The 144,179-nt window shown below is 47.5% G+C and overlaps 3 protein-coding genes, 1 long non-coding RNA gene and 1 other non-coding gene across 5 annotated transcripts; 4 read left to right on the top strand and 1 right to left on the bottom strand.

The window, feature by feature from the left end:
• Positions 1 to 26,001: 26,001 nt before the first annotated feature.
• Positions 26,002 to 62,843, top strand: LOC144698039 (uncharacterized). The gene is given in 3 exon segments (XM_078569976.1): positions 26,002 to 26,231; positions 39,060 to 39,998; positions 61,834 to 62,843. Coding segments are annotated over 3 exon segments (1,812 nt in total). The 3' UTR covers positions 62,477 to 62,843.
• An 8,129-nt stretch (positions 62,844 to 70,972) lies between these two features.
• Positions 70,973 to 71,045, bottom strand: trnat-cgu (transfer RNA threonine (anticodon CGU)). Its single transcript has one exon. It is a non-coding gene; the product is annotated as a tRNA-Thr (tRNA).
• Positions 71,046 to 77,034: 5,989 nt separating this feature from the next.
• On the top strand, positions 77,035 to 88,679 carry LOC144698355 (uncharacterized). The gene is made up of 3 exons (XR_013580509.1): positions 77,035 to 77,314; positions 78,695 to 78,800; positions 88,629 to 88,679. It is a non-coding gene; the product is annotated as an uncharacterized LOC144698355 (long non-coding RNA).
• A 314-nt stretch (positions 88,680 to 88,993) lies between these two features.
• On the top strand, positions 88,994 to 119,300 carry LOC144698559 (uncharacterized). The gene is made up of 3 exons (XM_078570491.1): positions 88,994 to 89,452; positions 116,144 to 116,358; positions 116,500 to 119,300. The coding sequence occupies exons 1-3, from the start codon at positions 88,994 to 88,996 to the stop codon at positions 117,020 to 117,022; spliced, it is 1,197 nt and encodes a 398-aa protein (XP_078426617.1). The 3' UTR covers positions 117,023 to 119,300.
• Positions 119,301 to 133,689: 14,389 nt separating this feature from the next.
• LOC144697646 (uncharacterized) lies at positions 133,690 to 142,103 on the top strand. The gene is made up of 5 exons (XM_078569674.1): positions 133,690 to 133,846; positions 136,449 to 136,500; positions 137,809 to 137,865; positions 138,130 to 138,236; positions 141,345 to 142,103. The coding sequence occupies exon 5, from the start codon at positions 141,453 to 141,455 to the stop codon at positions 141,987 to 141,989; it is 537 nt and encodes a 178-aa protein (XP_078425800.1). The 5' UTR covers positions 133,690 to 133,846; positions 136,449 to 136,500; positions 137,809 to 137,865; positions 138,130 to 138,236; positions 141,345 to 141,452; the 3' UTR covers positions 141,990 to 142,103.
• Positions 142,104 to 144,179: the final 2,076 nt, after the last annotated feature.

Genomic DNA, 144,179 nt, shown 5'->3' with positions numbered 1-144,179 from the left:
GAGAGTGCGGGGCCGGAAAATTGCTGCTTTGCTGCTTTTCCCTGTCTCACTCACTGTGGAGTTGAGGAAGAGAGAATAATTGAGGGGTTCGTTTCATGAATTTCTGATGGGTTAGATGAAGGTACATAGTGAGTCCAAATCTTTTCTCATTGTATTTGACAGAAAACGTAATTTTAAAAAGAAGCTGTTTTTGTGGGAGCTCACTGGACAACAAAAGACCTGCCACCGTTTGGGGATGATATCTTGCAGCCCAAGTACCCAATAACAATCCAGAACTGTGTGGCAATAAATGGTGATGAGGGGGAAAAACAGTAAAAATCTTCACCCCCTGGGTGGTCTTGAATGACCAACCTTTCAGTTAACAGACAAACACGCTGACCAATTGTGCTACAGTCTCTTGCACAAACCTAACTGACAAGGTATCCCAACCAGGGTGTCAGTGAGTCTAATCTTCAGATTGCCACTACCCAGATGGCTATCGTACACTATCAGTTTTACTATTCCAAAATAAATGGTGGGACATTCATCCCAGATACATGGAAACAGTCTGATCCCACCCACTGCAGACACATCCATGTCACCGGGAACCAGCTCTCCTACAACCGGTGCCATCTCCCTTTGAGCCTTTCATTGTCTTGTCGGATACCAAGTATTCTGATTGTCCCAAAGCCGATATTAGGTTTGAATTCCTGATGTGCAGTAACGAGAATCCTTTCAATGTCTCAAATCAGTTAATTTCACTGATAACATTAGAGTCACTGTTCCAGCGTCTTAAAGAAGGGAAAGGTGCCTTGACTTTCTCTGGTCAGTCGGGCAGTTCACCCTTCATTCGCATTGGATTCCATTCCTCAAAGTGGATTTTCATTTCCTTCCTGAGTTCCCTTAACACATCTGGCAGCATCTTTGGATTGAGAAGCATTATTAACATTTCAGATGCAGTGCAGTTCTGATGAAAGGTTACAGACCTGAAATGAAAACCGTGTCTCTCTCTCCACAGTCACTACCAGATCTGCTGAGAATTCCAGCATTTTCTGTTTTTATTTCAGATAACCAGCATCTGCAGTATTTTTGCTTTACTTTACCTGATCAGTGAAACATATAAGATCCTCGGGGTACTTGACAGGGCGGATTTGGAGACGATGTTACCTCTTGTGAGATAATCTAGAACTCAGAATCGCTGTTTAAAAACAAGGGGTCACCCATTTAAAATGGAGATGAGGCGATTTTTTTTCTCTTAGAGGGTCGTGAAACTTTGGAACTCTGTTCCCGAAAAGGCTGTGGAAGCAAAGTCTTTGAATATTTTTAAGGCAGAGGTCGATATATCCTTGGGAAGCAAGGGGGTGATAGGTTATCAGTGATAGGTGGGATACAGATTTCAGGTGACTATCAGGTCAGCCATGATCTTATTAAATGGCGGAGTAGGCTTGAGGGGCCGAATGGCCTACTCCTCCTCCTTTTTCTTATGTAGTGCTAAGAATATGGAACCCATTACCAGTCGATTTCGAGATCCATGACTGAGCTGAAAATGTGTAGGTAAACTCACACTGTAAACAGATTGTTCACCAGTTAAAATTGGAAAGGGATTCACTCTCATCCCATTTATTGATACAGCAACACAGTCTTGCTGGTGGGAGACCATTCAGATACTTCACATGTGCAAAGGGCTTTATTCAGTTTGCCCACATGTTAACACTCCAACTTTAAAAGTTCAAAAAATTTGATCCACAATCAGAGCAGAGGTGCTGGCAAGACACGGTTTAAATGTTCCATGTATCGGGGGAAATGTTAGTAGCTCACCCCATCTGCTGAGACTACACTGAGTTCAGATCTAACTGTCGGGGTTTGTTCCGCATCCAGGCGAGAATTGCGGTGGACCCCGGGGCAATTTGGCCGCTGTTTCATTGATTCAACAATTTTATGTCTTTCCCCTATGGCAGTCATCGTATTCTGATTACAGGACAGAGGTTTCTGTTCTACAACGTGATCTTTCAATGGCGGAGCGGCCACCCAGCACTCCCTGCGGGGCAGAATATGCCCTATCTTCACAACAGCAACGCCATACGCATGCGCAGTGCTGAGTGGTGGGGCATGCGCATTGCGGTCGGATCCATGAGCATGCGCAGTGCTGGTCTGTGACTGAAGCTGCTCAGAGAGGGTGAGAGAATGTCGAGTGGAGCAAACTAACAGAGTTAGTGGGTGTGTGAGGAGGAATGGAGCCAGCGGATTGGGAAGAGAGGCTTCATAAAGACACAGTGCAGGCCGCAGACCCCAAATAACAAGGTACCGGTCTTGTGTTTGCAGAGAACGGGCCGAAAAAGTCTGGATTTCTCCCTTCGCCAGGCCCGGGGTAACGGCCCCCATCTTTATAGGGGGCCATATACAGCAGGGCGCATGCGCGGTTATCCTGGTCCATGTAGCAGGAGGAGAGAATATTGTGCATTTCTATCCTGGACTCACAGGGATGGATTTTGGAAACTCCTTTTACAGGGGGTTAGAAGGGGAGGATTTACACACAGCAAACTCAAACCAAGAGAAATGTTCGTTCTTTCTGAATTTAAATCTTGGATCGACCGTGATGGATTTTTTGAATTCCATTTACAGGATATTAGAAGAGGAGGAACTCAAGGGATACTTGAGGGAGATGAGAACCTGAAACCAAACATCATGACAAAATCTGAAAGTCTCTTGTTTCACCAGGACCTGAATAGCACCAGCCTTTGAATGTAAGCATTGAGGTCATTTTCAGTTACTGGGTAAAAAATCTCTTCCTCACATTGTGCATCTTACCTAAAATCTTAAATCTCTGTCCCTTAATCCTTTCATAATCAGTTAATGGGAACAGCTTTTATTTAACTACCTTTCATAATCCTGTACACCTCTATCAAATCTCCCCTCAAGCTCCTTTACTCCAAGGAGAACAACCTTAGTTTCCTGAGTTTAATCTTACAATTAAAATCCCTCATCCCTCGACCCATTCTGGTAAATCTCCTCTGCCCCTTCTCAAGGACCCTCACATCCTTCATAATGTGTGGTGATCACTGGTTTGTACAGACCCAGATGTTCTGTGTCTGTGACATCATCACACATCGACAATTACACTGTGACATCATCACACATCAACAATTACACGGTGACATCACCCCGCTCTCCGGGTATTTCCTCAACTGGGAGATTCTGTTGAAGGGTCATGAGGACTCGAAACGTCAACTGTGCTCTACTCCGCCGGTGCTGCCAGACCTGCTGTTCTTAGTCTTTCAGGCGATCTTATCAGAGGGTCAAACTGGGTCTTTGTCAAAATATCTATACTTTACCCCCATTGCATTGGTCTGCAGTAGTGGCCAGACTATCAAATGCAGCCACAAAACAGTTCATAAACAACGATACAAATATCTCCAGAAGCTATCAAGCTAAGAGCCTCCACTACACTTCCCATTCACGAGAACGGACAGTGATACCAGGTTGAAATATTCCATTCAACTACATCAAAGGTGAAGGAAAATAGGGAGTGTGGGGAATTGTGAAGAGGACTGTGAGTGATTCAGTGTGAACACACAGGTTAGTAAATGGGGCAGGTAGATGTCAGGTTGAATTCAACACAGCCGAATATGAACATTTTGTAAGTTACAGTAAAATAAAATATACACCGTACAATGAGTACAGCAGCAGGACTGGGACATCCTGTCTCCAAACACATCCCACCCTGTTCACACTGAGAATCCCAGGGTGGAGAACTGGGACATCCTATCTCCAAACACATCCCACCCTGTTCACACTGAGAATCCCAGGGTGGAGAACTGGGACATCCTGTCTCCAAACACATCCCACCCTGTTCACTCTGAGAATCCCAGGGTGCAGAACTGGGACATCCTGTCTCCAAACACATCCCACCCTGTTCACACTGAGTATCCCAGGGTGGAGAACTGGGACATCCTGTCTCCAAACACATCCCACCCTGTTCACACTGAGAATTCCAGGGTGGAGAACTGGGACATCCTGTCTCCAAACACATCCCACCCTGTTCACACTGAGAATCCCAGGGTGGAGAACTGGGACATCCTGTCTCCAAACACATCCCACCCTGTTCACATTGAGAATCCCAGGGTGGAGAACTGGGACATCCTGTCTCCAAACACATCCCTACCTGTTTACACTGAGAATCCTCGGACTTGGGAGGTGACAGCATATTCCAACAGTGTAGAAAGGAGAGGTAGATTGGAGATGGGGCAGTTATTTGCAAGAACGGTGGGATCAAAGCTTTATTTTTGAGGAGGGGGTGATGATGGCAGATTTGAGGCAAAGAACAGCACCTGAAATGAGAGAGAACCGGTAACCATGTCTTCAAACATGGGGAAGTTGGGTGATCAACGTTGTCATGGGAATAGGGTCGATGGAACAGGAGGTGGGTCTCATGGACAAGATGAGCACTGAGAGGACATCAGGGGGGATGGGAGAGAAACTAAAGGAACATGTGGATTCAGGGCTCAGACAAGGGGGAGCTTTAGAGACAGTTTGTCCCAGTGAGGTAGTGGAAGGAAGGGAAGCAGCAGAGGCAGCTGATTGGATTGTCTCAATCTTAGTGACAAAGAAGCTCCATGAGCTCCTCACACTTGTTGTTGGAGGTGAGGATGGAGGAGAGAGGGGAGAGAGAGAGCCCTTCAAATGGAACTAACAGAGATGTTTAAAAGATTCAACACACACTGTGTTTAACAAAAAGCTGATTTATTTAACATCATCCGGAATATTAGGAGTCGATGAACATCAGCAGAAACAGACCCCGAAGAACATGGTTCAGTCTGGATGTGATTAACAACAAAATCCAATCACTACAGTTACTTGTGAACTCGCTGGTGTCTCAGCAGGTGGGATGAGGTAGTGAATCCCTTGCCACACTCAGAGCAGGTGAAGGGCCTCTCCCCAGTATGAATTTGCTGGTGTACAGTGAGCTGAGATGATGTCTTGAACCCAGTCCCACAGTGAGAGCACTTGAATGGTCTCTCATCAGTGTGAACACGCTGATGGCGCATCAGGTTCCCAGAACTTTTATAGCATTTCCTGCAGTCTGGGCATTTGAAAAATCTCTCCTCAGTGTGAACTTGCTGGTGCGCCAGCAGATGGGATGACTGAGTGAACCCCTTCCCACACTGGGAGCAAGTGAATGGCCTCTCCCCAGTGTGAATTCTCAGGTGTACAGTGAGGCCAGATAATGTATTGAACCCAGTCCCACACTGAGAGCACCTGAAAGGTCTCTCATCAGTGTGAACTCGCTGATGATCATTGAGTTGAGATGATGTCTTGAACCCAGTCCCACAGTGAGAGCACTTGAACGGTCTCTCATCAGTGTGAACACGTTGATGGAACATGAGTTCCCCAGAACTTTTATAGCACTTCCCACAGTCTGGGCATTTAAAAGGTCTTTCATTGGTGTGAACTCGCTGGTGTTTCTGCAGGTGGGATGACTGAGTGAATCCATTACCACATGTGAAGCAGGTGAACGGTCTCTCCCCAGTGTGACTGCGCTGATGCTTTTCCAGGTCAGATGGGTATTTGAATCCATTCCCACAGTCCCCACATTTCCATGGTTTCTCCCCATTGTGACTGCATCGGTCAGATGATTGGCTGAAGCCTCGTCCACACACACAACACGTGTACGGTTTCTCCCCACTATGAACGGTGCTTTTTCCTTCCATGTTCAAAATCCGATGATATTCAAGTTAAGATAAACTGGGCTGCACCATTAGATCCTGTGTGATGTTTGGTTTCAGTTTCCCAACTGCAAATCCTCCCCTTCTAATACCCTGTGAAATTGATTTAAAACAGAAAAAAGGGATTGAGAGAGAACCCACAAAAACACAAAGGCAGGTTGTGAAATTGAGCTGAATGAATCTGGGAATTTGTGGGGCCGGCACGAGGAAAAAGTGACCATGAAAACTGCTGGATTGTCATAAAAACCCAACCGGTTCACTAATGTCCTTCAGGGAAGGGAACCTGCCACCCGGTCTGGGCCTACACAAGACTCTGGCCTCTCGGAGAGAAAATAGAGACAGACAGAGAGAGAGGGAGAGAGAGAGAGAGAGGGAGAGAGAGAGGGAGGGAGAGAGGTGGCAGAGTCGCTCGGTAAAGAAAATGGATTTTATCATCTACAACTCAACCAGGACTTTGACAGAATCTTCCGAATCCTCAACCTCTTCACTCCAGAAGGACCAGGGTAGCAGGTGTATGTGAACAACATCACCTCCAAGTTCCCTTTCAAGTCACACACTGTCCTGACTTGTCTGACATCCATTACTGGATGAACAGAAATTTCCTTGTTAAATATTGGGAAGACCGAAGCCATTGTCTTCAGTTCCCGCTACAAACTCCACTCCCTACACATCGACTCCATCCCTCTCCCTGACAACTGTCTGAGACTGAACCAGACTGTTCACAACCATGGTAAAATATTTCACCCCAAGATGAGCTTCCAACCACATATCCACATCATCACCAAGACCACTTATTTCCACCTCAGTAACATCGCCCGACTCCGCCCCAGTCTCAGCTCATCTGCTGCTGAAACTCTCATCCATTCCTATGTTACCTCTAGACTTAACTATCCTAATGCACTCCCGGCCGGCCTCCCACATTCAACCTCCCTGTAATCTTGAGCTCATCCAAAACTCTGCTGCCCGTGTGCTTACTTGCACCAAGTCTTGTTCACCCATCACCCCTGTGCTCACTGATCTACAAAGGCCCTGGGATAAGGAGAACCTAAATTTTAAAATTCTCATCCTTGTTTTCAAGTCTCTCCATGGTCTTTCCCTCCCTACCTCTGTAATCTCCTCCAGCCTCACAGCCCTATGAGATGTCTGCGCTCCGTGAATTCCGACCTCCTGGCATTCCCAATTTTAATTCCTCCACCTTTGGTGGCCGTGCCTTCAGCTGCCAAGAGCATGAACTCTGGAATTTCCTCCATAAACCTCTCCACCTCACTTTCCTCCTTTAAGATAATCCTTAAAACTTACCTTTTCAACTACACATTTGTTAATCTGCCCTGATATCTCTTCATGTGGTTCGTTCTCAAATGTTTCTTGAAACACTCCTGTGAAACACCTTGGAACATTCTGTTGCACAAAAGGCGCGATACAAATACAAATAAGACTAGTATCTTAAACCTAAATAAGGGCAACTATGTGGGGATGAAAGCTGAGCTCGCTGAAGTGAACTGGGAAACTAGGCTAGAGAATAGATCAATAGAGAAGCAGTGGCAGACATTTGAGGGGATACTTCAGAGCATTCAGAATAAGTACATTTCTACAATAAAGAACAATTCTAAGGGGAGGACCCAACATCCGTGGTTTACTAAAGAAGTTAAGGGAAGCATTAAACTTAAGGAAAAAGCAGACAACTCCACAAAGATGAGCAGCAGGACAGATGATTGGACAGAATATAAAGAACAACAGAGAATGACTAAAAGGTTTATCAGGAGAAAGAGATTAGAGTATGAAATTTAAAAATGGATAGCAAGAGTTTCTTCAGGTACTTAAAAAGGAAAAGAGTGAGTTCAGTCAGTGTTGGTCCTCCAGAGAGTGTCAACGGGGAGTTAATAGTAGATAAGGAAATGGTGGAAGAGATGAACAAATATTTAGTTTCTGTGTTCAATATAGAGGATACAAAAAACACTCCAGTAATAGCTGCAAATCAGAAGGTGAATAGGAGAAAGGAACTTGGTGAAATTGAAATCACTGGGGAAATGGTACTGAGCAAATTGATGGAGCTGCAGGCTGGCAAGTCTCTGGGACCCAATGAACTACATCCTGGGGTCTTAAAAGAGGCGGCTAATGAGGCAGTCGGTGTTAATTTTCCAAAATTCGCTAGATTCTGGAAAGGTTCCATCAGATTGGAAAGTAGCAAATATAACCCCTCTATTCAAGAAGGGAGGGAGGCAGAAAACAGGAAACTATAGGCCAGTTAGCTTGACTTCTGTTGTGGAGAAGTTATTAGAATTGATCATTAAAAAGGTTATAGCTGAGCACTTAGAAGAGCTCAAGGCAATCAGGAAGAGTCACCATGGTTTTGTAAAAGGAAAGTCATTTTTAAACAAATTATTGGAGTTTATTTGAAGGAGTAACATGCACAGTGGATAAAGGGGAGCCTGTAGGCATACTGCACTTGGATTTCAAGAAGGCATTTGATGGAGAGTGCGAGAGGAGGACTCTGGGACAGGCAGTCAGCAGCACCAAGAGAGTGCGAGAGGAGGACTCTGGGACAGGCAGTCAGCAGCACCAAGAGAGTGCGAGAGGAGGACCCTAGGACCGGCAGTCGGCTGCACCGAGAGGAGAGTGCGAGAGGAGGACTCTAGGACAGGCAGTCAGCAGCACCTAGAGGAGAGAGCGAGAAAAGAACTCTGGGACAGGCAGTCAGCAGCACCTAGAGGAGAGAGCGAGGGGAGGATTCTAGGACAGGCAGTCAGCAGCACCTAGAGGAGAGAGCGAGAAAAGGACTCTGGGACAGGCAGTCAGCAGCACCTAGAGGAGAGAGTGAGGGGAGGACTCTGGGACAGGCAGTCAGCAGCACCGAGAGGAGAATGGGAGAAAAAGACTCTGGGACAGGCAGCCAGCAGCACCTAGAGGAGAGAGTGAGGGGAGGACTCTGGGACAGGCAGTCAGCAGCACCTAGAGGAGAGAGCGAGGGGAGGACTCTGGGACAGGCAGTCAGCAGCAGCTAGAGGAGAGAGCGAGGGGAGGACTCTGGGACAGGCAGCCAACAGCACCTAGAGGAGAGAGCAAGGGGAGGACTCTGGGACAGGCAGTCAGCAGCACCTAGAGGAGAGAGCGAGGGGAGGACTCTGGGACAGGCAGTCAGCAGCAGCTAGAGGAGAGAGCGAGGGGAGGACTCTGGGACAGGCAGCCAGCAGCACCTAGAGGAGAGAGCGAGGGGAGGACTCTGGGACAGGCAGTCAGCAGCAGCTAGAGGAGAGAGCGAGGGGAGGACTCTGGGACAGGCAGTCAGCAGCAGCTAGAGGAGAGAGCAAGGGGAGGACTCTGGGACAGGCAGTCAGCAGCACCTAGAGGAAAGTGCGAGAAAAGGACTCTGGGACAGGCAGTCAGCAGCACCGAGAGGAGAGTGTGAGAAAAGGACTCTGGGACAGGCAGTGAGCAGCAGCTAGAGGAGAGAGCGAGAAAAGGACTCTGGGACAGGCAGCCAGCAGCACCTAGAGGAGAGAGCGAGGGGAGGACAGGCAGCCAGCAGCACCTAGAGGAGAGAGCGAGGGGAGGACTCTGGGACAGGCAGCCAGCAGCACCTAGAGGAGATAGCGAGGGGAGGACTCTGGGACAGGCAGCCAGCAGCACCTAGAGGAGAGAGCAATCGGCCAGTGGTCAGGGACAGGAGGGTGTGACTATGAGTGAGGCAGGTAGAGGGATCTAGGAAGTAGCACTGCAGTAGCCTCAGCCCTTGCCCTTATCCAGCAGGTTCGAGATTCTTGCTCCCTGTGTGGATGAGAGCGGGGACTGTATGGAGGATGAGCAAACTGACCATAGCACCGTGGTACAGGGAGCCATTCAAGTGGAAGGAGAAAAGAGAAATGTAGTTGTAATCAGGGACAGAATAGTTAGGGGAATAAATACTGTTCTCTGTAGCCAGGATGGAGAGTCCCGAAGGCTGTGTTGCCTACCTGGTGCCAGGGTTAAGGATATCTCAGCTGGACTGCAGAGGAACTTGGAGTTGGAGGGGAAAGATGCAATTGTCGTGGTCCACGTAGGTACCAATGATATAGGTAGAAGAAGGAAAGAGGTTCTGCTGAGGGAATACGAGCAGCAAGGGGCTAAATTAAAAAGCAGAACCAAAAAGATAACAATCTCCGGATTACTACCTGAGCTATGAGTTAATTGGCACAGGGTCAATAAGATTAAACAGGTAAATGCGTGGCTCAAAGATTGGTGTGGGAGAACTGGGTTCGAGTTCATGGGACATCGGCACCAGTACTGGGGAAAGAGGGAGCTATTCCGTTTGGATGGGCTCCACTTGAATCAGGCTGGGACCAGTGTCCTGGTGAATTGCATAACTAGGGTTGTAGATAGGGCTTTAAACTAAATAGTGGGGGGGAGGGTTGTTGCATGGAAATGTAAAAAAATCAAAGTTTAAGGAGGGGGTAAGAGTGCAGGTTAGGGACGAGGCTGATTGCTATCAAAAAGTGAAAGGAAGGGATAGAGTGTGTGAGCGCCATATTGCACCAAAGAATCATATAAGGAGTAGGGAAAATTGACAATGGGTAAAACTTAAAGGCTTTGTATCTGAATGCACGTAGCATTCAGAATAAGACTAATGAGTTAACAGCGCAAATAGAGATAAATAGGTATGATTTGGTGGCGATTACTGAGACGTGGTTACAGGGAGAACAGGTTTGGGAGTTGAATATCCCAGGGTACTCAGTGTTTCGGAAGGATAGGCAGGAAAGAAAAGGAGGTGATGTAGCTTTGTTAGTAAAGGAAGAGATCAGTGCTATAGTGAGGAATGATATAGGCACTAGAGAGCAAGACATAGAGTCAGTCTGGGTAGAAATAAGAAATAGCAAGGGAAAGAAGTCCCTGGTGGGAGTAATCTATAGGTCCCCAAACAGTAGTTTAGCAGTAGGGCACAGTATAAACCAGGAAATACTGGGAGCATGTAAGAAAGGCACGGCAATAATCATGAGGGATTTTAATATGCATATAGACTGGACTAATCAAATTGGCAAGGGTAGCCGTGAGGGAGAGTTCATGAAGTGTATTAGAGATTGTTTCTTGGAGCAATATGTTGTGGAACCAACCAGGGAGCAGGCTATTCTGGATTTGGTTTTGTGTAATGAGATGGGACTAATTAATGATTTCATAGTAAAGGATCCTCTAAGGAAGAGTGCTCATAGCATGATATAATTTCAGGTTCAGATTGAGAGTGAGAAACATGATTCCCACACTAGTGTTCTGGAGTTAAACAAAGGTAACTACATAGGCATGAGGGCAGATTTGGCCCTCGTGGACTGGGCAGGAAAACGATAAGGTAGGATAGTTGATGAACAGTGGCAGATATCTAAGGAGATATTCAATTCCTCCCAAGTGAAATATATCCCAATGAGGAAGAAAGATGGTAAGAGGGGGAAAAATCATCCATGGCTAAGCAAGGAAGTTAAAGATAACTTAAAGGCAAAAACTAAGGCATATCAAATTGCAAAGGTCAGTGCCAGGCTGGAAGATTGGGAAATGTTTAAAGATCAACAAAGAGTTACTAAAAAATAATAAAAAGAGCAAAGGTAAATTATGAAAGAAAATTAGCGCAAAATGTAAAAACTGAGAGCAAAAGCTTCTACAAGTATATAAAAGGAAAGAGAGTAGCTAAAGTGAATGCTGGTCCTTTAGAGGACGAGACTGGGGTTTTAATAGTGGGGAAACGCAGAAATGGCAGAGACGCTTAATCAATATTTTGCCTCAGTTTTCACAGTGGAGGACACGAGTACCACCCCAATAGTAACAGGTAGTGCAGAGAATATAGAGGAGGAACTTAGAACAATCACCATCACTAGAGGAAAAGTACTGAGCAAACTATTGGGATTAAAGGGTGACATGTCCCCAGGACCTGATGGCCTGCATCCCAGGGTCATAAAGGGAGTGGATGCATTGGCTATAACATTTCAAAATTCCCTGGATTCTGGAAAGGTTCCAGTGGTTTGGAAAAATGCTAATAAAATGCCCTTATTCAAAAAGCAGGGAAGGCAGAAAGTAGGAAATTATAGACCAGTTAGTTCCATGTCTGTCCTTGGGAAATTGTTGGAATTCATTATTAAGGAGGTAGGAATGGGGCATTTGGAAAGTCAAAATGCAATTCATCAGAGTCAGCATGGTTTTACGAAGAGTAAATCGTGTTTGACTAATTTGCTAGAGTTCTTTGAAGAGCAAAGTGGACAATGGGGATCCTGTAGATGTCGTATATCTGGACTTCCAGGCCTTTGATAAGGTGCCGCACAAAAGATTAATACACAAGATAAGATCACACGGAGTTAGGGGTAATATATTAGCTTGGATAGAGGATTGGCTAACCAACAGAAAGCAGTGAGTTGGGATAAATGGGTCTTTTTCTGGATGGCAAGCTGTAACTAGTGGGGTGCCACAGGGTTCAGTCCTTGGGCCCCAACTATTTACAATCAATATTAATGACTTGGATTTAGGGATAGAAGGTACTAGAGCTAAATTTGCAGATGACACCAAAATAGGTGGGAAAGTAAGTTGCAAGGAAGAAATAAGAAATTTACAAATGGATATGGACAGGTTAGGTGAATGGGCCAAAATTTGGCAGGTGGAGTTTAACGTGGAGAAGTGTGAGGTTATCCATTTTGGTTGGAAGAATAAAAAGGTGACTTAATATTTAAATGGAGAAAAACTTCAGAATGCTTCAGTGCAGAGGGATCTGGGTGTCCTCATGCATGAATCACTGAAAGCTAGTATGCAGGTACAGCAGGTAATAAGGAAGGCAAATGGAATGTTGGCATTTATTGCTAAAGGAATAGAGTATAAAAACAGGGAAGTGTTGTTGTAACTTGTACAAGGCATTGGTGAGACCGCACCTGGAGTACTGTGCACAGTGTTGGTCCCCTTACTTGAGGAAGGATGTAGTTGCACTGGAGGCGGTTCAGAGGAGGTTCACTAGATTGATTCCAGAGATGCAGGGCTTGTCTTATGAGGAGAGATTGAGCAGTTTAGGCCTATACTCGCTATAGTTTAGAAGGATGAGAGGAGATCTAATTGAGGTATATAAGATGCTAAAGGGGATAGACAAAGTAGACGTGGAGCGGATGTTTCCCCTTCTGGGCATTCTAGAATGATAAGCCATAGTTTGAGGTGGTAGATTTAAATCAGAGATGAGGAGGAATTACTTTTCTCAAAGGGTCGTGAATCTGTGGAATTCACTACCTCAGAGTGCAGTGGATGCCGGGACACTGAATAAATTTAAGGAGGAGATAGACAGATTTTTAATTAGTAATGGGTTGAAATTGGAGTTGAGGCCAAAATGATATCAGCCATGATCGTAATGAATGGCAGGGCAGGCTCGAGGGGCTGAATTGCCTACTCCTGCTCCTAGTTCTTATGTACTTATGATAAGGTGCCACATCAACGATTATTATGGAAAATAAAAGCGCATGGTCTAGTGGGTAACATATGAACCTGGATAGAAGATTTGCTGGCTGGCATAAAGTATGCGTAAATGGGTCTTTTTTGGATTGGCAGGATGTGACGAACGGGGCCCCACTGGGGTCTGGACTGGGGCCTCAACTTTATATGATTTACATCAATGGCTTAGATGAGGGGAGTGAAGACATGGTAGCTAAATTTGCAGATGACACAAAGATAGGTAGGAAAGTATGTTGTGAAGAGGACATGAGGAGGTTGCAGATGGATATAGATAGGTTGAGTGAGTGGACAAAAACCTGGCAAATGGCAGGAAGAACATAAAAACATAGTGTTACTTTAATGGAGAATGGCTGCATAATTCTGAGGTGCAGAGGGATCTAGGTGTTCTAGTGCATGAGTCACAAAAAGTTAGCATACAGATACAGCAAATAATTAAGAAGGCTAATGGAATGCTATCCTTTATTATGAGAGGGACTGAACATAAAAGTAAGGGTGTTAAACTTCAGTAATACAGCGCATTGGTAAGACTGCACCTTGAATACTGTGTGCAGTTTTGGTCTCCATATTTAAGGAGGGATGTAAATGCATTGGAGGCGGTTCAAATGAGGTTAAGTAGATTGATACCTGGAATGAGTGGGTTGTCTTATGAGGAAAGGTTGGACAGACTGGGCTTGTTTCCACTGGAGTTTAGAAGAGTGAGGGTGATTTGATTGAAGTATACAAGATCCTGAACAACCTTGACAAGGTGAACTTCAAAAGGATATTTCCCCTTGTTGGTGAGTCCAGAACTAGGGGTTCTCAAAATTGGAGTTGAGGCCAAAATGATATCAGCCATGATCGTAATGAATGGCAGGGCAGGCTCGAGGGGCTGAATTGCCTACTCCTGCTCCTAGTTCTTATGTACTTATGATAAGGTGCCACATCAATGATTATTATGGAAAATAAAAGCGCATCAAAATTAGGGGGTCGCCCTTTTAGGACAGAGATAAGGAGAAATGTTTTCTCTGAGGATTGTACGACTTCGGAATTCTCTGCCTCAGAAGGCAGTGGAGGCGGGATCATTGAATATTTTTAAGGCCGATTCTTGTTAGGCAAAGGAATCAAAGGTTATTGGGGTTAGATGGGAATGTGGAAATCAAAACACAAGAAGATCAGCCATGATCTTACTGAATGGCGGAGCAGGCTCAAGGGGCTGAATGGTCTACCACTGTTCCTATTTCTTATGTTCTTATGATGTCACAGACACGAACACAGAACATCTGGGTTTGTGCAAACCAGTGATCACCACATATTGTGAAGGCTGGGAGGCTCCATGAGAGGGTACAGAGGAGATTTACCAGAATGGGTCTGGAGATGAGGGGTTTTAGTTACAAGGTTAGGTTGGGGTTGTTCTCCTTGGAACAAAGGAGAGCGAGGAGAGATGTAATAGATATGTAGAAGATTATGATAGGTTTAGATAAGGTAGGTAAAGAAAAGCAGTTCCTATCAACTGATTGTAAAAGGGTTATGGGACAGAGATTTCAGGTTTTTGGCAAGCGGTATGGAGGGATGCGAGGAAGAATATGAGTGTTGATGACCTGGAACTCAATGCTTACACTCAGAGACCAATAATATCCAGGTCCTGAATTTCTATCTTGGACTGACAGTGACAGGTTTGGGAGACAGTTTGTACAGAGCATTAGAAAAGGAGGATCCAGGTCGTGATGAATCGAGTGACTCTGTCAGATCCTAATGTGATGTTTGGCCTGACTTTCCCGTCTGTAAATCCTCCTCTTCTAACCCCCTGTAAAAGGAATTTCCAAAATCCATCCCTGTCAGTCCAGGATCGAAATACACAACATTGTCTCCTCCTGCTACCTGGACCAGGATGACCGCGCATGCGCCCTGCTGCACATTGCCCCCTATAAAGATGGCGGCCGTTACCCCAGGCCTGGCGAAGGGAGAAATCCAGACTTTTTCGGCCCGTTCTCTGCAAACACAAGACCGGTACCTTGTCATTTGTAGTCTGCGGCCTGCACTGTGTCTTTATGAAGCTTTCCTGCCCACTCCGCTGGCTCCATTCCTCCTCACACACCCACTAACTCTGCTGTCGGGATTAACGCCGCGGTCGCCAATTCGGTCCAAACGCGGGATCGGAAACTTAATATTCGCAGTTTGAGGCCTGCAGTAGATGTTTATGAAGCCTCCCCGTCCACTTGTCAGCTCCCATTCGCCCTCACCCAGCCGCAGGCCCGACTTCTTCTGCTCTCCGGGCTGATGCAACACATCAGCGACTCTCCTCCCAGAACCGCTATTGCGCATGCTCCGTTCATAGCTTTGTGCTGCGCCTGCGCGGTGATCTACCTCAGCGAGGATGGAGCATATTCTGCCCCTCGGTGAATGCTGGGTAACCGAAGCGCCATTGTAGCTTTTATATTCACGCATGGGATGTGGGATTCGCTGGCTGGCCCATCCCTAGTTGCCCTTAACAATTGGTGGTGAGCTGTTTTCTTGAACCGCTGCATTCCACTATGATGTTGTTGAATACAAAATCATTTTCTGTGCTGTTCGGACATGATTAGAGCCTAAAGTATGATTTTAATGTCAATTGACGCAGCCAGCAAGTGCACGGGAGGGGAACCTGCCACCTGGTCTGTGTGCCCACGTGAGGGAGATGCGACAGGGTGAAGACGAAGGATTTTATATATTAGCAACATAACCGGAACTTTGACAGAACCTCCCAAACCAAAGGTTTACACCACATAGAAGAGAGGCAGCAGAGGAACATCCTCATCCCCAAGTTTCCATCTCAATCACACACCATCCTGCCTTGGGTATATTCTCACTGCTTCTTCATTACTGAGTGAAAATGGTGGAACTCAGAAATTTACCTCATGGCCTTGTGGGAGCACCTTCACTAGACAGTGGGTTGAGAAGAAGGTTGTCCACCATTACCTTCTCAAAGGATAACTGGGGATAGGCAATACACTTGCTACCAACACCCACACGCCAAGAGTGAAAAGCCTGTTGAAAAATATTTGTTTCTAAAACAATACTCTTTTTATACTGGATTTGGGGGCGGGGGAGTGAGGCTGTTTATTTAGCAAACCATTTTCCCAGGGATCAAACAGGAAATGTTGGAAACTCTCAGCTGGTCAGGGAGCATTTCTGGAGAGAGAAAGTTAACATTTCAATCATTAGGCTTTGTCAGAGTTAACAACTGCCTTAAAATGAAAGACAGAGGACTGTTACACACACACACACATTAAATCTTTCTTTCATTCAGAAATATTAATTCATAGAATACTTAATACAGTTATTTTCAGACTGGAAACTTAAAGCTGCCGTTTAACCTTCAGTCAGGAACAAATCACAGTTTTACACCAATGTCTGATTTGACAAAAGCAAAAAAACTGCGGATGCTGGAAATCCAAAACAAAAATACCTGGAAAAACTCAGCAGGTCTGACAGCATCTGCGGAGAGGAATACAGTTAACATTTCGAGTCCGAATGACTCTTCATCAGAACTAAGAAAAGATAGAAAAGAGGTGAAATACAAGCTAGTTTAAGGTGGGGGCGGGGGGGTGGTGGTACAGGTGGGACTCCGTTCTCTCAGGTCCAACACTGACATTGTCACCAAACCTGCTGACAAGGGTGGTGCTGTTGTTGTCTGGCGCACTGACCTCCACCTCGCAGAGGCTGAGCGTCAACTCGCAGACACTTCCTCTTACCTGCCCCTGGACCATGACCCCACCTCTGAACATCAAGCCATTGTTTCTAGGACTGTCACTGACCTCATCACCTCTGGAGATCTTCCTTCCACAGCTTCCAACCTCATAGTCTCCCAACCTTGGACAGCCCGCTTCTACCTCCTACCCAAAATCCACAAACAGGACTGTCCTGGCAGAGCGATCATGTCAGCCTGTTCCTTTTTGCTATCTTGACTCCATTCTCTCTCCCCTTGTCCAGACTCTTCCCACCTACATCCGCGATCCCACTGACACCCTACATCATATCAACAATTTCCAGTTCCCTGGCCCCAACCACCTCCTCTTCACCATGGGCGTCCAACCCCTCTACACCTCCATCCCCCACCAGGATGGTCTGAGGGCTCTCCGCTTCTTTCTCGAACAGAGGCCTGAAAAATCCCCATCCATCACTACTCTCCTCCGTCTGGCTGAACTTGTTCTCTCACTGAACAATTTCTCCTTAAACTCCTCTCCCTTTCTCCAAATAAAGGGTGTGGCTATGGGTACCCACATGGGCCCCAGTTATGCTTGTATCTTTATGGGGTATGTGGAGCATTCCTTGTTCCAGTCCTACTCAGGCCCCCTCCCACAACTCTTTCTCCAGTACATCGATGACTGCTTCAGTGCTGCTTCATGCTCTTGTCTGGACCTGGAAAAATTTATTAATTTTGCTGCCAATTTCCACCCCTCCATAATTTTCACATGGTTCACTTCTGACACTTCCCTTCCCTTCCTTGACACCTCTCTCTCAATTTCTGATGATAGACTGTCCACCAATATCCATTACAAGCCTACCGACTCCCACAGCTACCTCGACTACAGCTCCTCACACCCCGCTTCCTGTAAGGACTCCAACCCATTCTCTCAGTTCCATCGCCTCCGTCGCATCTGTTATATGATGCCACTTTCACAAACAGTTCCTCTGACATTTCTTCCTTCTTCCTTAACTGAGGTTTTCAACCAACGGTGGTTGACAGGGCGCTCAACTGTGTCCGGCCCATCTCCCACGCATCTGCCCTCACACCTTCCTCTCCCTCCCAGAACCATGATGGTGTTCCCCTTATCCTCACTTATAACCCCACCAGCCTCCGCATTCAAAGGATCATCCTCCACCATTTCCGCCAACTCCAGCAAGATGCCACCACCAAACACAACTTCCCTTCACCCCCAGGGCGGCATTCCGCAGGGATTGTTCCCTCTGGGACACCCTGGTCCACTCCTCCATCACCCCCTACAACTCAACCCCCTCCCACGGCACCTTCCCACACAACCGCAGAAGGTGCAACACCTGCCCCTTTACTTTCCCCCTCCTCCCCGTCAAAGGGCCTAAACATTCCTTTCAAGTGAAGCAGCATTTCACTTGCACTTCCCTCAATTTAGTTTACTGCATTTGCTGCTCCCAATGCAGTTTCCTATACACTGGAGAGACCAAACGCAGACTGGGTGACCGCTTTGCGGAACACCTACTGTCTGTCCGCAAGCATGACCCAGACCTCCCTGTCGCTTGCCATTTCAACACACCACCCTGCTCTCATGCCCACATGTCCGTCCTTGGCCTGCTGCAATGTTCCAGTGAAGCTCAATGCAAACTGAAGGAACAGCACCTCATCTTCTGACTAGGCACTTTACAGCCTTCCGGACTGAATATTGAGTTCAACAACTTTAGATCATGAACTCTATCCTCCATCCCCACCCCCTTTCCGATCCCCGCTTTTCCAATAATTTATATAGGTTTTTCTTTTCCCACCTATTTCCATTATTTTAAAATATATTTCTACCCATTGTTTTATCTCTACCTTTTAGCCTATTTCGATTCCTTCCCCCCACCCCACCCCCACTAGGGCTATCTGTACCTTGCTCGTCCTGCTTTCTACCCTTAATGTCATCATTAGCACATTTCTTAGCTAATATCACCATCGTCAACACCTCTTTGACCTTTTGTCTATGACATCTTTTGGTTATCTCCACCTATCACTGGCCCTCTATCCAGCTGTACCTTTCCCCCCCCCTTAAACCAGCTTATATTTCATCTCTTTTCTATTTTTCCTTAGTTCTGATGAAGAGTCATTCGGACTCGAAACGTTAACTGTAATCCTCTCCGCAGATGCTGTCAGACCTGCTGAGCTTTTCCGGGTATTTTTGTTTCTGATTTGACAACACTTTTCCAGCATTCACTGTTGTTCTTCCTGACTCAAAACACAGCTGTAAAGGAATCTTCTGTATCATGTCTAGGAGATCTGAACCCTGGAACAGAGCGGCCAGGACAGATTTTATACACATCTCAGGGATTAACCCACACAGAGATTTTCCTGCCAGTGAAGAGAGACAAGAATGACCAAAATGTTGTTTGTCCCTCTCAATGTGATCCTGATCCAAACAGGTGAAGGTAGGTAAGTGTATAGATGGAATGTAAAATGGGCCGCTCCTACTACCCAAGGGACACTGATTTGTGTTCCAAACCTCATTTGTTTTTTAATAAGCTTCTGATAAAATGCTGAGGGAATGGAGTCTCAGTACTTGTTAAATAACCTGATGGAGCTTTTTGACAAGTTTAACAGGGAGAGAGGTTGAGGCCATTGCAGTTTGTGCTGTGTTTGCAGACATTGGATCAAGTACCATTTATTAATTTTATTAGTAAACTTGATGCCCATCTGATCAAAACATCAGCAGTAGCATGGATACAAAGATATGTAAGTGATAGCAATCAGAGAGCTAGGGTGAATGGAATTTCCTTTGGAATGAAGTGAGATTTACAGTGCAGTTCCCAGGGTTCAGCACCAGGATCTCTGCTGTTTTTTGATAAAAATGACTGACTTATGTTACAAATGTGCATAAGCTTATTTTTGGTTTGGAAATTGTAATTTTTAAATGTAGGATAAATGAAAGAGCACCTGGCCTGAAGGGAAGGTAAACAGGTCTGGGGTAATTTCAGATCAAAGTGAGGTCCCATGTTATGTCCGTGAAGACAAAATGGGAGGTGTTAAAAGTTAAACAATGGAGGTCTCGGTAACTGTCTCTTGAGGAGACGGACTGTCTGTGAGGGTTTATATTATTAATAATTTCCCCCAGATCAGAGAAAGTTGAAGGCCACTGGTAACCAAGAGATGGTTTCAAAATATCCATATACTTTTCAGATCAAAGAAGTGGTTTAAAGTTAAAGATAAATAATTTCCATTTATTTCTAAAGACAGGCCATGTGTATCATGTGATAATGGAAATGGGTTGAGAGGGGAAAGTTCACCATATTTCTGCAGTAAATGTCAGTCTGGGGGTCAGTCTGTGTCCTCAGCAGCTTGTAGAAGCAGAGAGAGATTCTGACAGCAGCCTGAATAAGGAACAGAGCACCATCAGGAACCAGGGGTGTTCCTGATTTGAAGACAATATGCAAGGATGTGAGTGAGGCCCATGCTCAGGCTGGACAAATCCAAATTCAGTTCTATGATGACAGGATTCTCCTCCAGAAGGAATGAGGTCAGTTACGGTCTGAGAATTGAGTGACATGTTCAGTGCTGGGGTCATAATCTGGAGATACAGAGAAGGTTAGTGCAGGGTTTTTTTTTATTCCTTTAAGGAAAGGGTTAATCATATCAGCAACAGAGTTGTAAAATTCAGTTGAAATGACCTGATGGTGTTGATCTAATAACACTGATGATTCAACTTTAAATCATCATTTGTTTAACTTTTAACCTTTGTTAAAGAGGGAAGCATGACTCTAAAACTGTAATGTTGTAATATCTTCAAGTAATTCTCATTATAGACCTCCACAGTCACAATAAGATGGTGACCCTGAAGATTTAAACTTAGATTGACTCTCACAGCACCAGCAGCTTCGAGCAGGACATCACCATTTGAAACTGAAACTTTTCAGTGAGAGAGTTTGAGAGCTTGTGAAATAATGATAAGGAAAGGATAACTTTGAGAAACAATATCTTTCTCATTAGAGCTGACAACAAGGGTAGTGGGGCCTGAATGTCTTTGATTCTGTAACAGACTCAGAATTAAATGTTTCACTTATAGAACAATGATTAAATGACAAGAGAGGAATGAGCAATAAGATAATGAAATAGGATGTTCCATTGAATCCATTAGCCCAAAGATAAAACATTGCATTTGTGAAGAATTCAGTTTAATTCATTGAGTTATTCTAAAGTTAGAGAGTCTCTGCAGTTTCACTTATTTGGATGAGTTGTTAACTTTTGGATCACAATGTAGTATGAGAACAAGTTGAAGATCACATTAGTTGATGATCATATATTGAGGCAAGAGGGAGGTACATGAATTGTGCTGAGAGTTTGGATTTGAAGGGTCTGATCGATCTGAACACTGAGCTGGGGACAATATCATATTAAAGTGCGCGGTTTTACTAATATATACACTGAATAAACCTGTGAAGCCCTGACAGTAACAATTCAAGAACCTTCCTTAATGAGGAGTCGATGGAAGTGCAGAAGAAATATGGGCATGAGTAGGCCATTCAGCCCCTCGAGCTGGCTTCCTTTTTGTCTGTAAATTAATTCTCTCTCTCGGTACAATAACAGTTTAAAGGAGTAGACGATCAGATCAGTGGAAAATTCCAGCTTAAACGTTCTCTTCATGATCAGTGGGTTTGAGAGTCCAGTATCAGCAACTTTAATACTTTATTTAGAAATATAAGCTGAGCAGATTCTCTGTCCTCTACCGTATCTCATATTGATCCATAAATCAGAGTAAACGTGCAAGTCCCGTGTGTCCACAGTCACTTACGTGAGGTCAGCCCACTGAATGGAACCTCGGGCACCCTGAGTTTGATTTCTGGTGTCTCCAGTCCCGACTGCCCCCTTACATCAGTATCCCCTCACTTTTATACCCTGTAGTGATCCAGATCTGGCCCCTGGCTCTTCTTTGTCTTCTCTGCTGGGTTTTGGCAGGAAGTGAGGAAAAGAGAGCTGGAATTTCTCTAATCTGTGATTTACAAGGACACATTCCCCGGTTCCCAGCAGTTACTTTTCTTCTGGAATTTTCTCATTCTCCCTAAACTCCCCTGCCCACTGTTAATTCTGATAGTTTCACAATTATAGGTATGAACATCACAGGTTATAATCTGATCTATTCTATTCCTCACTCTGGTTTCAGTTTTTATTGTGGTTAATAACAGACAAACTCTGTCCTTTTCCCTGATCTGATTCGAGTTTCCAATGAGCTGATTCTGTGCAATGGAATGTCTTATCAGTGTCGCCATGGTGACCTATCTGCAGTGAAGAGCCTGTTTGAGTTTCGAACTCAGACTAAACTTCTCTATCCCATAATACACATTATATCAAGCATTTTACCTCAATGTCTTTTAGCCATGTTACAAGGGGTTCAGGTACACAAATCTTTAAATGTGAAGGAAAAGTTTAAAATGCTGTTTGAACCTATTACTCCAATTTTCTCTGCAAAATTAATTTGTAAATCATTGATTAGGCTGCATTTAGAATATTGAGTCAAATTCTCGCATCTTACAACAGGAATGATGTCAGGGCCATGGAGAGGGTGCAGGAGAGATTCACAGAGATGATACCATGGATGAGAAGATACAGCACAAAATGAGGCCATTCGCCCCATCGTGCCTTTGCCAGCTCTTTGGATGAGCTATCTGAATAGTCCTCTACCCTGCTGTTTCCCCATGGTTCTGTCAATGTTTTCTTTCAAGCATTTCTCCAATTCCCTTTTAAAATTACTGTTGAACCTGCACCCACCAAACTTTCAGACAGTGTATTCCAGATGATAACAACTGACTGTGGAATGAAATGTTTTCTCATGGTGACCTGTCTGCTGTGAAGCTCCTGCTTAAGTTTCTAACTTAATTCAACTGTTTCCATTGAGGAGAGACTGGAGAAACTGGGGGGTCTTTACAATAGAACAAAGCAGGATGAAAGGATATGTGAGCAAGAAGTTCAAAACTGGGTCAAGGACATGGTCCAAAATATTACAGACACTCCTTGCCCTTCAGGATCTGTGTCCAGGGAAGAAGCTGATGGGTTTATCTCATCATCATCGAGGTGAACAATCATTGTCAGAATCAAACACTCTCCAGTCAAACACAGCACGGATTAGATACAGAGTAAACCCATCAGCCTGTCCCCCGGATACAGATACTGAGGGACAGGGAGTGTCCGGGACAATGACATTTCTCACTCAGTAAGGTAGAAGTTGATCCCGTATCTCTCCCCATTAATCCTGAGCTCTACACAGCTCGAATCCTCCTCCTGTTTCCCTCCCAGTAACAGCACTGAGCTAAAGCCAGCCCATAATGAGCAGGGCTCAGGGAGAATGGTTACTAGACACTGAAGTGATGTCATAAAGCAGCGTCATTCAGCCCAGCTGGTCCTCTCCCTGTCCCTTTAAAGGTGGAGAACTGGGGCATCCTGTCTCCAAACACATCCCACCCTGTTCACACTGAGAATCCCAGGGTGGAAAACTGGGGCATCCTGTCTCCAAACACATCCCACCCTGTTCACACTGAGAATCCCAGGGCGGAGAACTGGGACATCCTGTCTCCAAACACATCCCATCCTGTTCACACTGAGAATCCCAGGGCGGAGAACTGGGACATCCTGTCTCCAAACACATCCCACCCTGTTCACACTGAGAATCCCAGGGTGGAGAACTGGGACATCCCGTCTCCAAACACATCCCACCCTGTTCACACTGACAATCCCAGTATTTGGGAAGTGACAGCATCTTCCAACAGTGTAGAGAGGAGAGGGATTTTGGAGATGGGGCAGTAGTTTGCAAAGGACAGTGGGTACAAACGTTTGTTTTTTTGAGGAAGGGGTGATGATTGGATATTTGGAGCAGAGAGGGACAGTACCTTAGAGAAAGAACCGTTAACAATATTAGTGAATACGGGGAAGTTGGGTGGTCAGTCATTCAGTGAGAGTGGGGTCAGTACAGCAGAAGGTGGGTCTCATGGATAAGATGAGCACTGAGAGGGCATGAGGGGAGATGGAAGGGAAAATGGGGAAAGATGTGGGTTCAGGGCTCGGACAAGGGGGAATTTTAGAGACAGTTTGTCCTGGTGGGCTCGTGGGAGGCAGGGAAGCAGCAGACGCAGCTGATCGGATTGTCTCAGTTTTAGTGACAAAGAAGCTCCATGAGCTCCTCACACTTGTTGTTGGAGGTGAGGGTGGAGGAGACAGGGGAGAGGGAGGGCCCTTCAAAAGGAACTAACTTGTGTTGGAGATATTAAAAAGACTCGACACATGGTGTTTAACACAAAGCTAATGTATTTGATTTTTGGCCAGAATATTAACACTTATAACTGGACTGGAGTTTATTAACATCAGTTACAGAAACAAACCCCAATGAACATGGTTTAGTCCTGGATGTGATTAACAGCAAAATCCATTCACTGTAGTTGCTTGTGAACTCGCTGGTGTCTCAGCAGGGCTGATGACCGAGTGAATCGCTTCCCACACTCGCAGCAGGTAAACGGTCTCTCCCCAGTGTGAACTCGCTGGTGTCTCAACAGATGGGAAGACGTAGTGAATTCTTTCCCACACTCCAAGCAGGTGAATGGTCTCTCCCCAGTGTGAACTCGCTGGTGTTTCAACAGGGTGGATGACTCAGTGAATCTGCTCCCACACTCAGAGCAGGTAAATGGTCTCTCTCCAGTGTGAACTCGCTGATGTTTCAGCAGGTCAGATGACTGAGTGAATCCCTTCCCACACTGCAAGCAGGTGAATGGCCTCTCCCCTGTGTGACTGCGCCGATGAGTTTCCAGGTCAGACGGGTAATTGAATCCCTTCCCACAGTCCCCACATTTCCACAGCTTCTCTCCAGTGTGACTACGCTTATGTTTAGACAGGCCAGATGATTGACAGAAGCTTCGTCCACACACAGAACACGTGTACGGTTTCTCCCCACTGTGAACGGTGCCTTTTACTTCCATGTTCAAAATCCAATGATATTCTGATCCAAATGAATACAATGCATCTGTCCGGTCTTATCTGATGTTTGGTTTGAGTTTCCCGACTGCAAATCCTCCCCTTGTGATACTCTGTGAAATTGATTTAAAACAGAAAAAAGGGAGTGAGAGAGAACCCACAAAAACACAATGGCAGGTTGTGAAATTGAGCTGAATGAATCTGGTAATTTGTGAGGCCGGCACTAGGAAAAAGTGACCATGAAAACTGCTGGATTGTCATAAAAACCAAACTGGTTCACTAATGTCCCTCAGGGAAGGGAACCTGCACTCAGTCTGGGCCTATACAAGACTCTGTGAGAGGAGATAGAGAGAGAGAACATGAGAGAAGGAGAGAGAGCAATGGAGGAATACAAGATGGACTTCATCCAACTGCAACGCAACAAGAATATTGACAGATTCTGCCAAACCCACACTCCTCACCACCAGGAAGGACAAGAGCAGCTGGTACATGGGAAAACCATCATCTCCAAGACACAGACCAGGGAGTTCACACTGGGGAGAGGCCATTCACCTTCTCCGTGTATGAGAAGGGATTTAATTGATAGTCCAACTGCTGAGAAACCAGCGAGTTTACAAGTGACAGCAGGGGTGGGATTCTGCTGTTATTGCTGCTGTTAATCACATCCAGGAATGAACCATGTTCTTTCTGACAGTTTGGGTCTGTTTCTGCTGATGTTAATAATCCTTGTAACAGGGCTGAAGTTTAATATTCTGAAAATCAGTTTGCTTTACTTTGTAACTTCCAATAAAGTATTCCTTTCAGGCTATTTTTGAGATGAAACCAAGCAGCCGACATCTTTATTGGGGGAAATGTGCAGTAGGGCACATGCATGGTCATCCTTGCCCAGGGGGCAGGAAGAGAGATTGCTGTGAATTTCTGACTCTGTCAGATCTTGATGTGATTTTGGTTTGAGTTTCCCGTTTGTCAATCTTCCACTCCTAGGAACTCGTAAGAGAAATTTACAAAATCCATTACTATCAGTTCAGGATGGATATTGAGAAGAGAGAAACATTTCTCTTGGTTTGAGTTTGCTGTGTGTAAATCCTCCCCTTCTAACCCCCTGTAAGAGGAGTTTCCAAAATCCATCCCTGTCAGTCCTGGCTAGAAATGCACAACATTCTCTCCTCCTGATACTTGGACTAGGATGACCGCGCATGCGCCCTGCTGCACATTGCCCCGAGAAAGATGGCGGCCGTTACCCTGGGCCTGACTCCGAGCGGAGATCGGGCCACAGTTTTTGTCGTCGTCCCATTCGGTGCAACCGCGGGACTGGTCGCTTCAGTTCGGAGTTTCGGGCCTTCACTGGATGTTCATGAAGCCTCCCCGCCCATTCTGCCGCCTCCATTCCTCCCCACTCACCGGCTCTATTTACTCCCTCGTGTTCGTCACTTCCCAGCCCCTTCGAACAGCTCCAGGTACAGACCGCACTGCGCATGCTCCGGTCGGAGTCTGCAATGCGCATGTTCCAACCGATTAGCGGTACTGCGCCTGCGCGAGGAGCTCGCAGCGAGGGCACATCCTGACTCCCACTGAATGCTGGGTACGTCCGCCGCCATTGAAAACCTCCTTTGTTAAATAGAAAATTATGTTTTGTGATCCGATGACGAATGGAGCCACAGGGCCAAGATATAAAATTATTATAAAAGCAAAAAACTGCGGATGCTGGAAATCCAAAACAAAAATACCTGGAAAAACTCAGCAGGTCTGACAGCATCTGCGGAGAGGAACACAGTTAACGTTTCGAGTCCGTATGACTCTTCAACAAAACTAAGGAAAAATAGAATAATTAGTTCTGTTGAAGAGTCATACGGACTCGAAACGTTAACTGTGTTCCTCTCCGTGGATGCTGTCACACCTGCTGAGTTTTTCCAGGTATTTTTGTTTTTGATATAAAATTATTAATTAAATTCAATATGGCTCCATCATAATTCTCTCCTGGATGTAATGAACAGCAGAACAAACTCCTACAGTTAGATCTTAACTCACTGGAGCCTCAGCAGGCGGTGTGAACAAATGGCTTTTCTTCCCATGCACAGAACATTTAAACTCTGCACTGCCAGCAATTCAGCCAGTGAATGATCTTTTCATGGTGTGATTTTGCCCATGAGTTTCTAGCTCACACGGGGATCTCAAGCTCTTTTGATCATGAGTTCTACATTCTTAACCGACTACAGTTGGAGAAAATCTGGTCTATAAATCTGAAATAAAAACAGAAAATGCTGGAATTTTCATCAGATCTGATAGTGTCTGTGAAGAGCTAAACATAGGCTATGACTTTACATCACAATTGCACTGCATCAGTGAACAGACTTGAAAAGTTAATACTGTTTCTCAATTCACAGATGCTCCTAGATGTGACATATGTTTCCAGCATTTTATGCTTTATTTGTGGTTAATGAAGTTGCTTATGAAATGGACATTAGATTTATTTGTGACTAACTTATGTTTATTCTCATTCATTCACAAGTGGAAACATCTTCCACTTGTCTACCCTGTCAAACCCTCTCATTATCTTAAAGGCCTCGGTCAGGTCATCCCTTACTCATTTTCCTCAACAAAACATTTTTCAATCTGTTAAATCTCTGTGGATTGACATAACTTTCCAGTTCTGGCAAAATTCCTGTAAATCTTCCTCTCACCTTCCCCAGTGCTTCTCAATCAATCTGATCATATGGAAACAGAGAAAATCTGAGCATCAAAACCACTCTTGCCCCAAATTCCTCTATGTTGGAAGGATCAGTATCTCAGTGGGAGAGAGGACTGTGGTTTCACATCATAAGTCTCCCCCTAGACCCCCTCAGACTCCCCCTGGTCACCCTCAATCTCCCCCTGGACCCCCCTCAGTCTCCCCCTGGGCATCCTCAGTCTACCCCTGGACCCTCTCAGACTCACCCTGGACCCTCTCGGTCTCCCACTGGACCCCCTCAGTCACCCCCTGGACCCCTCAGTCTCCCCTCAGACGCCCTCAGCCTGTCCCCAGACGCCCTCGGTCTCCCCCTGGACACCCTCATTCTCCCCCTGGACACCCTCGGTCTCCCCCTGGACCCCCTCGGTCTCCCCCTGGGCCCCCTCGGTCTCCCCCTGGAACCCCTCAGTCTCCCCCTGGACCCCCTAAGCCTCCCCTCGGACCCCCTCAGTCTGTCCCCACACCACCTCAGCCTCCCCCTGGACACCCCCATTCTCCCCCTGGACACCCTCAGACTCCCCCTGGACAAATCAGTCTCCCCCTGGACACCCTCAGTCTCCCCCCCGGACACCCTCAATCACCCCCTGGACCCCTTCAGTCTCCACCTGGACCCCCTTGGTCTCCCCTCGGACACCCTCATTCTCTACCTCGAAAACCCTCGGACCACCTCAGTCTCCGCCCAGACCCCCTCAGTCACCCCCTGGACCCCATCAGTCTCCCCTGGACCCCCTCAGTCTCCCCCCAGATATCGTCGGTCTCCCCCTGGACACCCTCAGTCTCCCCCTGGACACCCTCAGTCTCCCCCTGGAAACCCTCAGTCTCCCCACGGACACCCGCAGTCTCCCCCTGGACACCCTCAGTCTCCCACTGGACACCCTTGGTCTCCCCCTGGACCCTCTCAGTCTCCCCCCGGAACCGCTCAGTCTAACCCTGGACACCCTCAGTCTCCCCCCAGATATCGTCGGTCTCCCCCTGGACACCCTCAGTCTCCCCCTGGAAACCCTCAGTCTCCCACTGGACACCCTCGGTCTCCCCCTGGACCCTCTCAGTCTCCCCCCGGAACCGCTCAGTCTAACCCTGGACACCCTCGGTCTCCCCTCGGACCCCCTCAGTTTCCCCCTGGACACCCTCGGTCTCCCCTCGGACCCCCTCAGTTTCCCCCTGGACAACATCGGTCTCTCCCCGGACCCACACAGTTTCCCCCTGGACAACCTCGGTCACCCCTCGGACCCCCTCAGTTTCCCCCTGTACAACCATCAGTCTCCCCCTCGACCCCCTCAATCTCCACCCGGACACCCTCGGTCTCCCCCCGGACCACCTCGGTCTCCCCCCGGACCTCCTCGGTCACCCCCTGCACCCACTCGGTCTCCCCCTCGACCCCCTTGGTCTCCCCCAGGACACCCTCAGTCTCCCCCCGGACACACTCGGTCTCCTCCCCGGACACCCTCAGTCTCCCCTGGACACCCTCGTTCTCACGCTGGACCCCCTCGATCTCCCCCTGGACACCCTCAGTCTCCTTCTGGACCCCCTCGGTCTCCCGCTGGACACCCTCAGTCTCCCCGTGCACACCCTCCTTCTCCCCCTCGACCACCGTCAGTCTCCCCCTCAAACACCCTCAGTTTCCCCCTGGACACCCTCAGTCTCCCCCTGGACCCCCTCAGTCACCCCCTGGACCCGCTCAGTATCCCCCTGGACACCCTCAGTCATGCCTTGGACACCCTCATTCACCCCCCGGACCCCCTCGGTCTCCCGCCGGACCCCCTCAGTCTCCCCTTGGACCACCTGGGTCTCCCATCGGACCCCCTGGGTCTCCCCCCGGACCACCTCGGTCTCTCCCTGGACGCCCTCAGTCTCCCCATGGACACCGTCAGTCTCCCCCCGGACAACCGCGGTCTCGCCCTCGAACACCCTCAGTCTCCCCCTCGAAAACCCTCAGTCTCACCCTTTTCACCCTCAGTCGCACCCTCGAAAACCCTCAGTCACCTGCTGGTCCCCCTCAGTCTCCCCCCGGACCCACTCAGTCTCCCCTCGGACCCCCTCAGTCTCCCCCTGGACCCCCTCAGCCTCCCCCCGGACCCGTTCAGTCCCCACCCAAACCCCCTCAGCCTCCCCCTGGATCTCCTCAGTCTCCCCCTGGACCCACTCACTCTCCCCCCGGATCGCCCTCAGTCACCCCCTGGATCCCCTCAGTCTCCCCCTAGACCTCACTCAGTCTCCCCGTGGACACCCTCAGTCTCCCCCTGGAACTTCTCAGTCTCCCCCTGGACATCATCAGTCTCCCCCTGGACCCCCCTCAGTGTCCCCCTGGACCCCCCTCAGTCTCCCCCTGGAACCCCTCAGTCACCCCCTGGAACCCCCTCAGTTTCCCCCTGGACACCTTCGGTCTCTCCCCGGACCCCCTCAGTCTCCCCCTGGACACCCTTGGTCACCCCTCGGACCCACTCAGTCTCCCCCTGGACACCCTTGGTGTTCCCCTGGAGCCCCTCTGTCTCACCCCCTGGACCCTCTCAGTCTCCCCCGGACCCCTTCCTTCTCCCCCTGGACCACCTCGGTCTCCCCCTGGACCCCCTCAGTCTCCCGTAGACACCCTCAGTCTCCCCCGGACCCCCTCAGTCTTCCCTTAGAACCCCAAAGTCTCCCCCTGGTCCACTTCAGTCTCCCCCTGGACCCCTTCCTTCTCCCCCTGGACCCCCTCAGTCTCCCGTAGACACCCTCAGTCTCCCCCGGACCCCCTCAGTCTTCCCTTAGAACCCCAAAGTCTCCCCCTGGTCCACTTCAGTCTCCCCCTGGACCCCTTCCTTCTCCCCCTGGACCACCTCGGTCTCCCCCTGGACACCCTCAGTCTCCCCGGATACCCTCATTCTCCCCCCTGACCCCCTCATTTTCCCCCCGGACCCCCTCGGTCTCCCCCCGGACCCAGTCGGTCTCCCCCTCGAACACCCACAGTCTCCCCTTGGACACCCTCAATCTTCCCCTGGACACCCTCAGTCTCCCCCTGGACACCCTCAGTCTCCCCTTGGACAACCTCAATTTCCCCTCGAACACCCTCAGTCTCCCCCGGACCCCCTCGGTCTCCTCCCAGACCCCCTCGGTGTCCCCCTGGACACCATCAGTCTCCAACTGGACACCCTCAGACTCCCCTGGACATCCTCAGTCTCTCCCTGGACCCCCTCAGTCTCCCCCTGGACACCCTCTCTCACCCCCTGTACACCCTCTGTCTCCTCGGACACCCTCAGTCTCCCCCTGACCCCCTCAGTCTCCCCCACCGGACACCCTCGGTCTCCCACTAGATCCCCTCAGTCCCCCACTGGACCCACTCAGTCTCCCCCACCGGACAACCTCAGTCACCCCCTGGACACCCTCAGTCTCCCCTTGGACAACCTCAATCTCCCCTCGGACACCCTCAGTCTCCCACTGGACACCATCGGACTCACCTCGAACACCCTCAGTCTCCCCCTGGACCCCCTCGGTCTCCTCCCGGACCCCCTCGGACTCCCCCTGGACACCCTCAGTCTCCAACTGGACACCCTCAGGCTCCCCTGGACACCCTTGGTCTCCCCATGGATCCCCTCATTCTCCCCCTGGACACCCTCAATCTCCCCCTGAACATCCTCAGTCTCCCCCTGGACCCCCTCAGTCTCCACCCGGACCCCCGCGGCCTCCCTCTGGACGCCCTCAGACTCCCCCTGGACACCTTCAGTCTCCTCCTGCACCCCCTCAATCTCCCCCTGGACACCCTCGGTTTCCCCCCGGACCCCCTCGAACACCCTCAGTCTCCCCCTGGGCACCCTCTGTCTCATTCCGGACCTCTCAGTCTCCCCCCGGACACCCTCGGTCTCCCCCTGGAACCACTCAGTCTCCCACTGGACCGACTCAGTCTCCCCTCGGACCCCCTCAGTCTCCCCTCGGACCCCCTCAGTCTCCCCCCTGGACCCCCTCGGTCTCCCTTCGTACCCCCTCGGTATCCCCCTGGACACCCTCAGTCTCTCCCTGGACCCCCTCAGTCTCCCCCTGGACACCCTCTCTCACCCCCTGTACACCCTCTGTCTCCTCGGACACCCTCAGTCCCCCACTGGACCCGCTCAGTCTCCCCCACCGGACAACCTCAGTCACCCCCTGGACACCCTCAGTCTCCACCTGGACACCCTCAGTCTCCACCTGGACACCCTCAGTCTCCACCTGGACACCCTCAGTCTCCACCTGGACACCCTCAGTCTCCCCTTGGACAACCTCAATCTCCCCTCGGACACCCTCAGTCTCCCCCTGGACCCCCTAGGTCTCCCCCTGGACACCCACAGTCTCCAACTGGACACCCTCAGGCTCCCCCTGGACACCCTTGGTCTCCCCATGGACCCACTCATTCTCCCCCTGGACACCCTCAGTCTCCAACTGGACACCCTCAGGCTCCCCCTGGACCCCCTCATTCTCCCCCTGGACACCCTCATTCTCCCCCTGGACACCCTCAATCTCCCCCTGAACATCCTCAGTCTCCCCCCGGACCCCCTCGGTCTCCCCCCGGACCCCCTCGATCTCCCCCCGGACCCCTTCAGTCTCCCCCTGGACCCCGTCAGTCTCCTCCTGGAACGACTCAGTCTACCCGCGGACCCCCTCAGTCTCCCCCCGGACCCCCTCGGTCTCCCTCTGGACCCCCTCAATCACCCCCTGGAAAACTTCAGTCTCCCCCCGGACAACCTCCATCTCCCCCTCGAACAGCCTCAGTCTCCCCTCGGACCCCCTCAGTCTCCCCATGGACCTCCATCAGTCTCCCACTGGACATCCTTGGTCTCCCTCCCCCGGACACCCTCAGTCTCCCCCCGGACCCGCTCGGTCTCAACCTGGACCCCCTCAGTCTCCCCCAGACCCCTTCATTCTTCCCCTGGACCACCTCGGTCTCCCCCTGGACACCCTCAGTCTCCCCTGGAAACCCTCATTCTCCCCCTCGAACACCCTTCGCCTCCCCCTGGACCCCTCATTCTCCCTCTTGACCCCCTCATTTTTCCCTCGGACCCCCTCAGTCTTCCCCCGGACCCCCTCAGTCTCGCCCCGGGCCCCATCGGTCTCCCCATGGACACCCTCAGTCTCCCACTGGACACCCTGGACCCCCGCAGTCTCCCCCTGGACACCCTCAGTCTCCCCCTGGACACCCACATTCTCCCCCTCGAACTCCCACAGTCTCCCCCTGGTCCTCCTCAGTCTCCCCCTGGACCCTCTCGGTCTCCCCCCGGTCCCCTCGGTCTCCCCCTGGACCCCGTCATTCTCCCCCTTGACCCCCTCAGTCTCCCCACGGGCCCCATCGGTCTCCCCATGGACCCCCTCATTCTCCCCCTGGACACCCTCAATCTCCCCCTGAACATCCTCAGTCTCCCCCTGGACCCCCTCGGTCTCCACCCGGACCCCCGGGGCCTCCCTCTTGACGCCCTCAGTCTCCCGCTGGACACCTTAAGTCTCCTCCTGCACCCCCTCAATCTCCCCCTGGACACCCTGGGTTTCCCCCCGGACCCCCTCGAATACCCTCAGTCTCCCCCTGGGCACCGTCTGTCTCATTCCGGACCTCTCGGTCTCCCCCCGGACTCCCTCGGTCTCCTACCGGACACCCTCGGTCTCCCCCTTGACCCACTCAGTCTCCCACTGGACCGACTCAGTCTCCCCCCGGACCCCCTCGGTCTCCCCCTGGACCCCCTCAGTCTCCCCCTGGAACCACTCAGTCTACCCCCGGACCTGCTCGGTCTCCCCCCGGACCCCCACAGTCTCCCCCCCGGACACCCTCAGTCTCCTGCCCTGGACACCCTCAGTGTCCCCCTGGACATCCTCTGTCTCATCCTGGACCCCCTCAGTCTCCCCCCGGACTCCCTCAGTCTCCCCCTGGACAGCCTCAGTCTCCCCCTGGATACCCTCGGTCTCCCTCTGGACCACCTCAGGCACCCCATGGAAACCCTCAGTCTCCCCCTGGACACCCTCCGTCTCCCCCTCGAACAGCCTCAGTCTCCCCCCGGACCCCCTCAGTCTCCCCCCGGACCCCCTCAGTCTCCCCCCGGACCCCCTCAGTCACCCCCTCGGACACCCTCAGTCACCCCCCGGACCACCTCGGTCTCCCACTGGACACCCCAAGTCTCCCGCTGGACACGCTCAGACTCCCCCTGGTAACACTCGGTCTCCCCCTGCACACCCTTGGTGTCCCCGCGGACCCCCTCAGTCTCCCCCTGGACCCCCTCAGTCACCTCGTGGACACCCTTAGTCTCCCCCGGACCCCCCTAGGTCTCCCCCCGGAACCCATCAGTCTCCCCTCGGACACCCTGAGTCTCCCACCGGACCACCTCAGTCTCACCCCGGACCCCCTCAGTCTCCCCCTAGACCCCCTCAGTCTCCCCCTGGAACCCCTCATTCTCCCCCCGGACCCCCTCAGTCTCTCCTCGGACACCCTCAGTCTCCCCTCGGACCACTTCAGTCTCCCCGTGTCCACCCTCAGTCTGCCTCCTGGACACCCTCATTATCCCCCTCGAACACCACCAGTCTCCCCCTGGACATTCGATCTCCCCCTGGACACCCTCAATCTCCCCCTGGATCCCCTCAGTCTCCCCCTGGACACCCTCAGTCTCCCCGCGGACCCCTTCAGTCTCCCCCTGGACACCCTCAGTCTCTCCCCGGACCCCCTAGTTTTCCCCCTGGACCCCCTCATTTTCCCCCCGGACCCCCTCAGTCTCTCCCCGGACCCCGTCCTTCCCCCCCTGGCCCCCTCAGTCTCCCCTGGAAAACCTCATTCTCCTCACGGACCCCCTCGGTCTCACCCTGGACCCCCTTAGTCTCCCCCCGGTCCCCGTCCTTCCCCCCCTGGACCCCCTCAGTCTCCCCTGGACACCCTCAGTCTCCCCCGGACAACCTCATTCTCCCCCTCGAACACCCTCAGTCTCCCCCTGGACCCCCTCGGTCTCTCCCTGGAGCCCATCTGTCTCCACCCGTCCTCTTCCATCTCCCTCTGGATCCCCTCAGTCTCCCCCTGGACACCCTGATTCTCCTCATCGAACACCCTCGGTCTCCCCCTGGACACCCTCAGTCTCCCCTGGACACCTTCAGTCTCCCCCTGGACACCCTCATTCTCCTCCTCGAACACCCTCAGTCTCCGCCTGGACGCCCTCAGTCTCCCCTGGACCCCCTCAGTCTCCCCCTGGACCCCCTCGGTCTCCCCCGGACCCCCTCAGTCTCCCCCTGGACCTCCTCAGTCTCCCCCCGGAACCTGTCGGTCTCTACCTGGACCCCATCAGTCTCCCCCCGGAACCACTCCATCTCCCCCTTGGCCCCCTCAATCTCCCCCCGGACCCCTTCCTTCTCCCCCCGGATCCCCTCGGTCTCTCCCTGGACCCCCTCAGTCTCCCCCTGGACACCCTCATTCTCCTACTGGACACCCTCAGTTTCCCCTCGGACACCCTCAGTCCCCCCCTGGACCCCCTCAGTCACCCCCTGGACCCCACCTCAGTCTCCCCCTGGACCCTCCTCAGTCTCCCACTGGACACCCTCAGTCTCCCCTTGAACCCCCTCAGTCTCCCCTTGGACACCGTCAGTCTCCCCAAACACCCCCTCAGTCTCCCCCTGGACCCCTTCAGTCTCCCCTCGGACACCCTCAGTCTCCCCCTGGACACCCTCAGTCTCCCACTGGTTACCCTCAGTCTCCCCCTGGACCCCCTCAGTCTCCCCCTGGACACCCTCAGTCTCCCCTTGAACCCCCTCAGTCTCCCCCTGGACACCCTCAGTCTCCCCAAGCACCCCCTCTGTCTCTCCCTGGAACCCCTCAGTCGCCCCTCGGACACCCTGAGTCTCCACCTGGACCCCCTCGGTCACCCCACTGGACCCCCTCGGTCTCCCCCTGGACCCCCTCAGTCTCCCCCTGGACACCCTCAGTCTCCCACTGGACACCCTCAGTCTCCCCCTGGACCACCTTGGTCTCCCCCTGGACACCCTCAGTCTCCCCAAGGACCCCCTCAGTCTCCCCCTGCACCCCTTCAGTCTCCCCTCGGACACCCTCAGTCTCCCCGTGGACCCCCTCAGTCTCCCCCCGGACCCCCTCAGTCTCTCCCTGGAACCCCTCAGTCGCCCCTCGGACACCCTCAGTCTCCACCTGGACCCCCTCGGTCACCCCACTGGACACCCTCAGTCTCCCCCTGGACGCCCTCAGTCTCCCCCTGGACCCCCTCAGACTCCCCCTGGACACCCTCAGTCTCCCCCTGGAGCACTTCGGTCTCCCCCTGGACCCCTTCAGTCTCCCCTCGGACCCCCTCAGTCTCCCCATGGACCCCCTCAGTCTCCCCCGGGACACCCTCAGTCTCCCCCCGGACACCCTCAGTCTCCCCGTGGACCCCCCTCAGTCTCCCCCGGGACCCCCTAAGTCTCCTCCCGGACCCCCTCCGTCTCTCCCTGGAACCCCTCAGTCGCCCCTCGGACCCCCTCAGTCTCCCCCCGGACCCCCTCGGTCTACCCCCGGACCCCCTCGATCTCCCCCCCCGGATCCCCTCGGTCTCCCCCCAGAAACCCTAAGTCTCCCCCCCGATCCCCTCGGTCTCCCCCCGGACCCCCTCGGTCTCACCCCGGACCCCCTCGGTCTCACCCCGGACACCCTCGGTCTCACCACGGACCCCCTCGGTCTCCTCCCGGACCCCCTCAGTCTCCCCCCGAACCACCTCAGTCTCCCCCTGGTCCCCCTCAGTCTCCCCCTGGACACCCTCAGTCTCCCCTAGACACCCTCAATCTCCCCCTGGACCCCCTCCGTCTCCCCCTGGACCCCCTCCGTCTCCCCCTGGACCCCCTCAGTCTCTCCTCGGACCCCCTCAGTCTCCCCCTGGAGACCCTCAGTCTCCCCCTCGAACACCCTCAGTCTCACCCTTGTCCCCCTCAGTCTACCCCCGGACCCCATCGGTCTCTCCCTGGACCCCATCGGTCTCTCCCTGGACCCCATCAGACGCCCCCCGGACACCCTCCATCTCCCCCTGGACCCCCTCAGTCTCCCCCCGGACCCCTTCCTTCTCCCCCTGGACCACCTCGGTCTCAACCAGGACCCCCTCTGTCTCCCCTGGACACCCTGTGATTTTGGGAGTTTTTCAAAGTTTCAGTTTCAGAGTTGAGTATTTTTCATCATTCATCTACAATTTAGAGCTTTTAGTTTTATTCTCATCTCTGTGAGAAGTTCCATGTCTCTGGGGCTGGTGTGGCTCCTTTACTGTGGATCTGATTCCAGGTCCATCCATTGCTCTGTTTCACCTCTGCCCTCCCTGATCACCTCTCTGCCTTTGTCTAACTTCCTCTGCTCCTAATATTGGGTGTATTTTAGCTCTATTTTGGATTTTACTGTTACTTCTGCTGATTGTGTCTAAATAAGTCCACCACTGCCCATCCCCCGACCATGTGCTGCTCTCTTACCAGCTTTATCTTCCCACAGTATCTTTCATAGTCAGGAATTGTTTTTCCTGCGCTATCGTCCATTCCTTTTCCAGTTCTGAGCTTTTATTGACCGTCAAATTCTGCACCATTTTTATTCCCCTTGATTCATCCTGCACCCCCTGAAATGTTTACTCTGTTTCTCCCCCCAGAGACAGATGCCTGATCTGCTGAGTATTTCCAGCATTTGCTCTTTTTATTTCAGATTTCCAGCAGCTGCAGTATTTTGCTATTATTTTATTGCAGGCGTTGCTCACAGAACCGAGTCTAGAAACACAGACGGACCAATTAAGAGCCGGTTTGTATCAGGGTGGCTGTTGGTTACAGAAGTTGGTCTCTGGCCTCCAGTGTAGGTCCTTTCTCAACCAGTCACTGAATCACTGAATGATTACAATACAGACGGAGGCCATTCAGCACATTGTGCCCATGCTGGCTATCTGCAAGAGCAAATCAGTTAGTCCCTCCCCTGTCCTTTCTCTAGCAAGACCAGCAAATATTGCCATTCCCCAGTTGCCTGTGGAGAAGATGATATTTGACCTTCTTGAACCGCTGCAGTCCGTGTGATGAAGCTGCTCCCACAATGCTGCTCGGTAAGGAGTTACAGGTTATTCACCCAGTAATGATGAAGGGGCAGTGATATATGTCCAAATCAACAACAACACTTTGCATTTAGATTGCACATTTTGTGTAATAGGAAGCTCCAAAGTGATTGATAGGAATGTTATAAAGAAACATTCGACACTGAGCCACATAACAAGACATGACCGCAGGTGAGCGAATGTTTCATCAAAAGGTTTTAAGGAGTATCCTAAAGGAGGAGAAAAGTATTGAGAGGTTTAGAGGGAAATTCCAGAGCTCATGGCTTTGGCAGCTGAAGGCGCGGGCACTGAAGGTGGGACAATTAAAATCAGGAATGCCCAGGAGGCTGGAATAGAGGAGCGCAGATATCTCGGAGGGTGTGAGACTGGAGGAGATTCCATAGATAGGGATTTGAAAATATGGAAGAGGAATTTAACATTTTGGTGTTTCTTAACCCTGAGTCTTTGGTGGTCAGTGAGCACAGGGGTGATGGGTGAACAAGGCTTGGTGCAACATGTAGCAGAGTTTTGGATGACCTCAAGATTACAGGGAGGTTGAATGTGGGAGGCCGGCCAGGAATGCATTAGGATAGTTAAGTCTAGAGGGAACAAAGGAATGGATGAGAGTTTCAGCAGCAGATGAGCTGAGACTGAGGTGGAGTCGGGCGATGTTACTGAGGTGGAAATAGGTGGTCTTGGTGATGATGTGGATATGTGGTTGGAAGCTCATGTCAGGGTCAAATGTGACACAGATTTTTCAACAGACTGGCTCGGCCTCAGACAGTTGCAGGGAGCCAGTGGATCTAGAGTGGAGTTTGTAGCGGAGACGGAAGATAATGGCTTCACTCTTCCCAGTGTTTAAATGCAGGAAATGTTGGTCATCCAGTACTGAATGTCAGACAAGTCAACTTGGAGGTGATGATGTTCACATACACCTGCTACCCTGGTCCATGTAGGTGGTGGAGGTTGAGGCTTTGGGAGATTCTATGAAAGGTCTGGTCGAGTTGTAGAAATGTAAATCCCCTCTGCTTCACCTATTCCAAAAAAGTGTCATACGGGTTCGAAACGTTAACTCTGTTTTTCTCTCAACAGATGCTGCCAGACCTGCAGAGATTTTCCAACACTTTTTGTTTTTATCCCTCTCCTTTTCATGCTGTCTCACGCATCTCTGTCTCTCTCTCTCTCCTCTCCCTCCCACCCCCAATGCCAACCCCTGTCTGTCTCTCTCTCCTCTCCCTCCCACCCCCAACGCCAACCCCTGTCTGTCTCTCTCTCCTCCTGTGGAGGGCACAGTCATCTACAGGCCCAAACTGGGTTGCAGGTTTCCTTCCCTGAGGGACATTAGTGAACCAGTTGGTTTTTTATGACAATCCAGCAGTTTTCATGGTCACTTTTTCCTAGTGCCGGCCCCACAAATTCCCAGATTCATTCAGCTCAATTTCACAACCTGCCTTTGTGTTTTTGTGGGTTCTCTCTCACTCCATTTTTACTGTTTTAAATCAATTTCACAGGGTATTAGAAGGTGAGGACTTGCAGTCAGGAAACTGAAACCAAACATCACATCAGGATCTGACGGAGTCGGCTAATTTATCGTAACCTGAATATCATTGGATTTTAAACATGGAAGGAAAAAGCACCGTTCACAGTGGGGAGAAACTGTACACGTGTTCTGTGTGTGGACGAGGCTTCAGCGAATCATCTGGCCTGTCGAGACACAAGCGCAGTCACAACCCGGAGAAACCTTGGAAATGTGAGGACTGTGGGAAGGGATTCAAATCCCCATCAGAGCTGGAAACTCATCGACGCACTCACACTGGGGAAAGACCATTCACTTGCCCCATGTGCAGGAAGGGATTCACTCAGTTATCTACCCTGTTGACACACAAGCGAGTTCACACTGGGGACAGACCATTCACCTGCTCAAAGTGTGGGAAGGGATTCATTAGTTCAGCGAACCTAATGACACATCAGAGAGTTCACATTGACGAGAGATCTTTTAAATGCCCAGACTGTGGGAAGTGCTATAAAAGTTCACAGGAACTGATGTCGCATCAACATGTTCACACTGATGAGAGACCGTTCAGGTGCTCTCACTGTGGGGCTGGGTTCAGGCAATCTTATCAACTCACTATACACAAGCACACTCACACTGGAGAGAGACCATTCACCTGCTCCGAGTGTGGGAAGGGATTCACTCAGTCATCCACACTGCTGAGACACCAGCGAATTGACACTAGGGTGAGGCCATTCACCTGCTCTGAGTGTGGGAAGAGATTCACTCAGTTATCCACACGACAGAGACACCAGCAAGTTCACACTGGGGAGAGATCATTCACCTGCTCCATCTGTGGGAACAAATTCAGTCTGTCAGCCACACTGCGCAGACACCAACGAGTTCACACTGGGGAGAGACCATTCACCTGTTCCAAGTGTGGGAAGGGATTCACTCAGTCATCCACACTGCACAGACACCAGCGAGTTCACCTGCTTCGAGTGTGGGAAGGGATTCACTCAGTCACCCAACCTGCTGATGCACCAGCGAATTCATGAGTAACGACAGTAAGTGGATTTTGCTGTTAATCACATCCAGGACTGAACCATGTCCGTTACTGTATGTTTCTGCTGATGTTAATAAACTCCAGATAGATATAAGGGTTAATGTTGTGGATAAAATTCAAATAAAACAGCTTTGTATTAAACACAAAGTGCTGAGTCTATTAATACAGCATTTCCCAAACCTTTCCCAGTGAGGCCTCATTTTAATGACTCAGACTTGGTGTGACCTTAGAGTGAAAATCTGGGGGTTACAGGAGATGTTGAGTGGGGCGGGGGGAAGGAGGCTTCAGACAGACAGTTTGGACAATCATTATTGTGCAGACAGCACTTCAAGCAGCTAAATACTTGCTCTAAGCTCAATGGAAATTTAATATAATGTAAAGTCTACATTGTAAATTAGACTCATGTATAATTAACTCTTAATTCTCTTTACAACTCTCTATAATTCTTCACTAAATAAAATCTTGAAATTCCATTTCTGCGTGTACAGGATATTTCATATAAATGACTGCCTTTGTCTGTGACATCTTTTGATTATCTGCTCCTATCACTGCTTGCTTGTCCCTACAACCACCGCCCCCCACCAACTTCTCTCCCCCCACACCACCCCCCCAACTTTAAACCAGCTCATATTTCACCTCTCTCCTAACTATACTTCAGTTCTGTTGAAGGGTCATGAGGACTCGAAACGTCAACTCTTTTCTTCTCCGCCGATGCTGCCAGACCCGCTGAGTTTTTCCAGGTAATTCTGTTTTTGTTTTGGATTTCCAGCATCCGCAGTAGTTTTTTGATTTTACCTCAATGTCGTTTAGCCATGTTACAGGGGTTCAGATACACAAATCTTTACAGTTGAAGGACGAGATAAAAATGCTGTTTAGACCTGTTACCCCACTTTCCTTCATAAAATTAATTTGGAAAAATATTGGTTAGGCTGCAAATAGAATATTGAGTCAAATCCTGGGCATCTTATAGCAGGAATGGCGTCAAGGTCATTGAGAGGGTGCAGAAGAGATTTGCAGAGGTGATACCACGGATGAGAGGCTACAGCACAAAAGGAGGCCATTTGGCCCATTGAGCCTTTGCCAGCTCTTTGGATGAGCTATCTGAATAGTCCACTCCCCTGCTGTTTCCCCATGGTCCTGTCAATGTTTTCCTTCAAGCATTTCTCCAATTCCCTTTGGAAGTTACTGTTGAACCTGCATCCCAACAAAGCTTCAGACAGTGTATTCCAGATGATATCAACTGACTATGGAATGTAATGTTTTCTCATGGTGACCTGTCTGCTGTGAATCTCCTGTTTGTGTTCCTAACTTAGTTCTGACTTTTCTTTCCCATGAGGAGAGACTGGAGAAACTGGGGGTCTTTTCATTCGAACAAAGCAGGATGAGAGCAGATGTGAGAAAGGGGTTCAAAACTGGAATAAGGACATGGTCCAAAATATTACAGATACTCCTTGTCTTTCAGGATCTGTGTCTGGGGGAGAAGCTGGTGGGTTTAAGTCATCATCATTGAGGTGAACAACTACTGTCAGAATCAAACACGTTCACCCATCAGCCTGTCCCCCGGATACAGATACTGAGGGACAGGGAGTGTCCGGGACAATAACATTTCTCACTAAGTCAGGTAGAAATTGATCCTGTATCTCACCCCATTAATCCTGAGCTCCACACGGCTCGAATCCTCCTCCTGTTTCTCTTCCTGTAACAGCACTGAGCTAAAGCCAGCCCATAATGAGCAGGGCTCAGGGAGAATGGTTACTAGGCACTGCAGTGATGTCATAAAGCAGCGTCATTCAGCCCAGCTGGTCCTCTCCCTGTCCCTTTAAAGGTGGAAAACTGTCTCCAAACACATCCCACCCTGTTCACACTGAGAATCCCAGGGTGGAGAACTGGGACATCCTGTCTCCAAACACATCCCACCCTGTTCATACTGACAATCCCAGGGTGGAGAACTGGGACATCCTGTCTCCAAACACATCCCACCCTGTTCACACTGACAATCCTAGGACTTGGGAGGTGACAGCATATTCCAACAGTGTAGAAAGGAGAGGTAGATTGGAGATGGGGCAGTTGTTTGCAAGAATGGTGGGATCAAAGGTTTATTTTTGAGGAGGGGGTGATGATGGCAGATTTGAGGCAAAGAACAGCACCTGAAGAGAGAGAACTGGTAACCATGTCTCCAAACATGGGGAAGTTGGGTGACCAGCAGTTTAGTGGGAATAGGGTCGATGGAACAGGAGGTGGGTCTCGTGGACAAGATGAGCATTGGGAGGGCATCAGGGGGATGGAAGAGAAACTAAAGATGTGGGTTCAGGGCTCAGACACGGGGGATCTTTAGAGACAGTTTGTCCCAGTGAGGTAGTGGAAGGGAGGGAAGCAGCAGAGGCAGCTGATCGGATTGTCTCAATCTTAGTGACAAAGAAGCTCCATGAGCTCCTCACACTTGTTGTTGGAGGTGAGGATTGAGGAGACAGGGGAGAGGGAGAGCCCTTCAAATGGAACTAACAGAGATGTTTAAAAGATTCAACACACACTGTGCTGAACAAAAAGCTGATTTATTTAACATCATCCAGAATATTAGGAGTCGATGAACATCAGCAGAAACAGACCCAGAAGAACATGGTTCAGTCTGGATGTGATTAACAACAAAACCCAATCACTACAGTTACTTGTGAGGTGTCAGCTGTGGCTCAGTTCATAGCACCCTCGCCTTTGAATCAGAGGGTTGTGGGTTCATGTCCCACTCCCTGAAACCAAGAACTGTGATTGTACTCGAAAGAGTTGCAATCTGTGACTGTTGATAACTCGAAAGAGTTTCATTGTATCACAACAAAAAATACTTGTGAACTCGCTGGTGTCTCAGCAGGTGGGATGAGGTAGTGAATCCCTTGCCACACTCAGAGCAGGTGAACGGCCTCTCCCCAGTATGATGTTTTGAACCCAGTCCCACAGTGAGAGCACCTGAATGGTCTCTCATCAGTGTGAACACGTTGATGGTGCATCAGGTTCCCAGAACTTTTATAGCATTTCCTGCAGTCTGGGCATTTGAAAAATCTCTCCTCAGTGTGAACTTGCTGGTGCGCCAGCAGATGGGATGACTGAGTGAACCCCTTCCCACACCGGGAGCAAGTGAACGGCCTCTCCCCAGTGTGAATCCTCAGGTGTACAGTGAGACCGGATAATGTATTGAACCCAGTCCCACACTGAGAGCACCTGAACGGTCTCTCATCAGTGTGAACTCGCTGATGATCATTGAGTTGAGAGGATCGCCTGGACCCAGTCCCACAGTGAGAGCACCTGAACGGTCTCTCGTCAGTGTGAACACGTTGATGGAACATGAGTTCCCCCGAACTTTTATAGCACTTCCCACAGTCTGGGCATTTAAAAGGTCTTTCATTGGTGTGAACTCGCTGGTGTTTCTGCAGGTGGGATGACTGAGTGAATCCATTACCACATGAGGAGCAGGTGAACGGTCTCTCCCCAGTGTGACTGCGCTGATGCTTTTCCAGGTCAGATGGGTGTTTGAATCCCTTCCCACAGTCCCCACATTTCCATGGTTTCTCCCCATTGTGACTGCATTTATGTTTTGACAGGTCAGATGATCGGCTGAAGCCTCGTCCACACACAGAACACGTGTACGGTTTCTCCCCACTGTGAACGGTGCTTTCTCCTTCCATGTTCAAAATCCGATGATATTCAAGTTAAGATGAATTAGGCGACTCCATCAGATCCTGATGTGATGTTTGGTTTCAGTTTCACAACTGCAAATCCTCCCCTCCTAATCCCCTGTGAATTTGATTTAAAACAGAAAAAAGGGAGTGAGAAAGAACCCACAAAAACACAAAGGCAGGTTGTGAAATTGAGCTGAATGAATCTGGGAATTTGTGGGATCGGCACGAGGAAAAAGTGACCATGAAAACTGCTGGATTGTCATAAACACCCAACTGGGTCACTAATGTCCTTCAGGGAAGGGAACCTGCCACCCGGTCTGGGCCTACATGAGACTCTAGCCTCTCGGAGAGAAATTAGAGACAAAAAGAGAGAGAGAGAGAGAGAGAGGGAGGGAGAGAGGTGGCAGAGTCGCTCAGTAAAGCAAATGGATTTTATCACCTACAACTCAACCAGAACTTTGACAGAATCTTCCGAACCCTCAACCTCTTCACTCCAGAAGGACCAGGGTAACAGGTGTATGTGAGCAACATCACCTCCAAGTTCCCTTTCAAGTCACACACCATCCTGACTTGTCTGACATCCAGTACTGGATGAACAGAAATTTCCTCCAGTTAAATATTGGGAAGACTGAAGCCATTGTCTTCAGTTCCCGCTACAAACTCCACTCCCTATCCACCGACTCCATCCTTCTCCCTGACAACTGTCTGAGGCTGAACCAGACTGTTCACAAACATGGTGAAATATTTCACCCCAAGGGGAGCTTCCAACCACATATCCACATCATCACCAAGACCGCCTATTTCCACCTCAGTAACATCGCCCGACTCCATCCCAGTCTCAGCTCATCTGCTGCTGAAACTCTCATCCATTCCTATGTTACCTCTTGACTTAACTATCCTAACGCACTCCCGGCTGGCCTCCCACATTCAATCTCCCTGTAATCTTGAGGTCATCCAAAACTCTGCTGCCCATGTGCTTACTCACACCAAGTCTTGTTCACCCATCACCCATGTGCTCACTGATCTACAAAGGCCCTGGGATAAGGAGAACCTAAATTTTAAAATTCTCATCCTTGTTTTCAAGTCTCTCCATGGTCTTTCCCTCCCTACCTCTCTAATCTCCTCCAGCCTCACAGCCCTATGAGATGTCTGCGCTCCTCGAATTCCGACCTCCTGAGCATTCCCAATTTTAATTCCTCCACCTTTGGTGGCCACGCCTTCAGCTGCTAAGACCATGAACTCTGGAATTTCCTCCATAAACCTCTCCACCTCACTTTCCTCCTTTAAAATAATCCTTAAAATTTACCTTTTCAACTACACATTTGTTAATCTGCCCTGATATCTCTTCATGTGGTTGGTTCTCAAATGTTTCTTGAAACACTCCTGTGAAACACCTTGGAACATTCTGTTACACAAAAGGTGCGATACAAATACTAATAAGACTAGTATCTTAAACCTAAATAAGGGCAACTATGTGAGGATGAAAGCTCAGCTCGCTGAAGTGAACTGGGAAACTAGGCTAGAGAATAGATCAATAGAGAAGCAGTGGCAGACATTTAAGGGGATACTTCAGAGTATTCAGAATAAGTACATTGCTACAAAAAGAACAATTCTAAGGGGAGGACCCAACATCCGTGGATAAGTTAAGGGAAGCATCAAACTTAAGGAAAAAGCATACCACAAAGATGAGTGGCAGGACAGATGATTGGACAGAATATAAAGAACAACAGAGAATGACTAAAAGGTTTCTCAGGAGAAAGAGATTAGAGTATGAAATTTAAAAATGGATAGCAAGAGTTTCTTCAGGTACTTAAAAAGGATAAGAGTGAGTTAAGTGAGTGTTGGTCCTCCAGAGAGTGTTAATGGGGAGCTAATAGTAGATAAGGAAATGGTGGAAGAGATGAACAAATATTTAGTTTCTGTGTTCAATATAGAGGATACAAAAAACACTCCAGTAATAGCTGCAAATCAGGAGGTGAATAGGAGAAAGGAACTTGGTGAAATTGAAATCACTGGGGAAATGGTATTGAGCAAATTGATGGAGCTGCAGGCTGGCAAGTCTCCGGGTCCTGATGGGCTACATCCTAGAGTCTTAAAAGAGGTGGCTGATGAGGTAGTTGGTGTTAATTTTCCAAAATTTGCTAGATTCTGGAAAGATTCTATCAGATTGTAAAGTAGCAAATATAACCCCTCTATTCAAGAACAGAGGGATGCAGAAAACAGGAAAGTATAGGCCAGTTAGCTTGACTTCTGTTGTGGAGAATTATTAGTATTGATCATTAAAGAGGTTATAGCTGAGCATGTAGAAGAGCTCAAGGCAATCAGGAAGAGTCACCATGGTTTTGTGAAAGGAAAGTCATGTTTAACCAAATTATTGGAGTTTTTTTTGAAGGAATAACATGCACAGTGGATAAAGGGGAGCCTGTAGGCATACTGCACTTGGATTTCAAGAAGGCATCTGATGGAGAGTGCGAGAGGAGGACTCTGGGACAGGCAGTCAGCAACACTGAGCGGAGAGTGCGAGAGGAGGACTCTGGGACAGGCAGTCAGCAGCAGCTAAAGGAGAGCGTGAGAAGAGGACCCTTGGACAGGCAGTCAGCAGCAGCTAAAGGAGAGTGCGAGAGGAGGACTCTGGGACAGGCAGTCAGCAGCAGCTAAAGGAGAGAGCAATAGGAGTGTCCTCTGCAGTCACCGTCGCCAAGTGAAAAACAAAGAGTGACATCACAGGAAAGCCTTAAGTTCATTAGTTGGTAAGTAACTGCTAGATTTAACTACCTATTTTGATTTCAGCTTAAAGGTGACTACTGGGGCCCAGGATCGGAGGCCTAACACTTCAGCTTCAACTCAGCAGAGAGAGCGAGTTCCAATTGATTTTAAAAAGTGTACTTTGAATCTCTATTCTTACTTGCTTTCAGATTAAAGGTAAATAGGAGAAATATTTTACAGATTGGTAAACTAAAGACCAGTAGGAAATTTAAAAACAAACTTAAAAACTAATTAAATAAAATAGAGAAGCAGGGCCAGGTGATGTTTAGTAGCTGCATGATGTGGGAGCTGGTGGACCCCATTGTGGTTCCCAGTGACATCTGTGGCAAACGCTGGTTGCTCGAGGAATTCCGGCTCAGAGTTGATGAGCTGGAGTCTGAGTTTCGGACACTGTGACACATCAGGGAGGGGGAGAGTTACCTGGATGCTGTGCTTCAGGAGACACCCCTTAGATTAACTACCTTAAATTCGGCCAGTGGTCAGGGACAGGAGGGTGTGACTATGAGTGAGGCAGGTAGAGGGATCTAGGAAGTAGCACTGTAGGAGCCTCAGCCCTTGCCCTTACCCAACAGGTTTTAGATTCTTGATCCCTGTGTGGACGAGAGTGGGGACTGTAGGGGGGATGAGCAAACTGACCGTAGCACCGTGGTACAGGGAGCCATTCAAGTGGAAGGAGAAAAGAGAAATGTAGTTGAAATCAGGGACAGAATAGTTAGGGGAATAGATACTGTTCTCTGTATCCAGGATCGAGAGTCCCGAAGGCTGTGTTGCCTCCCTGGTGCCAGGGTTAAGGATATTTCAGCTGGACTGCAGAGGAACTTGGAGTTGGAGGGGAAAGATGCAGTTGTCGTGGTCCACGTAGGTACCAACGATATAGGTAGAAGAAGGAAAGATTTCTGCTGAGGGAATAGGAGCAGCTAGGGGCTAAATTAAAAAGCAGAACCAAAAAGGTAACAATCTCCGGATTACTACCTAAGCCATGAGCTAATTGGCACAGGGTCAATAAGATTAAACAGGTAAATGCGTGGCTCAAAGATTGGTGTGGGAGAACTGGGTTTGAGTTCATGGGACATCGGCACCAGTACTGGGGAAAGAGGGAGCTATTCCGTTCGGATGGGCTCCACTTGAATCAGGCAGGGACCAGTGTCCTGGCGAATCGCATAACTAGGGTTGTAGATAGGGCTTTAAACTAAATAGTGTGGGAGAGGGGTTCAGTTGCATGGAAATATAAAAAATCAAAGTTTAAGGAGAGGGTAAGAGTGCAGGTTAGGGACGAGGCTGATTGCTATCAAAAAGTGAAAGGAAGGGACAGAGTGTGTGAACGCCATATTGCACCAAAGACTCATATAAAAGTAGGAAAAATTGACAATAGGACAAACTTAAAGGCTTTGTATCGGAATGCACGTAACATTCAGAATAAGACTAATGAGTTAACAGCGCAAATCTAGATAAATAGGCATGATTTGGTGGCGATTACTGAGATGTGATTACAGAGAGAACAGGTTTGGGAGTTGAACATCCAAGGGTACTCAGTGTTTCGGAAGGATAGGCAGGAAAGAAAAGGAGGTGATGTAGCTTTGTTAGTAAAGGAAGAGATCAGTGCTATAGTGAGGAATGATATAGGCACTGGAGAGCAAGACGTAGAGTCAGTCTGGGTAGAAATAAGAAATAGCAAGGGAAAGAAGTCCCTGGTGGGAGTAATCTATAGGTCCCCAAACAGTAGTTCAGCAGTAGGGCACAGTATAAACCAGGAAATACTGGGAGCATGTAAGAAAGGCACGGCAATAATCATGAGTGATTTTAATATGCATATAGACTGGACTAATCAAATTGGCAAAGGTAGCCTTGAGGGAGAGTTCATAGAGTGTATTAGAGATTGTTTCTTGGAGCAATATGTTGTGGAACCAACCAGGGAGCAGGCTGTTCTGGATTTGCTTTTGTGTAATGAGATGGGATTATTAATGATCTCATAGCAAAGGATCCTCTAGGGAAGAGTGATCATAGCATGATAGAATTTCAAGTTCAGTTTGAGAGCGAGAAACTTGAGACTCATACTAGTGTTCTGGAGTTAAACAAAAGTAACTACATAGGTATGAGGGCAGATTTGGCCCTGGTGGACTGGGCAGGAAGACTACAAGGTAGGACAGTTGATGAACAGTGGCAGATATTTAAGGAGATATTCAATTCCTCCCAAGTAAAATATATCCCAGTGAGGAAGAAAGATGGTAAGAGGGGGAAAAAGCATCCATGGCTAAGCAAGGAAGTTAAGGATAACTTAAAGGCAAAAACTAAGGCATATCAAATTGCAAAGGTCAGTGCAGGCTGGAAGATTGGGAAATGTTTAAAGATCAACAAAGGGTTACTAAAAAATAATAAAAAGAGCAAAGGTAAATTATGAAAGAAAATTAGCGCAAAATGTAAAAACTGATAGCAAAAGCTTCTACAAGTATATAAAAGGAAAGAGAGTAGCTAAAGCGAATGCTGGTCCTTTGGAGGACGAGACTGGGGAGTTAATAGTGGGGAACGCAGAAATGGCAGAGACGCTTAATCAATAGTTTGCCTCAGTTTTCACAGTGGAGGACACGAGTACCACCCCAATAGTAACAGGTAGTGCAGAGGATATAGAGAAGGAGGAACTTAGAACAATCACCATCACTAGAGAAAAAGTACTGAGCAAACTATTGGGATTAAAGGGTGACATGTCCCCAGGACCTGATGGCCTACATCCCAGGGTCGTAAAGGGAGTGGCAGCGAAGATAGTGGGTGCATTGGCTATAACATTCCAAAATTCCCTGGATTCTGGAAAGGTTCCAGTGGATTGGAAAAATGCTAATATAATGCCCTTATTCAAAAAGCAGGGGAGGCAGAAAGTAGGAAATTATAGACCAGTTAGTTCCATGTCTGTCGTTGGGAAATTGTTGGAATTCATTATTAAGGAGGTAGGAATGGGGCATTTGGAAAGTCAAAATGCAATCCATCAGAGTCAGCATGGTTTTATGAAAAGTAAATCGTGTTTGACTAATTTGCTAGAGTTCTTTGAAGATGTGACAAGCAAAGTGGATAATGGGGATCCTGTAGATGTAGTATATCTGGACTTCCAGGCCTTTGATAAGGTGCTGCACAAAAGATTAATACACAAAATAAGATCACACAGAGTTAGGGGTAATATATTAGCTTGGATAGAGGATTGGCTAACCAACAGAAAGCAGAGAGTCGGGATAAATGGGTCTTTTTCTGGATGGAAAGCTGTAACTAGTGGGGTGCCACAGGGTTCAGTCCTTGGGCCTCGACTATTTATAATCTATATTAATGACTTGGATTCAGGGATAGAAGGTACTAGAGCTAAATTTGCAGATGACACCAAAATAGCTGGGAAAGTAAGTTGCAAGGAAGAAATGAGAAATTTACAAATTGATATGGACAGGTTAGGTGAATGGGCCAAAATTTGGCAGATGGAGTTTAACGTGGATAAGTGTGAGGTTATCCATTTTGGTCGGAAGAATAAAAAGGTGACTTATTATTTAAATGGAGAGAAACTTCAGAATGCGTCAGTGCAGAGGGATCTGGGTGTCCTCGTGCATGAGTCGCTGAAAGTTAGTATGCAGGTACAGCAGGTAATAAGGAAGGCAAATGGAATGTTGGCATTTATTGCTAAAGGAATAGAGTATAAAAATAGGGAAGTGTTGCTGTAACTGTACAAGGCATTGGTGAGACCGCACCTGGAATACTGTGCACAGTTTTGGTCCCCTTACTTGAGGAAGGATGTAGTTGCACTGGAGGCGGTTCAGAGGAGGTTCACTAGATTGATTCCAGCGATGCGGGGCTTATGAGGAGAGATTGAGCAGTTTAGGCCTATACTCGCTACAGTTTAGAAGGATGAGAGGAAATCTAATTGAGGTATATAAGATGCTAAAGGGGATAGACAAAGTAGACATGGAGCGGATGTTTCCCCATCTGGGGCATTCTAGAATGAGAGGCCATAGTTTGAGGTGGTAGATTTAAATCAGAGATGAGGAGGAATTACTTTTCTCAAAGGGTCGTGAATCTGTGGAATTCACTACCTCAGAGTGCAGTGGATGCCGGGACACTGAATAAATTTATGGAGGAGATAGACAGATTTTTAATTAGTAATGAGTTGAAATTGGAGTTGAGGCCAAAATGATATCAGCCATGATCGTAATGAATGGCAGGGCAGGCTTAAGGGGCTGAATTGCCTACTCCTGCTCCTAGTTATTATGATAAGGTGCCACATCAACGATTATTATGGAAAATAAAAACGCATGATCTAGTGGGTAACATATGAGCCTGGATAGAAGATTTGCTGGCTGGCATAAAGTATGCGTAAATGGGTCTTTTTTGGATTGACAAGATGTGATGAGCGGGGCCCCACTGGGGTCTGGACTGGGGCCTCAACTTTATATGATTTACATCAATGGCTTAGATGAGGGGAGTGAAGACATGGTAGCTAAATTTGCAGATGACACAAAGATAGGTAGGAAAGTATGTTGTGAAGAGGACATGAGGAGGTTACAGATGGATATAGATAGGTTGAGTGAGTGGACAAAAATCTGGCAAATGGCAGGAAGAACATAAAAACAGAGTGTTACTTAAATGGAGAATGGCTGCATAATTCTGAGGGGCAGAGGGATCTAGGTGTTCTAGTGCATGAGTCACAAAAAGTTAGCAGACAGCTGCAGCAAATAATTAAGAAGGCGAATGGAATGCTATCCTTTATTATGAGAGAGATTGAACATAAAAGTAAGGGTGTTAAACTTCAGTAATACAGCGCATTGGTAAGACCACACCTCGAATACTGTGTGCAGTTTTGATCTCCATATTTAAGGAGGGATGTAAAGGCATTGGAGGTGGTTCAAATGAGGTTAAGTAGATTGATACCTGGAATGAGTGGGTTGTCTTATGAGGAAAGGCTGGAAAGACTGGGCTTGTTTCCACTGGAGTTCAGAAGAGTGAGGGTGTTTTGATTGAAGTATACAAGATCCTGAACAACCTTGACAAGGTTAACTTCAAAAGAATATTTCCCCTTGTTGGTGAGTCCAGAACTAGGGGGCACTGTTTTAAAATTAGGGGGTCGCCCTTTTAGGACAGAGATAAGGAGAATTTTTTTCTCTCAGAGGGTTGTACAACTTCGGAATTCTCTGCCTCAGAAGGCGGTGGAGGCGGGATCATTGAATATTTTTAAGGCCGAGGTAGATAGATTCTTGTTAGGCAAGGGAATCAAAGGTTATTGGGGTTAGATGTGAATGTGGAAATCAAAATACAAGAAGATCAGCCATGATCTTACTGAATGGCAGAGCAGGCTCAAGGGGCTGAATGGTCTACCGCTGTTCCTATTTCTTATGTTCTTATGATGTCACAGACACGAACACAGAACATCTGGGTCTGTGCAAACCAGTGATCACCACACATTATTAAGGCTGGGAGGGTCCATGAGAGGGGGCAGAGGAGATTTACCAGAATGGGTCTGGGGATGAGGGGTTTTAGTTACAAGGTTAGGTTGGGGTTGTTCTCCTTGGAACAAAGGAGAGCGAGGAGAGATGTAATAGATATGTAGAAGATTATGATAGCTTTAGATTAGGTAGGTAAAGTAAAGCAGTTCCTATCAACTGATTGTAAAAGGGTTATGGGACAGAGATTTCAGATTTTGGGCAAGAGGTATGAAGGGATGCAAGGAAGAATATGAGTGTTGATGGCCTGGAACTCAATGCTTACACTCAGAGACCAATAATATCCAGGTCCTGAATTTCTATCTTGGACTGACAGTGACAGGTTTGGGAGACAGTTTGTACAGAGCATTAGAATAGGAGGATCCAGGTCGTGATGAATCGAGTGACTCTGTCAGATCTTAATGTGATGTTTGGCCTGACTTTCCCGTCTGTAAAACCTCCTCTTCTAACCCCCTGTAAAAGGAGTTTCCAAAATCCATCCCTGTCAGCCCAGGACAGATATTGAGAAGAGGCATTGGTCTGAGTTTGCTGTGTGTAAATCCTCCCCTTCTAACCCCCTGTAAAAAGAGTTTCCAAAATCCATCCGTGTCAGTCCAGGATAGAAATTCACAATTCTCTCCTCCTGCTACCTGGACCAGGACGACCGCGCATGCGCCTTACTGCATATTGTCCCTATAAAGATGGCGGCCGTTACCCCGGGCCTGGCGAAGGGAGAAATCCAGACTTATTCGGTCCGTTCTCTGTAAATACAAGACCGGTACCTTGTTATTTGGGTTCTGAGACCTGCACTGTGTCTTTATGAAGCCTCCCTGCCCATTCCGCTGACTCCATTCCTTCTCACACACCCACTAACTCTGTTACTTTGCTCCACTCGACATTCCCTCATCAGCTCTGAGCAGCTTCGGTCACAGACCAGCACTGCGCATGCTCATGAAACAGACGCAATGCGCATGCTCTAAACATGCTCTACAATGCGCACGCGCACCGAACTGTTGTCATGAAGATAGGGCACATTCTGCTCCCCTTTGAATGCTGGGTACCCCCGCCGCCATTGAAAGCTCGCATTTTTTTTGAACAAAAAATTATTATTTGTGATCTGATGACGATTGGAGTCACAGGGCCACGATATAACATTATTAAGCCAATTGATATGACAAACAAAGTGCACAGGTCCTCCACCATAGTTCTGTCCCGGGTATAAATAACAGAAGAACAAACCCCTACATTTCGATGTGAACTCACTAGAGTCTCAGCAGGCAGTGTGAGCAAGTGATTTTCCTTCCGATACACAGAACATCTAAATTCCAGAATTGTCAGCAAACGGTAAACGATCATTTTACAGTGTAATTTCACCCATAAATTTTGAGCTAACACTGGGATCTCAACCCCTTCTCATAACAACTTCTACGTTCTGAATCATCTACAGTTATCGAAAAGCAGGTGCTGTAAATCTGAAATGAAAACGGAAAATGCTGGAATTTTCAGCAGCTCTGGTAGTTTCTGTGGAGAGAGGAACATAGTTCACATTTCAGGGCAATGACTTTCTATCAGAACTGCATTGCATCGGTGCACAGACCTGAAAACTTAACTCCGTTTCTCAATCTACAGATTCTCCTCAAGTGCTGAGTATTTACAGCACGTTCTGCATTATCTCTGGTGAATGAAATTGCTCCTGATTTACACATTTGATTTATTAGTGACTAATTTATATTTATTCTCGTCCATTCACAAATGGAATCATCTTCCACTTGTCTACACTGTCAAACCATTTGTTTACCTTAAAGGCCTCGGTCTGGTCATTCCTCACTCTCATTTCCAGTCAAAGCTTTTTCAACCTGTTCAATCATTGTTGATTGATATAACTTTCCAATTCTGGCATAACTCCAGTAAATCTTTTTTACACCTTCTCCATTGCTCCTCGATCCTTCCTATAATATGGAGACAGAGCTAATCTGCGCATGAAAGTCACTATTGCCCAACTTCCTGTATGTTGGAAGGATCACTACGGCAGTGGGAGAGAGGACTGTGGTTTCGAGCTATTATTCACCATCTTCTATTTGAGACATTCTCCCATTAGCTAAAATAAAATGAGATTAAATGAGCCAGTCCAATGTTCTGTGACATTATGAATCATCTAGCAAGTTGTCTCTCAACCTTGCAGTGAAGTGGAGGGCGGTTTTCATTCTAAACCTACCACTTATACCATTAAGAATATCTGTCAGGGAATGACAAGATTTCAGCACAGGGCCGGTGGAAAGTTCAGTTAACACGATAGCCAAGTAGTGAGGAAGTGAATTTGCAATTCATGTGCACCTTGTTTGTGCATTTTCCAGATTAAAACTTGAATTGAATCTAGTGTTCTTCATCTTGAATATATTCAAGTTGGAAATCCAGGAATATTTGGACATTAAGGGAATCAATGGACATGGGAATTGGGCGGGAAAGTGGAGTTGAGCTGGAAGATCATTTAATGGTGGAGCAGACTCAGGGGAAGTATGGTCTACCCTGCTCCTATTTCTTGTGTTCTTGTGAACATCACTGTGAGTCATTTCCACGCAAGTCCAGCAGATGCAGCACCCGCCCTTTCACCTCCTCCCACCCCACAGCTCCGGGCCCCAAACACACTTTCCAGATGACACAGTGATTTCCTCGTACTTACTGCAAATCAGTGTCGTGTATTCACTGCTCACAATGCGCTCTCCTCGACGCTGAGGAGAGTAAATCCCATTGGGTAACTGCTTTGTGGAATATCATCGTTCAGTGTGATCCTGAGCTCCTGGTCATTTACCAGTTTAATTCTCCACCCACTCCCACCCTGACCTCTCTGTCCTTGACCTCCTGCACTGTTCCAATGAAGCTCAATGGAAGCTCAAGGAACAGCAGCTCATCTCTGATTAGTCACTTTACAACCTTCCACACTCAACATTTATTTCAACAATTTCAGATCATAACCATCAATCCCATTTTGTTCAGACAGTAGGTGCTGCTAATGGTTCTGATGTTACCATTTATCCCTCCTCTGGACCTGTCTTTTGTTTCTTCACTTGTCCCATTAATTTATTTCATTGTCTCTTATCACCCAATGTTGCCTTGCACCATCATCCTCTTTGTCATTTAATCACTCCAACCTACCATCCTATCACAAGACCGTTTGTTCTTTCTTCCTCCCCCCACCAACCACCCCCCACCCCCACACCCTCTCTTTTTCCTGACTCTAAACTTGTTTGTAAACAATTAAATCTCTAAATTCCTTCAGTTTGGATAAAAGGCCCATTATTAAGGAAGAAATAGCAGGACGTTTAGAAAAGATTAATGCAATAAAACAGTCAACGTGGGTTTGTGAAAGGGAAATCATGTTTGACAAACTTGCTCGAGTTCTTTGAGGATATAACAAGCCGATTTGATAAAGGGGAAACGGTAGATGTAGTGTATTTGGATTTCCAGAAGGCATTCAACAAGGTGCCACATAAAAGGTTATTGCACAAGCTAGGAGCTCATGGTATTGGGGATAATGTATTAGCATGGATTGGGGATTGGTTAACACACAGAAGATAGGGGGTCGAGATTAATGAGTATTTTTCAGGTTGGAAAGATACAACTAGTGGAGTGCCAAAAGGATTAGTCCTAGGGTCTCAATAATTTCCGATCTATATTAATGACTTAGAGGAGGGTGCAGAGTGTAATGTATTTGCTGACGATACAAAAATAGGTGGGAGGGCATGTTGTGATGAGGACATAAGGAATCTGCAATTGGATAGAGACAGATTGAGTGAGAAGGCAAAAACTTGGCAGATAGAGTTTAATGTAGGAAAGTGTGAGGTCATGCACTTTAATAGGAATAATCAAAAGGCAGGCTGTTGTTTAAATGGAGAGAGACTACAAAAAAGTGCAGGATCTGGGTGTACCTGTGCACGAAACACAAAAAGTTAGCATGCAGGTGCAGCAAGTTATTAAGTAGGCAAATAGAATTTTGGCCTGTATTGCTAGGAGGTGGGAGTTTAAAAATAGGGAACTCTTGTAACAACTGGACAAGTTGTTGAGGCCACACTTGGAGTATATGCACAGTTTTGGGCCCGTAATTACGAAAGGATATACTGGCATTGGAGGCAGTTCAAAAGAGATTAATCAGTTGATTCCTGGGATGAAGGGGTTGACTTGTCAAGAACAGCGAAACAGGTTAGGCCTTTATTCATTAGAGTTAGAAGAATGAGGGGTAATTTCATTGAAACGTACACGATTCTGAGGGGGCTTGACAGGGTAGATGTTGAGAGAAGATGTTTCCACTAGTGGGGAAATCTCGAACTAGGGGACTTAGTTACTGAATAAGGGGACACTCATTTAAAACTGAGATGTGAAGGAATTTCTTTTTTTAGAGGGTAGTGAATGTCTACAATTCTCTACCCCAGAGAGTTGTGGAGGCTAGATCACTGATAGCATTTAAAGAGAAGGTAGATTGATTTTTAAAATATCGGGAAGTTGAGGGCGATGAGGAGCTGGCACGAAAGAAGAGTTGAGGCCTGGAGCAGATCAGCCATGATCTTATTGAAAGGCAGGGCAGGCTAGAGGGGCCGAATGGCCGACTCCTCTTATTTCTTATGTTCTTATGAAACGTGTCTCTGGTGAAAAGGGTCGGAAATGAAAATACAAGGCACAGGTAGTATGGATAAGCCAGGTTGTAAGGCTTGTGAGCAGTTTCCCTAACAGTCTAGTGATCATGATTCGGTACTTCTACTGCTGTGGCCTGGGTTCGATTCCCGGTCAGGGAATGATGCAAGCTCGTAAAATGAGCTCGAATTATTTCCTGATTAAAATTATTAGCTCTGCCAGAATCAGTGGAGCGAGAGCTTGAGTTTTGCATCAGAGTTGGGAAATGTCATCCGTGCAAAAGGTCGAGAACAAACACAGAGATGAAGATAGGGAATGAGGAGAAGGACTGTGATAGGCTGCAAATCACTGACTATAGAGATGCTGGTGAAAGGAAAGATATAGCAGTAATCGGGGAGATTTTACTGTTTACACCGACACAAATATCTCCCAGATCTGGTTCCAAATCTCGTGTTAAATGAAAATAAAACTTCTCGCTCAATCTTCCACTTCTTAGCTGCACCTCCTTCCAAACATTGCAAACTCCCCTTGCATCTGTCATCCTGATATTTCCCTGTAACATTTTGATATGAAGCTGCACAACTAATGTGAATAAAGTTTGTGATGGTAAAAATGTGTTCAACCACTCAGGAACTGAAGCACATTGATACACACACAGAAACACACTCAGGCATTTACACCAAGAGTGACAGAGGGCAACCGTTTGTCTAAGGAGAGACAAACAACCTGAGAGCAAGCATTACACCAACCTGGCTCCGTTTTTGTTCCATTTCCGACTGGAAATTTTGTGAATGTTTTCATCAATGAACGGATATAGGAAAAGTCCCGAGTTTCTGGATGGACTTTATTCAATCTAACCGATAATTAACTCTGTAGACACAGAGTTAAAACCAGGAATAATGAGAAGTGGAAACCCAAATGGATTTGGACTCCATCACTTTAACCACTCGGCCACAATGACTGACCCTATGGATAGGTTAAAGTTGTTGCTATATAAGCATAGATGGCTGCAGCAGAGAAGGAGGGCATTCGGCCCATTATGTCCGTGCTGGCTCTCTGGAAGAGCAACTCAACTACTTCCACTAATGTACATTCTCACAAAATCAATTAGTATTTGTATTGCCTCTCCTCCTTCTCCCAGTTAAAATGAAACCCAATACACGCCCGCAATCACTTTGAACTGGCACTTTTTCTGTTTCAATTTCAGATTTTCAGCATCTGCAGCATTTTGCTTTTCTTTCAATGTAGAGAGTTGAGAATCTGGAATTCCTTACCAGAATGTTTTGAGATCCATGTGTGAGCTGGTGACCCATGGGTAAATTCCCACTGTGAGAAGACGAGCTGAATGTGGGAAGGCATTCACTCAGTCATCCCATTTACTGAGACAGCAGCACCGTCACAATGGAGAGAGACCAGTCAGATACTTTGCGTATGTGAAGTGAAGTGAAGTGACTCAGTCTCCGCAACTGTTAAAACTCCAGTTTTAAAAGTTCAAAGGATTTGATCCACAATTAGTGCACTCTGGCAAGACACAGGTTAGATGTTTCGTATGTGGGGGGAAAAAATCACTTGTTCACCCCAGTTTTTGAGATTCCAGTGAGTTCAGATCTTACTGTTGGGGTTTGTTCTGCTGTTAATTGCACCCAGGACAGAACTACTGGAAGGTTCGTGAGCTTTTGTTGCTGCATCAATTGATTTCATAATTTTCTATCTTAGCCCTATTACTCCAATCATAATCAGATCATATAACATAATTTTCGATTGAATAATATTTCCTTTCAATGGTGGTGATCTTACCCAGGATTCGCGGCGAGATAGAATGTGCCCTATTCGCACTCAATGAGCTCCTTGCGCAGGCGCACAGGCGAAGTGGGAATAGCGCATGCGCAGTTTAGTGTCTGACTGTGCATGCGCAGTGTCCGTGCTGCAGCTGCTGGGAGGTCGTCATATGGTCTGTGCAATCGGAGAGAAATGGCCGAGTTTTGGAGGGCTTGCTGCATTGTTCCAGTGAAGCCCAACGCAAACTGGAGGAACAGCACCTCATCTTCCGACTAGGCACTTTACAGCCTTCCGGGCTGAATATTGAATTCAACAACTTTAGATTTTAAACTCCCCCTCCCCCCATCCCCACCCCGTTTCTTCCCCCTCCCTTATGTTTTTTTTCAATAATTTATATAGATTTTTCTTTTCCCACCTATTTCCATTATTTTTAAATCTGTAACTGTAAAACCTTGTCAGTCTTTCCACCCCACCCCCACTAGAGCTGTACCTTGAGTGTCCTGCCATCCATTCTTAATTAGCACTTTTCTTAGATAATATCACCACCTTCAACACCTTTTGATCCCTTTGTCTGTGACATCTTTTGATTATCTGCTCCTATCACTGCTTGCTTGTCCCCACAACCACCCCACCCTCAACTTCTCTCCCCCCGCCCCCCACTTTAAACCAGCTTATATTTCACCTCTCTCCTAACATACTTCAGTTCTGTTGAAGGGTCGTGTGGACTCGAAACGTCAACTCTTTTCTTTCCCGCCGATGCTGCCAGACCTGCTGAGTTTTTCCAGGTAATTCTGTTTTTGTTTTGGATTTCCAGCATCCGCAGTAGCTTTTTGTTTTTATATCTGAGTTTTGGAGGTAATGGAGGTGGCCAAGTGGGTGGGGAGGCTTCATGAACACCTAGTGGAGGCCTCAAAAGCCGAATAAGAGCAACGAACTGCCCGGTAACAGCTGCAGGGCGCCCGAGTTAATGCAGCAGGGCGCATGCGCGGTCATCCTAGTCCATGTAGCAGGAGGAGAGAATGTTGTGAATTTCTATCCTGGACGGACAGGGATGGATTTTGGAAACTCCTTTTACAGGGGGTAAGAAGGGGAGGATTTACACACAGCAAACTCAAACCAAGAGAAATGTTTGTCTCTTCTCAATTTCTATTCTTGGACTGACAGGGATGATTTTTTTTTACAGGATATTAGAAGAACAGGATTTGAAGGTGGGAAACTCAAACCAAACATCAAATCAAAACCTGACAGAGTCACTCGATTCATCAGAACCTGAAAGTATGTCTGTGGAGAAATGTTCAAACATCTATTTGACTGGAAATAGGGGAGAGCAAAGTCACAGAGGGGTTTGAAAAGAAGGATGTGAATTTTAAATTTGAGTTGCTGTTTAACCAGGAGCCTGTGTAGGTCAGTGAGGACAGGGTGATGGGTGAGTGAATAAGATTCAGTGCAGAGGACACAGGCAGCAGAGATTAGGATAAACTCTAAGTCATCAAAGGTTGAATGTGGGAGGCCAGCCAGTCAAGTTTAGAGGCCACAAAGGAGTGGGTGAGAAACATGTGCTGAGACAGGGCCAAGTTGAGGGACGTTACTGAGATGTGTTTGGTACAGGAGGTGAGGTAATTTAAACCACACTGATTTCTTTCACCACCCGCTCGTAAACAGAGAGGTGTCTTTGATTTGCTTCCCTCTTTATAAATATTCTTCAACCCTCTGTTTTCATGTGATCTAATTTTTATTAAGAACCCCACAGCAAACTCGAAATGGGACAAACTCAAAGGGTTAGTTCATTTGCACACACCCAATGGATGGTGATCGCAATGTAGCTCCTTTGCATTTGTACAGTAAATGAGGGATGAAGAAAGATTTGCAGGGCAGGGACTGCAGAGAAAAATGGTATTTTATGTGGGTTGCAGAGTCCGGAATCTAAGTCCAGTGAGGGATTCCTTCATGGAGGTCGGCAGGTTGAAAGCTGATGCTGTATAATTCACTTTTTTGGTGGAGTTGACTTCACGCGATGAGATAGCTATGCAGAGATGAATCAGTCTTGTATGTGAAGGCACAGATGTTCCAGCAGAAACAGTGTAGATGTGGCCAGGTATTCAGTCTGGGCAGAACAACTTTTCTGTTTGCTGCTTGTAGATGTTAAAATGAAAGACTGAGGTTTATCATTGCAACAAGGCAATATTATTGGTTACACAAGCTGGAGGTCCATGTCCCGTGACTCCCGCCAATTGATATTGTCTTTGACAAGGGATGTGTATCCCCTGCCTGGGTCCCCGAGATTGTTAAATGTATCAGTCATTAAGAATTGAAAGTAGGGTGCCAGGGCCCTTTGTCTCATCAGACAATTAGACTCCTGTTGGCCGGCCTGGGTCATGAAATGCAGATAGCCTTTGTACAGATCTCTTTGAATTTGGCCTGTGCAGCCCACAGTGGGACATGAATGTCTCTTCAGAGATAGTGAGTTCCAAATTTCTCTGATAATGCCAGACAGAGTCTTTTGTTCAGGGGTCACAGACAGCTTCAGGCATTTTAAAAGGTCTTTGTCCAGTTTTTAAAATCTTATAAATAAAACCATGACGATATGTATATCTATTTTCTAAAGAAAACATATAGTGTGAGATCTCAGTCCCCTCACAGATGTAAACCCACTCTTCTGATGGCAAAGATATGTGGTTGGAGGCACACCTTGGGGTGAAATATTTCACCATGGTTGTGAACAGTCTGGTTCAGTCTCAGACAGTTGTCAGGGAGAGGGATGGAATCCGTGGCTAGGGAGTGGAGTTTGTAGTGGGGACTGAAGACAATGGCTTCAGTTTTCCCAATATTTAAATGGAGGAAATTTCTGTTCATCCAGTACTGGATGTTAGTCAAATCAGGATGGTGTGACTTGGAGGGGAACTTGGAGATGATGATGTTCCCATATACCTGCTACCCTGGTCCTTCTAGGTGGTGGAGGTTGAGGGTTTAGGAGACTCTTTCTAGTTATAAATATATAAAATCCCTTTCCTTCTTTCCTTCTGCTCCCATCTCTCTCAGCCCCCCTGCTCACATAGAACCCTGAGTAGACCCAGACTGGATGGCAGGTTCCCTCCCATGAAGGACATTAGTGAACCAGTTGGGTTTTTATGATAATCCAGCAGTTTTCATGGTCACTTTTCCCTCGTGCCGGCCCCACAAATTCCCAGATTCATTCATCTCAATTTCACAACCTGCCTTTGTGTTTTTGTGGGTTCTCTCTCACTCCCTTTTTTCTGTTTTAAATCAATTTCACAGGGGATTAGAAGACGAGCATTTACAGTTTGGAAACTCAAAGCAAACATCAGCTCAGGACCTGACGGAGTCACCCAATTTATCTTAACCTGAATATCATTGGATTGTGAACATGGAAGGAAAAAGCACCATTCACAGTGCGGAGAAACCGTACACGTGTTCTGTGTGTGGACGAGGCTTCAGCCAATCATCTGGCCTGTCAGGACATAAGTGCAGTTACAACGGGGAGAAATCGTGGAAGTGTGCGGATTGTGGGAAGGGATTCTATTACCCTTCAGAACTGGAAACACATCGACGCAGTCACACTGGGGAGAGGCCATTCACCTGCTTCCATTGTGGGAAGGGATTCACTCAGTTATCCAACCAGCTGATACATCAGCGAGTTCATACTGACGAGAAACCTTTTAAATGTCGAGACTGCAGGAAGTGCTATAACAGTTCCAGTGAACTGATGTACCATCAACGTGTTCACACAGACCAGAGGCGATTCAAGTGCTGTCAGTGCGGGAGTAGGTTCAGGTGGTTATCTGACCTCAAGCGAATTCACACTGGGGAGAGACCGTTCACCTGCTCCGAGTGTGGGAAGGGATTCACTCAGTCATCCAGCCTGCTGACACACCAGCGAGTTCACACTGACGAGAGACCTTTTAAATGCCCAGACTGTGGGAAGGGCTATAAAAGTTCCGGGAACCTGATGTCCCATCAACGTGTTCACACTGACGAGAGACCGTTCAGGTGCTCTCACTGTGGGACTGGGTTCAAACATTCATCTGACCTCACTAAGCACCAGCGCACTCACAGTGGGGAGAGACCAACTCCGAGTGTGGAAAGGGATTCACTCAGTCATCCACCCTGTTGAAACACCAGCGAGTTCACAATGACCAGAGACATTTTATTGCCCAGAGTGTGGGGAGTGTTTTAAGGGTTCCCGGGAACTGTTTCACGCCGACGAGACACCGTTCAGGTGCTTTCACTGTGGGACTGAGGTAATCATCTCAACTCACTGTCCACCGGCAACTTCACACTGGGTAGAGACTATTCACCTCATCTAAGTGTGGTTAAGGATTCACTCAGTCATCCTACCTGCTAACACAGCAGTGAGTTCACAAGTAACTACACTGATTAGATTTTACTCACACCCAGGACTGAATGATTTTCATTGGGGTCTGTTTCTGCTGATGTTAATAAACTTCAGCCCAGTTAGAGTGGTTAATATTGAGGATTAAAGTGAAATAAATTAACTTTGTGTTAAACGCAAATTGTCCCAGCCTTTTTAATATCTTTCACACAATTTACACACAAATTAAAATCAGGAATAGGCCACTCAGCCCCTCAAACCTTCTCCGCCATTCAATAATATCATGTTGACCTGATTGTAACCTTGAATCCCCATTCTCAGCCAGCTCAGTTAATCTTTCACCCCCTTGATTATCAAGAATCAATCTACCTCTGTCTTTAAAATATTCAGTGACTCTGCTTCCACTGCCTTTTGGGGAAGAGTCCCAAAGATTCACGACCATTTGAGAGAAAAATTTCTCCTCATCTCTGCATTAAATGGGCGACTCTGTCCTTTTAAACAGTGACCTTTCGTTCTAGATTCTCCCACAAGAGGAAACATCCTCTCCACATCCACCCTGACACGACCCCTCAAGGTCTTATATGTTTCAATCAAGTCACCTCTTACTCTTCTAAACTCCAGCAGATACAAGCCTGACCTTTCCAACATTTCCTCATAAAACAACCCGACCATTCCAGATATTAGTCCAGTGAACCTTCTCTGAACTGCATCTAATGCATTTACATCCTTCCTTAAATAAGGAGACCAATACTGTACACAGTACTCCCAATGTGATCTCACCAATGATATGTATAACTGAAGTATAACCTCCCTATTTATATTCGATTCCCCTTACAATAAACAATAACACTCTGTTAGCTTTTCTAACCACTTGCTGCACCTGCACACAAATCAATTCCTGCTCTAGGACACCCAGATCCTCCACATCTCAGAGCTCTGCAATCTCTCATCATTTAGATAAGAAGCTTCTTTTTTATTTTTCCTGCCAAAATGTACAATTTCACATTTTCCCACATTCTCTGCCATTTGCCAGATATTTGCCCACTCACTTTACCTATCTGTATCCCTTTGTAGCCTCTTTATATCCTCTTCGCAACTTATTTTCCTCCCTAAATTTGTGTCATCAGCAAATTTAGTAACCATACCTTGGTCCCTTCATACAAGTCATTTATATAAATTGTAAAAACTTGAGGTCCCAGCACTGATCCCTGTGGCAAACCACTTGTCACATCCTGCCAGCCTGAAAATGACTCATTTATGCCTATTCTGTTTCCTGTTAGCAAGCCAATCTTCTATCCATGCCAATATGGAACCCCCTGCACCATGAGCTTTTACGTTCCTCAATAACCTTTGATGTGGCACCTTATCAAATATCTTCTGGAAATCTAAGTACAGCACATCCACAAGTTCCCCATTTTACACAGCACCTGATTTGCCTTTAACAAAACCATGTCGACTCTGCCAGAATACCTTGAATTTTTCTTAGTGTCCTGCTATAACATCATTAAGATTAGCATCTAACATTTTCCCTATGACAGATTTTAAACTGACTGGCTTTTAGTTTTCTGATATCTGTCTCCCTCCCTTTTTGAATAAAAGAATTACATTTGTTATTTTCCAATCTCATGGAGCCTTCCCTGAATCTACAGAATTTTGGAAAATTAAAACCAACGGATCAACTACCTCACTAAGCACTTCTTTAAAGACCCAAGGATGATGTCCATCTGGATGTGGGGACTTGTCAGCCTGCAGCTCCAGCAATTTTCTCAGTACAACTTCCCTGGTGATTATAGTTATCTTAAGTTCCTCCCTCCCTTCCATTTATCAATTTACAGCTATTTCTCGGATGTTGCTTGAATCCCCTGAACTGAAAGGCACCCGGCTGGAATGTTAAACTGACATCATGCAGCAGCACTTTGGGTCTTTGTTTTGAAGAAATGGAATTCGGCTGTTCTCATTAGGAATGCTGGAGACAGACTGATCAACAATGTCATCATCAAATGGCACAGCTCAGTAAGAGGTCCTTCACCCACCGTTTCATTGTCATAAGCTTTTTTACAAAGAGCTTTCTAATTCGTCCTAGTTTCCTTCTCTCTCTGCAGGTCCCTGATTTTCCCCGTCTCAAGCCATTGTACAATTCCTTTTTTGAAAACTTTGAGTTAAGAAAAGCAATATTGAAAGATAATCACGAGCTTCCGCAGTGTCCAGTCTGCTAAGTTCTGCAGTTTTAACAAAGTTTCCTTGACCCAATGACATGAGGAATTGGACTGAGGATTCTTATACTGTTTCTGAACCAAAAAAATGTACTTAATCTGTTGATTTTTGAATTAAATTTTTAAACAGTTTTTTCTGATCAAGCATCTCATAATTTTTCTCAGTCGATACACAGATTCTAATTCCTCTCGTTGTACAACCTGTTCCAGAGGCTGCTATAGAAAAGAGGGAAAGGTTTGCTACAGCTATACAAAGCCCTGGTTAGATCACTCCCGGAGGACTGTGTATAATTCTGGGAATGGCATCTTATAAAGGATCAATATTTGGCTTGGAAGTTTCAGAGGAGCCGCATTGATGAGGTTGGTGGGTTTTGGAAATTGGAAACTGTACATCCGCAGCTTGTGGCAATATTTCACCTCACTGTTCACTTCATGTTCATGTCTAACACACTCGACGCTGTTATTGACTGAACAACTCTTCTGTGTTTGAACTAAACATGCTATTATTCGGCACTCCCGCTCCTGCTGCCCAGGTTTGGCCCTCATCAGGGAATGTTGTTTTCTTGTTGCTGTGTGAACTGTCACAATGAACTGATCCTGGAGTCTCTTTGCCCTGGGATCTACAAAACCTGTCACTTCTCTTTTTCTTTCATTCTCACTTTTCCATTCCCAGTTTGAGCCGAATCTCCTTTCAGACTCTTCAACAAATCCATTTGGGCAGACAAGTGACATCTGAAATTTAATGTAGGGAAGTGTGAAGTGATTGATTTTGGTCGGAAGGATGAGGAGAGACAACATCAAGTAAAGTGCCAAAGCAAAGTTCTGCAGATGCTGGAAACCTGAAATAAAAACAGAAAAAGCTGGAAAAACTCAGGAAGTCTGGCAGTATCTATGGAGAGAGAAACAGAGTTAATGTTTCGAGTCCAATATGACTCTTCTTCAAAGAAGCATTTTCTCTCTTCCTTTCTCCACAAATGTTGCCAGACCTGTAAAGATTTTCCAGCATTTCCTGTTTTCAAATGAAACGTACAATTCTAAAGGGGTTTCTCTGTTACACAGCGAGTGGTTAGGATCTGGAATGCACCACCTGAGAGTGTGGGGGAGGCAGATTCAATCACGGATTTCAAAAGAGAATTGGACAGAAAATGCAGATCTCCGGGGAAAAGGTGGGGGAGTGGGACCAGATGAGTTAGTTTCCAGAAGAGTAAGAGATCTCCGTTTTCGGACAGAGGTGAGGATTCTTCTCTCTCTCTCCGAGGGCCGTTAGTCTGTGGAATTATTTTCCCCAGAAAGCAGTGGAGGTTGGGTCACTGAATTTATTCAAGGCAGAATTAAATTTTTGATAGACAAGGGGGTCAAGTGTTATGGGGGCGGACAGGAAAGTGGAGTTGAGATGACAACCAAATCAGCTGAGATATTATTGAATGGGGGAGCAGGCTCGAAGGGCTGAATAACCTACTCCTGCTCATAAATCCGATGTTGCTTTGAACCAGGCCGAATGGCCTCTATCTATGGCGTAACCTTGGCTCTGATTATATAACACTATGAGGGGCTCGAGGGGAAAATGGTCTATTCCTGCTCCTATTGCAGCCTATCTGTCTCTAATTTTAGTCAAGTAGCCACACCCACAGTACCAGACACACACACACACACAGACAAGCCGACTTTACAATACCCCACAATAATATGATGAAAAAAATATAATGGTTTCCTGACAGATGAAAATGTTGACTGTCACTCCGCAGACATATTTGCATTTCTTACAGTCTGCAATAGAAATGAATGGGTTTATTGAAGCAGATTAACATATTTATTCACCATCTCACAGAGTGACTGAGAATCACCTTAAAGCTGAGGGCACCAATATTAAAATATTGAATATTAAGTCCTGAAAAAAGCCCTGAAAATGGATTTCAATATTTGGAAGGAGGTGCAGCTAAGAAGTGGAAGATGTGAATGATGTTATTGATGATTGAGAGGAATGCATTGCAACTTTGGGGCTTTTGTCAGTCGATTGCCTTCTTGACTTTGAAATTCAGAACAAGCTGAGGCTCCAGGTGGAAAACAACATTTTTCTCTTTGTTATTTGCCGTATGACACTTGCCACTTGCATGCCCGGCTAGTTCAGGCGGTAGAGTCTGTGACCCTCGCTTTCAGGGCAGTGAGTTCAAACCCCACGCTGGGCTCCATTGATTTTTAAACTTTGCTGCTTCAATGGGTGATCCCCAGCTCTCCATTCCTCCGGCAGTGTCACTGCTCAAACTGAGTCTTTCTCCATCTCGCTTTGTTAATATCACAGCCGCTGCTTTATGACTGAAACTGCCCTTCCCTTCAGCGTGGGAGACAAGTTTGTAGGTGCGGCCTAATTTACAATGAATGATGACACTTTAAAAGTGGCAAGTTCCACTCAAGCCCCTGCACCAACAAAACTGCGCAGCCGCAATGGGACAGATTTTTCTTCCTGCTGTTCAAACTGGCACAAATATCCCTCCTGATCAATCAATTGGAAACGCTCTTTGAAAGCAGCACGCCGGGCCGAATGGCCTCTTTCTGTGCTGTAACTTTCTATAATTGTTTCATTTCCATCCCCACTGCTGCTGCCTTCACAGTCATTCTATCATCTTACAACCCATTCCAGCAAAATCCACCTTCTTCCCTTGTGTTCAGCTCTTTTGACGTCATGGGGCTGAGTAAATTCAGTGGGAAGTTTCCTTGTCATTTAACACGGGATTTGGAACCAGATCTCGGAGATGTTTGTGTCGGTATCAACGGTTAAATCCGCCCCATTATCATCCATATTTTGCCTTGTATCAACCAACATGTTTATCGTTACCGCTTTGCAACCTCTCACTGTCCTTCTCTTTCTGCCTCCGTGTTTGTTCCTGACCTATTGTACACTTGACACTTCCAGCTCTGATGTGAAACTACAATTCTCACTCCTTGCAGATTCTGGCAGAGATGTTTTCGATCAGGAAGTCATTGATGTTTGTTTTTACACGAGCAATAACTTTTCATTTCCTGAATTGCTGGTCGCGGTGGTGAGAGAGCAGAATCCAAACGATTGGACCACCAGGGAGCTGCTTCCGAGCATTTTAACCTGGATTACCCATGATACCCTTGCCTTTGATTTTCATTTCAGGCCTTTATCACCAGAGGTAAGTTTCTTCTACAAAATGGCAGCTTGAGACAAGCGTCTTTTTCAGCCAATGAAAACAACGGTTGCTGTGAGCTGCAACATGAAACCGACAGTGAGGCGAAATAGCCCCACAAGCTGCTCATGTGTAACATTCAATTCAGCTGGCGTGCTGCTTTCAAACAGCAGTTGCGATTGGTTGATCGGGAGCGCTCTCTGTGCCAGTGTCAACAGTGGGTAGTAAAATCTGTCCCATTAACTCCTATCTTTGTCTTGCACCAATATCTCTTTTATCCGTGCTGTACAACGTATCACAGCCCTTCTCTCCTGCTTTCACACTCTCACTCTACCTCTCTGTTTGTCCTCGGCCTGTTCCGCATGTGACATTTCCAGCTCTGATGTGAAACTTCTCCTCTCACTCCACTGATTCTGGTAGAGCCGTTCTGTGTTTTCTGTTTTCAATCAATAATTAAATCACGTTCGTTTGAACAATTTCACAAAACCATCATTCTCTGACCGGAAACGAAAGTCGGCCACAGCAGTAAAACCACCGAATTCCTAACCACCAGACCATCAGTGAAGCTGTCAACAACCCTAGCGGCTATTTTCCCATTCCAGACCATTTTCACCAGAGACAAGTTTCTCCGACAGAGGGGCGCGTTTAGGTAAAACACAAACAGCTTCTTCAGCCAATGACAACAATGATGTCATTGTAAGTTGACTGGCCGGTAAATGCTTTGTGTAAGGCAGAGTGTGTTAATAACCAGCTTTGGGCGTGGGAGTTAAGGTAGATGTATAAATAAATTAACTAAAACTTTAAAAATAAAATAAAATAATTAAAATAAACACCTGAAACATATTGCTGTGTGGTTAATAAACGTACAAATATTTAAAAAGCACAGTAAATTGTACCATACAGAGGGATTATCTAAGTTAATAAAGGAAGTAATTAAATTAAGTTAACTAAATAAAATAAGTAACATTGGCAGGACAGGTGTAATTGCAGTGGTGGAATGTAGGCCCTTTTGGACACCAAGGTGATCCAGGACAAACACGTCTGCAGAAAATGTAAACAGCTAGAAGAATTCTGGATCAGGATTATTGATCTAGAAGCCAAACTGCAGACACTGCGCAACATAAGGGATGGGGGAAAATACATGGGCTCTTCGTTCCAAATGATAGTCATGCCTTTAAAAATTGAGTAATCTATTGTGGTTAGTGGTGAGGGCCAGGAGGATGTGACCGTGAGTGAGGCAGGTAAAGGGACCGAGCAGACAGTAGTGGAGGAGCCTCAGACGTTGCAATTGTCAAACAGGTTTGAGGTGCTCACAACCTGTGTGGACGAAAAGGAAATATGCAAGGTGGAGGAGCAAATTAGCCATGGCACCATGGTACAGGGAGCTGTTCAACTGTGGGGAGAAAACAGGAATGTAATGGCAGTAAGGGACAGTATGGTGAGGGGTATTGACACTCTTCTCTGTAATGAAGAGCGAGAGTCCAGACGGCTCTGTTGCATGCCTGGTGCCAGGGTTTGGAACATTTGCTCAGGGATGGAGAGGAACTTGCATTGGGAGGGGTTGGATCCAGCTATGATGGTACATGTAGGTACTAATGACATAGACAGGACAAGGAAAGAAATTCTGCGTAGTAAGTATGAAGAGATAGGCACCAAATTAAGAAGCAGAGCCTCAAAGATAATACTCTCGAGAAAGAGAGAAGGAAATGGAGACGAGTCCATCAGCTCTTTTTAAAAAATGCGGACATTGACATCATGGGTGGAAGGTCCTCTTACTGCTCTGTGCCATTTGATGATGACATTGTTGATCAGTCTGTCTCCAGCATTCCTAATGAGAACAGCCGAATTCCATTTCTTCAAAACAAAGACCCAAAGTGCTGCTGCATGACGTCACCGTTTAACATTCCAGACAGCTCCATTGGGATCTTTACAGCGCAGGGTTTGTGCAGGGCAGTGGGGATCACGGTCACCTCATACACGAATGGTTCTCGGTTTGAAACCAGGAAGTAGCATTATCAAAATACAGAGTGGGGAAAAGTTGCATCGTTGCTGTTTTTTTGTGAAATAGTCAATGATTGTATTATCTCACAGCCATGTGACATTTATACTTCCCAGGTTTCGAATGATATTCTGAAAAATGCACTGTCCTTAAGGAACGGAGAAGGATGGGGGCCGAATTGCACTAAGATAGTGCGCACATGTGTGAGGTGTTGAATGAGCTGCTGATGTGCTGTGTTATCTGATGATTCTAACATTAGATCAATTTCTCTGCCGCATGGCTAAGGTTTTCAGCCGAATTATACTTCCACAAAGCAAGGTTCAGAAGTGCACTAAGACTGCACGGTTTGACGTTCTCAGTCGTTTGCAAGGAGCTGCGCTTGTTTTTGATGTGTGGTGGTTATCACATTTGCTTTAGACACCGAGGATTCCCTGATTCGAAATTCACTGCAGAACAGCAGAACTGGCAACATTTGTGGAAATTTTTCTTGCTGTCATTGACAACCTGGATCTGTGTGACAATGAATTTTGATGAGATGGGGGGAGGTGTAAGGTGGGTGGGGGGGGGAGGGAAAACATTGAAAGCTTCGTCTTTGAGTGCTTTTGAACCACCAAGCTTTCAGTTAACAGCCGAATGCACTGACCAATGGTACTACACAGACTGATGCAACTTCTGCATTCCTTGTACAAAAAGTCTCTTTGAACACCAGTACATAACTTTCTCAGCTTTTGAAAAATGCGCTGCCTTGTTGGTTTTTAAAAAAAATATTTTTAAGACGTAGTAACTTCAGACTTGCTACATTTCCTGCCGTCTTGCTAACCAATCACCTAACCCATCTAACTTTGCAGCCTCTCATTGTCCAGCCCATCGCCCACTTTTCCACGGAATTTGGTTTCATCAGCTAAACCTTAGCCACAGGCTCCAGCGAGAGTTGAACTCGCGACCCCTGGTTTACGAAACCAGTGCTCTAACCACTGAGCTATGGGGCCAATTGCCAACTACAATGCCCGGAAAGTTGACCATAATCAGTGGACGAGGACTAGGGTAAAGTTCCAAACGAATGACATTTGACCGGCCTGGAAACGTCTGAGAGGGAGAACAGGAAGTTAAAAGATGCGACATGAAAGCGGCAGAATTTAACGTGTGTCAGTTTCTTTCAGTGATGAATCTCTGCCGTGTGTCGCCTTGTCAGTTTCACAGGAGCCGCAGGGATGAGGTTGGCGGCACCTGGATAAAATGAGGAATAATGGGAACTGTAGTCAGCAGGATTCAAACCTACAGGGGGAAAACCCAATGGATTTCAAATCCGTCACCTTAAACATTGAGGTATGAGTAACAGCTGCTCCAGAGCTCAGATGTGTTCTTGTCAAATCAGAGATGGCGACAAAATAAGTCATTCGGCCCGTCGTGTCTGTGCTGGCTCTCTGGAAGAGCAACTCAATCAATTTCACACGCCCGCCTTTCCCCCACAACAATTTATAATGGGCTCTTTACAGCGCAGGGTTTATAGAGGCGAGTGGGGGTCATATTCGCTTCACATATGATGAAGCTGCGGTGTTAAACCTGGCAAGAGCATTATCCAAACTTGTTTACTTGAGTGTGAGCGACAGTTCGATAATTAACGTTTGTTGTAAATATGAACACGAGGGTTGGAATCCTGCTGAGTAAAGTTTTCACCATTTGTGATTTTAACCAAATTAATTATCAGATAATTAGAAGGAAACCTATCCAAATACGTTCGTTTTTTTTGATTCCCATTCATTTGTCAACATTCAGGGAATTTGCTTTCGGAAATGGAACAGACACTGGTGACATCCTTGCTTTCTGGGTGTGTGTCTCTCCTCAGGCCTCTGTCACTCTCGGTGTATATCTCGCTGTGTCTGTTCCCATGTGATTGTCAATGTGGTTCAGTTCCCTGAGGGGGTGAAAACGTTTTTAATGTCACAAACTTGATTCACATTAGTTCAGGTTAAAATGTCGGTGAGAAAAATATCAGCGTGAAAGATAAAACAGGAGATTGGCCCTTTCTATATTTATCCTACAACAACAATAACTTGTATATATAAAGCGCCTTTAACCTAATGAAACGTCACAAGGCGTTCCCCAGGATCATTATATAACAAAGTGTGACACCGAGCCACATATTCGGTCAGATGACTAAAAGCTCGGTCAAAGGGGGAGGCTTTAAGAACTGTCTTAAAGGAGGAAAGTACCGATTTCATGTTCCAGCTAACAGCAATGGTTCTTCTCATTGGTGAAGAAGTCTCCTGTGTTCAACCTAAACAGACCATTTGATCGGAGAAAGTTGTCTCTGGAGGAGATCGGGAATAATAAAAAAAGTCAAAAGTTGCCTCCATAATCCAAATGTCAAGCCTTATTGGTCATTTCCCTGATGTTCAGTGACTCGGGATTGGCGCTTCCATTGGACCAACAGCGAATAGGGTGGAGGGTTTTGGAAATTGAAAGTTACACATGAGCAGCTTGTGGGACTATTTCACCTCACTGTCAATTTCATGTTCCAGCTCACAGCAACCGTTGTTTTCATTGGCTGAAGAAGTCGTTTATCTTGAACCTAAACAGGCAGTTTTATGGTGAAAGAGATCTGAACTGAAGAACAATCGGCAAAAGCAGCGTAGATAAGCCGAATCGAAAAGTACGGTCGCAACTTCCCTGGTGGTCTAGTGGTTAGGGTTCGGCGCTTTCACCACCGCGGCCTGGGTTCGATTCAAACGTTTAAAAATTCCACCAGGATCAGAGGAGTGAGAGTTTAAGTTTCGCCTCAGAGCCGGAAAACATCACACTCATGAGTGGCAGTGAAAGAAGAAGAGAGGAGAAGGGCTGTTTGCAAAGCACTGACTATAGAAATGTTGGTGTGAGGGAAAATATGGGTGGGAGAAGTGCGAATTTTGCTGCCTCCTGTTTACACTGGCAAACCAATGGATCAACCAATCGCAACTGCTCTTTAAAAGCAGCGCGCCCGGCCGAATGGCCTCTTTCTGTGCTGTAACTTTCTATAATTTTATGTTTCCCAACAGCACAGGTCATTCTGCCATTTTATAACCCATTCGAGCGAGATGTACTTTCTTACCTTGTATTCGGCTCTTTTGAAACCAAAACACGGAGCAAATTCAGCGAGTTTTCTTGTCATTTCCAGCACAAGATTTGTCACGAGACTAATTGAGCGACACATTAATGGTGCCAATCCTTCACTGGAGCCCACCACGTCCAAAGAGCACTGTTATCATCAGCCTGTTATGTAACTTCTTGCAGTACATCTACTGAACTACATAAGCTTATCACAGCTCTGCTTTCTGCACCTTGAAACCCAATGTGAAAATCAATTAAAAAGCTGAACAACTGGGAGGAGAATGACTGTGGATAATCGGCACTAGGCACATTCCTATAATCAGTATCTGGGGGAATCAGGAAGATGAGATCCAGGTGTCTCTTTACTCACGAGTTTTACCCATTTCCACGAACTGGCTGTGTCTGCATCGAGCAGCTAATTAACCTGGGAGCTGGACGGGCAGAGGGAGCTGGAGGCGACACAGGAACAGAAGCAGGAAGAAATGCGACATAAAGTGCTTTGAATTTGACGTGTGTCAGTTGCTTTCAGTGGTGAATTTCTGCCTTGTAAGTTTCACAGGAGCCGCAGTGATTAGTTCGTGTTTTTTCAAGCAACAAGATTTAAAAGTAAAAAGATAAAAGCAAATTACTGCGAATGATGGAAATCTGCAACAAACACAGAAACTGCTGGAAAAACTCAGCAGCTGGAGGGAGAAACAGGGTAAATGTTTCCAGACCGTACGACTGTTAATCAGATTTTTAAAATATTACTGCGCCCAACGTGGGGCTCGAACCCAAGATTAAGAGTCTCATGCTCTACCGACTGAGCTAGCCATGCATACGAAAGACTGTTTTGTATCCCAACATACATGGATAAACCTGTTGATTTCCGCCTGATACCTCAGCTTGGTCGGAATTTTAAAGTGTGGAACGTAATCGGCCTACAAATGCCCCAAGATTGCAATGCATTCCCCTCAATCATCAATAACATCATTCACATCTTCCACTTCTTAGCTGCACCTCCTTCCAAATACTGTCATCCATTTTCCTTAGGATTTTCTCCTGGATTTAATATTTACCTGCTTTGTGACCTCATTTTGAAATTAGATTCGCTTCAATATCCAACACAAATTGAATTGCAAACCTGACGGATAAACAATGGAAAACAAGTCACTCGGTAACACAAATCCCATGGTGCTCATTTTCAGAGTCACACCAGTCAGCTTTTCAGTAAAATAAAGGAATTTTACAGTGATAAGTTTAGAAAGTTGGTGTGACTTTTATTTGTGACTCACACACTCAGGAATTCTGTAAATGCTGCTCGGAGGTTTAGTGACCGGGATATAATGTACCTGCATTTTCCTGAGCCTGTGCTCGGAGTTTTGGGAGGTTTGGCCCGGGTTGGAGAATCTTGTGTCCCAGGGATGGGCAGTAACCCGCTGATTGAAGCTGCAGTCGCCGCTTTCTGCTGGCAGCGGGTGATTGGAAAGCGCAGGGCCGGAATATTGCGGCTTTTCTGCTTTTCCCTGTCTCACTTACTGCGGAGCTGAAGAAGAGAGTATAATTGATGGGTTCGTTTGATTCCAACAATTTCATGGATTTCTGATGTGTTAGATGAAGGTACAGAGTGGGTCCAAATATTTTCTCGTTGTATTTGACAGAAAACGTAGTTTTAAAAAGAAGCTGTTTTTGTGGGAGCTCACTGGACAACAAAAGACCTGCCACCGTTTGGGGAAGATATCTTGCAGCCCAAGTACCCAATGACAATCCAGAACTGTGTGGCAATGATTGGTGATGAGGGGGAAAAACAATAAAAACCTTCACCCTCTGGGTGGTTTTGAATGGCCAACCTTTCAGTTAATAGGCAAACACGCTGACCAATTGCGTCACAGACACTTACACAAACCTAACTGACAAGGTATCCAAACCAGGGTGTCAGTGAGTCTAATCTTCAGATTGCCACTACCCAGATAGCTATCGCGCTCTATCAGTTTTACTCTTCTAAAATAAAGGGTGAGACATTCATTGTGGATACATGGAAACAGTCTGATCCCACCCACTGCAGACACACCCATGTCACCGGGAACCAGCTTTCCCACAACCAGTGCCATTTCCCTTCGAGCCTTTCATTGTCTTGTCTGTTACCAAGTATTCTGATTGTCCTGAAGCCGATATTAGGTTTGAATTCCTGATGTGCAGTAACGAGAATCCTTTCACTGTCTCAGATCAGTTAATTTCACTGATAACATCAGAGTCAATGTTCCAGCGTCTTCAAGAAGGGAAAGGTGCCTTGACTGCCTCTGGTTCACCCTTCATTCGCATTGGATTCCATTTCTCAAAGGGGATTTTCATTTCCTTCTTGAGTTCCCTGACCACATCTGGCAGCATCTTTGGATTGAGAGGCTTAATTAACATTTCAGATGCAGTGCAGTTCTAATGAAAGGCTACAGACCTGAAAGGAAAGCTATGTCTCTCTCTCCACAGACGCTACAAGGTCTGCTGAGAATTCCAGCATTTTCTGTTTTTATTTCAGATAATCAGCATCTGCAGCACTTTACTTTTTTTCCCCCTGATTAGTCAAACATATAAGACCATGAGTAGTACTTGACAGAGCGGATTTGGAGAGGATATTACCTCTTCTGGGAAAATCTAGATCTCGGGATCGCTGTTAAAAATAAGGGGTCACCCATTTAAAACGGAGATGAGGCGATTTTTTCTCTCTCAGTGGGTCGTGAAACTTATGAACTCTCTTCCTGAAAAGGCTCTGGAAGCAGAGTCTTTAAATATTTTTAAGGCAGAGGTGGATATATTCTTGGCAAGCAAGGGGGTGACAGGTTATCGGAGATAGGTGAGGTACAGATATCAGGTGACTATCAGATCAGCCATGATCTTATTAAATAGCGGAGCAGGATTGAGGGGCCGAATCCTGCTCCTTTTTCTTATGTAGTGCTAAGAATGTGCAACCCATTACCAGTAGATTTCGAGATCATGTCTGAGCTGAAAATGTGTAGGTAAATTCACACTGTAAACAGATTGTTCACCAACTGGAATTGGAAAGTAATTCACTCTCATCCCATTTACTGACACAGCAACACAGTCTTGCTGGTGCGAGACCATTCAGATACTTCACGTGTGCAAAGGGCTTTATTCAGTTTTCCCACAACTTAACACTCCAACTTTAAAAGATCAAAGGATTTGATCCACAATCAGAGAATTGTTACTAGCATGACACAGTTTAAATGTTCCACGTATAGGGGGAAAAGTCACGAGCTCACCCCATCTGCTGAGATTGCACTGAGTTCAGATTTAACTATAGGATCATTATATCCAGGAGAGAATTGTGGTAGAGCCCTGAGCAATTTGACCGCTGCGTCAATTGATTCAACAATTTTATGCCTTGCCCCTATGTCACACATCGTATTCTGATTACAGGACATAGGTTTCTGTTCTACAATATGATTTTTCAATGGCGGAGCGGAGACCCAGGTTTCACTGCGAGACAGAATATGCCCGATCCTCACTCCAGCAGCTCCCTGCGCGTGCGCAGTGCTGAGTGTGTGGTGGGGCATGCGCATTTCGTCTGTTTCATGAGCATGCGCAGTGCTGGTTTGTGACTGAAGCTGCTCAGAGCGGGTGAGAGAATGTCGAGTGGAGCAAACTAACAGATTTAGTGGGTGTGTGAGGAGGAATGGAGCCAGCGGAGTGGGCAGGGAGGCTTCATAAAGACACAGTGCAGGCTGCAGACCCAAATAACAAGGTACCGGTCTTGGGTTTGCAGAGAACGGACCGAAAAAGTCTGGAATTCTCCCTTCGCCAGGCCCGGTGTAACGACCGCCATCTTTATAGGGGGCAATGTGCAGAAGGGCGCATGCGCGGTCATCCTGGTCCAGGTAGCAGGAGGAGAGAATGTTGTGAATTTCTATCCTGGACTCACAGGGATGGATTTTGGAAACTCCTTTTACAGGGGGTTAGAAGGGGAGGATTTACACACAGCAAACTCAAACCAAGAGAAACGTTTGGCCTTTCTGAATTTATGTTCGGGATTGACAGTGATGGATTTTGTGAACTCTATTTACAGGATGATAGAAGAGGAGGGCAAACTCGAGGGAGCTGAGAAACCAAAACCAAACATCACGCCAAAATCTGAAAGTCACTTGATTCATCAGGACCTGAATATTATCAGCCTTTGAATGTAAGCATTGTGTTCCAGGTCATTACCAGTCACTGGGTAAAAAAAATCTCTTCCTGGCATCCAATTCCCATTCCCAAAATCTTAAAACTCTGTCGCTTAATCCTTTCATAATCAGCTAATGGGAACAGCTTTTATTTAACTACCTTTCATAATCCTGTACACCTCTATCAAATCTTCCCTCAATCTCCTTTACTCCAAGGAGAACAACCCCAGTTTCTCCAACCTCATCTTACAGTTAAATCCCCTCATCTCTTGAACCATTCTGGTTAATCTCCTGTGTACCCTCACATCCTTCACAATGTCTGGTGATCATTGGTTTGCACAGATCCAGATGTTCTGTTTTCGTGCCTGTGACATCATCGCACATCGACAATTACACGGTGACATCACCCGGCTCCCTGGGTATTTCCTCATTGGAAGATTTTTCTCTGACTCCAGTGTTTCTGATATCTTTCCAGCTGCAGAATCCAGCAGGAGAGTTTAAAGTTGAAAACTGAAACTGTTTCAGAGTTGACTATTTTTCACCATCCACCTACAATGTAGAGCTTTTAGTTCTATGCTCTGTTATCTGTGAGAGGCTCCATGGCTCTGGGGCTGGTATGACTCCTTTACTGTGGATCTGAATCCATGTTCATCCATTGATCTGTTTCACCTCTGCCCTCCCTGATCACTTCTCTGCCAGCTTTTAACTTCCCCTGTCTCTAATAATGGATGTATTTGAGTTATGTTTAGTATTTTACTGTTACTTCTGTCGATTGTGTCTAAATGATGTTTCCACCACTGTCCATGTTCAAAACCCAATGATATTCTGTTTCTGATAAATTGGGCGGCGCAGTCAGATCCTGATGTGATGTTTGGTTTTCAACATCCGACCATGTGCTGCTGGCTTCCCAGCTTTATCTTCTCACAGTATCTTTCACAGTCAGGAATTGCTTTTCCTGACCTTTAGTCCATTTCTATTCCACTTCTGAGCTTATAGTGACCATCAAATTCGGCACCATTTTTACTCCCTGAGAGGAGGCGATGGTGTAGTGATATTGTCACTGGACGAGTAATCCAGAGACCCAGGGCAATATCCTGGGGACCCGGATTCAAATCCTGTCATGGCAGATGGTGGAATTCCAATTCCATAAAAAAAATCTAGAATTAAAAGTCTAATGATGACCAATGATGATTGTCGTAAAAAACCCACCTGGTTCCCTAATGCCCTTTAGGGAAGGAAATCTGCCGTCCTTAGTCTTGGCCTACACATGCCTCCAGACCACAGCAGTGGTTGACTTTTAACTGCCCTCTGAATGCTGGCCTAGCCAGTGATGCCCACATGAATTTAGTAAAATCATTCTGCAAACCTTGAAACGTTAACTCTGTCTCTCTCCACAGATTCCAGCATCTATTGTGATCCCCAGTTACCTGTGGGGAAGATGATGTTTGACCTTCTTAAACCGCTGCAGTCCATGTGGTGAATGTGCTCCCACAATGCTGTTAGGTAAGGAGTTACAGGTTATTCACCCAGTGATGATGAAGGAACAGTGATATTTGTCCAAATCAACAACAACAATTTGGATTTATATGGCACTTTCAATGTAAGACAATGTTCCAAGCATTTCACAGAAAGGTTAAAAGCAAGGTTTGACACTGAGCCAAATAAGGAGATATTAGGGCAGGTGACCAAACGTTTGGTCAAAGAGGTAGGTTTTAAGCAGTGTCTTAAAGGAGAAAAATCAAGTAGAGAGGAAGAGAGGTTTGGGGAGAAAATTCCAGAGCTTGGGGCCATGGAAACTGACAAAATGCTCAGCAGGTCAGAACGAAAGGAGCACAAACATCTCAGAGCGTTGTGAGGCTGGATTACAGTGATAGGGAGGGGTGAGAGCAACATGGAATTTCAAAAAGTGGATGAGAATTTTAAAATGAAGGTGCTTCTTAACCCGGTGCTTTTGTAGGTCAGTGAGCGCAGGGGTGATGGGTGAACAAGACTTGGTGTGAGTAAGCACACGGGCAGCAGAGTTTTGGATGACCTCAAGGTTACAGGGAGGTTGAAAGTGGGAGGCCGGCCGGGAGTGCGTCAGACAGGTCAGGACGGTGTGTGACTTGGAGGGGAACTTGGAGGCGATGATGCTCACATACACTTGCTACCCTGGTCCTTCTGGGGGTGGAGGTTGAGGGATTGGAAGATTCTGTCGAAGTTCTGCTTATGTTATAGATACAAACAATCTATCTCCTTCACCTCCTGCGCTACCTACCTCTTTTTCTCTCTCTCTCTCTCTCACTCTCTCTTTCCATAGAGGCCAGTGTAGATCCAGACTGGGTGGCAGGTTCCAATTCCTGAAGGCCATGAGTGAACCAGTTGGGTTTTTACAACAATCCACCAGCTTTCATGGTCACTTATCCCTAGTGCCGGCCCCACAAATGACCAGATTCATTCAGCTCAATTTCACAACCTGCCTTTGTGTTTTTGTGGGTTCTCTCTCACTCCCTTTTTTCTGTTTAAAATCAATTTCACAGGGGATTAGAAGAGGAGGATTTGCAGTCAGGAAACTGAAACCCAAACATCACATCAGGAGCTGACTGCGCCGCCCAATTTATCGTAAACTGAATATCTTCAGATTTTGAACATGGAAGGAAAAAGCACTGTTCACAGTGGGGAGATACCGTACACGTATTCTGTGTGTGAACGAGGCTTCAGCCGATCATCTGGCCTGTCAAAACATAAATGCAGTCATAGCGATGAGAAACCATGGAAATGTTGGGACTGTGGGAAGGGATTCACTTACCCATCTGACCTGGAAACTCATCGACGCAGTCACACTGGGGAGAGACCGTTCACCTGCTCCGAGTGTGGGAAGGGATTCACTCAGTTACACCACCTCCTGGCACATCAGCGAATTCACACGTGGGAGAGGCCATTCAACTGGTCTGAGTGTGGGAAGGGATTCATTAGTGTATCTAACCTGCTGAGACACCAACACACTCACACTGGGGAAAGACCATTCACCTGCTCAGAGTGTGGGAAGAGATTCACTCAGTTATCCAGCCTGCTGAGACACCAGCGAATTCACCCTGGGGAGAGGCCGTTCACCTGCTCCAAGTGTGGTAAGGGATTCATTGATCCATCCAACCTGCTGAAACACCAGCGGGTTCACACTGGAGAGAAAACTTTTAGATGCCCAGACTGCGGGAAGTGTTTTAAAAGTTCCGGGAACCTGATGTCCCATCAACGTGTTCACACTGACGAGAGACCATTTGGGTGCTCTCACTGTGGGACTGGGTTCAGATGGTCATCTGACCTCACGGTACACCAGAGAATTCACACTGGGGAGAGACCGTTCACCTGTATGGAGTGTGGGAAGGGATTCACTCGATCATCCAACCTGCTGAGGCACCAACACGTTCACAAGTAACTACAGTGATTGGGATTTGCTGATAATCACATCCAGGACTGAACTATGTTCATTGGGGTCGGTTTCTGTTGATCTTCATAAACCCCAGCCCAGTTATAGGGGGCCATTTGTATTATTGAAGTGCTGTGTGTTAAAGACAGCGTATTGAGTCTTTTTAGTACCTTTAGCACAAGTTAGTTCCTTTTGAAAGACTCTGACTCTCCCCTGTCACCTCCATCCTCACCACCAACAACAAGTGTGAGAAGCTCATGGAGCTTCTTTGTCACTAAGATTGAGACAATCCGATCAGCTGCCTCTGCTGCTTCCCTCCCTTCCACTCGGCACTGGGCCAAAGACCCATCCTCTCGGGACAGGGGTGAATTGCATAGAATTTGCATCAGGAAGTGAATAAAATAGGTGCATTTCAGGGGAAAATGGATAGCTCTATGAGAAAGAAGGGAATAGATGATTACATTGGTAGATTTAGATGAGAGAAAATGGGAGGAGGCTTGAGTGGAGCCTAAACACCAGCATGGACTGATTGGGCTGAATGGCCTGGTTCTCTGCTGTATATCCCGTGAACTCTTCTGCAATCTAGTCTAAATCCATGGTATTATCTGTCTGGAAGCAGCATAGCATTAAACTGAAAACTAAAATCAAATTTTACCAGGCCATTGTCCTGACCACCCTGCTGTATGGAGCAGAATCCTGGGTCTGCTCTTGGAGCCACATTAAAGCTCTGGAACACTTCCAGCAAAGACACCCGAGGTCCATCCTGAGAATTAGATGGCAGGACAAAAATCACAAATAACGAGGATCTCCAACACGCTGGGTTCAACAGCTTGGAGACCATCCTCCAGAAAATTCAGCTTCGATAGCCAGGCCATGTTTCCCACATGGACAATCACAGAATTCTCAAAATGATCTTCCATGGGGAACTGTCTCCGGACAAACAACATCAAGATGGTCAGTACAACCGATACAAGGACAAAATAAAAAAGAGCCTCACAAACTCCTGCATTGCAGACCGTCTCTCCTCGGAAAACACAGCAGTTGACCGGCCGAGTTCTGGTCTCCACATTATAGGACTGGAGAGGGTGCAGAGGAGATTTACCAGGATACTGGCCGGGCTGGAGGGTCTGAGCTATGAGGAAAGATTGGATAGGCTGAGGTTGTTTTCCCAAGAGCAGCGAAGGGGACCTGATAGAGGTTTATAAGATTATGAGGGGCATAGTTGGGTGGATAGGAAGGCACTTTTTCCATTAGTAGAGGGGTCAATAACTGGGGGGCACAGATTTAAGGTAAGAGGTAGAAGGCTAAGAGGGGAGTTCAGGAGAATTGTTTTTTCACCCAGAGGGTAGTGGGAGTCTAGAACTCACTGCCTGAAAGGGTGTAAATGATTTAGGTGGTTGAGTCAGAAACTCTTGTAATATTTAAGACATATTTAAATATTCACTTGCGTTGCCTTAACCTCCAGGGCCATGGGCCAAGCGCTGGATAATGGGATTAGTTAGTCAGAACTTTGTGAGCAGCGTGGACACAATGGGCCGAATGGCCTTCTTCTGTGTTCTAAACGTCTATGAGTGTATATGTGGAGGCAAGCACTGAAATTTGGTTCAGCGTGTTTCGAGGACAATCTACACCAAACTCAACATCCGACGTGCCCAGAGGAAGGTCAGAGGTGGCACAGCTGCAGAAGTTAACCCAAGCACCACCAACAATATGAACGGTCAGTTCTGTGGATGTCATTGTTGATCCCACACCGAACTCTTCAGTCAGGAGAGGACCCACAGGAAATGATTAAATCATTTACAGTTTGGGCACTCGAACAATGAGGAGTCTAACCCAACATTATCCCTGTTCTCTGGATCGGGGAACTATATCCTGTCTGTATTACGGTGGTGCTGTTAATAAAGTCAGCGTGAGACAATCTGTTGTTGTGAGCTTGATTATTTGATGTCTGAATCCACAAGATTCACCATTTAGAGTCAACAGGATGAACAAGGAAACACATCACGGTCCAAAACACCACCTCGATATTCCCAGGAGCAAGTCTGTTATCTGACACCTCGAATGGACAGAACAGAGAAAGATCCCAACTGTAAGAAACCCTCGAATCATTTGTAAATATCTTTCAAATGCTGACAGATTCCAGCCGCTTAGATTTCCATCACATTAAAGTTAATGGAAGGTGAGAGTGCAGTTATTCTAGAACTATGAAAAAACATTAGTTAGAGCACAGCTAGAGTACTGAGTCCAGTTGTAGTCAGCACATTACAGGAAAGATGTGATCACACTAGAGCAGGCGCAGAGGAGATTTACCTAGATGTTGGCAGGATTGCAGAATTTTAACTCTGAGGAAAGATTGGACAGGCTGGGGTTGTTTTCTTTGGGACAGAGGAGGAAGAGGGGAGATTTAATTGAGGTGTAAAAATTATGAGGGTCCTAGATAGGAAGGACCTATTTCATTTACAGAGGTCAGAACCAAGAGGATAGAGATTTAAAGTAATTAGTGGAACGATTAGAGGGGAGTTCAATAATGCTTTTACCCAGAGGGTGGTGGGACTTGGAACTCACTGACTGAAAGGGTGGTAGAGGCAGAAATACACAGATTTAAAAAGTACTGGGATATACACTGGATGTTCTGTAACCTAAAGGATTATGGACCAAGAGCTGGGAAGCGGGATTAGACTGGATGCCTCATTTTCAGCCAGTACAGACATGATGGGCTGAATGGCCTCCTCTGTGCTATAATTTCTATGATTCTGTGGTGACAAGTGGTCCTCGTGTTTTTATCTGAGACAGGCCTCAGCCCAGTCATTTGCCCTGAGTGTTGATGTGATGGTTCAAGCGAAGAGATGCCAGGTACCGGGAGCAGCAGGAACAATAAATAAAATCGAGGTGTAAGTAAATACTGATATAGTTTATTTGTATCTAGTTCCATTTTTATAAATTCTGCTGAATGTTGCCCTCACCCAGTGTCAGGATATTGGATCAGAGCCACCATGGAAAATGAATTTGACACCGGTGATATAGACAATGTCAACCTGATCCTCAGTATCTCTGTAACCTCCTCCAGCCCCACAACCCTTCCTGTGAATACAAGGTGTTGTTCTTGGATTACACCCTGAGAGAGACAATGTAATTATATTTTAACCTTTATTCTTCAAGTAAAGTATCTTTCTTCAGGCTGTTCTCAAGGTTGTGCAAGATTAAACCAAACAGTAATTTATTTGTACTTCTTCCAATTTAGTTACTGTATTCATTGCTCATGAGGCGGTCTGCTCTACATTGGGAAGACCAAACACAGATTGGGTGATCACTTTGTGGAACAACCTCCGTTCAGTCTTTGAGCTTGACCCTGAGCTTCCGGTCACTTGTCATTTTAATTCTCCGCCACACTCCCACTCTGACCCCTATGTTCCAATGAAGCTCAACTGGAGGTCGAGGAACAGCTGCTCATCTTTCAATTCAGCACTTTACAACCTTCTGGACTCAACATCGAGTTCAGCAGTTTCTGCACCAACAGCGAGTTGTCAGGATCTGGAACATTCTACCTGGAAAGGTGCTGGAACCTGATTCTATCAGGAATTTTAAAAGGGAGTTGACAGGGATTTGGGATTGAGGAACTTACAGGGTTACAAACAGAAAGTGGGTGGGTGGGACGAAACACAACTGCTCTTTCAAAGAGACAACATAAGCACAAAGGGTTGAATGGCCCCCTTCTGTGCTCTAAGTTTCAATGGTTCTAGGAGTTGGCCATTTAGCCCCTCGAGCCTGTCTCACCATGCAATCAGATCATGGCTGATCTGTGACCCTTTGTCTCCTGTCCCTTGATTTATACCTTGTGTTAGGAAGGATCTATCAATGCCAGATTGAAACTGAACATTGATCAAGCATGTACTGCCAATTCAGGAAGAGAATTCCAAACTTCTCCCAACTTTACCTGAAGAGGATTTTCCTAATCTCGCTCCTGAAAGGTCTGGCTATAATTTTTAGACTATGTTCCTCAGTCCTGGATTCCCCAACCAATGGAAATTGTTCCCCTCTATTTACCACACCATTTCTAATTTATATCATGAAAACTTCGAGAAAATCCTCCTCAATCTTCTAAATTCCAGGGAATACAAACCTCACAGTGAGATGATGAATATTGGCAGAATGAATAGGGTACTCAATGGTACAGGGTGTTTAGGGACTGGGGGAACTGGGGGTTGATGTGCATACACATTTGAAGGCGAAAGGACATATTGAGAGAGCAGTTCGCAAAATATATGAGATCGTGGGCTTCATAAGCAGATTTAATGTGTATAAACATAGGGAAAATAAGCTGACTCATTATAAAGCTCTGGTTAGGTCACAACAGGAGTATTGCATCCAGTTCTGGTCTCCACACTTTAGGACAGGGGTGAGGGTCCTTGAGAGGATGTGGAGGAGATTTACCAGAATGGTTCCAGGACAAAGGGAATTCGGTTACAAAGGGAGATTGGAGAAGATGAAGTTGTTCTTCTTGGAGTTACAGAGTTGAGGGGAGATTTGTTAGAGGTGAACAAGATTGTGACAGGTTAAGATAAGGTGGACAAAGAAAATGTTGTTTCCATCTGGTGATGATACAAGGATTAGGGGGACACATATTGAAGGTTATGGGCAATAGATACAGGGCAAATGCAGGGAGGAATATTTTACACAACATGTGGTAATAACCTAGAACTCACTGCCTACGAGCAGGCTGGAAGCAGACATGATCAATGCTTTAAAATGAAATTGGACCAGCATTTAAGAGAAATAAACATGCAGGGGGTTGAAGACACAGCGGGGCAATGAGACAGACTGGACTGCTCTACAGAGAGCTGGCATGGACTCAATGGGCTGAATGGCCTCTTTCTGTGCTGTAATTACTCTGATGCATTTGTTTGACCACTCCTCATAATTTAACCCTTGGAGTCCAGTTGTTATTCAGGTACATCTGCACTGCACTCCCACTAAGGCCAATATAGTCTTATATTGCCCAGAACTGAACACAGTATTCCTGTCCTGATGAAAGCTCATGTTGACTCGAAACATTAACTCTGTTTCTCTCCACAGATGCTGCCAGGCCTGCTGAGTACTTCCAGCATTATTTATTTTTATTACAGTGGTTCAGATGCAGTCTAACCAGGATTTTGAAAATGTCGGTGCTTTTCCCACAAACAGAACAAACCTTTTTCCTTCCACAATCAAAGTCCGATGATATTCAGGACCTGAGGAATCGAGTGACTCTGTCAGATCTTGATGTGATGTTTCGTTTGAGTTTCCCATCTGCAAATCCGTCCCATTGAAAATCCTGTACAAAGGAGACTATAAAAATCCATCCCTGTCAGTCCAGGATAGAAATTAAGAGACAAACATTTCTCTGGGTTGGAGTTTGCTGTGTGTAAATCCTCCCCTTCTAACCCCCCTGTAAAAGGAGTTTCCAAACACTCGGTGTAAACTGGGCTCCGGGAGTTTGTAATCCGGGTTTGGAGTCCTACACCGGGTGTTTGTGAATCCTCCCAGTCCACCCTCCGGCTCCATTCCTCTCCTGCACTCGGCCCTTTCTCACCCGCTGGACTTTCACCTGACTGCCTTGATCCCGATTCCCACCCGCGCTGCGCATGCTCCAATTCAAACCCGGCCACGCCCCTTATTTACTCCGATTGACCGGAGGAACAGCCGCTCCCGTTGGTCCTCCATTCCCGCCCCCTGTGCCTATTGGTCCGGAGCTGCCGTCAATCATTGTGTGCTGGAGCATGCGCAGAGCGTGAAATCTGGCGTGAGGAGAGCTGGTGCGAGCGGATTTAAAATGCGGGATTTACAAAGACCGAGTGCGGACTGAGACCTGGAAAAACAAACCCGTGAGCATAGATAGGGCTGGCGGGTGAGTTGGGAGGCTTTATGAATTCACGGTCTCTATCCTAAACCCTCAATAAGGAACCATCCTTCCAAACACAGATTAGGCCATTTCTCCAAAAGTAGGCCAGAGTTAACGGCCGCCAACTTCATAGGGGGCAAGGTGCAGCAGAGCGCATGTGTGGTTACCATCTTTATAGGGGGCAAGAAGCAGCAGAGCGCATGTGCGGTCACCATCTTTGTAAGTGGCAATGTCCAACAGGGAGCATGCGTGGGCGCCATCTTTACAGAGGTTGCAGACCCGGATGAATGACCCGCAGGAAGGACAATAAATCAGAGATAGAGTTTGGTGTGAAATCAATGGGTTGTTGTAAAACAGGAGATCAGGGTAACAGTCAGAAACAACAACAACTTCTATTAACATCATACATCATCCCAGTGAGCTTCACAGGAAATCATAAAATAAAGTATAACATTCAGACACACAAGGTGACCAAAATACTTAAATAGTTGCTTGTTTGTACAGAATTTGATTATTAACGAAAAAAGAGACAAGCTGTCAAAGTTTTTCTTGTTGCACTCACCAGGACAGACGCAAGAATCCCAAATTTCAAAGGGAACCACAATTTATACTGCACGAGAAAAGGGTGCTGATTGGTTGGCCCGTCGGCTCTGATTGGTTGTTGCCATGGACAATACAGCCAGGAGCTGTCATCCCCTCTGCTTTTGTTTAATTCCACAAAAGACCCCGTGCCTGGACTTGTTCCTTCTGCCTGCAGAGGACAGGTCCCTGTGGATGAACATACGTAGCTTCTAGCAAGTGTAAGTGAGCCACATTACTAGCCTGACTGATAATTTTTGAAATTTAGTATTCTTCCCTCTATCCTGATGAGTACAAGGTAAAATGTTTTAACAGAATGTCTTTTTTTATTAATACTCAATTGTCTTAAAGGGGGAAAGTGTGGTAGACAGAGGGAGAGAATCTCAGAGCTTGGGGTCGAGGGAACTGAAGGCACGGACACTAATGGTGGAGCAATTAAAAGAGGGAATGCTAGAATTAGAGCAGTGCAGATATCATAGAGCGTTGTGGGTCTGCAGGAGCCACAGAGAGGAGGCCATTGGGGGATTTGAAAAGAAGGATGAGAATTTTAATATCAAGTTGCTGCTTGAACAGGAGCCAAGGAAGGTCAGGGAATGGGCCTAGCTGTGAGTGAAGACACAGACAGCAGAAATATGGATGTCTTCAAGGTTCCAGAGGGTAGAATGTGGGAGTCCAGCCAGCTGTGTGTTGGAATGGTCCAGTCTGGAGGTAAAAATGGCCGTGATAAGGGTTTCAGCAGCAGATGAGACACTCCTGAGACAGGGGTGAGGTCGGGTGATATTACGGAGGTGAAAACAGGTGATCATAGTGATGGCACAGACATGAGGTCAGCAGCTCATGTCGAGATCAAATGTAACACCGAGGTTGTGAACAGACTGGTTTAATCTCACACTGTTCCCAGGGAGAGGGATGGAGTTGGTATCTGGGAAATGGAGATTGGAGCAGGGACTGAAAACAGTGTCTTCAGTCTTCTCAGTGTTTAATTGGAGTTAATTAGTCATCAGGAAGAGAAGCAGGAACCAGAATGGGCCATGAGACTGATCCCAGTTTTAATTTAATTAGAGAGGGAGAGAAGGAAGGAAGGAAACTCTGGGACATTGGGAGAAACCACCTTCATAATCGCTCATTAAATCTCCACACAGTAAGTTTTGGACACAAGGTTAACATCTGCTATCCTGTATGATTAGTCAGGGGGTTTCAGATTAATGTTTTGTCACGAGTAATCACTGAAGTGAATGATCAGACATATTGTCAACTCCAGTTGGAGAAATTTGTTAAAAAGATACAGAAAGAATTGTCCAAAACTCTGTCTGGATTTTAGCACAGGGAGGAGGGAGAGTGTGTGGGACAGGGATTTGCAGCTTTGTGGGAACAAGAGAGGAAAAAATGTTTCATAGAAACTAGAATTGTCTGCTCTGAATTTATATCCTGTTCTTACAGTGATAACTTTTATAAACTCCTTTTACAGATAATTAGAAGGGGAAGATTTTCAGGCAGGAAACTCAAACCAAACATCACATCAAGATCTGACGCAGTCACTCGATTCATCAGGACTTGAATATCATCACCTTTGAATGTGGACGGAGAAACGTTTGTCTGTTCTGTCTGTAGGGAAAGATTTCAAACATCAGTGTGACTGGAAAAGCACCGAGACACACACACACACCCGAGTGAGAGTATCCCACTGCACTGACTGGAAAGAGCTTTAACCAGTTGCACAGCCTGAAATAACATCACACCATTCACAGTGGGGAGAAACTGTACACGTGTTCTCAGTGTGGATGAGGCTTCAACTGATTATCAAACTTGGAGAGACACAGGGACACCTGGACCATGGAGAAACCATGGAAATGTAAGGACTGTGAGAAAGGATTCAATTGTCCATCCAAACTGGAAATCCATCGACGCAGTCACACTGGGGAGCGGCTGTTCATCTGCAGGGTATGTGGGAAAAGATTCACTGGGTCCTCTGACCTGCTGAAGCACCAGCGAATTCACACTGAGGAGAGTCCATTCAGTTGTACTTCCTGTGGAAAGAGATTCAGCATTTCATCGAACCTCAAAGTACACGAGCGAATTCACACTGGAGAGAGGCCTTTCACCTGCTCCAACTGTGGGAAGGGATTCACTCAGTCATCAAGCCTGCTGAGACACCAGCGAATTCACACTGGAGAGAATCCATTCACCTGCTCTGTGTGTGGGAAGAAATTCACTCACTCATCCAACCTGCTGAGACACCAGCGAGTTCACACTGGGGAGAGACCATTCACCTGCTCCCAGTGTGGGAGGGGATTCACTCAGTTATCCATCCTGCTGAAACACCAGTGAATTCACACAAGGAGAGGCCTTTCAGCTGCACTTCCTGTATAAAGAGATTCAACCTTCATTCCACCTCAGTGTACACAGTACACCTTGGGGACAGGCCGTTCACCTGCTCCGAGTGTGGAAAGGGATTCACTCATTTATCCAACCTGTTGAGACACCAGCGAGTTCACACTGGGGAGATGCTGTTCACCTTCTCCGAATGTAGGAAGGGATTCACTTGGTCATCCCACCTACTCAGACAGCAGTGAGTTCACAAGTGTCTGCAGAGGTTGGATTCTGCTGTTATTGCTGCTGTTAATCACATCCGGAACTGAACCATGTTCATTCTGATAGTTGTGGTTTGTTTCTATTGATGTTAATAATCCCTGTAACTGGGCTAAAGTTTAATATCTTGATGTCTGTTAAATAAATCAGTTTTGTTTCAAACTCTCAGAATGTCGAGTCCTTGATTTCTCCAGGTTAAGAGAGGAGAAAAGATCCAATAATAAGAGGAGACTGATTGATGTCCTATTCCTAATGGCTCCATTATTGGATCTTTTCTCCTCTCTTAACTCTAGATTCTTTCAGTTCTCAGACCTTTGGTTACTCTCATGGATACGTTCCAGCTCCTTAAACCTCCCAGAGCGCCTTGGGATCCAGGGAAGTATCAGTGTTAAAAACAGAAAATGCTGGAAATAACCAATACTTTTCCAAATGCAAATTGATTTTGTCCTGGATTATTGTCTCCAGCCTTTCCCACCATTAATGTGAAGCTGATTGTCCTGGAATTGCTGTGTTTTTGAGCAGGGGTGTAACATTTACAATCTGTCAGTCCTTTGACACTACTACTATATAAGGAGGATTGGAAGATTGTGATCAGAGTCTCCACAAGTTCCATGTGAAGGATGCTGTCTCTGACAGTGCAGCAGTCCCTCAGTGTCACCCTGGAGTGTCAGCCTAGATCATGTGCTCAGGTTTATTAATATTTCCTCTTGTTATTGATGTGGGTCATTAAGAAACAATGGACTCTTATGATGTCATCCAGTCCCAGTGCGATGATGTCATCCAGTCCCAGTGCGATGATGTCATAAAGACTATTAAATACCAGCGGAGCCTTAGTGGTGAAAACAGTTTTGTTCGAGATGGCAGCAAGTCCATTACTGATAGATCAGCAAATGGAATTAATGGGAAAGAAAGTGAGGCAGCTGATGAACATCAGGAATAGTGTTGTAAATTATGAGGATGAGAAACATGGACAGTATATGTCCCATCGCCCGACACTCTGTCCCATCTCCCGACACTCTGCCCCATCTCCCGACACTCTGCCCCATCTCCCGACACTCTGCCCCATCTTCCGACACTCTGCCCCTATCTCCCGACACTCTGCCCCCATCTCCCGACACTCTGCACCATCTCCCGACACTCTGCCCCCATCTCCCGACACTCTGCCCCCATCTCCCGACACTCTGCCCCCATCTCCCGACACTCTGCCTCCATCTCTTGACACTCTGCCCCCATCTCCCGACACTCTGCCTCCATCTCTTGACACTCTGCCTCCATCTCTTGACACTCTGCCCCCATCTCCCGACACTCTGCCCCCATCTCCCGACACTCTGCCCCCATCTCCCGACACTCTGCCTCCATCTCACGACACTCTGCCTCCATCTCACGACACTCTGCCTCCATCTCACGACACTCTGCCCCCATCTCACGACACTCTGCCCCCATCTCACGACACTCTGCCCCCATCTCACGACACTCTGCCCCCATCACCCGACACTCTGCCCCCATCTCCCGACACTCTGTCCCCATCTCCCGACACTCTGCCCCCATCTCCCGACACTCTGCCCCATCTCCCGACACTCTGCCCCCATCTCCTGACATTCTGCCCCCATCTCCCGACACTCTGCCCCCATCTCCCGACACTCTGCCCCATCTCCCGACACACTGCCCCATCTCCCGACACTCTGCCCCCATCTCCAGACACTCTGCCCCCATCACCCGACACTCTGCCCCCATCTCCCGACACTCTGCCCCCATCTCCCGACACTCTGCCCCATCTCCCGACACACTGCCCCATCTCCCGACACTCTGCCCCCATCTCCCGACATTCTGCCCCCATCTCCCGACACTCTGCCCTCATCTCCTGACACTCTGCCCCCATCTCCTGACACTCTGCCCCATCTCCCGACACTCTGCCCCCATCTCCCGACACTCTGCCCCCATCTCCTGACACTCTGCCCCATCTCCTGACACTCTGCCCCCATCTCCCGACACTCTGCCCCATCTCCCGACACGCTCCCCCATCTCCCGCCACGCTGCCCCATCTCCCAACACGTTGTCCCATCTCCCGACACTCTGCCCCAATCGCCCGACACTCTGCCCCCATCGCCCGACACTCTGCCCCCATCGCCCGACACTCTGCCCCCATCGCCTGACACTCTGCCCCCATCTCCCGACACTCTGCCCTCATCTCCCGACACTCTGCCCCCATCTCCCGACACTCTGCCTCCATCTCCTGACACTCTGCCCTCATCTCCTGACACTCTGCCCCCATCGCCCGACACTCTGCCCCCATCGCCCGACACTCTGCCCCCATCGCCCGACACTCTGCCCCCATCTCCCGACACTCTGCCCCCATCGCCCGACAATCTGCCCCCATCTCCCGACACTCTGCCTCCATCTCCCGACACTCTGCCTCATTTCCTGACACTCTGCCCCCATCTCCCGACACTCTGCCCCATCTCCCGACACTCTGCCCCCATCTCCCGACACTCTGCCCTCATCTCCCGACACTCTGCCCCCATCTCCCGACACTCTGCCTCCATCTCCTGACACTCTGCCCTCATCTCCTGACACTCTGCCCCATCTCCCGACACTCTGCGCCAATCTCCTGACACTCTGCCCATCTCCCGATATGGAATTCATTGCCACAGAAGGCTGTGGAGGCCAGCTCATTGAGTCTATTTAAGACCGAGATAGGTAGGTTCTTGATTGTTAAGGGGATCAAAGGTTACGGGGAGAAGGCGGGAGAATGGGATTGAGAAACTTATCAGCCATGATTGAATGGCAGGGCAGACTCGATGGGCCGAATGGCCTAATTTCTGCTCCTATGTCTTATGGTCTTATGACACCCTGTGCCCATCTCCCGACATGCTGCCCCCATCTCCCGACAATCTGCCTCCATCTCTTGACACTCTGCCCCCATCTCCCGACACTCTGCCCCCATCTCCCGACACTCTGCCTCCATCTCCCGACACTCTGGCCCCATCTCCCGACACTCTGGCCCCAACTCCCGACACGTTGTCCCATCTCCCGACACTCTGCCCCAATCGCCCGACACTCTGCCCCCATCGCCCGACACTCTGCCCCCATCGCCCGACACTCTGCCCCCATCGCCCGACACTCTGCCCCCATCTCCCGACACTCTGCCCCCATCGCCCGACAATCTGCCCCCATCTCCCGACACTCTGCCTCCATCTCCCGACACTCTGCCTCATTTCCTGACACTCTGCCCCCATCTCCCGACACTCTGCCCCATCTCCCGACACTCTGCCCCCATCTCCCGACACTCTGCCCTCATCTCCCGACACTCTGCCCCCATCTCCCGACACTCTGCCTCCATCTCCTGACACTCTGCCCTCATCTCCTGACACTCTGCCCCCATCGCCCGACACTCTGCCCCCATCGCCCGACACTCTGCCCCCATCGCCCGACACTCTGCCCCCATCTCCCGACACTCTGCCCCCATCGCCCGACAATCTGCCCCCATCTCCCGACACTCTGCCTCCATCTCCCGACACTCTGCCTCATTTCCTGACACTCTGCCCCCATCTCCCGACACTCTGCCCCATCTCCCGACACTCTGCCCCCATCTCCCGACACTCTGCCCTCATCTCCCGACACTCTGCCCCCATCTCCCGACACACTGCCTCCATCTCCTGACACTCTGCCCTCATCTCCTGACACTCTGCCCCATCTCCCGACACTCTGCGCCAATCTCCTGACACTCTGCCCATCTCCCGATATGGAATTCATTGCCACAGAAGGCTGTGGAGGCCAGCTCATTGAGTCTATTTAAGACCGAGATAGGTAGGTTCTTGATTGTTAAGGGGATCAAAGGTTACGGGGAGAAGGCGGGAGAATGGGATTGAGAAACTTATCAGCCATGATTGAATGGCAGGGCAGACTCGATGGGCCGAATGGCCTAATTTCTGCTCCTATGTCTTATGGTCTTATGACACCCTGTGCCCATCTCCCGACATGCTGCCCCCATCTCCCGACAATCTGCCTCCATCTCTTGACACTCTGCCCCCATCTCCCGACACTCTGCCTCCATCTCCCGACACTCTGGCCCCATCTCCCGACACTCTGGCCCCAACTCCCGGCACTCTGCCCCCATCTTTCGACACACTACCCCATCTCCCGACACTCTGCCTCCATCTCCCGAATCTCTGCCCCCATCTCCCGACACTCTGCCCCCATCTCCAGACACTCTGCCCCATCTCCCGACACTCTGCCCCATCTCCCGACACTCTGCCCCCATCTCCCGACACTCTGCCCCATCTCACGACACACTGCCCCAACTCCCGACACGCTGCCCCCATCTCCCGACACGCTGTCCCATCTCCCGACACTCTGCCCCAATCGCCCGACACTCTGCCCCCATCGCCCGACACACTGCCCCCATCTCCCGACACTCTGCCCCCATCGCCCGACACTCTGCCCCCATCTCCCGACACTCTGCCTCCATCTCCCGACACTCTGCCCTCATCTCCTGACACTCTGCACCATCTCCCGACACACTGCCCCATCTCCCGACACTCTGCCCCCATCTCCCGACACTCTGCCCCATCTCCCGACACACTGCCCCCATCTCCCGACATTCTGCGCCCATCTCCCGACACTCTGCCCCATCTCCCGACACTCTGCCCCCATCTCCCGACATTCTGCCCCCATCTCCCGACACTCTGCCCCATCTCCCGACACTCTGCCCCCATCTCCCGACATTCTGCCCCCATCTCCTGACACTCTGCCCCCATCTCCCGACACTCTGCCCCATCTCCTGACACGCTGCGCCATCTCCCGACACTCTGCCCCCATCTCCCGACACTCAGCCCCATCTCCCGACACGCTCCCCCATCTCCCGACACGCTGCCCCACCTCCCGACACGCTGTCCCATCTCCCGACACTCTGCCCCAATCGCCCGACACTCTGCCCCCATCTCCCGACACGCTCCCCCATCTCCCGACACGCTGCCCCACCTCCCGACACGCTGTCCCATCTCCCGACACTCTGCCCCAATCGCCCGACACTCTGCCCCCATCTCCCGACACTCTGCCCCCATCTCCCGACACTCTGTCCCCATCTCCCGACACTCTGCCCTCATCTCCCGACACTCTGCCTCCATCTCCCGACACTTATCCCTCATCTCCTGACACTCTGCCCCATCTCCCGACACTCTGCGCCAATCTCCTGACACTCTGCCCATCTCCCGATATGGAATTCATTGCCACAGAAGGCTGTGGAGGCCAGCTCATTGAGTCTATTTAAGACCGAGATAGGTAGGTTCTTGATTGGTAAGGGGATCAAAGGTTACGGGGAGAAGGCGGGAGAATGGGATTGAGAAACTTATCAGCCATGATTGAATGGCAGGGCAGACTCGATGGGCCGAATGGCCTAATTTCTGCTCCTATGTCTTATGGTCTTATGACACCCTGTGCCCATCTCCCGACATGCTGCCCCCATCTCCCGACACTCTGCCTCCATCTCTTGACACTCTGCCCCCATCTCCCGACACTCTGCCTCCATCTCCCGACACTCTGCCCCCATCTCCCGACACTCTGCCCTCATCTCCCGACACTCTGCCCCCATCTCTTGACACGCTGCGCCATCTCCCGACACTCTGCCCCCATCTCCCGACACTCTGCCCCATCTCCCGACACTCTGCCCCATCTCCCGACACACTGCCCCATCTCCCGACACGCTCCCCCATCTCCCGACCCGCTGCCCCATCTCCCGACACCCCGTACCCATCTCCCGACACTCTGCCCCAATCGCCCGACACTCTGCCCCCATCGCCCGACACTCTGCCCCCATCGCCCGACACTCTGCCCCCATCTCCCGACACTCTGCCCCCATCGCCCGACACTCTGCCCCATCTGCCGACACTCTGCCCCCATCTCCCGACACTCTGTCCCCATCTCCCGACACTCTGCCCCCATCTCCCGACACTCTGCCTCCATCTCCCGACACTCTGCCCTCATCTCCTGACACTCTGCACCATCTCCCGACACTCTGCCCCCAGCTCCCGACATTCTGCCCCCATCTCCCGACACACTGCCCCCATCTCCCGACACTCTGCCCCCATCTCCCGACATTCTGCCCCATCTCCCGACACACTGCCCCCATCTCCCGACACTCTGCCCCCATCGCGCGACACTCTGCCCCCATCTCCCGACACTCTGTCCCCATCTCCCGACACTCTGCCCCCATCTCCCGACACTCTGCCTCCATCTCCCGACACTCTGCCCTCATCTCCTGACACTCTGCCCCATCTCCCGACACTCTGCGCCAATCTCCTGACACTCTGCCCATCTCCCGATATGGAATTCATTGCCACAGAAGGCTGTGGAGGCCAGCTCATTGAGTGTACTTAAGACAGAGATAGGTAGGTTCTTGATTGGTAAGGGGATCAAAGGTTACGGGGAGAAGGCGGGAGAATGGAATTGAGAAACTTATCAACCATGATTGAATGGCAGGGCAGACTCGATGGGCCGAATCGCCTAATTTCTGCTCCTATGCCTTATGGTCTTATGACACCCTGTGCCCATCTCCCGACATGCTGCCCCCATCTCCCGACACTCTGCCTCCATCTCTTGACACTCTGCCCCCATCTCCCAACACTCTGCCCCCATTTCCCGACACTCTGCCCCCATCTCCCAACACTCTGCCCCCATCTCCCGACTCTCTGCCCCCATCTCCCGAAACTTTGCCTCCATCTCCCGACAGTCTGCCCCCATCTCCCGACATTCTGCCCCATCTCCCGACACACTGCCCCCATCTCCCGACACTCTGGCCCCATCTCCCGACACTCTGGCCCCAACTCCCGACACTCTGCCTCCATCTCCCGACACTCTACCCCCATCTCCCGACACTCTGCCCCCATCTCCCGACACTCTGCCCTCATCTCCCGACACTCTGCCCCCATCTCCCGACACTCTGCCTCCATCTCCCGACACTCTGCCCCCATCTCCCGACACTCTGCCCCCATCTCCCGACACTCTGCCCCATCTCCCGACACTCTGCCCCATCTCCCGACACTCTGCCCCCATCTCCAGACATTCTGCCCCCATCTCCCGACACACTGCCCCCATCTCCCGACATTCTGCCCCATCTCCCGACACACTGCCCCCATCTCCCGACACTCTGCCCCCATCTCCCGACACTCTGCCCCCATCTCACGACACTCTGCCCCATCTCCCGACACTCTGCCCCCATCTCCCGACATTCTGCCCCCATCGCCCGACACTCTGCCCCCATCTCCCGAAACTCTGCCCCATCTCCCGACACACTGCCCCATCTCCCGACACTCTGCCCCCATCTCCCGACACTCTGCCCCCATCTCCCGACACTCTGCCCCATCTCCCGACTCTCTGCCCCCATCTCCCGACACTCTGCCTCCATCTCCCGACACTCTACCCCCATCTCCCGACACTCTGCCCCCATCTCCCGACACTCTGCCCTCATCTCCCGACACTCTGCCCCCATCTCCCGACACTCTGCCTCCATCTCCCGACACTCTGCCCCCATCTCCCGACACTCTGCCCCATCTCCCGACACTCTGCCCCATCTCCCGACACTCTGCCCCCATCTCCCGACATTCTGCCCCATCTCCCGACACACTGCCCCCATCTCCCGACACTCTGCCCCCATCTCCCGACACTCTGCCCCCATCTCACGACACTCTGCCCCATCTCCCGACACTCTGCCCCCATCTCCCGACATTCTGCCCCCATCGCCCGACACTCTGCCCCCATCTCCCGAAACTCTGCCCCATCTCCCGACACACTGCCCCATCTCCCGACACTCTGCCCCCATCTCCCGACATTCTGCCCGCATTTCCCGACACTCTGCCCCCATCTCCCGACATTCTGCCCGCATCTCCCGACACTCTGCCCCCATCTCTTGACACGCTGCGCCATCTCCCGACACTCTGCCCCCATCTCCCGACACTCTGCCCCATCTCCCGACACTCTGCCCCATCTCCCGACACACTGCCCCATCTCCCGACACGCTCCCCCATCTCCCGACCCGCTGCCCCATCTCCCGACACCCCGTACCCATCTCCTGACACTCTGCCCCAATCGCCCGACACTCTGCCCCCATCGCCCGACACTCTGCCCCCATCGCCCGACACTCTGCCCCCATCGCCCGACACTCTGCCCCCATCTCCCGACACTCTGCCCCCATCGCCCGACACTCTGCCCCATCTCCCGACACTCTGCCCCCATCTCCCGACACCCCGTACCCATCTCCTGACACTCTGCCCCAATCGCCCGACACTCTGCCCCCATCGCCCGACACTCTGCCCCCATCGCCCGACACTCTGCCCCCATCGCCCGACACTCTGCCCCCATCTCCCGACACTCTGCCCCCATCGCCCGACACTCTGCCCCATCTCCCGACACTCTGCCCCCATCTCCCGACACTCTGTCCCCATCTCCCGGCACTCTGCCCCCATCTCCCGACACTCTGCCTCCATCTCCCGACACTCTGCCCCCATCTCCCGACATTCTGCCACATCTCCCGACACACTGCCCCCATCTCCCGACACTCTGCCCCCATTTCCCGACATTCTGCCCCATCTCCCGACACACTGCCCCCATCTCCCGACACTCTGCCCCCATCGCCCGACACTCTGCCCCCATCTCCCGACACTCTGTCCCCATCTCCCGACACTCTGCCCCCATCTCCCGACACTCTGCCTCCATCTCCCGACACTCTGCCCTCATCTCCTGACACTCTGCCCCATCTCCCGACACTCTGCGCCAATCTCCTGACACTCTGCCCATCTCCCGATATGGAATTCATTGCCACAGAAGGCTGTGGAGGCCAGCTCATTGAGTGTATTTAAGACCGAGATAGGTAGGTTCTTGACTGGTAAGGGGATCAAAGGTTACGGGGAGAAGGCGGGAGAATGGAATTGAGAAACTTATCAACCATGATTGAATGGCAGGGCAGACTCGATGGGCCGAATGGCCTAATTTCTGCTCCTATGTCTTATGGTCTTATGACACCCTGTGCCCATCTCCCGACATGCTGCCCCCATCTCCCGACACTCTGCCTCCATCTCTTGACACTCTGCCCCCATCTCCCAACACTCTGCCCCCATCTCCCGACACTCTGCCCCCATCTCCTGACACGCTGCGCCATCTCCCGACACTCTGCCCCCATCTCCCGACACTCTGCCCCATCTCCCGACACTCTGCCCCATCTCCCGACACGCTCCCCCATCTCCCGACACGCTCCCCCATCTCCCGACACTCTGCCCCATCTCCCGACACGCTGTCCCATCTCCCGACACTCTGCCCCAATCGCCCGACACTCTGCCCCCATCGCCCGACACTCTGCCCCCATCGCCCGACACTCTGCCCCCATCGCCCGACACTCTGCCCCCATCTCCCGACACTCTGCCCCCATCGCCCGACACTCTGCCCCATCTCCCGACACTCTGCCCCCATCTCCCGACACTCTGTCCCCATCTCCCGACACTCTGCCTCCATCTCCCGACACTCTGCCCTCATCTCCTAACACTGTGCACCATCTCCCGACACTCTGCCCCCATCTCCCGACACTCTGCCCCCATCTCCCTACACTCTGCCCTCATCTCCCGACATTCTGCCCCATCTCCCGACACACTGCCCCCATCTCCCGGCACTCTGCCCCCATCTCCCGACACTCTGCCCCATCTCCCGACACTCTGCCCCCATCTCCCGACATTCTGCCCCCATCTCCCGACACTCTGCCCCATCTCCCGACACACTGCCCCATCTCCCGACACTCTGCCCCCATCTCCCGACATTCTGCCCGCATCTCCCGACACTCTGCCCCCATCTCCTGACACGCTGCGCCATCTCCCGACACTCTGCCCCCATCTCCCGACACTCTGCCCCATCTCCCGACACGCTCCCCCATCTCCCGACACGCTGCCTCATCTCCCGACACGCTGTCCCATCTCCCGACACTCTGCCCCATCTCCCGACACTCTGCCCCCATCGCCCGACACTCTGCCCCCATCGCCCGACACTCTGCCCCCATCGCCCGACACTCTGCCCCCATCTCCCGACACTCTGTCCCCATCTCCCGACACTCTGCCCTCATCTCCCGACACTCTGCCTCCATCTCCCGACACTTATCCCTCATCTCCTGACACTCTGCCCCATCTCCCGACACTCTGCGCCAATCTCCTGACACTCTGCCCATCTCCCGATATGGAATTCATTGCCACAGAAGGCTGTGGAGGCCAGCTCATTGAGTCTATTTAAGACCGAGATAGGTAGGTTCTTGATTGTTAAGGGGATCAAAGGTTACGGGGAGAAGGCGGGAGAATGGGATTGAGAAACTTATCAGCCATGATTGAATGGCAGGGCAGACTCGATGGGCCGAATGGCCTAATTTCTGCTCCTATGTCTTATGGTCTTATGACACCCTGTGCCCATCTCCCGACATGCTGCCCCCATCTCCCGACACTCTGCCTCCATCTCTTGACACTCTGCCCCCATCTCCCAACACTCTGCCCCCATCTTTCGACACACTACCCCATCTCCCGACACTCTGCCTCCATCTCCTGACACTCTGCCCCCATCTCCCGACTCTCTGCCCCCATCTCCCGACACTCTGCCTCCATCTCCCGACACTCTGCCCCCATCTCCCGACACGCTTCCCCATCTCCCAACACTCTGCCCCATCTCCCGACACTCTGCCCCCATCTCCCGAGCAGCCTGTCTCTACCTCTGCTGAACCTACACAGGATGCACCAAGTTGAAACCAGAGGAAAGGACTGGGCGAGAAATTGTAATTCACCAAGGGTGTGCACATGGTGGTTTAACAAAATATTAAGTTTCCTGTTTTTAACATGGACACAGAAAATGTATTGATTGGGACCACTTCCAGCTCTTGTCCATTCTGACATCCCGTGGGCCAGCTCACCCTCTCACTGGGTTCATGCTGAATGTCAATCCAGGCTGGGAGCCATTGGGTGGATGGGCAATGGGTGGATGAGTGGCTGAAGGAATGTTCAGTTCACAGGGAGGGGGATTGGAGAGGGGGTTTGGTGCTGGTGGTGGGAAGTGTTCATTCTGATGGAGTCCCACCTGAAACAGTGACCACTAACTTATCACTTTCCAATGGTGATTGACCTGCTGTGTACTTCCACAGGTTTGTTCTGTTCAGTATTTCAGTATTAATATACTTTTTATCTTTGCGAAAACATGTTCTTGTTCTGACACTGAAATCCAGAGGATTTTAACTCTGTTAAAGTCAATCTCCATCGAGTGCACAGGAGGACTCAACTGGTCCAAACTTTTTCTGGTATCAATAAACAAAAATCCTACAAGATGTTTATTTGGGGAATTGTTTTTCTCTGAGACCCGGGACAGTCAAACTATCACCAAAAGTTCAGATTTAGGCTTTGAGCCTGGGCTATGGGGCCCACATACATGGAGCACCATTACCGGATGTCCTTCATCCCCAATTTTAATCACTCCGCCATTGGTGGCCGGGCCTTCAGCTGCCTGGACCCTAAGGTGTGGAATTTCCACCCTAAACCTCTCCACCTTTCTAATTCACTTTCCTCCTTACAGACACTCGTTCGAACCGACTTGTTTGAACAAGCATTTGGTCATCTGACCTAATATGTCCTTATGCCCCTGTGAAACTTCTTTGGACAATGTATTACGTTAGAAGCTCGATATAAATAAAAGTTGTTGCATTTGTTATTGTAATTCAGTCAGACCTGATCACTTATTGAGTCTGTATCAATGTAACTCACATAGACACAGCTTGTGTCATAGTTCAATGAGACCTGATCACTCACAGAGTGAGTGAGTCTGTATCAATGTAACTCGTATAGACACAGCTTGTGTCATAGTTCAGTGAGATCTGATCCCTTAATGAGTAAGTGAGTCTGTATTAATGTAACTCGGATAGACACAGCTTGAGTCATAGTTCAGTGAGACCTGATCACTTACTGACTGAGTGAGTCTGTATTAATGTAACTCAGATAGACACAGATTGTTGGAACAGACCTGAAGAGAAGGAAGCTCTGAATTAATCACTGGACTTTCTGTTCTCCACAGTTGGGAAAAAAGGTGATTCTTTCCAAACATCCAAATGACGAATCAAGTCATTAAAGATGATTTGTTGTTTTGAGCTGAATTATTTGGTAGAATTAGAGTGAAGGAGTGGGATTGACCCACAGCCTGAGTCACCACTTTAAGGACAGGAAGAGAGAGAATCTGGAGCGGAGAAAAGAATTAGTAGGAGGCCAAGCACTGAATCTGGAACAATGAGCAGAGAGGGGGAGGAGTGTGTGGGACAGGGATTTATAGATTTGGGGGAATGAAAGGAGAAGGAATATTCCCTAGAAACTAGAATTGTCTGTTCTGAATTTCTATCCTGTACTGACAGTGTTGACTTTTGTAAACTGTGTTTACAGGGGATTAGAAGGAAAGGATTTTCAGATGGGAAACTCAAACCAAAAATCTCGACAAGATCTTATAGAATCACTGAATTCATAAATGACCAGCCTTTGATTATGGAAGGAGAAATGTTTGTCTGTTCTGTCTGTGGGGAAGATTCACATCATAATTTGACTGGAAACTCACCAAGACACATACACCCGAGTCAGAATATATGTCGGGGTCAAACCTGACATCACTTGTGCAAAAAGTCTGGTTTAGTCTCAGACAGTTGCCAGGTAGAGGAATCGAGTTGGTATCTAGGGAATGAAAACAATGGCTTCAGACTTCCCAATATTTAATTGGAGGAAATTTCTGCACATCCACCATTGAATATCAGACAAACAATCTGATAATTTAATAAAAGGGGAGAAGTGGAGAGAGGTGGTGGTGAGGTAGAGCTGGGCACTGTCAGTGTACATGTGATAACTGACACTGTGTTTTCAGATGATGTCGCTGTGGGGAGCATGTTGATGAGAAATAAGAGGAGGCCAAGGCTGGATCCTTTGGGGACACTAGAGGCAACTGTGGGAGTGGGAAGGGAAGACATTACAAGTGATTCACTGACGATGGTTAGATAGAGAAGAATAGAACCAGGAGAGAACAACCCCACCCAGCTGGACGACAGTGGAGAGGTGTTAGAGCAGAATGGTGTGGTCAACCCTGTCAAAGGCTGCAGACAGGTAAAGAAGGGATAGTTTCTCTTTGTCCCAGTCACATAGGATGTCATTAGTGGCTTTGATCAGAGCTGTTTCAGTACAGTGGCAGGGGCAGAACCCTGATTGGAGGGATTCAAACAGAGAGTTCTGGGAAAGATGGACATGGATTTGGGAGGTGTGAACATGTTTGAGGAGTTTGGAGAGGAAAGGGAGGTTGGAGATGGGACAGCAGTTTGCAAGGACAAGGCCAAAGGTTTGTTTATTGACGAGGGCTTGATGATGTCAGATTTGAAGGAGAGAAGGACAGTAACTGAAGAGAGAGAACCATTAACAATCTCAGTGATCAGCAGTTTTGTGGGAATAGCCTCAATGGAGCAGGAGGTGGGTCTCATGGACAAGATGAGCACTAAGGTGGCATGAGAGGAAATGGGAGCAAAACGAAAGAAAGATGTGGATTCAGGGCTCAGACAAGGGGATCTTTAGAGACAGTTTGTCCTGGTGGGCTAGTGGAAGGGAGGGAAGCAGCAGAGGCAGCTGATCGGATTGTCTCAATCTTAGTGACACAGAAACTCCATGAGCTCCTCACACTTGTTGTTGGAGGTGAGGATGGAGGAGACAGGGTGAGAGGGAGAGTCCTTTAAAAGGAACTAATTTGTCTGTTTAACACAGAGCTGATTTATTTGACTTTATGCAGAATATTAACAGCTATAACTGGGTTGGAGTTGATTAACATTAGTAGAAACAGATCCCAATCAACGTGGTTCAGTCCAGGATGCAATTAACAGCAAAATCCATTCACTGTTGTCACTTGTGAATTCGCTGGTGTCTCAGCAGGTGGGATAACTGAGTAAATCCCTTCCCACACTCGGAACAGGTGAACGGTCTCTCTCCGCTGTGAACTCGCTGGTGTACTGTGAGTTGAGATGACCACCTGAACCCAGTCCCGCAGTGAGTGCACCTGAACGGTTTCTCGTCACTGTGAACACGTTGATAGGACATCAGTCCCCTGGAACTTTTATAGCACTTCCAACAGTCTAAGAATTTGAATGGTCTCTCCCCAGTGTGAATTCGCTGGTGTTTCAGCAGGTTAGTTGACTGAGTGAATCCTTTCCCACACGTGGAACAGGCGAACGGTCTCTCCACAGTGTGAAGTCGCTCATGTTTCAGCAAGTTGAATGGCTGAGTGAATCCCTTCCCACACACGGAGCAGGTAAATGGTATCTCCCCAGTGTGAACTCGCTGGTGTGTCAGCAGATGGGATGAACAAGTGAATCCTTTCCCACACATGGAGCAGGTGAATGGTCTCTCTCCGGTGTGACTGTGCTGATGAGTTTCCAGTTCAGACGGGTAATTGAATACCTTCCCACAGTCTCCACATTTCTATGGTTTCTCCCTGTTGTCCCTGCATTTATATTTTGACAGATGATCGGCTGAAGCCTCGTCCACACACAATCTGTGTTCTACGTGTACGGTTTCTCCCCATTGTGAATGGTGCTTTTTCCTTCCATGTTTAAAATCCAATGATATTCAGGTTATGATAAATTGGGCAACTTCATCAGATTCTGATGTAATGTTTGGTTTGAGTTTCCCGACTGCAAATCCTCCCCTTCTAATACCCTGTGAAACTGATTTAAAACAGAAAAAAGGGAGTGAGAGAGAACCCACAAAAACACAAAGGCAGGTTGTGAAATTGAGCTGAATGAATCTGGGAATTTGTGGGGCTGGCACAAGGAAAAAGTGACCATGAAAACTGCTGGATTGTCATAAAAACCCAACTGGTTCACTAATGTCCTTCAGGGAAGGGAACCTGCCACCCAGTCTGGGTCTACACAAGACTCTGGTGTCAAAAATAAAACAAGTGTTAGGGGCAGCAGGAGACCACATGGCCCTTCGAGCCTGCTCCGTCATTCAATACGATTGTGGCTGATCTTGGGCTTCATCTCCACTTTCCCGCCCACTCCCCATATCCCTCGACTCCCTGAGAGACCAAAAATCTCCCCATCTCAGCCTGAAATATATTCAATGATGGAGCATCCACAACCCGCTGGGCTGGAGAATTCTACGTGACAGAAGGAGAAAAGGAGAGAGAGAAAAAGTCAGAGAGAGGAGTGGGAGAGGCAGGGGGTGAGGAGTGGGCTTTTCATAGACCTACAAATAGACCAGAACTTTGACAGAATCTCCCAAAACTTCAACCTCTACCCCTGAGAAGGACCAGGGTAGCAGGTGTATGTGAACACCATCACCTCCAAGTTGCTCTCCAAGTCACACACCGTCCTGACATGTCTGACATCCAGTACTGGATGAACAGAAATTTCCTCCATTTAAATATTGGGAAGATTGAAGCCATTGTCGTCAGTCCCCACTACAAACTCCACTCCCTAGACACCGACTCAATCCCTCTCCCTAACAACTGTCTGAGACTGAACCAGACTGTTCACAACCATGGTGAAATATTTCACCCCAAGATGAGCTTCCAACCACATAGCCACATCATCACCAAGACCGCCTATTTCCACCTCAGCAACATCACCTGACTCCACCCCTTATTTTCAAATTTCTGCATGGCTGCTCCCTATTGCTGGAATCTCTTCCAGCATCACAACCCTCGGAGATATCTGCGCTCCTCTAATTTGGCATAAATTGTGTTCCTGATTTCTATTGTTCCACATTCGTGCCCATTCTGCCACTTTCCAAGGCTCCAAGCTCTGGAATTCACTCCCTAAACCTCTCCCATTCTCTACCTCATTTTCCTCCTTTAATTTACTCTGTAAAACCCACTTCTTTGACCAAACGCTTGATCACCTGCCCTAATATCTCCTCATGTGGCTCAGTGTCAAACCTTGTTTTGTAATATTTCTGTGAAATGCCTTGGAACATTGTCTTCCATTAAAAGTGCTTTATAAATACAAATTGTTGTTGTTGATTTGGACATATATCACTGTTCCTTCATCATCACTGGGTGAATAACCTGTAACTCCTTACCTAACAGCATTGTGGGAACACCTTCACCACACGGACTGCAGCGGTTCAAGAAGGTCAAACATCATCTTCTCCACAGGCAACTGGGGTTTGGCAATATTTGGTGGTATCTGTGGAGAGGGAAACAGAGTAAACATTTCAGGGTTCGCAGAATGATTTACAGGAGTAAAAATGCTGCAGAATTTGATGATCAATATAAGCTCAGAAGTGGAATAGAAATGGACTATAGCGCAGGAAAACAATTCCTGACTATGAAAGATACTGTGGGAAGATAAAGCTGGGAAACCAGCAGCACATGGTCGGGGGATGGGCAAAAGTGGAAACCTCATTGAGACACCGTCAGCAGAAGTAACAATAAAATACTAAACATAACTCAGATAGATCCATTATTAGAGACAGAGGAAGGTGGACAATGGTAGAGAGGTGATCAAGGAGGGCAGAGGTGAAACAAAACAATGGATGCACATGGATTCAGATCCTCAGTAAAGGAGTCACACCAGCCCCAGAGATTTGGAACCTCTCACAGTAAACAGAGCACAGCATTAAAAGCTCTAAATTGTAGATGGATGGTGAAAAATACTCACCTCTGAAACAATATCACCATTTTCAAATTTAAACTCTCCTGCTGGAGCCTGCAGCTGAAAAGATAGCATAAGCACTGGAGTCAGAGAAAAATCTCCCAGTTGAGGAAATAACCAGGGAGCGGGGTGATGTCACCGTGTAATTATCAATGTGTGATGATGTCACAGTGTAACTGTCGATGTGTGATGATGTCACAGACACAGAACATCTGGGTCTGTGCAAACCACTGATCACCACACATTATGAAGGATGTGAGGGTCCTTGAGAGGGGACAGAGGAGATTTATCAGAATGGGTCGAGGGATGAGGGATTTCAATTGTAAGATTAAATTCAAGAAACTGAGGTTGGTCTCCGCGGAGTAAAGGAGCTTGAAGGGAGATTTGATAGAGTTGTACAGGATTATGAAAGATAGTTAAATAAAAGCTGTTCCCATTAGCTGATTATGAAAGGATTAAGGGACAGAGATTTAAGATTTTAGGTAAAATCCACAATGTGAGGAAGAGATTTTTTACCCAGTAACTGAAAATGACCTCAATGCTTACATTCAAAGGCTGGTGCTATTCAGGTCCTGGTGAATCAAGAGACTTTCAGATTTTGACATGATGTTTGGTTTCAGTTTCTCAACTCCCTCAAGTATCTCTTGAGTTCCTCCTCTTCTAACATCCTGTAAATGGAATTCAAAAAATCCATCACGGTCAATCCAGGATTGAAATTCAGAAAGAACAAACGTTTCTCTTGGTTTGAATTCGCTGTGTGTAAATGTTCCTTCTAACCTCCTGTAAAAGGAGTTTCCAAAATCCATCCCTGTCAGTCCAGGATAGAAATGCACAATATTCTCTCCTCCTGCTACCTGGTCCAGGATGACCGCGCATGCGCCCTGCTGCATATTGCCCCCTATAAAGACGGCGGCCGTTACCCCGGCCCCGGCGAAGGGAGAAATCCAGACTTTTTCGGCCCGTTCTCTGCAAACACAAGACCGGTACCTTGTTATTTGGGGTCTGAGGCCTGCACTGTGTCTTTATGAAGCCTCCCTGCCCACTCCGCTGGCTCCATTCCTCCTCACACACCCACTAACTCTGTTAGTTTACAAAAACAGAATTACCTGGAAAAACTCAGCAGGTCTGGCAGCATCGGCGGAGAAGAAATCAGTTAACGTTTCGAGCCTTCATGGCCCTTCGGCAGAACTGAAGCATAGTTAGAAGAAGGGAGAAATATAAATTGGTTTAAGGTGGGGTGGGGGGTGGGGGGGAGCTGGTGGGGGGAGAGAGAGACATTGAGGGTGTGGTGATTGTGGAGATGAGCAGATAATCAAAAGATGTCACAGACAAAAGGGTCAAAGAGGTGTTTTGTCTGAGAAAAGTGCTAATTAAGAATGGAAGACAGGATATTCAAAGTACAGCTCTAGTGGGGGTGGGGTGGAAAGGCTAACAAAGTTTTAGTTTTAGATTTAAAAGTAATGGAAATAGGTGGGGAAAGAAGAATCTATATAAATTATTGAAAATAAAGCGGGGGGGGGGGTGGGGGGGAAGAAACGGGGTGGGGATGGGGGGGGGGGAGTTTAAGATCTAAAGTTGTTGAATTCAATATTCAGCCCGGAAGGCTGTAAAGTGCCTAGTCGGAAGATGAGGTGCTGTTCCTCCAGTTTGCGTTGAGCTTCACTGGAACAATGCAGCAAGCCAAGGACAGACATGTGGGCAAGAGAACAGGGTGGAGTGTTAAAATGGCAAGCGACAGGGAGGTTTGGGTCTTTCTTGCGGACAGACCGCAGGTGTTCTGCAAAACGGTCGCCCAGTTTGCGTTTGGTCTCTCCAATGTAGAGGAGACCGCATTGGGAGCAACGAATGCAGTAGACTAAGTTAGGGGAAATGCAAGTGAAATGCTGCTTCACTTGAAAGGAGTGTTTGGGCCCTTGGACGGTGAGGAGAGAGGAAGTGAAGGGGCAGGTGTTGCATCTTCTGCGTGGGCATGGGGAGGTGCCATAAGTGGGGGTTGAGGAGTAGGGGGTGATGGAGCAGTGGACCAGGGTGTCCCGGAGGGAACGATCCCTACGGAATGCCGTCAGGGGGATGAAGGGAAGATGTGTTTGGTGGTGGCATCATGCTTGAGTTGGCGGAAATGGCGGAGGATGATCCTTTGAATGCGGAGGCTGGTGGGGTGATAAGTGAGGACAAGGGGGACCCTATCATGTTTCTGGGAAGGAGGAGAAGGCGTGAGGGAGGATGCGCCGGATATGGGCCGGACACGGTTGAGGGCCCTGTCAACGACCGTGGATGGAAAACCTCGGTTAAGGAAGAAGGAGGACATGTCAGAGGAGCTGTTTTTGAAGGTAGCATCATCAGAACAGATGCGACGGAGGCGAAGGAACTGAGAGAATGGGATGGAGTCTTTACAAGAAGCGGGGTGTGAGGAGCTGTGGTCGAGGTAGCTGTGGGAGTCGGTAGGCTTGTAATGGATATTGGTGGACAGTCTATCATCAGAAATTGAGACAGAGAGGTCAAGGAAGGGAAGAGAAGTGTCAGAGATGGACCATGTGAAGATGATGGAGGGGTGGAGATTGGAAGCAAAATTAATAAATTTTTCCAGGTCCCGACGAAAGCATAAAGCAGCACCGAAGTAATCATCGATGTACCGGAGAAAGAGTTGTGGGAGGGGGCCGGAGTAGGACTGGAACAAGGAATGTTCCACATACCCCATAAAGAGACAGGCATACCTGGGGCCCATGCGGGTACCCATAGCCACACCTTTTATTTGGAGGAAGTGAAAGGAGTTAAAGGAGAAATTCTTCAGTGTGAGAACAAGTTCAGCCAGACGGAGGAGAGTAGTGGTGGATGGGGATTGTTGGGGCCTCTGTTCAAGGAAGAAGCTAAGGGCCCTCAGAATATCCTGGTGGGGGATGGAGGTGTAGAGGGATTGGACATCCATGGTGAAGAGGTAGCGGTTGGGGCCAGGGAACTGGAAATTGTTGATGTGACGTAAGGTGTCAGAGGAATCACGGATGTAGGTGGGAAGGGACTGGACAAGTGGAGAGAGAACAGAGTCAAGATAACGAGAAATGAGTTCCGTGGGGCAGGAACAGGCTGACACGATTGGTCTGCCAGGAAAGTTCTGTTTGTGGATTTTGGGTAGGAGGTAGAAGCGGGCCGTCCGAGGTTGGGAGACTATCAGGTTTGAAGCTGTGGGAGGAAGATCTCCAGAGGACATGAGGTCAGTGACAGTCCTGGAAACAATGGCTTGATGTTCTGTGGTGGGGTCATGGTCCAGGGCGAGGTAGGAGGAAGTATCTGTGAGTTGATGCTCAGCCTCCCTGAGGTAGAGGTCAGTGCGCCAGACAACAACAGCAACACCCTTGTCAGCGGGTTTGATGACAATGTTTTGGACCTGAGAGAACGGAGTGCAGTAAGTTCAGAGAGAGACAGATTAGAATGGGTGAGAGGAGCAGAGAAATTGAGACGGCTAATGTCACGCCGACAGTTCTCAATGAAAAGATCAAGAGAAGGTAAGAATCCAGAGGGAGGGGTCCAGGTGGAGGGAGAATATTGGAGGTGGGTAAAAGGATCCGTTGAACGGGGAGAGGACTCCTGCACAAAGAAGTGAGCACGAAGACAAAGCCGGCGGAAGAAGAGTTCAGCATCATGCCGAGCCCGAAATTCATTGAGATGAGGGCATAAGGGTATGAAACTAAGTCCTTTGCTGAGCACTGAACGTTCAGCATCGGAGAGGGGAAGGTCAGAGGGTATAGCGAATACGCGGCTGGGGCTGGGATTGGAAGATGGGGTGGGGACGGAGGGACAAGCAGGGGTGGAGGGTCCCAGATGGGTGTTGGTGTCGATGAGTTGTTGGAGCTTGCGTTCCTTAGCACTTGAGAGAAAGAGAAAAAGTTTCTTGTTGAGGCGACGGATGAGGCGAAGAATAATATGAAACTGGGGGCACGCGCAGCTTTGAAAAAGGGTGCAGCAGTGCTGCTGGAGGGAGAGGTCGAGTGTGTTCATATGGCGGCGCATGGCACTGAGTGTGGATCTCAGAATGCGACGGGAACAGCAGTCCGAGAAACGTTTTATGTCCCGGAGATACCTGTAATCCTGGGTGGGTTCAAAACAAGAGGGATGGAATTTCAGTTGAAATCCACGTGGGGTAAGTCGGAGACGGAGACAGTCACTGATAAAGGAAATATGGCTGTGAAAGCGGGTTTTAAAAAACTCCACCCCTCCATCATTTTCACATGGTCCATCTCTGACATTTCTCTTCCCTTCCTTGACCTCTCTGTCTCCATTTCTGATGATAGACTGTCCACCAATATCCATTACAAGCCTACCGACTCCCACAGCTACCTCGACTACAGCTCCTCACACCCCGCTTCCTGTAAGGACTCCATCCCATTCTCTCAGTTCCTTCGCCTCCGTCGCATCTGTTCTGATGACGCTACCTTCAAAAACAGCTCCTCTGACATGTCCTCCTTCTTCCTTAACCGAGGTTTTCCACCCACAGTCGTTGACAGGGCCCTCAACCGTGTCCGGCCCATATCCCGCGCATCCGCCCTCACGCCTTCTCCTCCCTCCCAGAAACATGATAGGGTCCCCCTTGTCCTCACTTATCACCCCACCAGCCTCCGCATTCAAAGGATCATCCTCCGCCATTTCCGCCAACTCCAGCATGATGCCACCACCAAACACATCATCCCTTCACCCCCCCTGGCGGCATTCCGTAGGGATCGTTTCCTCCGGGACACCCTGGTCCACTCCTCCATCACCCCCTACTCCTCAACCCCCACCTATGGCACCTCCCCATGCCCACGCAGAAGATGCAACACCTGCCCCTTCACTTCCTCTCTCCTCACCGTCCAAGGGCCCAAATACTCCTTTCAAGTGAAGCAGCATTTCACTTGCATTTCCCCTAACTTAGTCTACTGCATTCGTTGCTCCCAATGCGGTCTCCTCTACATTGGAGAGACCAAACGCAAACTGGGCGACCGCTTTGCAGAACACCTGCGGTCTGTCCGCAAGAAAGACCCAAACCTCCCCGTCGCTTGCCATTTTAACACTCCACCCTGTTCTCTTGCCCACATGTCTGTCCTTGGCTTGCTGCATTGTTCCAGTGAAGCCCAACGCAAACTGGAGGAACAGCACCTCATCTTCCGACTAGGCACTTTACAGCCTTCCGGGCTGAATATTGAATTCAACAACTTTACATCTTAAACTCCCCCTCCCCCCATCCCCACCCCGTTTCTTCCCCCTCCCCTTTTTTTTCAATAATTTATATAGATTCTTCTTTTCCCACCTATTTCCATTATTTTTAAATCTATAACTAAAACTTTGTTAGTCTTTCCACCCCACCCCCACTAGAGCTGTACTTTGAGTATCCTGCCATCCATTCTTAATTAGCACTTTTCTTAGATAATATCACCACCTTCAACACCTCTTTGATCCTTTTGTCTGTGACATCTTTTGATTATCTGCTCCTATCACTGCTTGCTTATCCCTACAACCACCCCACCCTCAACTTCTCTCTCCCCCCGCCCCCCACCTTAGAGCAGCTTATATTTCACCTCTCTCCTAACTATACTTCAGTTCTGCCGAAGGGTCATGAGGACTTGAAACGTCAACTGTTTTCTTCTCCACCGATGCTGCCAGACCTGCTGAGTTTTTCCAGGTAATTCTGTTTTTGTTTTGGATTTTCAGCATCCGCAGTAGCTTTTAGCTTTTTGTTTGAACCTTCTCCCTAACCTGTCCTAACCCTTCTGCTCGGTCATTTATTGAAACCAGGGACCCTCCTTGTTCCCTCCATTGGTAACGATGACTTTCCCTGTCTGCCCTATTATTCCTTAAAGTCAGCCCTTGAATTGTTTGTACATTGTTTCATCAGTAACAATTGTTGAAATGTCTGCTCCACACCCACAGGGTTTCATCTGTTTAAAGTCACAAACAGAAAGGTCCACTTTTCTCCTGGAGTCTGAGACAATCCGTTTTCAGAATGATGCAGAGTTTCAGCCAATGAGGGGGATCCGGGCTCAGCCCCGCCCCTTATTCACTTTCATTGGCTGGAGGAGCAGCTGCTCCCATTCGGTCATCCAGCACTGCCTACTTCTCCTATTGGTCCGCAACTGCCGTCAATCAGCCGGGGATTTGTGTGCTGTCAGGTCAGTGTCGGGGGGCGGGGTTTATAAACTCCGAGTGCGGCCCCAGAGCCGAATCCGAACCAATGAACATTCTCCAATCTCTCAATCCGCCGCTTCAGGCTTCTCTCCGGCACCAACCTCAAGCAAAGAGAGCAGGAGACTCCGAGCATGCGCATTCCACCCAGACAACCCGCGGCAGATAGGGCGGTTTCTCAGGCGCATGGGATTGTGGGTAATCTAGCTGCCATACAATCCCAGTTTCAGTTTATTTCCGGATTTAACATTGAGTTCAACAACTTCAGCCCATGAACTCTCTCCTCCATCCTCACCCCTTTTTTATCCACTTTTTTCAATATTAATTTTCACTTTTTAATTGTTATTTTTTTCACTTATTTTTATTATTATTTTTAAAATTCATTTTCAATTTTATTCATCGTTTTATCCCCACCTTATAGCCTATTTTCGATCTTTTTTCCCACCACCTCCCCCTCCCCCCACCCCACCCCCACTAGAGCCATCTGTCAGTTGCTCATGTTTTTTTCCAGAGTGCTTACCCTTGTCCGACTATTATCACATTCTGCTTTCTACCCTTAATGTCACCATTAGCACCTCCTTTCGCCAGTACCATCACCGTCAGCACCCTTTGACTTTTTGTTTATGACATCTTTGGCAATCTCTCTTTTAACTCCACGTATCGCTGGCCTTCAATGCAGCTTCACCTGCTCCACCCCCATTAAGCAGTATAAATTTCACCACATTTTTATTCTCTTCGCTCTGAAGAAGACTCATAAGGACTCGAAGCGTTAACTTTGTCTTTCTCTCCACAGGTGCTGTCAGACCTCCTGAGTTTTTACAGCATTTTTTGTTTTTGTTTCAGATTTCCAGCATCCACACTATTTTGCTTTTATCAGTTATTTTTTTTTGTCTGAATCTGTTAATTTATGTATTGGAAGCTAAGTAAGATCAAGTGCACATCTCATTCAATGTAAATTTTCATTGGATCACCAGACTCTTTGAACTCCACCTCTTCCAACAATAAACCAAGAAGGACAAGGACAGCAGAGAGATGGGAACACCACCACCTGGACGTTCCCCTCCAAGCCACTACCATCCTGACTTGGAAATGTATCGCCGTTCCTTCACTGTTGTCGGGTCAAAATCCTTGAACTCCTCCCTAACATCTCATGAATGAATTAAAATAAATTGTAAACACAAAGTTTCCAGCCGGGATTGAACCGGGGACTTTCTCATGTAAAGTAAAGGTGATAATCAGTGCACTAGGGAAATGAGTGTGAATCCCCCCCGGACAGAGGGGAACTGACCATCCCTCTCTAGCTCTAATTCCCAAACAGAAAATGCTGCCAAGAATCAGCAAGTCAGGCTGAGTCTGTGGCCGCTCTCACCATTTGAAACGGTTACAATGCCCGGCTGATTGACGGCAGCGCCGGACCAATAGGAAGAGGGGGCAGCACTGGAGGACCCGCTGGTCCTCCAAGCAATCGGAGTGAATGAGGGGCGGGGCCGGATTGGGAGTGAAGCATGCGCAGTGTGAGTAATGGCGCTCGAGATAAGGTTCTTTCTCGGATCCGCAATCGGTGAGTGGGTGAATGGCGGGGGGAAGGGAACGATGGATCCAGTGGGTGAGCGAAGCGGTTTCGTAAACATCTTGTGTAAACCGCAAACCCCAAAAATCGAACTACCCGGTTTCCCTGGGCCCGTCTCCCCTTTTGCACCGAGCAAGGCCGCAGCTTTCTCCCAGTTGCAGTTCTTGATTAGCGGCCGCCATCTTTATTAGGGGCAATGTGCAGCAGGGCGCATGCGCTGCCGCCATCTTTCTAGAGGGCGATGTTTTTGGAAACTTTTCGATGACTGATGGACAAGTTGTTCCCATTCTGTCTGCTTCGCGCTTTGATTAACAATGTCTTCTTGATGAGACAGAAACAACGATATGTGTCCAGGTCAGTGACAATAATTTGTATTTATATTCTGCCTTTAAAATAATAAAACGTTCCAAGACATTTCACAGAAATGTCACAAATTAACATTTGACACTGAGCCACAAGACGAGATATTAGGGCAAGCTTGGTCAAAGAGGTAGGTTTTAGGGAGAATCTTAAAGGGGGAAAGTGAGGTGGAGAGATTTAAGGAGGATATTTCAGAGCTTGTGGACTAGGCAAATGAAAGAACGGTCACCCATGGTGTAGCGATTAAGATCAGGAATGCTCAAGAGGCTGGAATTAGCTGAGGGTAGAGATCTCGGAGGGGTATATGGCTGGAGGAGATTACAAAGACAGGGATGATCACAACCATGGAGGAAAACAAGGATGATAATTTTAAAATGTTGGTGCTTATGAAAAGGAAACCTTTGTAGGTCACTGAGCACAGGGGTGAGGCGTGAACATGACTTTGTGTGAGTAAGCACACGGGTAGCAGAGTTTTACATGACCTGAAAATTACAGAGAGGTTGAATGTGGGAGGCCGGCCAGGAGAGCATTAGGCTAGTTAAGTCTAAAGGTAACAAAGGAATGGATGAGAGTTTCAGCAGCACATGAACTGAGACTGGGTGGAGTCAGGAGATGTTACTGATGTGGAAATAGGCGATCTTGGTGATGATGTGGCTATGTGGTTGGAAGCTCATCTTAGGGTGAAATATTTCACCACGGTTGTGAACAATCTGGTTCAGCCTCAGACAGTTACCAGGGAGAGGGATGGAGCCTGGCTAGGGAGTGGAGTTTGTAACAGGGACTGAAGAAAATGGCTTCTGCCTTCTCAATATTTAAATGGAGGAAATGTCTCTTTCCCAGTACTGGATGTCAGACAAGTCAAGATGGCTTGTGACTTGGAGGTGATGGTGTTCACATACACCTGCTACCCTGGTCCTTCTTGGGATGGAACCTGAGGGTTTGGGAGATTCTGTCAAAGCTTAAGTTGCATTGTAGATGTATAAAGTCTTTCACCCCCGTCTCTCCTGCCCCTCTCTCCCTCCCTTTCTCTCCTGTAACAGAGGCCAGAGTCTTGTGTACATCCAGACCAGGTGGCATGTTCCCTTCCCTGAAGGACATTAGTGAATCAGTTGGGCTTTTGCAACAATCCACCAGCTTTCATGGTCACTTATTCCTAGCTCCAGGCCCACAGATTACCAGATTCATTCAGTTCAATGTCACAACCTGCCTTTGTGTTTTTGTGGATTTGCTCTCACTCTCTTTTTTCTGTTTTAAATCAATTTTACAGGGTTTTAGAAGGGGAGGATTTGCAGTCTGGAATTTGAAACCAAACATCACATCCGGTTCTGATGGGTTGCCCAATTTGTGGTAATCTGAATATCATTGGATTTTGAACATGGAAGGAAAAAGCACCGTTCACAGTGGGGAGAAACCGTACACGTGTTGTGTGTGTGGACGAGGCTTCAGCCGATCATCTGGTCTGTCAAGACATAAATATAGTCACAATGGGTAGAAACCACGGAAATGTGTGGACTGTGGTAAGGGATTCAATTACCCATCCAAGTTGGAAACTCATCAGTGCAGTCACACCGGGGAGAGGCTGTTCACCTGTTCTGATTGTGGGAAGGGATTCACTGATTCCTTGTCCCTGCTGAGACACCAGCGAGTTCACACCAGGGAGAAACCATTCACCTGCTCCAAGTGTGGTAAGGGGTTCACTGAATCATCCTCGCTGCTGAGACACCAGCGAATTCACACTGGGGAGAGACCGTTCACCTGCTCTGAGTGTGGGAAGGGATTCACGCATTCATACAACCTGCTGACACACCAGCGAGTTCACACTGATGAGAGACCACATAAATGTCCAGATTGCGGGAAGTGCTATAAAAGTTCCCGTGATCTGATGTGCCATCAACGTGTTCATATAGATGAGAGACCATTCATGTGCCCCCACTGTGGGAGTGGGTTCAAGACATCGTCTGCACTCATTAAACACCAGCGAACTCACACTGATGAGAGATCATTCACGTGCTCTCACTGTGGGACTGGGTTCAGGCGATCATCTCAACTCACTGTACACCAGCAAATTCACACTGGGGAGAGACCATTCACCTGCTCCGACTGTGGCAAGAGATTCATTCAGTTAAACTCCCTACTGAGACACCAGCGGCTTCACACTGGGGAGAAACCTTTCACCTGCTCCCAGTGTGGGAAGGGATTCACTCAGTTTTCCACCCTGCTGACACACCAGCGAGTTCACACTGAGGGGAGACCTTTTAAATGCCCAGACTGTGGGAAGTGCTTTAAAAGTTCCAGCGAACTGATGTCCCATCAATGTGTTCACAGTGACGAGAGACCATTCAGGTGCTCTCAATGCGGGACTGGGTTCAGCTGGTCGTCTGCCCTCATTTTACACCAGCGAGTTCACACTGGGCAGAGACCATTCACCTGCTCTGAGTGTGGGAAGGGATTCCTTCAGTCATCCCACTTGCTGAGACACCAGCAAGCTCTGGTGACTACAGTAATTGGATTTTGCTGTTAATCACATCCAGGACTGAATCATGTTCATTGGGGTCTGTTTCTGCTGATGTTAATAAACCCTGGCCCAATTCTAGGGGCTAATATTCTGGGTAAAAGTCAAATAAATCAGTTTTTTTTCCCAAACACACAGTGTGCTGAATCTTTTTAATATGTCAAACACAAGTTAGTTCCTTTTGAAGGGCTCTCCCTCTCTCCTCTCTCCTCCATCCTCACCTCCAGCAACAAGTGTGAGGAGCTCATGGAGCTTCTTTGTCACTAAGATTGAGACAATCCGATCAGCTGCCTCTGCTGCTTCCCTCCCTTCCACTAACCCACCAGGACAAACTGTCTCTGAAGTTCCCCCTTGTCTGAGCTCTGACCTCACATCTTTCTCTCTCGGGCCTGCATACCCAAGTTCAGATTGGAGAGAGGGTTTAAATGTTTAGATTGTGACAAGAGCTTTAACAACCCACATTCCCTGATGGTTCACAGCGGCGAGAGGTCATTCACATGCTCCATGTGTGGGAAGGGATTCAATGATTCAATCATCCTGTTGACACAGCAGTGAGTTCACACTGACGGAAGATCTGTTAAATGTCTGGATTGTGGGAATGTTATCAAAGTTCTGTGAAGCTGACGTGCCATCAACATATTCACATTGACGAGAGACAGTTTATGTGCTCTCACTGTGGGACTGGGTTCAGGTGTTCATGTGAACTCAGTGTCCACCAGCGCACTTACATGGGGGACAGAGATCGTTCACCTGTTCCAGGTGTGGGAAGAGATTCATTCAGTCGTCCCACCTCAATACACATCAACTTGTTCACACTGATAAGGAACCTATTCAAAGTTCTGACTGAGCGGAGATTTGAAAGCAAAACGGATCTGCTGAAACACAAATACATTCACACTGGGGAGAGGCTGTTCACCTGCTCCGTGTGTGGGAAGTGATTCACTCAGTCACCTCACCTACTGACAGACCAGTGAGTTCATTAGTGACTGAATGAGTTGGATTCTGCTGTGATTGCTGCTGTTAATCACATCCAGGACTGAACCATGTTCATTCTGACAATTGGGGTTTGTTTCTGCTGATGTTAATCGTGCTTGTAACCAGGCTGGATTTTAATATTCTGGATAAATTTCAAACAAATCAGCTTTGTTTTGAACACATTGTTGTAGTTTTTTGCCTTTCACACCTGAGTATTTAATAACACATTGTCACCACATTACCAGAAGGATATGGAGGCGTTGGAGAGGGTGCAGAGGAAGTTTACCAGGATGCTTCCTGGTCTGGAGGTTATTAGCTATGCAGAGAGGTTGGAGAAACTCGGATTGTTCTCACTAGAGCGACAGAGATTGAGGGGTCACTTGATAGAAGTTTACAAAATTATGAGTGGCATGGACAGAGTAGATAGAAGCTTTTTCCCAGGGTGGAAGAGTCAATTACTAGGGGACATAGATTTAAGGTGAGAGGAGAAAACTTTAGAGGAGATATCCGGGGCAAGTTTTTTATGCAGAGGGTAGTGAGTGTCTGGAATTTGCTGCCAGAGGAGGTGGTGGAAGCAGGTACGATAGTGGTGTTTAAGAGGTAGCTTGACAAATACATGAATAGGATGGGAATAGAGGAATACGGACCCCGGAAGTGCAAAATGTTTTAGTTTGACAGGCAATATGATCGGCACAGGCTTGGAGGGCCGAAGGGCCTGTTCCTGTGCTGTACTTCTCTTTGTTCTTTGTTATCACCTGGTTGGAGATCAGAAAGGACAATCTGGATTGAGGAACATACGGCAGGAACAGAACTTCAACCTGGACACAGTCCCTCAGGGTCACACTGAGAGGGACAAACAGCACTTTGGTCTTTCTCCTCTCTCTTCACTGACAGCAAAGCCCCCGTGTGGGTTAATCCTGAGGTGTGTAAGAAATGTGTCCCAGCTGCTCTCTTCCATGGTTCAGAGCTCCTGGACACAGAACAGGAGGATCCTTTACAACTGTGTTTAGAGTCAGGAAGAACAATGGTGAATGCTGGAAACGTGTTGTCAAATCAGAGATTGGTGTCAAACTGTTCCTGACTGAAAGTGAAATGGCAGGCGTAAGTTTCCAGGCTGAAAATGATTGTGGTAATTATTCTGTATCCACCATTGAAAGGCAGGTGTTAACTCATTTATAATAAATCTATTTTAAATACATTGATTAAACTCTGCATTAAAGTAGCAGATGGACTATTTCAGAGGTACTTGTAAACTGCTGGGAGAATTATACAACAGACATTTATCTCCAGATAAAGAAAGACCTGCTTTGTATTTCCTGGAATGCCCTGTTTTATTGATGTGTACGTGTGTGTGTGTGTGTGTGTGTGTGTGTGTTAGACATATATCACCCACAATTGAGGGAGAGAAAAGCAGCCATTAGAGAAGAGATCTTTGGGAAAGAAGGTGGTGAACAATTGTGGGAATAACAGCAAAGCTTTCCCAGCTCCATCAGGAGTGGGAAGATGGTTAAAGGTGGTTTCGAGCCACTGAAAGACAGTTGAGGACAGATTGAAACAGATTGCCAGGCTATGACTGAGCTCTTAAATAACTGTTTCACATCAGTCTGCACTCCTATGGATGATGCTCAGATTCCAGCTGTGGGATGTGCTGTCGACAATAACATCATCAATATTAAAATAGAAAGGGATTGTCACCCTAGAGAAAATAGGAAATCTCAAACCAGATGGTGCTCCAGGTCCAGATGATATCCACCCAAGGGGGTCTAAAGAGATAGAATGGGTGCCCTGTGAGCCTCTTGTCCGTATCTTCAACAGCTCAATAGAGTCAGCGATTGTTCCCTGAGATCAGAAAGTAGCTCATGGTGTTCCCACTTTCCAAATCAGGGACAAATCAGAGCCAGGGAATGAGAGGCCCATCAGCGTGACCTCAATCACAGGGAAGATGCTTGAAGGGATCCTAAGAGATTCTGTTTCTGATTACTGGGGAAGAGAAAGATCCATTAGAGATCCTCAACATGGATTCCGGAAAAGAAAGTCACACCTCACAAGGAATTTGCAAATGAACTGAGGATAATAGTGAGGGGAAAGGAAGGGACCTGGAAAGCAGCAGACACTTCATGTTGTTCCAGGAGAAGTGGGCCTGGTTGTGTTGATGTCAGGTTTTACACAGCACACAGTCAGCCTGTAGGTGAAGAATGTCTGAAGAATGTTGTAATTGTAACATTCACATCACTCGATGGGATTCTCAAAAGCCACGTTGTCTGTTTGGAGAGGAAGGTTTGCGTTACAGCGAATGAGAAGCAGCACACACAGAGACCCAATCACAGAGACCCACATACACTTTGTCTGTCTGTCTTACACACACACACACACACACCCTCTCTCCACACACAACACACATACTGACATCTCCACCCACACACAAACACACACCCTCTGTCCACACACAACACACATACTATCATCTCCATACACAGACGTACACATACAGGCATCCTCTCTCCACATGCACACATATACACACTCAGAGACACATTCACACCAATACAAACAGACAGACATGAGGACACTTCCTGTCCTATAGGGTGGACAACACCAACCAAACTGACTAATATTGGGGATAAAGTATTGGTTCCTATGAGATCCACAATTTTTGGCCAATTCTAGTAAACATCACCCTCTATGAGCAGTTTTGACCATCCAATCCCACCCCTTTCTCTTAACATTAAGTCTATATTGAACCACATCTGGGACGGAGGCAACAGCAAAACTAACATTGAGTGGCCTATTGCCAGCCTTGGTGACAGTGGGAGGTAGTGTAAATTTCAGAACAACATCCTGGATAATTAAAGCCTCTACTTTCCTCTTGGAATTATTGAAAATGTTAATTCCCCTTGTATTGATGGTCTAGTGAGGGGAGTGAATTCTGAGGCAGGTTACATGGAGGAAGAATATAATGTTGTTTTGACTCTGTAGCTCAATATTCCCCTGAGTTTGTTCATTGCTGCCCCTGGGACATGTGTTGTGCCATACCTGGCAGCTACTGAAGATTTTGTTCCTCTCCATAATTTACAACACTATTCCTGATGTGCATGAGCTGCCTCACTTTCTTTCCCATTAATTCTATTTGCTGATCTATCAGTAATGGACTTGCTGCCATCTCGAACAAAACTGTTTTCACCACTAAGGCTCCGCTGGTATTGAATAGTCTTCATGACATCATCGCACTGGGACTGGATGACATCATCGCACTGGGACTGGATGACATCATAAGTGTCCATTGTTTCTTAATGACCCACATCAATAACAAGAGGAAATATTAATAAACCTGAGCACATTATCTAGGCTGACACTCCAGGGTGACACTGAGGGACTGCTGCACTGTCAGAGACAGCATCCTTCACATGGAACTTGTGGAGGCTCTGGTCACAATCTTCCAATCCTCCTTATATAGTAGTGGTGCCAAAGGACTGACAGATTGTAAATGTTACACCCCTGTTCAAACACACTGCAATTCCAGGACAATCAGCTTCACATCAGTGGTGGGGAAAGGCTGGAGACAATAATTCTGGACAAAATCAATTGGCACTTGGAAAAGTATGGAATAATAAATGAAAAAGTCCATGGATTTATTAAAGACAAATAATTTTTGACCAACTTGGCGTAGAAACGGGAGGGTGTATGAGGGGAGTGGGGTTGATACCTTTTACATGGACATTCAAATGATGTTTAATATGGTACCACACAATAGCCTTGTCAGCAAAGCTGAAACCCATGAGTTTCAGCCTGGGTATAAAATTGGCTCAGCAGAAAAGTTTGTTTTTCAGAATGGATGGGAATTTACAGCAGTGTGACCCCAGGGTCTAGTGTTGGCACTGCTGATCTCTTTGATATATGTTACTGACCTGGACATGGGGATACAGGCAGAATTTCAAATTTGCACATGAAACAAAACTGGGAAATACAGGAAACAATGAGGAAGATAGTAACAAATGTCAGGAGGATATAGAGAGACTGGTGAAAATGGCAGGCACACAGCAGATACATATATAACATGCTGCTTGATACATTCCATATTCTTACCAACTTTGGGAACAATGCCTAAATAGCCAGAATGGGGAGACATAAAGCAGATAGGAAACGGAATAAGAAACAGTAAAGAGAAGAAAATAATAGTGACAATACCAGTGAGAAGTATCCATGGAAATAAGAATGGGAACGGCTGAATGCAGGAGCAATAGAAACAAACTGGGAGACAGGTAAGACTTGTTAAGATTGTTGGAAGAAATCTGGGAGACAATCAGCTCTGAGACATTGGACTAAAATAAATGTGTGTGATGTCACTGACATGAAATAGACAAACAATTGCCGTTTATTTTATATTCCTAGCAGGTCAACCAATGCATGGATCATACTGAGTCAGAGGATCAGTGGTTTTCCAACCGTAAGGATGTTACGCATTGTTATAGAACATTTCTCAGAGCCACTGGTTTATGTCAGTAAAATCTGTGCATTCCTGTTTTTTGTATGGAAATTACAGCAGTCTTTTAGAGATTCAATTGGAGACATGAGCACAGAATTGTCAGGAAACCATCATGTTAATGTGGGGATTGTTACCACTCCTGTGAAGCAGTTTGGGGCATTTTTACTACTGTTAAAGTGCTATATAAATGCAAGTTGTTGTTGAATGTGGGAAGGGACTGAATTCCAATCTGAGCTGGAAAGTCATGGATCACTCACACTGCAGACTGATCACTCAGCAGCTGGATGTGGGAAGAGATGAAGTTGGTTATCCCATTTACTTACAGAGCAACACAGTCACACTGGAGAGAGAGACCACCCCAATATTTCATGTGAGCGAGGGCATCTAATCGTTTTCCCAATTGTTCACACCCTAATTTTTAGGTTTAGAAGGTGCTTACCAAGCCTTTTTAGACAACCCCTTCCAAAACCATGACCACTACCATCTAGACGGGCAAAGGCAGCAGACACATGGGAGCACCACCACCTGGAAGATCCCCTCCAAGCCACTCACCATCCCAACTTGGAAATATATCACTCTTCCTTCTCTGTCACTGGGAGTTATAACACAGCAGTTGGTAAAGGCTGAGTTGTTTAAATCTAAGAGGGTAACTTGAACAACTGTCATAACCTATATTTTCAATTGGTATGTTTGAGATGCGGCTCTGAATTCAGGAATAAGACCACTGAGCTTCAAAAGGTTTTTTTATATATAAAACTAAATTAATAATTTATTAATTTAGCAAGTTAAACACATACACATGTCTACAAATTACTATCATAATAACTTTTAAACAAATCCCCAAATTAATCACTCCAGGTAAATCTTCACCAAGGCAACAGTAACCCATAGACTTTAAACAGACAACTGGCAAAGCACATTTGACCTTACAAATTAAATATGAGGTTCCTTTCAATTTGGTTCCTTTGCATACACAGTTGTAGGCTTACAGGCTGGTTAGATATTAAATGCCTCTGCCCTACACACACAAATTCCTTTCTGTTTATACCTAGCTTCCCATTTCAATGTCAATTTTCCATTGCATCCTAGGTTTTTAATGTCACATCTTCAAACAATAACATTTTCATCCCACTAATTTTATTAGTTATTTAAACACATTGCTTGGCGTCTCCCAGCTAGGTGCAAGGTTTTACTCCCACTCTTGAATGCTGTATTGAACAAATGTAAATTTATACTTTACCTTTTAACTTCCTTATGTTTATCTAATTAACATCTTAAAAGTACATTAAACACCCAGACTAGCTGGCTTTAAACCCCAACTGTCAGAATGAACATGGTTCAGTCCTGGATGTGATTCACAGCAGCAATAACAGCAAAATCAGACTCCTGCAGTCAGTTGTGAACTCGCTGGTGTTTCAGCAGGTTGGATGACTGAGTGAATTCTTTCCCACATTTGGAGCAGGTGAATGATCTCTCTCCAGTGTGAACTCGGTGGTGGATCAGCAGGTTGAATGACTGAGTGAATCCCTTCCCACACTTGGAGCAGGTGAATGGTCTCTCTCCAGTGTGAACTCGCTGGTGTACTTTGAGGTTGGACCAAGACCTGAATCTCTTTCCACAGGAAGTACACGGGATTGGCTTCTCCTCAGTGTGAATTCGCTGGTAGTTCAGCAGGTCAGAGGACCCAGTGAAGCCTTTCCCACATACAGGGCAGGTGAACGGCTTCTCCCCAGTGTGAAGCCGCTGGTGAATTAGCAGGTAGGATGACTGAGTGAATCCCTTCCCACACTCAGAGCAGGTGAAAGGCCTCTCCCCAGTGTGAACTCTCTGGTGTCTCAGCAGGCTGGATGACCAAGTGAATCCCTTCCCACACTTGGAGCAGGTGAACGGTCTCCCTCCAGTGTAAGTACGTCGGTGGATTTCCAGCAAAGATGGGTAACTGAATCCCTTCCCACAGTCCTCACATTTCCACGGTTTATCCATGGTGTAGGTATCCCTGTGTCTCTCCAGGTTTGATAATCAGTTGAAGCCTCATTCACACAGAGAACACGGTATGGTTTCTCCCAGCTGTGAATGGTGTGACGTTATTTCAGGCTGTGTAACTGGTTAAAGCTCTTTCCACAGTCAGTTCACTGGAACACTCTCACTCGGGTGTGTGTGCGTCTCAGTGCTTTTCCAGTCACACTGATGTTTGAAATCTTTTCCCACAGACAGAACTGACAAACATTTCTCCGTCCACATTCAAATTCCGATGATACTCAGGTCCTGATGAATCGAGTGACTGTCAGATCTTGAAGTGATGTTTGGTTTGAGTTTCCCATCTGCAAATTATCCCCTTCTAATTCTCTGTAAAAGGAGTTTATAAAAGTCATCACTGTAAGAACGGGATAGAAATTCAGAACAGGCAATTCTAGTTTCTATGGAACATTTTTTCCTCTCTTGTTCCCCCAAAGCTGCAAATCCCCGTCCCACACACTCTCCCTCCTCCCTGTGCTGAAATCCAGAGTTTTGGACAATTCTTTCTGTATCTTTTTAACAAATTTGTACAACTGGAGATAACAATATGTTTGATCATTCACTTCAGTCATTACTTGTGACAAAACATTAATCTGAAACCCCCTGACCGACCAGACAGAATAGCAGACATTAACCTTGTGTTCAAAACTCAGTTAGGAGATTTAATGAGCAATTGTGAAGATGGTTTCTCCAAACCTCCCTGGGTTTCCTTCCTTCCTTCTCTCTCTCTCTAACCACGTTAAACCTGGGATCAGTCTCATGGTCCATTCCGGTTCCTGCTTCTCTTCCTGATGACTAATTAACCCCAATTAAATACTGAGAAGTCTGAAGACACTGTTCTCAGTCCCTGCTCCAATCTCCATTCCCTAGATACCTACTCCATCCCTCTCCCTCGGAACGGTCTGAGATTAAACCTGTCTGTTCACAACCACGGTGTTAAAATTGATTTCGAGATGAGTTTCTGACCTCATATCTGTGCCATTACTCAGATCGCCTGTTTCCACCTCTGTAACATCACCCAACCTCACCCTGTATCAGTGAATCTGCTGCTGAAACCCTCATCGCTGCCATTGTTACCTCCAGACTTGATTATTCCAACACACTCCTGGCTGGTCTCCTACGTTACCCTCTGCAAACTTAACACCATCCAAAAGTCTTCTGTCCATGTCTTCACTCACGGTGAGGCCCGTTTCCCTTACACCCCTCTGCTTCCTGACCTGCCTTGGCTCCCAGTCAAGCAACAACTTGATTCTAAAATTCTCATCCTTGTTTTCAATTCCCTCCAAGGCCTCGCCCCTCCCTATCTCTGTAATCTCCTCCAGCCCCACAACCCTCTGAGATATCTACACTGCTCTAATTCTGGTCCTGTACATTCCCTATTTTAATCGCTCCACCATTAGTGACCGTACCTTCAGTTCCCTTGTCCCCAAGCTCTGAGATTCTCTCCCGACACCTCTCCCTCTGTCTACCGCACTTCCCCCCTTTAATGCACTTGAGTACTGTTAAAAAAAGGAGACATTCTGTCAAAACATTTAATCTTGTACTCATCAGGACAGACATAAGAACATCAAATTTCAAAGATTATCAGTCAGGCTCATAAAGTGTCTCACTTACATTTGCTAGAAGCTACATATATTCATATACGGGGACCTGTCCTCTGCAGGCAGAAGGAACAAGTCCAGGCATGGCACCTTTTGTTGAATTAAACAAAAGCACATGATGATAACTACCTGGAACATTCTCCATAGCAATGACCAATCAGGACTGACTGGCCAACCAATCAGCACCCTTTTCTCATGCAGTATAAACTGTTGTTCCCTATGAAATTTGGTTTATTTTCGGCCCTGCACTCTCTCTATTTCCTTTTTGAATGACTCCCACCGCTCTGATGTAGATTTTCCTACAAGTAGCTGCTCCCAGTCCACTTTGTCCAGATCTTGTCTTATCATATTAAAATCAGCCTTCACCGAATTTAGAATCTTTATTTCCAGATCATCTTTCGCCTTTTCCATAACTACGTTCAATCTTACTCAATTATGGTTACTATTACCGAAATGCTCCCCCACAGACACTCCTACCACTTGCCCGGCTTCGGACTGCTGCCTCACTCGTAGGACTTCCTATGTGCTGGCTTAAAAAGCTCTCTTGGGTACATTTTAAGAACTCAGCTCCCTCTAAACCTTTCACACTTTGTCGATCCCAGTTAATACTGGGGAAGTTGAAATCCCCTTCTATTATTACCCTGTCCTTTTTACACTTCTCTGAGATTTGCCTACATATCTGTCCTCTATCTCTCACTGTCTGTTTGGGGGTCTATAGTACACTCCAAGCAATGTGATTACCCCCTTTTTGTTTTTAGGTTCTACCTATATGGCCTCATTTGAGGAAGCTTCTAAGATATCATCCCTCCTTATTGCCGTAATTGACTCCTTGATCAATATTGTGACCCCACCTCCTCTTTTACACCCCCACCCCCGTCTCACCCAAAGATTCCATACCCCAGAGTATTGAGCTGTGAGTCCTGCCCCTCCCTCAACCATGTCTCCGTTATAGCAATGATATCATATCCCCATGTGTTCATCAACACCCTCAACTCATCGGCCTTACTTGCAAGACCCATTGCATTAATATAGTTGCCATCCAGCCTTGCCATGCTGCCTTGTGCCTTAACTTGACAATATATGCTCTGCCTTCCAGACTGACTTGATTTTTTCCTTCTATACTTGTCTGTGCATCACGCCTAGTATACCTCCACTCTGTAAACCATCCCCCTGCTAAGTTAGTTTAACCCCCCACCCACAGCATTAGCGACCCCCTCACAAGGATGTTGGTCCTGTTCCAGCCCAGGTGCAACCTGTCAGACTTGTATTGGCCCAAACTTCCCCAGAAATGGGCCCATTGATCCAGGAATCTAAAGCCCTCCCTCCTGCACCAACCCTTGGATAGTGATGGAATTTTTGGAATCTCCTTTTTACAGCATTTTATTTTAATTCATTCATGAGATGCGAGCATCGCTGGCTGCGCCAGCATTTCTTGCCTATGCCTCATTGCCCTTGAGAAGGTGGTGGGGAGCTGCCTTCTTGAACCGCTGCAGTCCATGTGGTGTAGGTACACCCACAGTGCTGTTAGGAAGGGAATTCCAGGAATTTGACCCAGCGACATTGATGGAACGGAGATATATTTCCAAGTCAGGATGGTGAGTGACTTGGAGGGGAATTTACAAGTGATGGTGTTCCCATGTATCTGCTGCCCTTGTCCTTCTAGATGGTAGTGGTCGTGGGTTTGGGAGCTGCTGCCTAAGGAGCCTTGGTGAGGATTTGCAGACGGGAAATTCAAACCAAACATCACATCAAGATTGGACAGATTCACTCGATTCAACAGGACCTGAACATCATTGTTCCACTTGCTTCACCACTCATAAACAGTGTGAAGTCCATGATATTTCTACTTCTCCTTAGCACTGAAGAAGAGTCATACGGACTCGAGACGTTAACTATTGTCTCTCTCTCCACAGATGCTGTCAGACCTGCTGAGCTTTTGCAACATTTTGATCTTTTGCCCCCAATAAATATGGCGGCGGCGCGTGCGCCCTGATACACTTTGCCCCCAATAAAGATGGCGGCCGTTACCCCCGGGTCTGTAACTGGGAGAAAGTTGCGGCCTCGCTCGGTGCAAATGGGGAAACGGTTACCCCGGGGACCGGAAAGTTATTTTTCAGGGATTTCTGTTTACATAACATGTTTCCAAAGCCTCCCCGCCCACCCGCCGGATCCATCGCTCCCTCCGCCCCGCCATTCACAAACTCACCGATTCCGGTTCCGAGACAGAAGCGTCTCTCAGTCGCCATTACTCACACTGCGCATGCTTCACTCCCAGTCCGGCCCCGCCCCTCATTCATTCCGATTGGCTGGAGGATCAGCGCGGTCCTCCAGGCATGTCCCCTCTTACTATTGGCCTGGAGCTGCCGTCAATCAGCCGGGCATTGTGACGGTTCCAAATGGTGTGAGCGGCCAGACTCAGCCTGACTTGCTGATTCTTGGCAGCATTTTCTGTTTGGGAATTAGAGCTAGAGATGGATGGTCAGTTCCCCTCTGTCCGGGGGGATTCACACTCATTTCCCTAGTGCACTGATTATCACCTTTACTTTACATGAGAAAGTCCCCGGTTCAATCCCGGCTGGAAGCTTTGTGTTTACAATTGATTTTTAAAAATTCATTCATGAGATGCTGGGGGAAGTTCAAGGATTTTGACCCAGTGACAGTGAAGGAACGACGATATTTCCAAGCCAGGATGGCGAGTGACTTGGAGGGGAACTTTCAGGTGCTGGTGTTCCCATGTGTTTGCTGCCCTTGTCCTTCTAGATGGTAGTGGTCGCGGGTTTGGAAGGTGATGCCCAAGGAACCTTCGTGAGTTTCTGCAGTGCATCTTGGAGATGGTAGATACTGCTGCGACTGTGTGTTGGTGGTGGATAGAATAAATGTTTGTGGATGTGGTGCCAATCCAGTGCATTGCTTTGTCCTAGATGGTGTTGAGCTCTTGAGCGTTTTTGGAGCTGCACTGATCCTGGCAAGTAGAGAGTGTTCCATCGCGCTCCTGACTTGTGCCTTGTAGATTGTGGACAGGCTTTGGGGAGTCAGGAGGTGAGATATTTGCTGCAGGAATCCTCGCCTCTGACTGGCTCTTGTAGCCGGACTAGTGAAGCCCAACGCAAACTGGAGGAACAGCACCTCATCTTCCGACGAGGCACTTTACAGCCTTCTGGGCTGAATATTGAATTCAACAACTTTAGATCTTAAACTCCCCCTCCCCCCATCCCCACCCCGTTTCTTTTCCCCCCCCACCCGCCTTTTTTTTCAATAATTTATATAGATTCTTCTTTCCCCACCTATTTCCATTATTTTTAAATCTAAACCTAAAACCTTTAGTCTTTCCACCCCACCCCCACTAGAGCTGTAGTTTGAATATCCTGTCTTGCATTCTTAATTAGCACTTTTCTCAGACAAAGACCACCACCTTCAACACCTCTTTGACCCTTTTGTCTCTGACATCTTTTGATTATCTGCTCACACCACACCCTCAATGTGTCTCTTCCCCCCCCACCCACCTTAAACCAATTTATATTTCTCCCTTGTTGAAACTATGCTTCAGTTCTGCTGAAGGGCCATGAGGGCTCGAAACGTTGACTGATTTCTTCTCCGCCGATGCTGCCAGACTTGCTGAGTTTTTCCAGGTAATTCTGTTTTTATTTTGTTTTGGATTTCCAGCATCCGCAGTAGCTTTTAGCTTTTTGTTTTTATCTATGTATATGGCTGGTCCAATTCAGTTTCTGGTAAATGGTAACCCCAGGATGTTGATAATGGGAGATTAAATGGTAGTAATGCATTTGAATGTCAAGGGGAGTTGCTTAGCTTCTCTCTTGTTGGAGATAGCCATAGCCTGGCACTTATGTGGCATGAATGTTACTTTCCACTTGCCAGACCAAGCCTGGGTAATGTCCATAAGACCATAACATTTAGGAGCAGAAGCTGGCCATTTGGCTAGATGGCGACCGTTACCCCAGGTCTGTAACTGGGAGAAAGTTGCGGCCTCGCTCGGTGCATCGAGTCTGCTCCGCCATTCAATGAGATCATGGCTCATCTGATAATCCTCAATTCCACTTCCCTGCCTTGTCCCCATAACCTTGATTTCCTTACTGATTAAAAATCTGTCTATCTCAGCCTTGAATATACTTAATGACCCAGCCTCTACAGCCCTCTGTGGTAAAGAATTCCACAGATTCACTACCCTCTGAGAGAAGAAATTCTGCCTCATCTATTTTTTAAATGGGCACCCCCTAACTCTGAGATTATGCCCTCTAGTCATAGACTCTCTCACAAAGGGAAACAACCACTCAGCATCTACCCTGTCAAGCCCCCGAAGAATCTTATATGTTTCAATAAGGTCGCCCCTCATTCTTCTAAACTCCAATGAGTACAGGCCCAACCTACTCAACCTCTCCTCAAAAGAAAATCCCTCCATACCCGGGATCAACAGAATGAATCTTCTCCGGGCTGCCTCCAGTGCCAGAATACCTTTCCTTATATAGGGGACCAAAATTGTTCACAGTATTCTCGGGGCGGTCTAACTGCTGCCTTGTATAGTTTTGCCAAGACTTTCCTTTTTTATACTCCATTCCCTTTGAAATTAAGACCAACATTCTATTTTCCTTCCCTATTACCTGCTGAACGTTTATGTTAGCTTTTTGGGATTCATGCACAAGGACTCCCAAATCCCTCTGTGCTGCAGCCTTCTGCAGTCTTTCTCCACTTTAATAATATTCAGCTCCTCTATCCTTCCCGTCAAATAGCATAACCTCACATATTCCCTACTTATATTCCATCTGCCAAGTTTTTCCAGGTCTTGGTACATTTGGACATGGATTGTTTCAGGACCTGAGGAGTCCCGAATGGTGCTGAACATTGTGCAATCATCAGAGAACATCCCCACTCCTGACCTTATGATGGAAGGAAGGCCATTGATGAGGCAGCAGAAGATGGTTGGGCCGAGGACACTATCCTGAGGAACTCCTGCAGCGTTGTCCTGAGTTGAGATGATTGACCTCCAACAACCACAACCCAGGACTCAAACCAGTGGAGAGTTTCCCCACTCATTTCCATTGACTCCCGTTTTGCTAGGGCTCTTTGATGCCACACTCGGTCAAATGCTGCCTTGATGTTAAGGGCAGTTACTCTGACCTTACGTCCGGAGTTCAACTGTTTTGTCCATGTTTGAACGTGGGCTGTAATGAGGTCAGGAGCTGAGTGATCCTGGCAAAACCCAAATTGAGCACCAGTGACCTGATTATTGCTAAGCAAGTTCCACTTGATTGCACTGTTGATGACCCCTTCCATTACTTTGTTGATGATCGAGAGTAGAATGATAGAGCAGTAATTGGACCGATTGGGTTTATCATGCCTTGTGTACAGGACACACCCGGGCCATTTTCCACATTGCTGGGGAGATGCGAGTGTTGTGGCTGTACTGGAACAGCTTGGCTATGGGTGCAGCGAGTTCTGAAGTCCAGGTTTTCAGTACTATTGAAGATGGGGATATTTGTCGAGCCTCCTCCTCTAATGAGTTGTTAAATTGTCCACCGCCATTCACGACTGAGTGTGGCAGGACTGCAGAGCTTAGACCTGATCCATTGGTTGTGGAATCGCTTAGATCTGTCTGTCACATATCATTTACACTGTTTGGCCTGCAAGTAGTCCTATGTTGTAGCTTCACCAGGTTGACATCTCATTTTTGTGTATGCCAGATGCTGCTCCTGGAATGCCTCCTGCACTCTTAATTGAACCAGGGTAGATCCCCTGGCTTGATGGTACTGGTAGAGTTGGGGGGGTTTGCCAGGCCAAAAGGTTACAGATTATGGTTGAGTGCAATTCTGCTGCTGCCGTTGGCCCAGAGCGCCCCAAGGATGCCCAGCCTTGAGTTTCTAGATCTGTTCGAAACCTATGTTATTTAGCACGATAGTAATGCCACACCATAAGATGGAGGGCGTCCTCAATGTGAGGATGGGACTTCGTCTCCACAACGACTTCGTAGGAGGTGACTCCTACTGATGCTGTCATGGAAAGGTGCGTCTGCAGCAGACGGAGTGATGAGGATGAGATCAAGTATGTTTTTCCCTCTTGAAGACTCTCTCATGACTTGTCACAGACCTAGTCTAGCAGCTATGTCTTTTAGGAATCGACCAGCTCGGTCAGTAGTAGTGCTATTGATCCACTCCCTGTTATTGAGGAGGAATTCATCATGAGTTTAGTTTCATGTCGACCAAGTGGACGGAATGTTTTAGGTCGCTGACCTTTTTCATTGTGTCACCTGGAAAGTGTGTTTGGGGACCTGGAATGTGGGAAGGGAAGAGGTGAAGAGCTGGCCCTGGATCTGCTGTGCTTGTATGGAAATGATTCACAGTGATGTTCATAAGAAAACAAGAAATAGGAGCTGGGGTAGACCATATGGCTCTTTGAGACTGTTCCACCATTAAATGATCTTTCAGCTTAACTCCACATTCCTGCCCCATTCCAATATCCATTGATTCCCTTAGTGTCCAAATATTCTAGTGAGATAATCTCTCAAATAGAGGATGATGAATAACAGCTCGCAACCACAGTCCTCTCTCCCACTGCCATACCGATCCTTCCAACATACAGGAATTTGGGGCAATAGTGATATTGATGCTCAGATTAGCTCTGTCTCCATATGTTAAATTGGATCGAGAAGCACTGGGGAAGGTGCAAAACAGATTTACTGGAATGATGCCAGAATTGGAAAGTTATATCAATCAACAAAGATTCAACAGTTTGCAAAGATTTTGTTTGGAGAAGAGAGTGAGAGATGACCTGACCGAGCATTTTAAGATAGTGAAAGGGTTTGACAGGATGGACACGTGGAAGATGTTTCCACTTGTGAATGGATGGAAATAAATATAAGTTAGTCATTAATAAATCTAATGTGTAAATCATGATCAATTTTCATTCATCAGAGATAATGCAGAGTGTTCCGGAAACACTCAGCACATCTAGGAGCATCTGCAGTGAGAAGAATTAAGTTTTCAGGACTGTTCACTGATGCTATATTCCTCCCTGTACCGGTACTACCAGATCTGCCATTTTAATTTCAGATTCACAACACCCGCTTTTTGATAACTGTAGATTGTTGAGAATGTGGAACTCATTATCTGAAGGGTTTGAGATCCCCGTATGAGCTGGAAACTTATGGGTAAAATCACACTGTGAAATAATCGTTCACAAGCTGAGTTGTTACATTCTTACTGATGACAGAATTTAAATGTTTTGTGTATGGAATGAAAAATCACTTGTTCACACGGCCTCCTGAGATTCCAGTGAGTTCACATTTAACGAGGGATTTGTTCTGCTGTTAATTACACCTGGCACAGAACTATGGCGGAAGACCAGTGCACTTTATTAAGTCAATTGATATCAAAAAACATTGTTATATCTTGGCCCTGTGGATCCAATCGTCACTGGATCACAAATAATAAATTCCTATTCAGAAATAAGGACTTTCAATGGCAGCGGGGCTACCCAGCATTCAAAGGGGAACAGAATGTGTCCTATCCTCACAACAGGAGCTCCCGGCACATGCGCATTACTGTGTGTGCTGGGGCATGCGCATTGCGGTATGTTTCACGAGCATGCGCAGTACTGGTCTGCGACAGAAGCTGGTCAGAGTGGGTGAGAATGTCGAGTGGAGCAAACTAACAGAGTTAGTGGGTGTGTGAGGAGGAATGGAGCCAGCGGAATGGGCAGGGAGGCTTCATAAAGACACAGTGCAGGCCTCAGAGCCCAAATAACAAGGTACCGGTCTTGTGTTTGCAGAGAACGGGCCGAAAAATTCTGGAGTTCTCCCTTCGCCAGACTCGGGGTAACGGCCGCCATCTTTATAGGGGGCAATGTGCAGCAGGGCGCATGCGCGGTCATCCTGGTCCAGGTAGCAGGAGGAGAGAATGTTGTGCATTTCTATCCTGGACTGACAGGGATGGATTTTGGAAACTCCTTTTACAGGGGGTCAGATGGGGAGGATTTACAGACTGGAATGTCAAGACCAACATCACATTTAGATATGACAGAGTCACTAGATTCATCAGGACCTGGATCCTCCTTTTCTAATGCTCTGTATATACCGTTTTCCAAATATGTCACTGTCAGTCCAGGATAGAAATCCAGGACAGGACCTGGATATTATCGGCCTCTGAGTGTAATCCTTGAGTTCCAGGTCATTACCACTCACTGTGTAAAATTCTTCCTCATTCCTCCTACAGATCTTGCCCAAAATCTTTAATCTGTGTCCCGTAATCATTTTACAATCAGTTAATTGGAACAGCTTTTCGTTAACTATCGTTATCATTAGGGACCAAGAGGGCAATCTATGGGTGGAGCCAGAGGACATTGCTAGAGTGTTGAACGAATACTTCACATCTGTCTTCACCCAAGAGAATGAGGATGAAGGTATGGAACTCAGGGAGAGAGACTGTGAGGTTCTTGAGCAAATTGATATAGGGAGTGACAAGGTATTGAAGGTGTTGGCAGGCTCAAAAGTGGACAAATCTCTAGGTCCAGATGATTTGTATCCCAGACAAGGGAGGCAAGGGAGGAGATCACAGAGGCTCTGACCCAAAATTTTAATTCCCCTCTGGGGGAGGTGTCAGAGGACTGGAGAACAGTTAATGTGGTTCCGCTATTTAACAAGAGTTGTAGAGATAAGCCAGGGAACTACAGTCCAGTGAGTCACACGTCAGTGGCAGGGAAAATATTGGAGAAAATTCTGGAGGAGAGAATCTGTCTCCACTTGGAGAGGCAAGGTTTGATCAGGGAAAGTCAGCATAGCTTTGTCAGAGGGAGGTCATGCCTAACAAATTTGTTTGAATTTTTTGAGGAGGTGACCAGGTGTGTAGATGAGGATAGTGAGGTTGATGTAGTTTATATGTATTTCAGAAAAGCCTTTGACAAGGTCCGACATGGGAGACTTATAAAGAAGGCAAATGCACATGGGAGACAGGGTAATTTGATAAGTTGGATTCAAAATTGGCTTAGTTGTAGGAGACAGAGGGTGATGACAGAAGGCTGCTTTAGTGGCTGGAAGCCAGTGGCGTACCACAGGGATGTGTGATTGGTCCCCTATTATTCGTCATTTATATAAACGACATGTGGGGAGTAGGATTAGTAAGTTTGCGGATGACACAAAGATTGATCGGGTGGTTAACTGAGGTTGAGAGTCTTGGGCTACAGGAAGATAAGTGGCAGATGGAATTTAACCCTGAAAAGTGTGAGGCAATACACTTTTGAAGGAGTAATTTGACAAGGAAGTATTCAATGAATTGCATGACAGCAAGAAGTTCTGAGGAACAAAGGGACCTTGGTGTATGTGTCCATAGATCTCTGAAGGCGGAGGGACATCTTAGTGGGGTGGTGAAAATGGCATATGGGACACTTGCCTTCATCAATCGAGGCATAGAATAAATAAGTTGGGAGGTCATGTTGGAGTTGTATAGAACCTTGGTGAGGCCACAGCTGGAGTACTGTGTGCATTTCTGGTCACCACATTATAGGAAGGATGTGATTGCACTGGAGGGAGTGCAGAGGAGATTCACCAGGATGCTGCCTGGGATAAAACATTTAAGTTATGAAGAGAGGTCGGATAGACTTGGGTTGTTTTCGTTGGAGCAGAGAAGACTGAGGGGCGACCTGATTGAGGTATACAAGATTATGAGGGGCATGGACAGGTGGATAGGGAGCAGCTGTTCCCCTTAGTTGAAGGGTCAGTCACGAGGGGACACAAATTCAAGGTGAGGGGCAGGAGGTTTGGGGGGATGTGAGGAAATACTTTTTTACCCAGAGGGTTGTGACGGTCTGAAATGCATTGCCTGAGAGGGTGGTGGAAGCAGGCTGCCTCACATCCTTTTGAAAAGTACCTGGATGAGCACTTGACACGTCATAACATTCAATGCTATGGGCCAAGTGCTGGTAAATGGGATTAGGTAGGTAGGTCAGGTGTTTCTCACATGTTGGTGCAGACTCGATGGGCCAAAGGGCCTCTTCTGCACTGTGTGATCTACCTTATCTAAACCTATCATAATCTTGTACACCTTTATTAAATTTCCCTCAATCTCCTTTGCTTGAAGGAGAACAAAACCTTCTAGCTCATATCCCACTTCCCTCGACCCATTCTGATAAATCTCCTCTGCCCCCTCTCAAGGACCCTCACATCCTTCATAATGTGTGGTGATCACTGGTTTGCACAGATCCAGATGTTCTGTGTCTGTGACATCATCACACATCGACAATTACACTGTGACATCATCACACATCGACAATTACACGGTGACATCACCCCGCTCCCCGGGTATTTCCTCAACTGGGAGATTTTTCTCTAACTCCAGTGCTTCTGATATCTTTCCAGTTGCAGGCTCCAGCAGGAGAGTTTAAAGTTCAACCTTGAAATTGTTTCACAGGTGAGTATTTTTGACTATTCATCTACAATTTAAAGATTTTGGTTTTATGCTCTGTTGCCTATGCTCTGTTATCTATGCAAAGTTCCATGGCTCTGAGGTTGGTGTGAATGCCTTCTCAGTTACATTGTTAAGGTTTGTTAATGTCAATGAGATTGTTAAGGTAAACAGGTGATGGGTATTTGAACACAATGAAGTAGGGGATAGCTGGGACACTGGGTGTGGGTGAGCAGTGTTGACAGTGAACCAAGTCAACAAACTTTCTCAGCAAGAAAAGGCCCTGTGTCTTAGTTTTGACCTCACCAATTGGTGTGGATCCTGTTAATGGCTGGTGTGGCTTCTTTCCTGTGGATCTGAATCCAATGTCCATTGTTATGATTCTTGGCCAGACACATATGCGATCCGGTGAGGGATCAATAACATTTTGTTTAAAGTAGATGAAGGTTGAGATTTAAGACACCTACTTTTGGAATAAGGCCACAAGTTTCCATGGGTTTTGAACAACAATAAAACAAAATTTACTGTACAAGTTCAGAAAGATAAAACAATTTACAATATGTATCTGATACTCAAACATTCAAGGTAAGTATGAGGTACATGTGAATTAACAGATGAACTGTGATGAGACACACCACATTACAGAGTAAATGACAGATGCAACCAAAAGAGATTCCATGGATTTCACAACAATCCACCCAGACATTAATCCCACATTGAGTCAACCAATCTCACTGAAACTTAGTCTTTCTCAAGAGGGTTTCCAATCTCCAGCTTCGAAGATCTCACCTGGAATTCTCTCCAAAAGTCACTCCCACTCAGATGGCTTTAACAATGGCCCACCTCGCAGAGTTTCAGTCTCGCTTTCCAAGATTCCTTCTCCCTGGATTCCCAAGTACAATCAAACACTAGCTTGCACTAGCTGAGACTTATGGCCATGCCAAGCAGAACACCATTGCTCCAAAGGGGTACCTTTGCTTCAACAGCCCTCTTTAGTTAAAGTCTGCTCCCTGCAGCCTTTTCTCTAAATTTTTAACTCAACTTAACTGGGACCTCTACCTGTTCCTGTGGCACCTATTGCCTGGCAACTCCCGGAAATAACTGCCTCAAGAAGAGCTGTTCACTGACCCTAGAACTGATCTGGTGACCTATCAAAATACTCCCAGAGGATCCCACCCTTGTTACTAGACAGGAACCAATGTAACAAGCATTGGAACATCCTGTACCTTAAATGTTACAATCTCCACAGGTTGCTAATTTAGCAGGGACCCAGGATGAATTGAATTTATAACACAATCCATTGCTCTGTTTCAGCTCTGTCTTCTCTGCTATTGTCCAATTCCTCTGCCTCTAATACTGGGTGTATTTTAGGTACGTTTAGTATTTAATTGTTACTTTTGCTGACTGTGTCTCAATGAGGTTACCTCCGCTGCCCATCTCCTGACCATGTGCTGCTGTCTTCCCAGCTTTATCTTCCCACAGTACCTTTCGTAGTCAGGAATTGTTTTTCCTGTGCAATAGTCCATTTCTCTTCCACCTCTGAGCTCATGTTGACCATCAAATTCTGCAACATTTTTAGTCCCTTTAATTCATTCTGCACACCCTGAAATGTTTACTCTGTTTTCCTCTCCACAGATAGGAGCATATTTTGCCAATCCCCAGTTGCCTGTGGGGAAGATGATGTTTGACCTTCTTGAACCGTTGCAGTCCGTGTGGTGAAGGTGCTCCCACAATGCTGTTAGGTAAGGAGTCACATGTTATTCACCCAGTGATGATGAAGGAACAGTGATATATGTCCAAATCAACAACAACAATTTGTTTCATCAACTTTTAATGTGATATAATGCTCCAAGACGTTTCACAGAAATGTCACAAAGTAACATTTGACACTGAGCCACATGAGGAGATATTAGGGCAGGTGACCAAAAGCTTGGTCAAAGAGGTCACTCTTAAAGGGAATCTTCTTAATTCTTCCAAGCGATGTGGGCTTCGCTGGCTGGGCCAACATTTACTGACCATCCCTAATTGCCCTTGAGAAGGTGGTGGTGAGCTGCCTTCTTGAACCGCTGGAGTTCACATGGTGTAGGTACACCCATAGCGCTGTTAGGGAAGAAATCCCAGCATTTTGACCAGGCGACAGTGAAGGAACAGCGATATATTTCCAAGTCAGGAATGCGAGTGGCTTGGAGGGGAGCTTCCAGGTGATGGTGTTCCCATGTGTCTGCTGCCCTTGTCCTTCTAGATGGTAGTGGTCGTAGGTTTGTAAGACACTCTCTAATTGACCTAGAGTTCCTACATTGCATCTTGTAGATGGTACACACTGCTGTTACAGTGCATTGGTGGTGGAGGGACTGAATGTTTGTGGATGTGGTGCCAATCAAGTGGGCTGCTTTGTCCTGGACAGTGTCAAGCTTCGTGAGTGTTGTTGGAGCTGTACTCATCCAGGCAAGTGGAGAGTATTCCATCACACTCCTGACTTGTAGATGGTGGAAAGGTTTTGGGGAGTCAGGGGGTGAGTTACTCACCACAGGATTCCTAGCCTCTGACCTGGTCTTGTAGCCACAGTATTTATATGGCTGGTCCAGTTGAGTTTCAGGTCAATGGTAACCCCCAGGATGTTGATTGTGAGGGATTCAGCGATGGTAATGCCATTGAATGTTAAGGGACCATAGTTAGATTCTCTCTTGTTGGAGATGGTCATAGTCTGGCACTTGTGTGGGGCGAATGTTACTTGTCAGCCCAAGCCTGGATATCACCCAGATCTTGCTGCATTTGAAGATGGAGTTATTCAGGATCTGAGGAGTCATGAATGGTGCTGAACATTGTGCAATGATCAGAAAATTCCCCCACTTCTGACCTTATAATGGAAGGAAGGTCATTGATAAAGCAGCTGAAGATGGTTGGGCTGATGAGATTACCCTGAGGAACTCCTGCAGTGATATCCTGGAACTGAGGTGACTGACCTCCAACAACCACAACCATCTTCCTTTGTGCTCGGTTTGACTCCACCCAGCGGAGAAGTTTCCCCCCGATTCCTACCAACTCCAGTTTTGCTAGGGCCCCCTGATGCCACACTCGGTCATATGCAGCATTGATGTCAAGGCCAGTAACTTTCACCTCACCTCGGGAGTTCAACTCTTTTGTGCATGCTTGAACCAAGGCTGAATTGAAGTCAGGAGCTGAGTGGCCCTGGCGGAACCCAAACTGGGCGTCAGTGAATAGGTTATTGCTAAGCAAGTGCCGCTTGATAGCACTGTTAATGACCCCTTCCATTACTTTACTGATAATGGAGAATAGGCCGATGCGGCGGTAATTGGCCGGGTTAGATTTGTCCTGCTTTTTGTGTACAGGACATACCTGGGCAATTTTCCACTTGCCGGGTAGATGCCAGTGTTGTAGCTGTACTGGTACAGCTTGGCTAGGGGTGCTGAAGGTTCCGGAGCACAAGTTTTCAGTACTATTGGCCAAATATTGTCAGGGCCCATAGCCTTTGCAGTGTCCAGTGTCTTCAGCCGTTTCTTGATATCATGTGGAGTGAATGGAATTAGCTGAGGAATGGCATCTGTGATTCCGGGGACTTCCGAAGGTAGAGAGGTTTAGGGAGGAAATTCGAGAGCTTGGGGCCTTGAAAACTGATAAATGGCTGCCAGTGGTGGAGTGATTAAAATCAGGAATGCTCAGGAGGCTGGAATCAGAGCAGTACAGATATCTCGGAGGGTTGTGATACTGATGGAGATTTTTGAGTTCGGGAGCGGCCATGGAAAAATGTGAAAGTAAGGATAAGAAATTGAACATTTTGGTGTTTCTTAACCTGGAAACTTTGTCGGTCAGTGAGCACAGGAGTGATGGGTGAACAAGACTTGGTGCAAGTAATCACACGGCAGCAGAGCTTTGGATGACCTCAAGATTACAGGGAGGCTGAATGTGGGAGGCCGGCCGGGAGTGCGTTAGGATAGTTAAGTCTAGAGGTAACAAAGGAATGGATGAGAGTTTCAGCAGCAGATGAGCTGAGACTGGGCTGGATTCGGGCGATGTTACTGAGGTGGAAATAGGCGGTCTTGGTGATGATGTGGATATGTGGTTGGAAGCTCATCTTGGGGTGAAATATTTCACCATGGTTGTGAACAGTCTGGTTCAGTCTCAGACAGTTGCCAGGAAGTGAGATGGAGTCGGTGATCAGGGAGTGGAGTTTGTAGCGGGGACTGAAGACAATGGCTTCAATCTTCCCAATGTTTAAATAAAGGGAATTTCGCTTATCCAGTACCGGATGTCAGTCAAGTCAGGATGGTGTGTGACTTGAAGGGTAACTTGGAGGTGATGATGTTCACACACACCTGCAACCCTGGTCCTTCTGGGTGGTGGAGGTTGAGGGTTTGGGAGGTTCTGTCTAAGTTCTGGTTGAGTTGTAGAAATATAAATCCCCTCTGCTTCACCAATTCCGAAGAAGTGTAATACAGTCTCGAAACTTTAACTGTGTTTCTCTCTTCACAGATGCTGCCAGATCTGCAGAGATTTTCCAGCACTTTGTTTTTATCCCTCTCCTTCACCCCCTGCCTTTCTCTTTTTCTCTCTCTCATTTCGCTCTCACCCACTCCCATCTTTCTCTCTCCCTCCTCCAGTCGAGACCAGAGTCTTGTGTAGGCCCAGACCAGGTGGCAGGTTCTCTTCCCTGAAGGACATTAGTGACCCAGTTGGGTTTTTATGACAATCCAGCAGTTTTCATGGTCACTTTATCCTCGTGCCGGCCCCACAAATTCCCAGATTCATTCAGCTCAATTTCACAACCTGCCTTTGTGTTTTTGTGGGTTCTCTCTCACTCCCTTTTTTCTGTTTTAAATCAATTTCACAAGGTATTAGAAGGGGAGGATTTGCAGTCGGGAAACTGAAACTAAACATCACATCAGGATCTGATGGAATTTCCCAGTCTATCGTAAGCTGAAGATCATCGGATTTCGAACATGGAAGGAAAAAGCACCGTTCACACTGGGGAGAAGGCGTGGAAATGTGGGGATTGTAGGAAGGAATTTAACTACCCGTCTCAGCTGGAAACTCATCAGCGCACTCACACTGGAGAGAGACCATTCACCTGTGCCATGTGTGGGAAGGGATTCACTCATGCATCCAGCCTGCAAACACACCAGCGAGTTCACACAGGGGAGAGACCATTCACCTGCTCCCAGTGTGGGAAGAGATTCACTCAGGCATCCAACCTGCTGATGCACCAGCGAGTTCACACTGGGGAGAGACCATTCATCTGCTGTGCATGCGGGAAGGGATTCACTCAGGCATCCAACCTTCTGATGCACCAGCGAGTTCACACTGGGGAGAGACTGTCCACCTGCTCCGTGTGTGGAAAGGGATTCACTCGATCATCCAACCTGCTGAGACACCAGCGAGTTCACACTGGGGAGAGACCATTCACCTGCTCCGAGTGTGGGAAGGGATTCACTACCTCATCCCACGTGCTGAGACACCAACAAGTTCATGAGTCATGACAGTGATTGGATTTTGCTGTTAATCACATCCAGGACTGAACCATGTTCATTGAGATCTGTTTCTGCTGATGTTTATAAACTCCAGATAAAATTCAAATAAAACAGCTTTGTGTTAAACACAAAGTGCTGAGTCTGTTAATCCAGCGCTTCCCAAACCTTTCCCAGTGAGACCCCATTTTAATGTCTCAGACTTGGTGTGACCCTAGAGTGAAAATCTGGGGATTACAGGAGATGTTGTGCAGGAAAGAGGCGTCAGGCAAAGTTTGGACAATTGTTATTCTGTAGAAAGTACTTCAAGCAGCTAAATATTTGCAATTGCTCAATGAAAAATTAGCATATTGTAAAGTCTACATTGTAAATTGGACTCATGTCTAATTAACTCAATAATTCTCTTAACTCTCTATAATTCTTCACTAAATAAAATCTTGAAATTCCAATTCTGCATGTGCAGGATATTTCAAATAAATGACTCAATTACACACAGATACAGCTTTTATCATAAACACTACAATAGTTATATACAACAGAAGCTATTAGCGTGATATACAGTCAGAAAGGTGCTTTCTCCTCTACAAATATTTAATGGCTCATAAAACTTTTAGTAATCCTAAAAATATACTTTTCAAAATGGTGAATGTACATCCCTCAAAACCAGACTGATCCTCCTTTCGTCTGCTGAAATGACAGAAGAGGTAGACAGCTTTTTTGCATCTATCTTAATCCCCAGGATATGTGTTTGCCTTAGTTTGGTAATGATGAATGAATTGGGGGAGTTGATGAATAGAAAACAAACACCTACCTTTTCACGGGCGTTTTATGCAGCAATCAAGCCTCAGATAGCAGCCATTAGAGCTCGTCCACCAATAGGAAAAGGTGAGGATTTAAGGGGCCCTCGTAGCTGTCAGGGGACAGTCCAAGCTCCCTGGCAGCCATGGATGCCTCAGAGCTCGCGAGCCCAAAATCTCACCACTGGGGATCACGAGCCACAATTTTGGAAGCTCTGTTTTAATATCTTGAAGACTAGTTAGTTTATTTTGAAATGCTCCCCCCTCCCCTGTCTCCTCCATCCTCACCTTCAAGAACAAGTGTGAGGAGCTCATTGAGCTTCTTTGTCACTAAGATTGAGACAATCCGATCAGCTGCCTCTGCTGCTTCCCTCCCTTCCACTAGCCCACCGGGACAAACTGTCTCCAAAGTTCCCCTTGTTCAAGCCTGAACTCACATCTTTCTTTAGTTTCTCTCCCATCTCCCCACATGGCCTCTCAGTGCTCACCTTGTCCATGAGACCCACCTCCTGCTATCGACCCTATTCCCAATAAACTGCTGATCCCCCAACTTCCCCATGTTTACTGATATTGTTAATAGTTCTCTCTCTTCAGCTATTGCCCCCCTCACCTTCTAATCATCATTCCCTTCCTCAATAAACATCCTTGCCCCCACCATCCTTGAAAACGACTACACCATTTCCAACCTCTCTTTCCTTTCCAAAGTCCTTGAAAATTTTGTCACGTCTCAAATCCATGCTCATCTTTCCCAGAACTCCCTGTTTGAATCCCTCCAATCAGGTTTCTGCCCTGCTACTGTACTGAAACAGCTCTGATCAAAGCACCAATTACATCCTATGTGACTGTGACAAAGGTAAACTATCCCTTCTCGTCCTTCTTGATGTGTCTGCAGCCTTTGACAAGGTTGACCACACCATTCTGCTCCAATATCTCTCCACTGTCGTCCGGCTGGGTCGGGCTGGTCTCTCCTGGTTCCATTCTTCTCTATCTAATCATAGCCAGAGAATTACTTGGAATGTCTTCCCTTCCCACTCCCACAGTTACCTCTGGTGTCCCCAAAGGATCCAGCCTTGGCCTCTTATTTCTCATCAACACGCTCCCCACAGCGACATCATCTGAAAACACAGTGTCAGTTATCACATGTACACTGACAGTGCCCAGCTCTACCTCACCACCACCTCTCTCCACTTTTGTTAAATTATCAGACTGTTTGTCTAATATCCAGTGGTGGATGTGCAAAAATGTCATCCAATTGAATATTGGGAAGACTGAAACCATTGTTTTCATTCCCGAGCTACCAACTCCATTTCTCTCCCTGGCAACTGTCTGAATGTAAACCAGACTTTTTGCCCACGTGATGTCAGGTTTGACCCCGAGATGTGATTCTGAGTCGGGTGTGTGTGTC

Source organism: Cetorhinus maximus, chromosome 23 (genome assembly GCF_964194155.1).
Source record: "Cetorhinus maximus chromosome 23, sCetMax3.hap1.1, whole genome shotgun sequence".
Classification (NCBI taxonomy): domain Eukaryota; kingdom Metazoa; phylum Chordata; class Chondrichthyes; order Lamniformes; family Cetorhinidae; genus Cetorhinus; species Cetorhinus maximus.
This window is presented reverse-complemented; position numbering and strand designations above follow the sequence as displayed.

Excerpts from the sequence above, each read along its gene's own strand:
- LOC144698559 (XM_078570491.1), top strand. The coding sequence starts at position 88,994 with ATGGAGAAACCATGGAAATGTAAGGACTGTGAGAAAGGATTCAATTGT. Across the intron at positions 89,453-116,143 it reads GCTCCCAGTGTGGGAGGGGA|CGAGTTCACACCAGGGAGAA; the intron begins TTCACTCAGTTA and ends CTGAGACACCAG. Across the intron at positions 116,359-116,499 it reads AAATGTCCAGATTGCGGGAA|ATCATTCACGTGCTCTCACT; the intron begins GTGCTATAAAAG and ends CACTGATGAGAG.
- LOC144697646 (XM_078569674.1), top strand. The coding sequence starts at position 141,453 with ATGGAAGGAAAAAGCACCGTTCACACTGGGGAGAAGGCGTGGAAATGT.